Source organism: Loxodonta africana, chromosome 10, assembly GCF_030014295.1.
Source record: "Loxodonta africana isolate mLoxAfr1 chromosome 10, mLoxAfr1.hap2, whole genome shotgun sequence".
In the NCBI taxonomy this organism is placed as follows: domain Eukaryota; kingdom Metazoa; phylum Chordata; class Mammalia; order Proboscidea; family Elephantidae; genus Loxodonta; species Loxodonta africana.
The window spans coordinates 66,847,174-66,991,352 of NC_087351.1; the positions used below are offsets into that span (position 1 = coordinate 66,847,174).

General features: G+C 38.1%; 3 protein-coding genes across 8 annotated transcripts; 2 read left to right on the plus strand and 1 right to left on the minus strand.

Annotated features, from left to right (window-relative positions):
* Positions 1–16,344: 16,344 nt before the first annotated feature.
* Positions 16,345–85,031, minus strand: WDHD1 (WD repeat and HMG-box DNA binding protein 1). 6 transcript variants are annotated; one of them, XM_064292499.1, is made up of 27 exons: positions 84,900–85,031; positions 84,586–84,674; positions 80,480–80,551; positions 79,158–79,269; positions 74,890–75,041; positions 74,099–74,210; positions 73,119–73,169; positions 71,870–71,965; positions 68,984–69,076; positions 68,024–68,130; positions 67,654–67,795; positions 62,392–62,602; positions 59,857–60,044; positions 57,900–58,084; positions 55,767–56,008; positions 53,521–53,658; positions 51,187–51,343; positions 40,118–40,232; positions 39,005–39,136; positions 35,379–35,602; positions 35,141–35,277; positions 34,743–34,799; positions 32,575–32,618; positions 32,021–32,191; positions 31,279–31,409; positions 24,438–24,576; positions 16,345–18,162 (listed from the first exon to the last, which is right to left on the minus strand). In XM_064292499.1, exons 2-27 carry the CDS (start codon positions 84,660–84,662, stop codon positions 17,953–17,955), a joined length of 3,495 nt encoding a protein of 1,164 aa, XP_064148569.1. In that variant the 5' UTR covers positions 84,663–84,674; positions 84,900–85,031; the 3' UTR covers positions 16,345–17,952. The 6 variants fall into 6 exon arrangements, with proteins under 6 accessions (XP_064148569.1, XP_064148571.1, XP_064148574.1 ...); XM_064292501.1 differs by lacking the exons at positions 80,480–80,551; positions 84,586–84,674; positions 84,900–85,031 and adding exons at positions 78,067–78,187; positions 80,348–80,463; XM_064292504.1 differs by lacking the exons at positions 80,480–80,551; positions 84,586–84,674; positions 84,900–85,031 and adding exons at positions 78,067–78,244; positions 80,348–80,463.
* Positions 85,032–85,200: 169 nt separating this feature from the next.
* On the plus strand, positions 85,201–111,008 carry SOCS4 (suppressor of cytokine signaling 4). The gene is made up of 2 exons (XM_064292506.1): positions 85,201–85,365; positions 99,913–111,008. The coding sequence occupies exon 2, from the start codon at positions 100,005–100,007 to the stop codon at positions 101,328–101,330; it is 1,326 nt and encodes a 441-aa protein (XP_064148576.1). The 5' UTR covers positions 85,201–85,365; positions 99,913–100,004; the 3' UTR covers positions 101,331–111,008.
* Positions 111,009–112,126: 1,118 nt separating this feature from the next.
* MAPK1IP1L (mitogen-activated protein kinase 1 interacting protein 1 like) lies at positions 112,127–130,839 on the plus strand. Its single transcript, XM_010588648.3, has 4 exons — positions 112,127–112,272; positions 123,369–123,390; positions 124,140–124,838; positions 125,974–130,839. Exons 2-4 carry the CDS (start codon positions 123,373–123,375, stop codon positions 125,983–125,985), a joined length of 729 nt encoding a protein of 242 aa, XP_010586950.1. The 5' UTR covers positions 112,127–112,272; positions 123,369–123,372; the 3' UTR covers positions 125,986–130,839.
* The last annotated feature ends 13,340 nt before the right edge of the window (positions 130,840–144,179 follow it).

Consider the following 144,179-nt stretch of genomic DNA (forward strand, 5'->3'; position numbering starts at 1 on the left):
AGAAGAACAAATTTACTCCCACAGTTTTCTGACCCAAAGGAAAGGGGTTAGTCCCTCAGTTAATACTCGGCAAGCATTATTAATGATCAGTAGAAACCCAGGAAATAATCGGATTTTCCTGCCCAAGGGTCTACCCTGACATTTTCTCTTCCTTCCCACTGGGAGAAGACTGGTAAGTACCTTTAACACAAAATGACAGTCAAGTTATTGCCAAACCATTTAGCAAACAGTATATGAATTTTACATGTTTTAAGTGTAAATATTCTTCACTTGAAATTCCCTTTATTCTTCCAAGTCTGATTTTTTTTTTTTTTAAATCTAGGTTGTTTGAATCACTGCACAGGACATTTACTTTGATATCCATTAGATGGGCTCCAATGATAGATGAAGTGTATGTTTTAAATAAAATTAATTTCCAGTCAAAGCAAACAGAAAAGAAGTGTAGGACTTTTACTAACAGATTTCAAAATTAGGTTATCATCTAGCCCAATGTGTAGAGAACAGCCTAAAGAAATATGTACAACCGATAGGAAATGTTCTTTTTTAAATCTCCTGATGTAATCTCCAAGTTTGCCTTTGTCAGGAACTGCCAGTCGCCTCTCCAGCAGAGTCACAGACAGACACAGCAGCTCTCGGCGCCTTGGTGAGCTCAACGCCCCAGGCGAGCCTGCTCCTCTTGATCACTGAGCAAACCTCCAAGCTCTACCACACACCACGCAGATGGTTTCCAGAGAAGAGTAGGACATTTTATTTTTCTTTAGCCCTCAAATGCCTAAATATTATTCCAAGCAAAATTTTGTAATGGATCCCACATTTGGAATTTACTGGAAGCTATTTTTCAAAGTTGATAAAATATATAATGTCAGAAGGAGAAGAAAAACTACTAGGTTTTTCAGTGTTTTTAAAAAATATTTTATTTTGAAATAATTTCAGACTTAAAGACAATTTGCAAAAATAAGACAAAAAATGGGGGAGAAGACACAGCAGGGGAGAAACAGAGGAAAGCACATTTAAATGGGCCTCCATGTTCAGTTTTACCAAACTTCGTTACAGAAGAATCTTCCGTGCAACTCTTTTACATGCCATCAATGACATAATTCCTATTTTTTTCACCAGCCATTATAGATAAATAAAACACTACTCTGAAAACACTGAGATCTCTACTCAATGTCATTGTGAAAAGGGCCCAGATAAATGAGTCCTGGGATCAAAGGCAGATTAGTTGACTGACCAGTATCATCTTCTATGTATAGATTGTGCTCTTCGTAAAGGTACAGCAGTAATAAAAAGTGGTATTGTGTGCTCTGGAAAAAAAAATACAAAGAATTCCCATACCCTTCAACCAGATTCCTGAAATGTTAACATTTTATCGTGTTTGCTTCATTTTCTCTCTCACTTTTAAATCAATCAGTACTGTATATGAGTTCAAAATGTTTTCTTTACAACCAGTTCCTTTATGTGAACTGAGGTGCACTCTATGTTTCCTGTGATTTACAACTCAGCATATGCTTAAATATATAGAACCGTAGCTGTTGAGTCGATTCCAACTCAGAGCGACCCTACAGGACAGAGTAGAACTACCTTTTAGGATTTCCAAGGTTCTAATCTTTATGGAGGAAACCCTGGGGGTGTAGTGGTTAAGTGCTACAGCTGTTAACCAAAGGGTCGGCAGTTCGAATCCGCCAGGCGCTCCTTTCAAACTCTATGGGGCAGTTCTACTCTGTCCTGTAGGGTTGCTCTGAGTCGGAATCGACTCGACAGCACTAGGTTTGGTTTTTGGTTTGGAATCTTTATGGAAGGAGCCCTGGTGGCACAGTGCTTAAAGCACTTGGCTGCGAACCAAAAAGGTTGGCGGTTTGAACCCAGCAACCGCTTCACAAGAGAAAAGATGTAGCAGTCTGCTTCTGTAGAGATTTACAGCCTTGGAAACCCTATGGGGCAGTTCTATTCTGTCCTATAGGGTCTCTGAGTTGGAATCAACTCGATGGCAGTGAGTTTGGTTTTGCTTTGGGAATCTTTATGGAAGCAGACTGCCACATTTTTCTCCCACGGACTGCCTACTATATATACTTTTATAATTAATCAAAGTGATATGCGCATATGTTCAAAAACAATAAAATAGATGAGCTTATGATGTAAAGCCACAGTTCCACTCTTGGCTCTGTTCCTGAGGCAGTATCTTTTAACTAACTCTTTCACAGTGGCAACCTTCGTATCTCTAAATAATATGCTTCTACTGCTAACCAAAAAGTTGGCAATTCAAATCTACCAGCCGCTCCCTGAAAACCCTGTGGGGCAGTTCTACTCTGTCCTATTGGGTAGTGATGAGTCGGAATCCACTCAACGGCAACACATACTGCTTATTTCTTAGTGATCAACTTTGAACATTTAGTTAAAGATAAGAATTTAGCTCATTTTCCTCCCTCCCCCATAGTTACATCACCCAGCTCTTCCACTTGTCACCCCAGCATCTTCGATCAACATACTTAGGCCTCAACGTTTGTCCCAGGCACCACAGAAAGTGAATCTACCTTCCACTTTGTAAGCAGAGGACATTAGCACTCTAATTCCTCATCTTCGTCCCTTCTTCTAAAGGCTGTGCCTTTACTTTTACATTGTCAAGATTTCTCTTTCATTCTGTTCTATAACCACCATTCAAATGTCCATAATCTGCCTATGAGTTCATCTTACAAGATGGAAAACGAGAGGAATTTACATTTCCGTGGCTATTTGACCATGAGTCATGCAGAGCCAGCAGCATGGTGGCACTCCTTCCCCACACAGGGAGTCATCGAGGCAGAGCCCCCACAGTGCTGTATTCTTTACCTGGCTTCCTTCCCTACAGTGTTGTACTGAAAAATCATTTTCTTTGCTGGCCTCACCCCCAGCTTGGCCTTTGAATCCTGCTTTTGCTTGGAGGTTATATGTAAACCCCATTGCGCCTGTGTAGTATGATTAAGAATGTTGCTGACGTAACTTGTATGAACTCCCTACTTGTAAACCCCCTTAAAGGTAACTTACCTGCCTGCCCTTGGCAAGCAGTCTTGGCAGCAGCAGGTCCTACTGACTTCATTTCCTTGTACAACGAAATAAGGGCAGCTTTCCTGTTCTCCCACCTCAGTCTATTGTTTACTGGCCAATAAGAGTCATACTAAGAACCTGGGGTTTCCACCGGTAACATTGTGACCACGTGTCATTCTGTGGACAACACTCCCCATGTCGAAATGATTTTTCCTTTTATATCCACCAAATCCCTTAATCAAATGTTCATGTTGTCCCAACTCCTCCACTCTACGTGGTCCTCAGTGCCTTAGCACCCATGTTGCCTGTCTTCATCTTGTTCCCTCCTTGTCTGGCTTTGTGAGAATGCCAAAAAACAAAACCAAACCCATTGCCTTAGAGTCGATTCCAACTCATAGTGACCCTATAGGACAGAGTAGAACTATCCCATAGGGTTTCCAAGGAGCGGCTTGTGGATTTGAACTGCTGACCTTTTGGTTAGCAGCCAAGCTCTTAACAACTATGCTACCCGTAAGCCGGCACCCCTGAAATGTAAGAATGTGCTGCTTTGGTTCTCTCTAGAAAATTTGCTCAGTTTCTTTAGAGCAGAATTTTCCATATGAATTAGTTGCCAAGAATGAAACAAAATCAGTTTCTCATAAACTCTAGATTTTTCTTCTGAAGAAAGCATAAGATTGGATAACTATTCTGATTGTACTTCTTCCAAGACAAATTTGTTCGTTCTTTTGGCAGTCCATGATACATTCAATATTCTTTGCCAACACCATAATTGGAAGCGTCAATTCTTCTTTGGCCTTCCTTATTCACTGTTCAGCTTTCCCATGCATATGAGGCAATTGAAAACACCGTGCCTTAGGTCAGGCGCACCTTAGTCTTCAAGGTGACATCTTTGCTTTCTAACAATTCAAAAAGGTCTTTTGCAGCAGATTTACTCAATGCAATACGTCATCTGATGTCTCGACTTCTGCTTCCAAGGGTGTTGATTGTGGATCCAAGTAAAATGAAATCCTTGACAACTTCAATCTTTTTTTTATCATGATGTTGCCTATTGGTTCAGTTGCGAGGATTTCGGTTTTCTTTGTGTTGAGATGTAATTCATACTGAAGGCTGTGGTCTTTGATTTTCATCAGTAAGTGCTTCAAGTCCTCTTCACTTTCAGGAAGTAAGGTCATCTGCATAACGCATGCTGTTAAGAAGACTTCCTCCAATCCTGATGCCACATTCTACTTCCTGTAGTCCTTCTCAGATTATTTGTTCAGCATACAGATTTAATAAGTATGGTGAAAGCATACAGCCCTGACACATACCTTTCCTGACTTTAAAGCAGGCAATATCCCCTTGTTCTGTTCGAATGACTGCCTCTTGATCTATGTAAAGGTTCCTCATGAGCACAATTAAGTGTTCTGGAATTCCCATTCTTTGCAATGTTATCCGGAATTTGTTATGATCCACACAGTCAAATGACTTTGCATAGTCAATAAAACACAGGTAAACATCTTTCTGGTATTCTCTGCTTTCAGCCAGGATCCATCTGACATTAGCAATGATATCCCTCGTTCCATGCCCTCTTCTGAATCCGGCTTGAATTTCTGGCACTTTCCTGTGGATGTACTGCTGCAGCTGTTTTTGAATTATCTTTAGCAAAATTTTACTTGTATGTGATACTAATGATATTGTTCTGTAATTTCTGCTTTTGGTTCGATCACCTTTCTTGGGGATAGGCATAAATATGGATCTCTTCCAGTCAGTTGGCCACGTAGCTATCTTCCAAATTTCTTGGCAGAGATGCGTGAGTACTTCCAGCACTGCATCGGTTTGTTGAAACATCTCTTTTGGCATTCTGTCAATTCCTGCAGCCTTGCTTTTCGACAATGCCTTCAATGCAGCTTGGACCTCTTTCTTCGGTACCATTGGTTCCTGACCATATGCTACCTTCTGAAATGGTCGAACATCGACCAATTCTTTTTGGTATAGTGACTCTGTGTATTCCTTCCATCTTCTTTTGATGCTTCCTGCATCATTTACTATTTTCCTGGTAGCATCCTTCAATATTGCAACTGAAGGACTGAATTTTTTCTTCAGTTCTTTCAGCTTGAGAAATGCCAAGCGTGTTCTTCCCTTTTGATTTTCTATCTCCAGGTCTTTGCACATGTCTTTATAATAGTTTACTTTGTCTTCTAAAGCCACGCTTTGAAATCTTCTGTTCAGCTGTTTCACTTCATCATTTCTTCCATTTGCTTTCACTACTCTACATTGAAGAGCAAGTTTCAGAGTCTCTTCTGACATCCATTTTGGTCTTTTTTTTTTTTTTCCCTGTCTTTTTAATGACCTTTTGCTTTCTTCATGTATGAAGTCCTTGATGTCATTCCACAACTCATCCGATCTTCAGTCATTAGTGTTCAACATGTCAAATGTATTCCTGAGATGGTCTCTAAATTCAGGTGGGATACACTCAAGGTCATACTTTGGCTCTTGTGGACTTGTTATAATCTTCTTCAGCTTGAACTTGAACTTGCATATGAGCAATTGATGGTCTACTCCGCAGTCACCCCCTGGCCTTGTTCTCACTGATGATATTGAGCTTTTCCATCGTCTCTTTCCACAGATGTAGTCGATTTGATTCCTGTGTATCCACTGGTGAGGTCCACGTGTATAGTTCCCATTTACCTGCCCTGGAATACAGATTTCCAATTAATTTCCTTGTCTCCAGCCCACATCTCTCACCTGCTCTGTCTGAAGCCTCTCCAACGTTCCAGAGGGCAGACTGCGCCTGTCCTTGCTGAAGCCCTATCCTTATGTACTATCCCTTGCTCAATATGTGGTCCATGGATCAGACAAGGTACAGTGGCATCACCCGGGAGCTTGTTAAAAGTTCAGAATCTCAGGCCCTATCCCCGACCTATTAAATCATATTCTGCCTTTTAACAAGATCCCTGTGATCCATGTGCCCATTAATGTTTGAGAAGCACTGGTCTGATGCTTCATCAGACATCCTTTTTCTTGTCTTCCTATTTAATTCTCTCATTCATGGATGCCCCTTCCTGACACTCTTTTCACTTCATCATTGATTTTGTGTTTCTTTACTTTTCCACTTTTCATTTCTTTTTCGTTACTTAATGGGATCTCTAAAGAAGCAAAGGGACACACTGTGTGGTCAGTAGCTCAGCAAGTGATTCTCAGATTTTCAGAAAAAAAGGTCTAAAAACCTTAGAGTAATAGAAAATTTTGCCATGCCCTGCTTTTTGTTTCTTTTCTTGTTTGTGTTTTGCAGTTATCCTCTTAATAAGAGCACAGGTGGGAGAGGGGCTGACTGTTGTTTATGATCCTGATGGAGTAATTCCTCTTGGAAGAATCTCCTGATACCCTTTGGCACCTAAAAATTCCAGAGATGCCGCTGTGCATAGAACTAATTAATGGCCACCATTCTGCCAGAAACACCAGCATTAAAAAAAAGCAAATTGGGAATTACAATAAAAACAGAGAATGGAACAGCTCAGCCAAGACATGCAAAACCATGTTTCTTTATTTTTTCCATGTATTTTTATTTTTAGCATCACAACTGCTACAGTACATTTGTCCCAGCTAGTCATCCAAGTATTTGTGGGAATTAACTGCAATGTTATGAATGTTCAGATTGATGAACTAAAGCTGATGAGAAAACAAACTGGTTCTAATCTTTTCACCATTTGGGGGCTCTGAGTTTTATCTAGTTGAAAATAAATGTTTTCAATCAGAAATTGTACCATGTAGATTTTTTTTTTTTTTTTTTTTTTGCCAGAAACCAAATACCCAGCTAAAAGTAGACTAACCCAGTGCTCTCAAAATTGGCTGACACATTGGAGTCACCTGGGAAGCCTGGCTCCCACATGGTGAGATTTGATTTCAGTGATCTGGGGTGTGGCCTGGGCATTGAGAGTGATTTTCACTCTCTGTAGTCATTCTCAGCATGTTGTCAGTATCTCCACTCTGGTCCCAAGAGGGCTGCTGGAGCTCCAAGCATAAAGGTTCAAACACAGGAAGGAAAAGTAGGATCAAAACCATTTCTTTCTCTCACTTGCATTTCTTTGTCAGGAAAGAAAACTTTCCTGGTATCCCCCAGATTTCTCCTTATTTCGCTGGCTAGAACACGGGCATCCATAGACCAGTTGCTGGCAAAGAGGAATGGGATTCCCATAATTAGCTTACATCAATTATCTTGCTCTTACAAAACAAAACGAGTATTCCATTAAACTAAGTAAGAAGAGGAAAATGGTTGTTAGGTAGGCAACCAACAGTGTCTGTCTTCAATAATCTTGTTATCTAAAATAAATCAGCAAAAACTCATCATTAACCTGTGGTATACCATCAGGCTCTATTGAACCCAATTTTAGTTTATTTTCTTATGGAGTAGTTCCAACTATTTGTAAAAAGTGGTATTTCATGACTTTAATTCTTTCTTAGAGATCTTCCAAATAACAAAGAAAAAATTTACTTTTTTTCAAAAATAAAATACAACTCATTCCATATTGTGATTACCATATGGTTCCATTGATGCTTTTATAAATCTAAGATATATTATGAGATCTTAGTGATTTATTTTGCCTATTTCATATTTTGCTATTTCATCATTTAAGGAATTCTTTTAACATACTCAATTTTTCCCAGCCATGTTAAAAAAAGAAGACTAAAATTATAAGAAAATGGAAAAATGTTGGAATCACCTAAGATGATGATACAATGGTAAAAAAAAAAAAAAAAAATTATTTTAAATTTTCTTAATGCATTGCCCGAAGTATTGCATCATTTTTCAAGATATAAAAGATGACTGTAGAAACCATCTTTATAGTCTGTTTTAAGCTTTCATAGAAAAGATTGAGAATTAAGAATTTTTCATATTCTATCTACAGTGGCAAAGCAAGAGAAAAGAATTGACAGGAAAACATTTCAAAATTATTAGATGAATCAGAAGATGAGTGCAAAGAGACAGATAGCAGCACTCTAGACTTAGTGATGATGGTGGAATTGCTCTCTGAAGTGAAATCTCAGATCCTGAGTTTTCAGATGATGAATCCCTAAATAAATTTTCTCAAACTTAACAATCACTAAGTGAACCATGTATTTCTAAGGACAAAAAGGGGAAATGTGGTGTTCTCATCCAATTAGTCGTTCAACAGGAAGAACTTTATTACTCAATATGTTGTGACAACAACCTTGTTATTGTTCTTAGGTGCCATAGAGTCCGTTCCGACTCATAGGAACCCTATTACAACAGAACAAAATACTGCTGGTCCTGCCTCATCTACACAATCGTTGCTAAGCTTCAGCCCAGTGTTGCAGTCACTTTGTTAACCCATCTTGTTGAAGGTCTTCCTCTTTTTTGTTGACCCTCTACTTTACCAAGCATGATGTCCTTCTTCAGGGACAGTTCCCACCTGATAACATGTCTGAAGTACATGAGACAAGGTCTTGCCATCCTTGCTTCTAAGGGGCATTCTGGCTGTACTTCTTCCAAGACAGATTTGTTCATTCTTCTCGCAGTTCATGGTATGTTGAATATTCTTTGCCAACACCATAATTCAAATGTATCCATTCTTCTTTGGTCTTTCTAATTCACTGTCCAGCCTTCACATGCATATGAGGCGATTGAAAATACAATGGCTTGGGTGAGGTGCACTTTAGTCCTCAAAGTGACATCATTTCTTTTGAGCACTTTAAAGGTCATTTGCAGCAGATTTGCCCAATGCAATGCATCATCTGATTTCTTGACTGCTGCTTCCATGAGCTCTGATTGTGGGCTCAAGTAAAATGAAATCCTTGTCAATTTCAATATTTTCTCCACTTATCATGATGTTCCTTATTGGTCCAGTTGTAAGGATTTTGGTTTTCTTTACATTGAGGTGTAATCCATACTGAAGGCTGTAGTCTTTGATCTTCACCAGTAAGTGCTTCAAGTCCTCTTCACTTACAGCAAGCAAGGTTGCGTCATCTGCATATCGCAGGTTGCTAGTGAGTACTTCCTCCAATCCTGATACTGCATTCTTCTTCAGAGAGTCCGGCTTCTCAGATTATTTGCTCAGCATATAATAATGGTGGTAAGGATACAACCCTGACGCATACCTTTTTAAATTTTAAGCCACACAGTATCCCCTTGTTCTGATCTCTCTTGGTCTATGTACAGTCTCCTTATGAGCACAATTAAGTGTTGTGGAATTCCTGTTCTTCACAATGCTATCCATAATTTGTTATGATCCACATAGTCAAAAGCCTTGCATAGTCAATGAAACACAAGTAAACATCTTTCTGGTATTCTCTGCTTTCAGCCAGGATCCATTTGACATCAGCAATGATATCCCTCATTCCAAGCATGTCCTCTTCTGAATTCAGCTTGAATTTCTGGCAATTCCCTGTCAATGTATTGCTGCAGCAGTTACTGAATTATCTTCAGCAAATTTTTACTTTCATGTGATATTGATGATATTGTCCAATAATTTCCACATTCTGTTGGATCTCCTTTCTTTGGAATGGGCATGAATATGGATCTCTTCCAATCAGTTGGCCAGGTCGATGTCTTCCAAATTTCTTGACATAAACGAGTGAGCACTTCCAGCTTTTTGCTTCTGTTTGCTGAAACATCTCACCTGGTATTCTGTCAATTCCTAGAGCTTGTTTTTCACCAATGCCTTCATTGCAGCTTGGACTTCTTCGTTTAGTACCCTTGGTTCCTGATCATATGCTACCTTCTGAAATGATGAACCTCCACTAATTCTTTTTGGTACAGTGACTGTGTATTCCTTCCATCTTCCTTTGATGCTTCTTGTGTTATTCAATATTTTGCCAATACCAAAAAATCGGACCGAACCCACTGCTGTTGAGTCAATTTTGACTCATAGCGACCCTACAGGACAGAGTAGAACTACCCCATAGAGTTTCCAAGGAGTGCCTGGTGGATTTAAACTGCCGACTTTTTGGTTAGCAGCTGTAGCACTTAACCACTATGCCACCAGGGTTTCCTTTTGCCCATAGAATTCTTCAATATTGCAACTGGAGGCTTGGATTTTTTTCTTCAGCTCTTTCAGCTTGAGAAAGGCCAAAGGTGTTCTTCTCTTTCGATTTTATAACTCGAGGTCTTTGCATATTTCATTGTAATACTTTACTTTGTCGTCTCTAGCTGCCCTTTGAAATCTAAAGTCCAACTCTTCTTACTTCATTAGTTCTACTGTTTGTTTTAGTTACTCTACATTCAAGAGCAACTTTCAGTCTTTTCTGACATCTATTTTGGTCTTTTGTTTCTTGTCTTTTTAACGATCTTTTGCTGTCTTCATGTATGATGTCCTTGATGTCATTCCACAACTCATCTGGTCATTAGTGTTCAACATGTCAAATCTATTCTTGAGATGGTCTCTAAATTCAGGTGGAATATACTCAAGGTTGTACTTTGGCTCTCATGGACTTGATTTAATTTTCTTCAGCTTCAGCTTGAACTGGCATATGAGCAACTGATTGTCTATTCCACAGTTGGTCCCTGGCCTTATTCTGACTGATAATATTGAACTTCTCCATTGTGTTTTTCCACAGTTGTAGTCCATTTGATTCCTGTGTATTTCATCTGGTAAGGTCCACATGTATAGTCGCCGTTTATACTGTTGAAAAACGTATTCACAATGAATAGCTGTTGATGTTGCAAAATACTATCATTCCATCTCTGGTGTCATTTCTATCACCAAGGCCGTATTTTCCAACTACTGGTCCTTCTTTGTTTCCAACTTTCACATTCTAATAACTAGTAATTATCAATGCACTTTGATTGTACGTTTGATCAATTTCAGACTGCAGAAGTTGGTAAAAATCTTCAATTTCTTTATCTTTGGCATCAGTGGTTGGTGCATAAATTTGAGTAACAGTCGTATTAGTTTTCCTTGTAGGTGTATAAATATTATTCTATCACTGACAGTGTTATACTTCAGGATAGATCTTGAAATGTTCTTTTTGACAATGAATGTGATGCCATTCCTCTTCAATTTTTCATTAACAGCACAATAGACTGTATGACTGATTGAAAATGGTCAATACCAGTCCATTTTAGCTCACTAATGCCTAGAATATGGATCTTTATGAGTTCCATTTCATTTTTCACAACTTCCAATTTTCCTAGATTCAAACTCTGTACAGTCCATGTTCTGATTATTAATGGATGTTTGCTGCTGTTTCTTCTCATTTTGAGTCATGCCACATCAGCAAATGAAGGTACCAAAAGCTTGACTCCATCCACATCATTAAGGCTGACTCTGTATTGAGGAGGCAGCTCTTCCTTGGTCATATTTTGAGTCCCTTCCAACCTGAGGGGCTCATCTCCTGGCCCTATATAAGAGAATGTTCCACTGTTATCCATTAGATTTTCAGTGGCCAATTTTTTTTGGAAGTAGATCGCCAAGTCCTTCTTCCTAGTCTTAGTCTTGAAGCTTCACTGAAAGCTGTCCACCCTGAGTGACCCTGCTGGTATTTGAAATACTGGTGGCATAGCTTCCAGCATCACAGCAACATACAAGCCACCATAGTACACAAACTGACAGACTAGTAGTGGGAAAACAAACTGCTGTTGTTGTTGTTAGGCTAGGTATTGTCGAGTCAGTTCTGACTCATAATGACCCTATACACAACAGAACGAAACACTGCCTGGTCCCGTGCCATCCTCACACCTGTTGTTATGCTTGAGCCTATGGTTGCACCCACTGTGGCAATCCATCTTTTTGAGGTTCTTCCTCTTTTTCACTGGCCTTCTACTTTACCAATTATGATATTCTTCTCCAGGGACGTGTTCAAAGTACGTGAGATGAAGTCCCACCATCCCTGCTTCTAAGGAACATTCTGGCTGTACTTCTTCCAAGACAGATTTGTTCATTCTGGCAGTCCATGGTATATTCAATATTCTTCCCCAACACCATAATTCAAAGTTATCTAATCTTCTTCAGTCTTCCTTATTCATTGTCCAGCTGTTCACGTGCATACGAGGCGATCAAAAACACCATGGGTTGGGTCTGGCGTACCTTAGTCTTCAAAGTGACATCATTGCTTTTGAAGACTTTAAAGAGGTCTTTTGCAGCAGATTTGCCCAATGCAAATGCAGATTTTGCCACGCATCTGTCAGTTTGTAGTAGTGTGATGGCTTGCATGTTGCTGTGATGCTAGAAGCTATGCCATCGGTATTTCAAACATCAGCAGGGTTGCCCAAGGTGGACAAGTTTTGACTAAGCTTCCAGACTAAGGCAGGCTAGAAAGAAGGACCTGGCAGCCTATTTTTGAAAACAAAATTAGCCAGTGAAAACTTATGAATAGCAGAAGAACGCTGTCTGATATAGTGCCAGAAGATGAGCCCCTCGGGTTGAAAGGCGCTCAAAATACAACTGGGGAAAAGTTGTCTCCTCAAAGTAGAGCCAACTTTAACGACATGAATGGAGTCAAGCTTTCGGGACCTTCATTTGCAGTGGCATGGCTCAAAATGAGAGGAAATAGCTGCAAACATCCATTAATAATAGGCTCGTGGGACAACCACCTAGACCATTCTAATTTGCTAAAAGTATGTATGATTGTATTATTTCATTTTTTTTTTTAATGCTTGTGCACCAATATTTACTTGAAACAGGTTTGCTGTTTAACTTCTTATCAGATTTTCTAATGAAGTTTTTTTTTTTTTACTCTCTTTTTATTCTGCAAGTTATTCATAAAATAACTTCAAAATAGTGGTGACTATTTTCCCAGGTGTACTGACAAACATCATTCATATTACCCAGGTGTGGGCCCTGAATCCTGTATCAATGTCAACAAGAGATACACATATTGATTTTCCAGTCTAGATGGTGCATTGTGCAGGACTCTGAAGATACCAAAAACATAATGTCTGCTCTTGTAGAGCTTATAACCCTGTCAGAAATTCAGGAATATAAATTTTCTCCCATTAGCTACAGATGCCACTTTAGGGTTTTTCATTGCTAGCTGTATGAAATCCCAGGTATTCTTTCCCAACCCTCCTCCGATGTTAACACTTTATACGACTATAGCACAACGTCAAAACCAAGAAACTGACCACGATCTATAGAGCTTATTCAGATTTTACCAGTTATACATGCACTCACTTGTAGCCTTGCGTAACCACTACAGTCAAGATATACAACTGTACCATTACCACCAGACTCTCTCATGTCATTCCTAAATAGCTACACCCACACCCTCCCTCCATCTTTTACTTCTGGCAACCCCACATCTGTTCTCCATCTCTGTTATGTCACAAATGTTATATAAATGGAGTACTCCAGTGTGGATCCTTTTCAGATTGGCTTTTTTCACTGAGCATAATTTCCTTCAGATTCATTCAAGTTGTTGCAGGAATCAAGTTTCTTCCTTTTTACTACTGAGAAGTATATCACACTATGGATGTGCCACACTTTAACCATTCACTCACTGAAGGGCATCTGGGTAGTTTTGTAGTTGGGGCTATTACAAATAACGTTGCTGTGAACAGTTGTATAGCTGTTCCTGTCTGAAAATAAGTTTTTGTTTTTCTGGGATAAATGCTTAAGAGGACAATTGCTGGGTCATATGCTAAGTTCATTTTTAGTTCTGAAAGAAACTGCCAAACTATTTCCCAGGGTGTCTGCACCATTTTACATTCCCGCCAGGAATGTATGAGTAAAACAGTTTCTCTGCATCCTCACAAGCATTTGGTGTTATCACTGCTTTTCATTTTAGCTATTCTGATAGGTGTGTAGTGAAATCTCATTGTGGTTTCAATTTGCCTTTCTCTAATGATATTGAACATCATTTCATGTACTTATTTGCCATCTGCATATTCTCAATCTGTGCTTGTCTTTTGCCCATTTTCTAATTGGATTTTTTTTAAATGTTGTTTACATCTTTATATAGTCTAGATATGTCTGGTTACTATATTTAATCAGCTGCTATAGCATTTGAGGAGGAAAATGATGTCATGGAGGTCCTCTATCTCACTGAACCATTTTAATACTCCTCCCTCTTTAGAAGAACTATCTATATCAATTCCAATCCAGCTGTCTTTCAGGGCAAATTCCAACCCTGGGCAAAGTACTTTATTTAACATTGCTCTGCGCTAGTCTTCAAGAATTAGTGCCCACTCTTTGTGCTTCTTTCTCTAGGGTTTTTGTTCTGAGTCACAAAAGAGTCACAAAAGCAATTGCAATAATGTTGATGTGACAATTTTTCTGTTTTTATTGCTTTCCCAATTTCCCTAGATCAAGTTTTCTCTGTTCACATGATTTTTCCGCTTCCTCAACAACTTTAACTTCCCTGCTGTGGCTGCACACTCACCTCTACATAACCTTGCGGTTCAGTTCCTCAGATTAACCAATTCTGCTTCTGTGTCCAATTTCCAAATTTCTGGAATGGATACTGGGCCTGCCCAATATCAGGGTCGGTTGTGCATTTCCAATGCAGCTGTGGCCTAGAGTAGTGATGGCAGGTGATATGAGGGCTTCCTTCTGGGGATGGGGCCTGTGCAGGTTCTCTGAGAACAAGATCTCAGCCATCTATATTACAGGATCATAAGGAATGTGAAGTCAGAGAGGTTAAGTGGTAAGCCTATCAGGCTCTAAAGCTTGCCCTATATATAGTCACTATGCCAATCATCTCACCAACATGGCTCCAGCCCTCACAATCCTGAGTCTCCCTTAAAAAAAAAGACATACAAATTCCAACAGAGAAATATACAAAGAGAAAACAGAAGATAGAAATCTGTTTACAATGAACAGAATAACAGCAAATTCCTTTTTAAACAGATTTTGTAGAAGTTTAAATTTATGCTTCTATTATCCTCCTCATAAAAATACAGCAGTGTGCTATGAGTCCTTGGGTGACATGATCCAGTGACACAAAGTTACTTCCATAAAGTGTGAGGAAAAAACATTATGGCACAAACTCCTTTGAACAAGATACATACTTTAATACAAGAATATTTGTCCTTTCACCAGTATTAAATGGTTTTCTAATGTTAAACCAACTTTGCATTCTTAGGATTAAGCCAATTGGATGGCTAAACAGCACCTGTTTTAAACTTTGTTGGATTTGGCCTACTAAAATTTTGGTTAGGATTTTGCCAACTATGTTCATAAGTGGGATTGGTTTGTAGCTTTTCCTTTCTTTATTTAATCATGCTAAAATACTGAAAGCTTAAGTGTCATGCTGTCTGTTTCAAATAGTTTAGAAAAAAGTTTAAAAAGCAAATGTGGCAAAATGTCAGTATAAGTCAGTCTAGATGATAGGTATATGGGTGTTCACTGTACTATTTCAAAGTTTCTATAGGTTTAAAATTTTTCCAAATAAAACCTGAGGAAACATTATATACTTTTATAGTAACAGCTGAAACAAAAAGGGCCCACAAGACAACCAGTCACGTATTAAGATGTTTTGTACATGGATGGGTCTCATCCTTTTGCCCAGTGGGATCACCTGACATCTGTTCCATGTTAGTAACAGTGGCTCACTATCGGATGCACCACAGATAAGACAGGCTGTAGATTACCATGCTCCCCAGGGTTGCCAGGCATAACCCCAACCTTCACTCATCTGCTCTCTGGAATACTAACTAGATGAATCCCTTATGATGAGTGTAAAGCTGTAAAATAAGCTGCTCTTTGAGAAGCCATTGCTTTTGGACAATGAAATTAAGCATAAAGCAACTTTCAACAATATGCAATAAGTTTAACCAAAGCCAAAGCCCATTGCCATCGAGTCAATTCCGACTCATAGTGACCCTATAGGTCAGGGTAGACCTGCCCCATAGAGTTCCCAAAGAGCACCTGACAGACTTGAACTAGCTGACCTTTTGGTTAGCAGTCGTAGCACTTAACCACTACACTACCAGGGTTTCTACAATAAGTTTAGAATAGGCAATATTATTGATATCCTGACAGTGGTAAACATGTTAGTTTATTTCCACTTATACTTTTCCTATCATTAAGTCCCAATTCTCTGAAAAAGCATAAAAAAGGAGATTATATAGTAAGGGAATAAAGGTAATTCTTAGTTTCAAAGTTCTGATTTGTAAGTTAAACCAAGGCAGTACAAAAACCTTCCTTCAATCAAATAAAGTAGGTGGTTAAAAAAAGCTTTTTGCAAATCTTTGGCATTATCAGGTTCCTATGAATATGAAATATAACACTCAAGAATTGTAAGTATTATACACTATGTACTACAAATTGAAAAAATAAAAACAAAATACACGTATATGAGCATGCTTTCCAAAGTATAAACCTTTACTTCAGGATCCTGAAATCAAAATTAATTTATACCGTATTCAGAACCAAGCCCAAATGACAAAGCAAGATGAAACCGCCCGTAGCATAAAACAATAACAATAATAGCTAACACATATATAAAACGTTATTATGTGCCAGGTTCTTTTATCTCATTTAATTCTCATTAACGACCCTATGAAGTAAGTACTATTATTATGCCCATTTTATAGATGAGTGGATGAAGGCTGAAATTTGTTCAAACTCAATCAACTGGTAGGTAAATCAAACCAAACCAAACCCGTTGCCACTGAGTCGATTCTGACTCATAGCAACCCTATAGGACAGAGTAGAACCACCCCACAGAGTTTCCATGGAACAGTTGGTAGATTTGAACTGCCAACCTTTTAGTTAGCAGCTGAGGTCTTAAACCACTGCATCACCAGGGCTCCAACCGGTTAAGTAGTAGAGCTGATATACAAACCTGGAAAGTCTGGCTTTGGAATCTGTGCTCCTAAGCACTGTACTACAAGACCTCTCAGTATTAGTTACTAATTAAAATCTCAGAAATGTACTCCTTCCTACCCTTAATCATCTCAGGATGACTGTCCTTTGTCTTCTACACATCTAAATTTCCAACATATTTTGTTCTTTTCAGCCTATAAAATGTCCTCAATTTTAAGCCATCTGACTTAATTTTATTTTCTTCCTAGTACTTTGCCCTTAAAAGACTGCATTTTTATCAGTCTCTGCTTGGAATAATAACTGCAAACGTACGAAATAATTAATTAAACCTTGTTTGTTCAAAATTAAAAAAAGAGTTAAACACTTTCCTTAACTCTTTAACTATTCTCTTATCGAGTCTTCAAAGACGTGCTGAGACAAGGACTGCTGATGCTGATAACCAGAGAATCCTACCAGGAGCACATCATGCCCTGGGCTGCGATAACTGTCAAAGCGTATCGCCATTCCTTCTCTACTCTTCTGTGTGCGTACTGCAGAGCAGGATGAGGGCGGGGTTAGTGGGGAAAATTATGGCAGTAATTATAAAATTTACTTTCTAGAAACATGTCAGGTATGGAAATAACAATGTTAAGACCATAACAAGCCAAGTAGGTAAATGTTAAAGTTTTATTTTAAAAATCAGGCTATACAAACAGATAACTGGAAACCATATTTGATGCAATTTCCAAAACATACAAAAGAAAGAGTCTCACCTACAAAATTATCTACATGCTTAGGACCCATAATAGAAATATGGTCCGATGGGTTTAGTACAGACAGAGAACAGTCTATAGTAACACACTTAGGAAGAAGACTACTGGGGTACTTTCCAGTACCTAGAAGGTACTTCAATGCATAGAGGTTTTAAGACCTTGGTTTTGATGATTTGAAAGTTAAGAAACAAAATCAAAATCAAACTGGCTTCAATGGGGACATGCCAGTGACCTTCAGTCAGTGACCACAATCACAATGTTTCCAAATAGCCGCCCACTTAGGGACAGAGTAATCTGCAAAGGATAGATTTTACCCTGTCACCTACTCAAATATAATTACTACATTATCTTATAAAGACAATTATCTTTAAAGTCTCTTAAAATATATATAATGAGTTTCCTGGAAAAAAAAAAAAATTCAGATTCATCAAAGATGAGTAAAAAACCCCTTACTTTCCTAAGGTCACCTTTTTCCTTTATTCCTGCTTAAAAGCAAAAGCAGACAGCTTCTGATTTGTAGAAAGATCTAAAGGTTTTCGCTTTTTAGGCAAATTCTGATTCTCCTTGGCTTTTTCTTTCTGGCTTTCTGTTCTTTCTGTTTCATTATTTTCATCGACTGGGCGTTTTCGCTTTTTTGCTTCAGCTCCATCACTTGCAGCTCCTCCTTTGGCCTTGTCAGTCCACGCCTTTATGAAAATATTGGGCGTAAAAAGAGAGGATTTTTAGGCAATAACAGAAGTAGAAAGGAAATGATTTCTTATTCAGGTAAGGTTCCTGTATAAAAAGCAGCATAATTAGCGCTTGAATTGTTAAACTAATCATTAAAGGTCATCATTGTTAACAAGTCTTTTATTAATTGTAGAGCACTTTAAAAATTTTACATTCTATCTCTAAAATATTTCAATCTAAACTCTGCTTGTTTAGCCATATTAAGTACAAAATACCATAATTGCACTTTTTTTTTTTAATTGTGCTTTAAGTAAATGTTTACAGGTCAATTTCTCGAAATTCATACACATATTGTTATGTGACCCTAGTTGCAATCTCTATAGTGTAACAGTACACTCCCCCTTCCCGTCCTGCGTTTCCTATGTCCATTCAGCCAGTTTCTATCCCTTTCTGCCTTCTCATCCCACCTCCGGACAAGAGATGCCCACTTAGTCTCGTGTATCTACCTGAACTAAGAAGCACGCTCTGCACAAATATTATTTTATGTTTTATACTCCAGCCTAATCTTTGTCTGAAGAGTTGGCTTCAGGAATGGTTTTAGTTCTGGGCTGACAGAGAGTCCAGCAGCTATGTCTTCTGGGGTTCCTCTAGTCTCAGTCAGACCATTAAGTCTGGTCTTTTTACATGAATTTGAGTTCTGCACCAAACTTTTCTCCTGCTCGTCAAGGACCCTATGTTGTGTTCCCCGTCAGGGGGGTCATGGGGGTAGCCAGGCACCATCTAGTTCTTCTGGTCTCAGGCTGGTCTCCCCACCCTCATAACCATCAAAGAATGTCTTCTTCTGTGTTTAAACCTCTTCTTGAGTTCTTATAATAGTGGTCTCATACAATATTTGTCATTTTGTGACTAATTTCACTCAGCGTAATGCCTTCCAGATTCATCCATGTCATGTTTCGTGGATTCATCATTGTTCTCTATCGTTGTGTAGTATTCCCTTGTGTGAATATATCATAATTTGTTTATCCATTCATCCGCTGATGGGCACCTGGGTTGTTTTCATCTTTTTGCTGTTGTAAACAGTGCTTCAATGAACACGAGTGTGCATATATCTACTTGTGTGACCACTCTTATTTCTCTAGGATATGTTCCAAGGAGTGGGATTGCTAGATCGTATGGTAGTTCCATCTCTAGCTTTTTAAGGAAGCGCCAAATCGATTTCCAAAGTGGTTGTACTATTTTACATTCCCATTAGCAGTGTATAAGTGTTCCAATCTCTCCACAACCTGACATTTTTTATTTTGTGTTTTTTGGATTAATGCTAGCCTTGTTGGGGTGAGATGGTATCTCATTGTAGTTTTGATTTGCATTTCTCTAATGGCTAATGGGAAACCCTGGTGGCATAGTGGTTAAGTGTTACGGCTGCTAACCAAAAGGTTGGCAGTTTGACTACGCCAGGCGCTCCTTGGAAAGTCTATGGGGCAGTTCTACTCTGTCCTATAGGGTTGCTATGAGTCGGAATCGACTCAACGGCACTGGGTTTTTTGGTTTAATGGCTAATGATCATGAGCATTTCTTCATGTATCTGTTAGCTGCCTAAATGTCTTCTTTGGTGTCTACTCATATCTTTGCCCATTTTTTAAATGGGTTATTTATCTTTTTGTTGTTGAGGTCTTGCAGTATCATGTAGATTTTAGAGATTAGATCCTGATCAGATATGTCATAGCCAAAATATTTTTCCCAGCCTATAAGCTGTCTTTTTACCCTTTTGGTGAAGTCTTTTGATAAGCATTTAAGTGTTTGATTTTTAGGAGCTCCCAATTATCTAGTTTCTCTTCTAGTGTTTGTACATTGTTAGTAACATTTTGTATTCTGTTTATGCCATGTATTAGGGCTCCTAGTGTTGTCCCTACTTTTTCTTCCATGATCTTTATCATTTTAGATTTTATATTTAGGTCTTTGATTCATTTTCAGTTAGTTTTTGTACATGGTGTGAGGCATGGGTCTTGTTTCATTTTTTTGCAGATGGATATCCAGTTATGCCAGCACCATTTGTTAAAGAGACTGTCTTTCCCTCATTTAGTATTTGGGTCTTTGTCAAATATCAGTTGCTCATAGGTGGATGAATTTACATCTGGATTCTCAATTCTGTTCCATTGGTCTATGTATCTGTTGTTGTACCGGTACCAGGCTGTTTTGACTACCATGGCGGTATGACAGGTTCTAAAACCAGGTAGTAACTCGCACTTAGTTCTTCTTCAGGAATGCTTTACTTATCTGGGGCCTCTTCCCTTTCCAAATGAAGTTGGTGATTTGTTTCTCTATCTCATTAAAAAATGTCTTTGGTATTTGGATCAGGATTGCACTGAATCTGTAGATCGCTTTGGGTAGAACTGACATTTTCACAATGTTGAGTCTTCCTATGCAGGTATTTTTATTTTTTTTTAATGAAATTTTTAGTTTTGAGGTAATTGTAGGCTCACACGCAGTAGTAAGAAACAGTACAGAGACATTCCACATACACTTTAGCCAGTTTCCCCCAGCAGTAACAGCTTGTAAAATCACAGCACAGTATCACAACCAGGACAGTGATATCAGTGCAATCCATGGATCTTATTCAGAATTCCCCAATTTTATTTCTACTCATTTCTGTATGGGTGTATACTTAGCTGTATTGCAGGATTCTGTATTTACTATCACAGTCAAGATACAAAACAGTCCACCACCACAAAGATCCCTCATGTTGTTCTTTTATAACCACCCCTCACCCAAGCCCCAACCCCTGGCACCCACTAATCTATTCTCCATCCCTATCATTTTGGCATTTCAGGAATATTATATAAATGAATCATTCAGTACATATTCTTTTGGGATTGGCTTTTATTCACTCAGAAAAGCCAAACAAGGTCCATTAATTTCGTCTGCCCCTCAAACTTCCTTTAATTTATAATAGTTTCTCCTCCTACTTTATTTCCCTTGATATTTATTTGAAGAAAAGGAGTCCTTTGAGCTGTAAAATTCCCCACATTAACAGACTGAACAACAACAACAAAGTAAACCCTTTGCCGTCAAGTCAATTCTGACTCGTAGCGACCCTGTAGAACAGAGTAGAACTGCCCCATCGGATTTCCAAGGAGCAGCTGGTGGATTTGAACCTTCAACTTTTTGTCTACCAGCCAAACTCTTAACCACTGCACCACCAGGGCTCCCATTAACAGATTAGTTCTAAATAAATATTTAGGGTTTATCTGAAAACATCCGTTACAATTTTAGTATTCAAAAACACAATCACAACTTCTGCCTAGTGTTATGGACTGAATTATGTCCCCCCAAAATGTGCTGTAAATTTTAGCCTCTATGCCTGTGGTTATAATCCCATTTGGGAATGGGTTGTCTTTATTATGTGAATGAGGCAGGATTAGTTTAGAGTGTATCTTGAGTCAATCTCTTTTGAGATATTGTTGTTAGGTGTTCCAATCTTTTCAAACAGACAATCCCATTTTCTTTCTTCCTCATCCTTTTTATGATTTCATATAAATCAGTGGTTTTTAGCGCATAGTGTGAGGTGGCAGCGTGAATACTCTGAGTTTGAAAAAATCTCATGGCAATTCTCTCCTGCACCTATACACAAAAACCACTAGTTTACTAATCATGCAAAATGGAAAAGACAGAACAGGCACATTCACAAAGAATGAACCCAATTACATACAAATAATGTACATTAACAAAAGCAGTTAGAACATTTAAAGTAATGCTAATTGCCTGAGCGTTCTTTTTCTTTTTGTATAAAATGACTTGTACTCTCTTCTTTAAAAACACTATACAGTCCAAATATTTTATTGACTTAGTCATGGTAAGGAGCCTTGTTGGCGCAGTGGTTAAGCACTCAGCTGCTAACTGACAGGTCAGCAGTTCAAACCCCCGGGAGAAAGATGTGGCAGTCTGCTTGCGTAAAGATTACAGCCTTGGAAACCCTATAGGGCAGTTCTACTCTGTCTATAGGGTGCTATGAGTTGGAATAGACTCAACAGCTATCAGTAAGCAGTTATCACAAAGAAAAAGGAAATATTGATTGGAGTTTTATTAATAGTTACTTTCTAAGCCACATTTATATCAAAGCAGAGAGAGCCACTTTACATTTCTTATTCTTTTTTTTAGCTTTAAAGACTTGAATTAAAAAGATCTTTTCTCTGTTAAATATCCTTTTAATGGAGGAATAAAAGTAAAAAACTCATTTTGACTGCTAATATGGTAAGTTTTACCTACTTTGAATGCGTTTCCCAGAACCTTTGCGGCTAAACCATTTGGAGAACGAAATATGAAAAAACAAACCTATGTACAACAGAACAAAACATTGTCTGGTCCTGTGCCATCCTCAAAAGCTTTGCTATGCTTAAGCCCATTGTTGCAGCCAATGTGTCAATCCATCTCATTGTGGTCTCCCTCTCTTTCACTGACCCTCTAACTTTACCAAGCATGATGTCCTTCTCTAGGGACTGGTCCCTCCTGATAACATGTCCAAAGTTTGTGAGACAAAGTCTTGCCATCCTCGCTTTTCAGGAGCACTCTGGCTGTACTTCTTTCACTCTGGCTCCTTACTTGTTCATTCTTCTGGCAGTCCATGGGATATTCAATTTTCTTTGCCAACACCATAATTCTAAGGTATCCGCTCTTCTTCGGTCTTCCTTATTCACTGTCTGGCTTTTGTGTGCATATGAGGTGACTGAAAATACCACGGCTTGATTCAGGCACAGCTTATTCCTCTAAGTGACATCTTTGCCCAACGCAATGCATCATTTGATTTCTTGACTGCTGCTTCCATGGGTATTGATTGTGAATCCAAGTAAAATGAAGTCCTTGACAACTTCAATCTTTTCTCCATTTATCATGATGTTGCTTATTGGTCCAGTTGTTAGGATTCTGGTTTTCTTTATGTTGAGGTGTAATCCATACTGAAGGCTGTAGTCTTTGATCTTCATCAGTAGGTGTTTCAAGTCCTCTTTGCTTTCAGCAAGCAAGGTTGTGTCATCTGCATATTGCAAGTTGTTAATGACTCTTCCCTCCAATCCTGATAACACGTTTGTCTTCATATAGTCCAGCTTCTCAGATTATTTGCTCAGTAAAAGGATACAACCATGACATGCAGCTTTCCTGATTTTAAATCACACAGTATCCCCTTGTTTTGCTCTAACAACTGCCTCTTGGTCTGTGTCCAGGTTCCTCCTGAGATATAAAAGAGATTATACAAACAAGGGAGAGAGGCAGAGGTGGGGAAAGATTGATGCCAAGCCACATTAAGATTGCCCAGGAAAAGAAGCTCAGAAGAGATAAGGACCTACCACCAGAGCCAACAGAGAAAGCCTTCCCCTAGAGCTGGCACCCTGAATTCAGTCTTCTGGCCTCCTAAACTATGAGAAAATAATTTTCCATTTGTTAAAGCCACCCACTTGTGGTATTTCTGTTACAGCAGCACTAGATAACTAAGATACCTAGTTTCTTCCTCTTTTGAAGCAGTAAGGTCTTATTCATTCAGATACCATTTTATCTAATTCTTTAGTATTCTGATCCCTTTATACACACTTATGAAGAAAGAAAAACACAAAGTTGTAATGAAGTTCTAAATGGGGCCAGAGGTGGTTAGCCCAGTTTTTGCCTCCTCACCATGCAATAACTTTATTCATAAAACCCAGTTTATCAAAGCAAGTAGCTATGTCACTAGGTGTCCATGCAGTACACTGTCTTCCCTGGGGAAGGGAAACCTAAGGATTTAGGACAACACAGGTTCCTTCCCCTTACAATATAAGGCTTCGCGTAGCCTTCCTTAAATTCACATGAGGAGCAATAGGTATGTCATTGTTCTAATTTCCACGTGGAAGGCTGGAATAGAACACCTGCTTTTTTCCCAAAAGGAACATTCTCATTTAACATTCAATGTGTAAGTAGACAGCATTTAAAAATTTTTTGCTTGCAAGGACTGTGAAGTAGTAGTCTAAAAATGTAAATTAATTTCATTTACTTATTAATCCTATAAGCTTTTGACTTATAACTAATGCAGGTTTTGGGGGTATTCCCCTAATTTATAAGATACAGGGACTTACACAAACATAGACATTTTATAATTGCCAAAAAATTAACCATCCGCGTTAAATAATAATCACTACATATCTACACACTCAAAGCTGGCATTTCAATGATTTAATTTCCTCTCCACCAAGAGTTTACTGATGTATTCAATTTCCAATTAGAATTTTAAAAACCCGAGAATTCACTAAGATCTCAGCACAATTACCCTTACCTTCCTTTCTTCAGCAGACAATGCTCTAAATCGAAGCATTCCTTCTTTTATTATGTCTGCTTCATCTGAAAAGTCAGGATTGTCAGACAAAATATTACTTCTATTTTCTTCCAGCCACATCTGGAATCCAGTTTTTGGCCTAAAATAGTAATCATATGGGAAAAATTTATACTTAAGACGCTTACGATGTTTCAAGTTAGTAATTAACCATTAATCTTTGCATACCTATAGGAGACAAAATTACACTTGCTAATATTCACGTTACTTAAAATTGCCTGGAGACTGCAGGATCAATGGACTGAAAAATCCTTTGTAAGATAAATTCAAAAGGATTACCCATACAAGTATTTTCCAAGTGTAAGAACCACACTCTGTACTTTCAACTCTTCTGTGAATGTTGACAGGCCCGAAGTCTGCAAGGTCACTTGGTTGGCTCCTTCTCTGCCTCCCAAACCAGCTATATGAAACTTCACAGCTTCTTTTGAACCACTTCCCCATCACTCACCTCTCACAGATAACCTGAGAGCTGGGTTTTTCCCTGTATCATTATTATGTAAAGCATGGACATAGCACATTTGTAAATTTTGTTCAACTTCACTTCTGACACAGATTGTCTTTAAGTTGCAAGTGAAGTCCTTATGCAAATATTCAGCATTTACTGTGCACTTACCATCTGCCAGCCATTGCTCTAAACTCTCTATGTGCATCCTCATTTAATGGGCAACAACCCTACAAGGTAGGCACAATTAGTATCTCTATTCCACAGATGAGAAAGCCGAGGCTCAGAGAGATAACCTAACTTACTCAAGATCACACAGTCAGAGTCAGACCTGGGATTCAGCAGCCAGGCAGTTGATTCCAGAGTCCCCACAATTACCCCCCACTATACGGCCTCCATACGCTGTAGCTGAACTGATCCTTAACAGCCTACATCCACACAAAAAGTAAGTGGCATAAATGCCATGGGAAAATGTTTATGATAAAATTTTTAATGGAAACAAAAAAAACAGGGTATAAAATTATATCTTTAATATAAACCCCATTGAGTATGAAATCTTAAATTCATTGAAAAGGATTAGAAAGAAAATATTACTTCTGAGAATAACTAAGTGATATTTGTCTTTATAATTTTAAGTATTTTTCAAATATTCTACAATAAACTTTAATTTTTAGAAAAATCAGTTATTAACACATTGATTTTATGGCTATAGCACTTGTCCAATTTCTAAAAATACATAAATTTCAAGTAATTTCTTAATGTAACCTTACTTCTAGAAAAATAATAGAACAAAACAAATAAAAAGCAATGCTAAACAAAAGGTTCTTGAGTTTCCAGAAATTAATACACATTTTAATCAATCTTGGGGCAATGTCCCAAGTCTAGCTAACAGCATGCAATCCTCCTGAATGTCTCTAAATAGCTCCATTTTTAGGAAGAAAAAGAAAATCAGACATTTCTCTTCTGATTTAGCATATCAACATTTGTGTCAAAATTTTCAGTTAGAACACTTCGAAGGCTAGCATAACAGGGGCGGGGGTTTGGGGACCATGGTTTCAGGAGACATCTAGGTCAATTGGCATAATAAAATCTATTAAGGAAACATTCTGCCCTAGAGGCAGAAAGGGCCACATATACCAGAGGCTACATCAGCCTGAGACCAGAAGAACTAGATGGTGCCTGGCTATAACTGATGACTGCTGCCCTGACAGGGAACACAGCAGAGAACCCTTGAGCGGGTAGGAGGGCAGTGGATGCAGACCTCAAATTCTCGTAAAAAGACCAGACTTAATGGTCTGGCTGAGACTAGAAGGACCCCAGAGGTCATGGTCCCCAGACCTTCTGTTATTCCAAGACAGGAACCATTCCCAAAGCCAACTCTTCAGACAGGGATCAGACTGGACTATGGGATAGAAAATGATACTGGTGAGGAGCTTCTTGGATCAAGTAGACACCTGAGTCTATGTGGGGAGCTCCTGTCTGGGCGGAAGCAGAGAAGACAGAGGGGGTCAGAGGCTGGCCGAATGGACACAAAAATAGAGAGCGGAGAGAAGGAGTGTGCTGTCTCATTACAGGGAGCACAACTAGGAATACATAGCAAGGTGTATATAAATTTTTGTATGAGAGACTGACTTGATTTGTAAACGTTCACTTAAAGCACAGTAAAACTTAGAAAAAAAAATTTCAGTTAAGTAATGTAATTCCTTAACAAGATTTCAAAAACAAAGTTTCTGTATAGTCAATTCAGAGTATAAAAAGTTGAATTAATCAATCTTAAAATTTTCATTGCTTAGAATCTAAATATAATTCAGAACAAAATAGGAAAAATAAAAATCACAGCTATTCCCACAAATTAATCTGGTTAACATAAAGTTACTGGTAAAATAAGATACTATTCAATGCTAAAAATGAAATGGTGACTTTTCCAATTTAATGAATACATTTAAAATAAACATAGCAAAGATATGCATAAACACAAGCTTTCATATTGCTAGGGTTGTATCAATACAACATGAACGCAGAACGATCTGTCAGTATCTTTTGGAATTACAAGTGTACACTAACTTGAAACATACAGGAATCTATCTTGTAACTATTATTTACATATGTGAGAAATAATACTCATATAAAGTTATTCATTAAAGTACTGTTTGTACTAGCAAAAGATCAGCAACCATCTTTTACTCACTGTCATGGATTGAATTATGTCCCCCCAAAAATGTGTGTATCAATTGGGCTGGGCCATGATTCCTGGTATTGTGTGATTTTCCTGTATGTTGTAAATCCTGCCTCTATGATGTTAATGACGGAGGATGGGCGGCAGTTGTGCTAGTGAGGCAGGACTCAATCTACAAGATTGGATTGTGTCTTGAGGCAATCTCTTCAGATATAAAAGAGAGAAGCAAGCAGAGACGGGGGACCGCATACTACCAAGAAAGCAGTGCCGGGAGCACAGCATGTCTTTGAGGCCAGGGTCCCTACGCAAAGAAGATCCTAGTCCAGGGGAACATCGGTGAGAAGGTTGACAGAGAGAGAATGCCTTCCCCAGGAGCTGATGACCTAAATTTGGACTTTTAGCCCACTTTACCATAAGGAAACGCCGAGCGTGTTCTTCCCTTTTAGTCTTCCATCTCCAGCTCTTTGCACATGTCATTATAATACTCTACTTTGTCTTCTCAAAAAGCCCTTTGAAATCTTCTGTTCAGTTCTTTTACTTCATCAATTCTTCCTTTTGCTTTAGCTGCTCGATGTTTGTGAGCAAGTTTCAGACTCTGCCCTGACATCCATCTTGGTTTTCTCTTTCTTTCCTGTCTTTTCAATGACCTCTTGCTTTCTTCATGTATGATGTCCTTGATGTCATTCCACAACTCATCTGATCTACAGTCACTAGTGTTCAATGTGTCAAATCTATTCTTCAGATGGTCTCTAAATTCAGGTGGGATATACTCAAGGTCATATTTTGGCTCTCGTGGACTTGCTCTGATTTTCTTCAGTTTCAGCTTGAACTTGCATATGAGCAATTGATGGTCTGTTCCACAGTTGGCCCCTGGCCTTGTTCTGACTGATATTGAGCTTTTCCATTGTCTCTTTCCACAGATGTAGTCAATTTGATTTCTGTGTGTTCCATCTGGCAAGGTCTATGTGTATAGTCGCCGTTTATATCGGTGAAAGAAGGTGTTTGCAATGAAGAAGTCATTGGTCTTGCAAAATTCTATCATTCAATCTCCAGCATTGTTTCTATCACCAAGGCTGTATTTTCCAACTACTGATCCTTCTTCATTGCCAGCTTTCACGTTCCAGTTGCCAGTAATTATCAATGCATCTTGGTTGTATGTTCGACCAATTTCAGACTGCAGCAGCTGATAAAAATCTTCTATTTCTTCATCTTTGGCCTTAGTGGTTGGTGCATAAATTTGAATAACAGTCGTATTAACTGGTCTTCCTTGTAGGCATATGGATATTATCCTATCCCTGACAGTGTTGTACTTCAGGATACATCTTGAGAAGTGTTTTTGACGATGAATGCAGCACCATTCCTCTTCAAGATGTCATTCCCAGATAGTAGACTATATGATTGTCCGATTCAAAATGGCCAATACCAGACGATTTCCAATTTTCCTAGATTCATACTTCGTACATTCCAGGTTCCGATTATTAATGGCTGCTTGCAGCTGCTTCTTCTCATTTTGAGTCATGCCAAAAGGGAAGAACAAGCTCGGAGTTTCTCAAGCTGAAAGAACTGAAGAAAAAATTCAAGCCTCGAGTTGCAATAGTGAAGGATTCTATGGGGAAAATATTAAACGACCCAGGAAGCATCAAAAGAAGATGGAAGGAATACACAGTCATTATACCAAAAAGAATTAGTCGATGTTCAACCATTTCAAGAGGTGACATATGATCAGGAACCGATGGTACTGAAGGAAGAAGTCCAAGCTGCTCTGAAGGTATTGGTGAAAAATGAGGCTCCAGAAATTGATGGAATATCAATTGAGATATTTCAACAAACAAGATGCAGTGCTGGAGGTGCTCACTCGTCTATGCCAAGAAATATGGAAGACAGCTTCCTGGCCAACTGACTGAAGGGATCCATATTTATGCCTGTTCCCAAGAAAGGTGATCCAGCTGAATGTGGAAATTATAGAACAATATCATTAATATCACACGCAAGCAAAATGTTGAAGATCATTCAAAAACGGCTGCAGCAGTGTATCCACAGGGAACTGCCAGAAATTCAGGCTAGATTCAGAAGAGGATGTGGAACCAGGGATATCATTGCTGATGTCAGATGGATCCTGGCTGAAAGCAGAGAATACCAGAAGGATGTTTACCTGTGTTTTATGGACTATCCAAAGGCATTCAACTGTGTGGATCATAACAAATTATGGATAACACTGTGAAGAATGGGAATTCCACAACACTTAATTGTGCTCATGAGGAACCTTTACATAGATCAAGAGGCAGTTGTTCGGATAGAACAAGGGGATACTGAATGGTTTAAAGTCAGGAAAGGTATGCATCAGGGTTGTATTCTTTCACCATACCTATTCAGTTTGTATGCTGAGCAAACAATAGGAGAAGCTAGACTACATGAAGAAGAACAGGGCATCAGGACTGGAGGAAGACTCATTAACAACCTGCGTTATGCAGATGACACAACCTTGCTTGCTGAAAGTGAAGAGGGCTTGAAGCACTTACTAATGAAGATCAAAGATCACAGCCTTCAGTATGGCTTGCACCTCAACATAAAGAAAACAAAAATCCTCACAACTGAACCAATGAGCAACATCATCATAAATGGAGAAAAGATTGAAGTTGTCCAGGATTTCATTTTACTTGGATCCACAATCAACAGCCATGGAAGCAACAGTCAAGAAATCAAAAGACGCATTGCATTGGGTAAATGTGCTGCAAAGGACCTCTTTAAAGTGTTGAAGAGCAAAGATGTCACCTTGAAGACTAAGGTGCGCCTGACCCAAGCCATGGTATTTTCAATCGCATCATAGGCATGTGAAAGCTGGACAATCAGTAAGGAAGACCGAAGAAGAACTGACGCCTTTGAATTGTGGTGTTGGAGAAGAATATTGAATATACCATGGATTGCCAAAAGAATGAACAAATCTGTCTTGGAAGAAGTACAACCAGAATGCTCCTTAGAAACAAGGATGGCGAGACTGCGTCTTACATACTTTGGACATGTTCTCAGGAGGGATCAGTTCCTGGAGAAGGACATCATGCTCGGCAGAGTACAGCATCAGCAGAAAAGAGGAAGACCCTCAACGAGGTGGATTGACACAGTGGCTGCAACAATGAGCTCAAGCATAAGAATGATTGTGAGGATGGCTCAGGACCGGGCAGTGATTCGTTCTGTTGTGCATAGGGTCGCTATGAGTAGGAACCAACTCGATGGCACCTAACAACAACAACCATGAGGAAATAAATTTTTCTTTGTTAAAGCCATCCACCTGTGGTATTTCTGTTACAGCAGCACTAGATGACTAAGACAGCAACAGAGAAGTAAATAAAATATGGTATATCCATTCTATGCAATGTAAAAAGATTTAAAAAGTTCTGTATATAATATGAAATGATCTGCAAAAGCTATTATTAAGTGGGAAAAAAATGGCTATAGAACAATGTGTATAGTATGCTACCATTTCTGTAAAACTAAAAAAATAGACAAACAGGTATAATTGTTTATGTATGTACAGAATCATTCTGGAAGGATATATAAGAAACATTGTGGTGATTGTTTCTGGAAAGGAGAACTGGGTGAATAAGAAACAGTTTACTTTTCATCACATATCTTTTTGTATCTTTTGATTCACCCCCCCATGTAAATATGTATTTAAAGACAATAAATGAACGAAAAAAATTTGAAACTTAAAAAATTATAAAATGCAGTGTACCAATAAAATGTATATACAATTTTAATGTGTAAATTGTAAGTTTATGTATCTACCTGTTATTATACCCATTTTACAGATGAGCAAAAGGAGGCTGGACTTGTCCAAGGTCACCTAGCTGATAAGTAGTGGAGCTAGTATTCAAACCCGGGCAGTTAGGCTCTGGAATCTGTGCTTCTAACAACTGTGCTATAATGCCTCTTAATACAAGTTACTAATTAAAAAATCAGCAGTGTACTCCTTCCTACCCTTAATCATCTCGGGATAAGGACGAGCCTCCTCAATACCTAATTCTTAAAAGTTACAAGTGTTCTGAACATCTGCCACCAGTGCCAATGTGTTATTTATAATAACAGAGTTGCATAATTTTGTATTGCTGCTACTATATCCGTTTATCAGGACAGCGTATTAAGAATGCTACATTTCTATACTTACTGACCTCTGGTTCTCAGTGTTTTGAGGGGATAAAGCTGGGGTTTCAGATGATAAATTTTTAGGATTTTCTTCTTTGACTTCATCAGTCTTATCAGCTTGGGAAGTTCTTTTTTGGAAATAGGATGCTGCAGATGTCTGGAAAAACAAACATGAGTATTGCAGCAAGACCTAGATGATTTTATAAGTTACAAACGGGTTTGAAAAATGTGAAGAAACATTTAAATTATTTACAATTCTTATACTAACGTGTGAAGTCCTGAGGTTCTCAGTTAAAACAAACATGCACACACACACACAGAACCAAAGAGCTATACTTCAAATTTCATGTTTTCTAAATGAATAAAATTATATGAAACAGAAAAGATAAACAATAGATCTATTTTACTGATGACAAATCAGGGATGAAATACTTACTGAATACTTACTAAGGGAGGCAAAACCAGAATACCAAATAAGGTAAGATTAGAGTCAGTCATTATTAAACAAGAATATGCATCAGAACCATCTGGGAAGTTTTTTAAAAAAATAAGATAAATGCCTAAGCCCCTGCGGTCTGGGTATGTATGTTTTTAAAAAGTGACCAGATGATTCTGAAGCAAAGCCAGAACCGAGAACCACTGCCCTTCTACACATTCAACTATAAACAACTCACACCTCCTGTCCTATGCCTGAAACAGCCAACAAACTGAAATAAGATAAACAGGTCACATGTTGTTTACTGCAGATGTGAGTAGTTGAAAGAGTACCTGCTTAGACTTTGGCTTTGGAATTAGAGGCTTTATAACTGGAGACTTGTCATTACTTGCAGCGCGATTAAGTGCAGTGGATTTCTTCGGTAATTTATTCATATTATCTAAAATATTAGTTGAACGTCCTGTATTCACCGAAATGGCTGGCTCTTTGGAATTGGCTGATACCTAAAGAGCAAACTTGTCTTAGAATTTTATATTGAATGAGAAAAAAAAAAAAAAAACCAGGAGATACTTATGTTTCTTTAAAATTTTGAAGTTTGCATTACAGTCTTACCTTTGGAAAATACCACTACTATATTTGGTACAATCCAAATTAAGACCAATAGGCATATTCCCAAAATACCACGTCCCCAAGAAAAAACAGTATCATTCAAAACCATAGGCACTTAGAAGATAAGAAGAACATATAATTCTTAGCCCAAGTGTGAACTGGTGCTGCTTTCTCCTTTTTTCCACAATGATCTACTTTAGTTTTTAATGCCTCCACATCTGGGGAGGGTCATCTGGTCATTTGAAAATAACAGAAAATTGCACTGCAAAGAGTTTACCTTGAAGGGATTTGCTCGTCCTTGGTTGCTAGAGATAACTGCACCTTTCATAAGCAGAAAGAAACTCTTGCTTAATATTGATAAAAAATAGACGACCCTGACTTCTATAACAGTAGATAGAATGTTTTAATATACACTATATAAAAATAAATGTACTTCCCGCCTTTAAAACTATTAACAACTACAGATGACCTCCTTCCTACTTTCAAGACAAAATAACAGCTCTTAGATAGAACCCATCCCAATTTGCCACTATGAAACCTACAAACCCAGCATGTGTAGATCTATCCCTCCTGCTGTTACCATGGAAGAATGGCGCCATATTTTAGCAAAGCTTAATCCCTCTATTTGTACTCTGGTAACTACCTCCCCCTGCTTTCTCAAGAAACTTGAGCTATCAATGATTCCCCCTCCCATCTTTGACTTTTCCCTCTTGATTGGCCCCTCAAGTCTCTCCACTTAGCAACAAAAGACAAACCCTCTCCAACTTACACACTCTCCAGCTACCATTTTTCTCTCCCCTCCCCTATACAGTCAACTTCTGAAGAGCTATCTACATTGCTGTTCCCATTTCCTCACTGTCCATATGTTCCTCCATCCAATATAACATGGCTTCTAGCCCTACTACACTACAGAGCCGGCTCTTGATAGGACCCCCAATGACCTCTACGTGGACAAATCTGGCGGATACTTTCCAGTCATCATTGTATTTGACCTCTTGAAAGCATTCCATGTGGCTGACTGGTCCTTTTTCTTGATACTCTCTCCTCCCTTGACTTCTGAAATGCCATATTCTCCTGGCCCATCTCCTTCCTCTCTGGCCCTTGGTCTCCTTCTCCATGGAGGGTTTTCCTCTCCTTCTCTACCTGATGTTTAAATGTTAAGGCCTCCCCAGGCCTAAGCCCATTTTTCTTCTCGCTCTACATCCTCTGGCTATCCTCACTCACCCATGCCCAGTTTTAATTGCTATACTTAGGCCAATGATTTTCATTTTCTATCTTTAGCCCAGACTCCTTTTCTGAGTTCTTGATCCAAACATCCAACTACCCATGTGACATTCCACTTGATTAGTAATTTAACATCTTCCTACTAAAACCTACTTCTCCCAGTGTTTCCTGACTCAGTAAGTGGTACCAGTGTTCATTCACTCAATGACTCAAGCCAAAAACTGAGCCATTCTTCACACCTGAACACCCATACCCTCTACATTTTCCTCAGAAACACCTCTTCAATTCTTCCCATTCTTTGCACCCTCACCACTACCACTCTCGCCCAATTCACTATTTAATCTCACTTGGACTGCCTCAGCTGTCTTATTGTATCCGGTCCTCCTCAGCACAGCATGCTGTGCCACGTGCCTACTTAAAAACTACAACAGATTCTCAGAGAACTTACAATAGAGATCAAAATCCTTAATATGGCCTACTGGGATCTGCAAGATTTGGCTCCTGTCATCACTTCAAAAGCATCTAGCACCACTTTCCCTTTGCTTTCGATCCTCTCCATACATACTCTTTTATAGTCTTTACACATGCTGTTCCCTAAGCCCAAATGCTTTTCCCTTGTCCCTGCTCCCACCCACCTTTGCCTAGCTGACTCTTATCCTTCACGCCTTTGCTTTAAACACTTGTTTTTCTAACAGGTTTTCCTTGGGAGTCTCTACTCACCCCTGGTCACTGACCCGATTATAGACACGTTACATGCTCTGTATACTTTCTAAAAGTTAATTTTTATCAAAGTAATACACGGACATAGTTTAAAAAGGCAAATGGTACTATAAGATTTATGCAAAAAAAAAAACAACCCAGCAACCCATTGCTCTAACCTTCTCTATCCCCCAGCCCTATGCCCCAAAGGCAGCTACTTTCAACTCCTTTTAACTGTTTCTCCAGCATCCTGCATGTCTCCTTAGTGACCCTCAGGAATCTTATGTTCAATACTTGTCTTCCCTGCTGGGCTGAAACAGCATACGGCAGGCATGTCTGCTTGCCTTCCGGACCCTCATCTAGCCGAATGCTTGACACGCAAGAAGCACTTAATACATTTGTTAAATGACCAGTTTCACAAACATCTGATTAAAAAAAAAAAAGCACATTTGAGCAGATGTATCACTTTAAAGACTACGTGCAAAATTTTCTTGATATTACAAACTTACAATTATTTCTCACCTGACTTGATAGTTGACACATCAGAAGAATTTGCACTTTTGGAAAATGGGTTTTGTCCTACAGAGTAATTAAGATAAAACAGTACACTGTAAACAGGGAAGACAAAGTCATCTTCTCTATTCAACAGAGTGTAAAAGTGTTTCCAAAAATACAGGTATTTGATTTTCCTCAGCCAAGTAAAATGGGGAAAGCCACACCCATGGCATCTCTCATCATAAACCAAAAACCAAACCCAGTGCCGTCGACTCGATTTCAGCTCATAGTGACCCTACAGGACAGAGTAGAACTGCCCCGTAGGGTTTCCAAGGAGCGCCTGGCAGATTCGAACTGCTGACCCTTTGGTTAGCAGCCATAGCACTTAGTCACTACACCACCAGGGTTTCTCTCATCATAATCACCTTGAAAATGTATCTCACTATGCTTATGTATTTCTGGTTTTTCTTCTACTTCATCAGCTTCTCCGCTGTCCTCTGCTTCTTCTTCAACTTGATTTCTAAGCCTTGGTTGGCTCCACTCTGAAGGAGTATTATAGTAACTAAAAGACAATAGTATTACTCAATAAAGAGCTACACAAAGACCAATTTAATACTCAGGGTAGTAAAGGAAAACTCGAGAAACTGAATTTTTTTTTCTTACCCAGCATTCAGCTTTTTTCTGAAATCCTCTTCTTGCTCTTCCTCCTCTTCCTCCTGGGTCGCTGCCAATTCTGCTGCCTTCTCCATAGCTAGTTCACTAAGTCTTTGGGCCAATATTAACTTCCGAGAACGAGAAGCATATTTAATGGCTAAATTCACAGCATTCTGAGTCATCAGATCAGCAAGTTCTACACATCGAAATTCCCGCTCCAGTTTACAAGAAAGCTAATCAAAAAATAGAAAGAAAAAAAAAAAATCAAATCTTGTTAAGCAAAACTTTTGAAAATAAATGACTGGCACTACTGGTAAAACTGAGAAAGCTGTTTTCTAGATACTGTACATCACCGATTCTAAGATGCACATTTTTACATATTTTAACATCTCTGAAATTGGCCTGTATCTTACAATTGATGGCGGGCCAGCATTTAATTGGCAGCACTTTCTTCTGTCTCTGTGGCTCAAAAAAACCAGTTGAGTCAATTCTGATTCATGATGACCTCTTATGTGTCAGAGTGGAACTGTGCTCCATAGGGGTTATGATAGCTGATTTTTTGGAAGAAGATCACCAGGATTTTCTTCCAAGGCATCTCTGGGTAGACTCAAACTTCCAACCTTTTGATTAGCAGCTGAGCGAGTTAATTGCACCAACCAGGGACTCCAAAAGTGGCTTAGATTTAGTGAAATACGGCACATCATTTCAAGCAATTAACTGCAAGGAAAGCAAGACTTTCTTAAATTTAAAGATGGCTCTCTCAAATTTGTTTTCCAGCCCCCAGTTCCCTACCCCAAAAAGACACAGGGTAGGAAATTAAAAAAAAAAAAAGTTGTAAACAAATCAGTTATTATTTTCCCCAGAATTGGCAAGTACTACTGAGTGAATCTGGGTAGGGGTGACTTACAATATAAAACGAAGGGTAGGTATTCATTTAAGATCTCTTAGAAAACACTATTTTCCTTTTGATATGAATTTTGGCAACCCAATGAAGTACAAAGTGAGGAAAAGTGATACTTCAAAGGCTGTTAAGGGTGTCATAATTCATGGGATAGAAGGATTACCGTTAATAGGCATGACTGCTTTAGATAGTCACCTATATTTCCTCATTAAGTTTTCTAGTACCACTTGTCGATAAACAGTGCTTGTCAGTCAGGGTGGTACTGTGCACCACCGTGCATACAGAAATGCAAGGGTATTGTTCGGTTTTCACGTTGGTTAGGGTGAGTTATGGGAATGGTTCTTGCGTTAGCTAGGGTGAACTATGGGCATGGCTGTCATGTTGACTAGGGCAAACTATGGGCATGGTTCTTGCATTGGCTAGGGTGAACTACAGGCATGGTTCTTCCATTGGCTACGGTGAACTACAGGCATGGTTCTCACATTGGCTAGGGTGAACTATGGGCATGGTTGTCTCATTGGTTAGGGTGATCTCTGGGTATGATTTTTGCGTTGGCTAGGATGAACTACTGACATGGCTCTCGCGTTAGCTAGGGTGAACTACGGGCATGGTTCTTTCATTGGTTAGGGTGATCTCTGGGTATGGTTTTTGCGTTGGCTAGGGTGAACTACTGGCATGGCTCTCGTGTTGGCTAGGATGAACTATGGGCATGGTTCTCACATTGGCTAGGGTGAACTATAGGCATTTGCCTGGGACCAGGAACATTAAAGAACTGACCAACCCCCAAAGCTACTTTACCCAGCTAAGAAACACTGGTCCAAAGGAAAAGCTCCACCACTAAATAGTAAATAAATCAAACATGTTTCTTTACATGTGTTGCAAAAAATACAAAGCGTGCTAGTTTCTGGACCACAAACAATGCTTTATAAAAGAAACAAAAGTCACCCCACAACAAAGTAATTAAAATAGTTTAATATTAAATTCAAGGCAGTGTTGTATAAAGACAACAGTAGTGAACCACAACTTTTAGGGACTGGGGTTATAATTAGCTCTGTGGTCTTAAATATCATTTTCCCCTCCAAACCTTTTTTTCCCCAACTTTAAAAAGAAAAATCTGGACCATTCGCTCTTTAAAGAAATACTGAGCGTGTACCATGTATTAAAGGGTCCCTGAATAGGGGGAGAGCAAGTGGGAGTACGGAGTAAGATGTATGTAAACTTATATGTGACAGACTGATTGGATTTGTAAACGTTCACTTGAAGCTTAATGAAAGTTAAAAAAAAAAAAAAAAAAAAAAGGGTCCCTGCGGGGTACAAACAGTTAAGTTCTGGGCTACTAACTGAAAGGCTAGCAGTTCGAACCCACCCATAGATGCACTGGAAGAAAGGCCTGGTGGTCTGCTTCTGAAAGGTCACAACCATGAAAACCCAAAGGAGCACAGTTCTGCACTGACACACAAGGGGTCATCATGAGTCAGAATCAACTCAGTGGCAACTGGGCTATGTATTAAGGTCCCTAGGTGGTATAAACAGTTTACGCTCAACTACTTTCCTAAAGGTTGGCAGTTCTAACTCAACCAGTGGTACCATGTAAGAAAGGCCTGGCAATCTGTTTCCATTAAGATTATAGCCAGAAAACCCTATGGAACAGTTTTACTCTGTAACACATGGGGTTGCCATGAGTCAGAATCGGCTCAACAGCAATGGGTTTTGTTTTTTTTTCACTACGTAGCAGGAACTACGTCAATGCCTGGCATACAACAGTGAACAAGACATGCTCACTGCCCTCGAGGGGCTTGCAGTCTAATGCAAGATGAGCAGAGAAGAAATTATATTATACTCTTCTCCATAAACCAACCTGGAGTGAGGATACAAATATACGAACTTTAAGATACGCTGCTCCAAAGATAAATGTACCAAAATACATAAGGCACCAAACCTGGTCACTAGCTACAGACAAACTTTCAGTATACATAGCAGCCTAATTCACAAAGGCAGGCACAGCTAAAAATCCGATCAAAATTTTTAAGACTATCCAGCCTTGGAAATTTAAAAACAACTGGCACTCAAACTTTATTTGCCAAGTTTAATACCAGCAGGAGCTAGGGCAGCGATTCTCAAACTTTGTTGAGCATCAGAGTCACCTGAACGGCCTGTTAAGCTGGGTGTACCCTTAGAGTCTGCACTTCTAACCAGTTCCCAGGGGATGCTGATGCTGCTGGTGGGTAGGATAGGTGTGGGAGGCTGGAGGAAGGGCCTTACTTTTAAGAACCACTGTCTAGAGGACAATGGCTCTCCACTCGGGCAGCACATCTGAATCACCTGGGAAACTCAGCCACAACAACAAATGTCTGCTTCCTATGTCGGACCAGTTATATCACAGTTTCTTCCCAGGTTGAAATGTGCAGCCAGATTGAGAATCACTGACCTTAGGTATCACCTAGTAGTGGTCTTTAGGGTCCTAGGGAAACAAAAAAGGGAAGGAGCACCAGAAAATTTATGTCTGCCATATGATCCTAGAAACAACAAGCTCATGTTTTAAATATTGTAACTGCAATACCAATAGGAAACAGAAATTTTAAAGGTGGGGAAAAAAAAAAAACCTACCAGATATGACTTAAGAATTTTAGCCTGTGGAGCTTAGTGGTAATTTATAAACCATTAAGAAATTCAACCTACAGAAGAAAACGACTTATCATTAATTTTTTCAGTACAGTATACTGATTTTACTCACCGCAAGCATTTTCATTAAAAGTTCCTGTTGTTCTCTTATTGCTTGATTTTTAGTGCTCTCTTCATATTCGTAACCATTTTTAGCTAAATAATCAAGGTAGTTGTGAAATATAACGGAGCGCCAAAACTGTTCCTATAAAAGTGGAAAAAATTGTTTAGAGACAACTATTACCTTTTACCAGGCAAGTGTTAAATATATATCTTAACACATTCCAGTTTATTTTCTGAAATCCACCTGGTGGACGTGAACTGCCAACCTTTTGGTTAGCAGCCCAGCACTCAACCACTAAGCCTCGAGGATTTCCTCCTCTCCATAGCTTATTTTGCAGTTCAAATTCCAATGTGATGCTATGGCTTGATTTTATCTCCTTTTCTTGGAAAAACAAAAAGGACCTGCAGTATTTTAAACAGTTTCCTAGTATTTGAAGTAAGGCTCAGAGAACTCAGTAAAGTGTTTTTCTATTTTCTTTTTTTAGATTTACATTTTTTAACTTTTTTTTTATTATACTTTAGATAAGGTTTAGAGAACAAACTAGCTTCTCCTTAAACAATTAGTATACATATTGTTTTGTAACACTCTCCTTTCTCAACCTTGGGTTCCCTATTACCAGCTTTCCTGTCCCCCCCTGCCCTCCTGTCCTTGCCACTGGGCTGGTGTGCCCCTTCAGTCTCATTTTGTTTTATGGGCCTGTCTAATGTAAAGTGGTTTTTTAGAAGCTGAACTGGTTCTTATTTAGATCAACTAATTGCAAGATTTCAAACAACTTTTGGTGATGCGGGCTAGGACTAGGGTTAGGCAAGCAAGGTGCCTGGGGCACAGAAATTACAGAGGCATTCCCTCCCTCTGAGGCAGCTCCCTCCCTCTCAGGTGCTGCCTTGACCCTGACAGTGAAGGCTTCACCCCAGTGCAGCCCTAACAGACGTATTCCTTTACCTGAGCAACAAAGTCCCTAGAAGCAGCCACTGCAATAAGCAGTCCTCTTTCCTCCATGCTACCACTGCTTATTAATAAGCAGTGAACACTCAACACTGGCCATCACGGTAATTTTTAAACACTTGTGTCACAGGCAGTGTATTAACAAATTCAATGTGTCAAGGTAAGATGTCCACATACCTCCATTTGTCCTTTCTCTGTTGCAGTCTGACAGTAAGGAAGCTTAAAGGCTAATATGGCTACGGCAGGTCTTGGAAGCGTGGGAGGAAACCGAGAACCCTTACAAGGAATGCACCTGTCAGTGAAGAAAAAGTTCCATCATGAAAACTTTCTGTAATAAAAACTGCTAAAATTTTCCGAAAGTTAGTAACTTAGAATAATATTATTCCAATAACTGGCTAAATGATATGTAACAAATTTCTTTTTTAGGCCTGTTTAGGTATAAAAGCTATACCTTTTCCTGTCTAGAATTTAAAAAGTTCTTTCTCACATTGCTTTATTAAATAATAATCACTATCAGTGAAATCAGCTGTCTTCACATTTTCCTTCGCAAACTGCCCACTTTTAAAATTACAGACTTAGGCCATAAACACTTGTCATGGAATCATGTTATAAAAAAGATCACCCTAAGGTAAAATGCTGATGATGCACATCCACTTCCATCAGTTTGGGAACACTTGGTAATGCTGGTAGGAAATATCAAATAAGAGAAAAAGATGGTGAAATGTCTAATACAGGTTCAGTGTTTATTATAGGTGAGAGTGGAGTGGAAAACCAAGTATTATTAAAAAGGTTATAATCTATACCTGCTCTGGTAAATGAAAGGTTACTTTATGTGGTAATAGCTTTGTCTAAACATTTTCTAACTATGTAAGCCATTCAAAGATGCCCAACATGAAGGGTACTAATATGGTTTATTAATTAAAAAGCATTAGCTAATGAGCGAATGATTTATACACATACAACACTTTCAACTTAGGTATTCAAATTATTCATTGGAAAACCATGATTACACATGGGCAAATTTTCTAATTTTCATAAAGTCATTTTAAAGACAAAGCAGAATACCTTATTCAATGCTTACCAATAGCGATGCCTAGTACATCCTTTTAGTCAGGGCTTCAGTAAGTTATGACATTCCTGAAGGGGAAATGCTAAGCAGAAATTAGGCCCTTAAGTTTAAAGTTTTTTTTCATAAATATCTTCTAGCATTATCAAATGCCCACTACAGTAAACTATAAAATAAATACGTGGGAATATCCACGGATCTTTTTCAAACTACATAGGTCCCATCCCTAGTGAGGGCTGGATACATTTTTCCTTCTTTTGTGATTATACAATAAAAACACAAACATATGTTTTTAGAGTTCCAATCTTTTTGAACACACAATCTTATTTTCTTTCTTCCTCATCCTTTTTTATGATTTCATATAAATCAGTGGTTTTTACCACATAGTGTGAGGTGGCAACATGAATACTCTGAGTTTGAGAACTCTCATGGCAATTCTCTCCTGCACCTATATACAAAAACCACTAGTTTACTAATCATGCAAAATGGAAAAGACAGAACAGGCACATTCACAAAGAATGAACCCAATTACATACAAATAATGTACATTAACAAAAGCAGTTACAACATTTAGAGTAACGCTAACTGCCTGAGCGTTCTTTTTTTCTATAAAATGACTTGTAGTCTCTTCTTTCATACATGTTACAGCTCAAATACTCTATTGATTTAGTCGTAGTAAGGAGTCCTAGTGGTGCAGTGGTTAAACATTCGGCTGTTAACCAAAAGTATGGTGGCTTGAACCCGCCAGCCACTCTGCAGGAGAAAGATGTGGCAGGCAGTCTGCTTCGGTAAAGATTACAGCCTTGGAAACTCTATAGGGAAGTTCTACTCTGTCCTATAGGGTGCTATGAGTCAGAACAGACTCAACAGCAGTGGGTAAACAATTATCACAAAGAAAAAGGAAATATTGATTGAGGTTTTATTAACAGTTACTTCTAAGCCACATTTATGTCAAAGCAGAGAGCCACTTTACATTTCTTATTCTTTTCTTAGCTTTAAAGATTTGAACTAAAAAGATCTTCTTTCTGTTAAATATCCCTTTAATGAAGGAATAAAAGGAAAGACAAACCAAATCCTAATTTGGTGAGTTTTGCCTACTATGAATAGGTTTCCTGGAACCTTCATGGCTAAACCATTTGAAGGAGGATATGTGAAAAAATAAACCACACTTTACTAAGGACACAAAATTACCTCAATTTCTTCTCATACAAATGGCAGAATCTGTTCTCTTGTTACATTAAGAGTTGAAAAATACCAAACTGGAGAAAGTTGGGACCAATGTCCAGACTAACCTTCCCCCAGTTGCAAAGTTTTGCTTTCTCTTGTGCTTTGGACAGGACTCTCCTGCACTGGAAGGGACTTTGTTCGGACCTCCTATAAAGCCCTCACTCAGAGGCAGCACAGTCACTTTAGAAGCCTATATATTCCGGGCTCCATGCCTCATTTATCTGGGTGTGGTACAGTTCAAGTACTCAGTGCTATAATAAATGCCTGTTACATGAATACAACTACCAAAAAAGTCTAATTTTCAAACACACTGACTTACTCTTTAAAAAGAGTTTTTTAAAACTAAAGTGAAAAAGAAGGAAGGAGGGACAGCATTCAGGTCACTGCTGTTTGTAGAGAGTAACTTAGACCAGTTATGTATTAACCAGCAGTGATCATGAAAAGATCTTTAGAGGAAATGATGAAAGCAGTTGTTGCTAAACTGAAGTACATCACTAAGACAGCAGGAGTGAGCCATCTAGACATCAATGATTTTCATATTCGTAACTAAGGGTGGTATTTTGTACTGACTAATATGGAAACCCTGGTGGCAGAGTGGTTAAGTGGTTAAGCTGCTAACCAAAAGTTCTGCAGTTCAAGTTCACCAGGCGCTCCTTGGAAACTCTATGGGGCAGTTCTACTCTGTCCTATAGGGTCACTGTGAGTCAGAATTGACTCGACAGCAGTGGGTTTTTTGGTTTTAATATGGAATAAAAAAACTTTTAACAAAATGTACTCCTTTTCAAAGGACTCCTGACCAAAAAGAAAATATAAATACTGCTGAATCTGGATAAGAAAACGCATTTAAAATGAAGAGATTAAAGAAATCATTAACCATTAAATACAAAGCTAAGAGCCTTTAAGACAGCAGGAAAAATATTATTGCTGTTATTATTTATAGTTTTTATTAGTTAACATTGAGTCGATTCTGACTCATGGCAACTCCATATGTGCAAAGTAGAATTGCTCCATAGAGTTTTCAAGGCTGTGACCTTTCAGAAGCAGATTGCCAGGTCTGTCTTCCAAGGTGCCTCTGGGTGGTTTTGAATCGCCAACCTTTTGGCTAGTAGTTGAGCACTTAACCGTGTGCACCACTCAGAAACTCCTATTAACAACTATCATTCACTAAACACTAACTAAATGTTAGTTCCAAGTACACTCTATGTACTGTTCCAAGTACACTCTATGTACTAACATATTTCATCTTCACAATTTTGTGAGACAGGTACTAGTATCATCCCGGTTTTAGTGATGAGGAAACAGAGGCACAGAGAGTCTGAGTAGGATGGCCAGGGCTAGACAGTAGGCATTTCAACCAGAACACCACAGCAGACAGTGTGACTCCAGAGCTCAAGCTCTGGATCATTAGCCAACACTGCCTTTCCAGAAGAGCATAGTTCACTATCTTCACCACAAATACTAAGTGAGCAAACAGAAACATTCAATCTAAATAAACACAAGGATGAATTTCTTGATAGCAAGGATAGGTAAGTCTCATCAAACACAGCAGCAGACTACTAACGGTGTTTGTAGAATTTTCTTCTCCAGATCTTCATGTATGTGAAGGAAATTAATTATCTGTCAAAACAAAAAAACCAAACCCAGTGCCCTTGAGTTGATTCTGACTCATAGCGACCCTATGGGACAGAGTAGAACTGTGCCATAGAGTTTCCAAAGAGCGCCTGGTGGATTTGAACTGCCAACCCCTTGGTCAGCAGCCATAGCACTTAACCACTACGCCACCAGGGTTTCCTGATCATCTGTAGATGTGTCTATACATAAACAAAGCTGGTATGAAAAGCACAGTGAGTATACTGACAAGTATAGCTTCCAATCTTTGAAAATACTCTTTTTCAAGTTTATTCTTCCAGAATAAAACACCTGAAACCAAACCCATTGCTGCTGAGTTGATTCCAACTCATAGTGACGCTATAGGACAGAGTAGAACTGCCCCATAGAGTTTCCAAGGAGAGCCTGGTGGATTCGATCTGCTGACCTTTTGGTTAGCAGCCGTAGCACTTAACCACTACACCATTAGGGTTTTCTCTTCCAGAATAGTTAGGAAAATATGAAAAACATCCTGAAATCAATTTATTACAGCATATGCAAATAAATACATTTTTATGAACAGGTTTCTCAGCGTACCTTCTTGGTGTTTCAAAGTAGATACCTGGTTTTGAAACTATTTGTCTACTGTATAAGAGTCCCCTCAATAATTCAATTATTTTCCTGCAATAAGCTGGTCCTTGAGGGAGTTGTGCTTATTTTCAACCTACTTATCAACTCGACTCCCATTGTTCCGGTATTTCAATACAGGAAAAAAAAAAAAAGTTGCCACTAACTAACTAAGGTACTTTACCTTTTCAAACCTTGGTTTTCTCATATGTAAAAATTGAGCAGAAGAGCTGGGGTTGAAGGCAGGGATATGGACCAAAAACCAGTGGTTCCCATTCTTTGTGCATTTTTCCCCTGTGGGACTACTGAGCTATTGCAAAGGGTCTGTAAATTTACATAGGTACTATTATGGATTGAACTGTACCGCCCTCAAAATATGCTTTGGAATTCTAACCCCTATACCTGTGGATGTAATCCCATTTGGAAATGGGGTTTTATTTGTTATATTAATGTGTAGGTGTGTCTTAAACCTAATCATCTTTGAAATAAAAAGAACACCTTAAGCACAGAGACAAGCAAACACAAATGGGAGGAAAGATAGATGCCACATGGAGATCTCCAAGGAATCAAGAAACCCCAGGGCTAGAGAAGCTGATAGGATTTTCACCCAGAACAAAGAGAGAAAGAAGGCTTTCCCCTAGAGCTGTTGCCCTGAATTTGGACTTCTGACCTCCTAAATTGTGAAGAAATGAGGTGTTAAAGGCCAGCTGTGGTATTTGTTACAGCAGCACTAGCTAAGGCAGGCACTGTGAATTGTCCGTGGACTGAATTAAAAAACTGCTTCCACTTTAGGTACTAGAATTTTCACATGCATGTAGATAATATGATTTGTATATACGAATTTATGTTAAAATATAGTTCTTAGATCTATAGAACCGTTTAGTTATTATGAATATTCCCTATCAACTGATACTAAATATACAGCTACTATCATCTGAGGGTCACGAAATGTTTTATAAAGGCTCTTATACTTAAAAATGTCAGGAGCCACCGGCCTAAACAATTTCTAAAATCCTTCCAAGCCCAAAAGCTATAACTTAGAGTCCATTATTTCTTTATCTCACGTTGAATTTAATGGTTAAATGTTATCAGCTGCAATTATCATGACTTTTAATGAGAATTAAAATCCTTCACAGATCTTAACTGAAAAGCAGGTTAAGAAAACGAAGCCGGGTATATAAATTATCAGGGGTGCAAAAATTGAACTTGATAAAATACTTATAATACTAAATTAAATGCAAAAAGAAAATTATTCATTGTAAATTCACTGTAAATGAATAACTTCATATACCTCAAGATCACTAACAAAATGAATCATCTCGCTTGGATAAGCATTACATGGAATAGTAAAAATCCTTACAGGCTCAGAACTTAATCTCTTTTTGAAACAGAACATAAGCTCTTTAATTCGAATTACTAGTTTTGATTCCTGGAAATGGACATGTATGGAATTCCTGAGAACAACCTATACCCTGAGAACTGTTAAAAATAGTTAACTAACGATATACTCTCCCTGATAGACACTAAATACGTCAACGATGTAATACCTGGAGATTTTGAAGAAAAGACAAGACATACAGAAACTATAATCAGCAATTCCTCTATAGCTCTCTACTAAATTCTATTTTACATTCTACAAGCCTATGTCGTATTTTCTTCTCAAACATTCCATACTGCCAAACACAACTTTCAAAAATCCTTAACTTTGCTTCATAATCCGCTGACAAAACAGATGCCATTAGACAAGAATCCATTACAACTGATAAAATGTCTTATCTTCCTATTTTAGAAACATGGTCTAAAATCTATCATCTTTTTTTTTTTCTTTTGAGGATTTCATTCCTTTGTCTCCTCTTTTTTACATTGTCAATTTCAGCTTCCCTACTGAATTCATTGCCGACAGATTACGAAAATGCTCTAGAATCATCCAAGCTAAATAATCCCTTACTTAACTTCTCATCCTTCTCTAGATACCACCCTATGTCTCTGCTCCTCTTCCTAACCAAACTTCCTGAAGGGTTGTCTATATATTCTGGTAACTTCTTTACCTACCATGCTTTCAATCCACCCCAATCTGTAATTTGACATTTTATCATGCCACTAACACCACTTTTATAAGGGTCACCAATAATTTCTATGTAGCCAGATTCAGACGTCATCTTAAACTTGACTGCCAGCCTTATTCAATTCAGGTGACTGAGTTGCCTTTTTCATTTAAAAAAAAAAAAAAATTTAATTCAATTAGTTTTTGAACAAGTAATACATTCACATGCTCAAAAATTATAAAAAGGAACACAGAGAAAAGTCTCCTATTCCGTGAGTTTCTCTCTACCAGGCAACTATAGTTGTTAGTTTCCATTTTTACTCTTCCAGAAATCCTTTTGCATATATGTATAAATAAATACAATTATATATTCTTATTCCTTCTCCCCTTTTACACAAACAGTATTTTTTCACTTAACATATCTTATAGATCTTTCCACATCAATAGTGTTCTCACCCTTCTTGTAAAAAATGAGTTTTAGTAAGATATAATTCACATACCAGAGTTTACACAGAGTGTACCATTGCCATATGATACCACAGACTGTACAGTTCAGTGGCTTTTAGTATGCTCAGTTAGGTATCCACCACCACTATTTACTTCCAGAATATTTTCATCACTCCAAAAAGAAACCCTGAACCCATTAGCAGTCACTCCCTATTCCCCACTCTCCTTTCCAAGGCAACCACTAATCTGCTTTCTCTTTATGGATTGGCCTGTTCTCGACATTTCATACAAAAAAAATCATATAATATGGTCTTTTGTTTCTGATTCCTTCACTTTATAATATTTTCAAGACTCTTCCACATTATAGCATGTAGCAGTACTTCATTCCTTTTTATAGCTGAATAATACACCATAGGGTTATGGAATATTTAAAAAAACATTTTGTTTATCCATTCGTCAGTTAGTGGGCATTTGCATTGCTTTCATTTTTAGCTATTATGAATAACACTGCTATGGGCAGTCACGTACGAGTGATTATGTGGACGTGTGTTTTCAGTTCTCTTGGTTATATATCTAGGAGTGGAATTGCTGGGTTACATGGTGACTGCGTTTAACCTTTTGAGGAACTGCCAAACTGCTCTATTTTAAATCCCTACCAACAATGTACAAGGGTTCCAATTAATTCATCTCCTTGCCAACACTTGCTATTATCTCTTTTTATTATAGATTTACTAGTGGGTGTGAAGTGGTATCATATTATAATTTTGCTCTCCATTTCCCTGATGACTAGTGATGTTTTCATGAGCTTATTGGCCATTTGTAAACTTCTTTGGAGAAATATCTACTCAGATCATTCATTCGTTTTTAAATTGGGTTATTTGTCTTTTTATTGTTGAGTTATAAGAGTTCTTTATATATTGTTGATACACATTCCTTAGCAGATATATGATTTGCCTTTTTAAAAGCTACTGTAGCATATACATGTGCAGAAAGAGTGTATTTCTCTACTAATGGAAATTTAAGTTCCCAATCTTTTGCTAATATTAAGAATCCCACAGTTAACAACCTTTTGCCTGTATCACTTTCCACATATACTAGCAGTAGTACTTGCCAAACTTTAACCTGCACACCAATCACCTGCAGATCTTGTTAAACTACAGGTCTGATGTGAGGCCGAGATTCAGCATTTCTAACAAGCTCCTGATGACACTGATGGGGCTAGTCTGTGGATAACACTTTGAATAAATAGCCAGGGACTAGTGTATCTGTAAAGGAGTCCTGGTGGTGTAATAGTAAAGCACTCGGCTGCTAATCCAAAGGTCGAGGGGTTTGAACCCAGCAGCCATTCCACAGGAGAAAAGTCCAGGAGATCTGTTCTCAGAAAGATTACACCCTTGGAAATCCTATGGAGCAGTTCTACCCTGTCCTATAGGGTTGCTATGAGTTGGAATCAACTGGATGGCACACAACAACAGCTTATCTGTAGGGCAAATCCTAAAAGCAGAACTGTTGGATCAAAGTGCACATGCATTTCTTTTAATTTTGTTGTTCTTGATAAAATGCCCTCCACAGGGATTATACCAAGTTATATTCCCATCAGCAATGCATGAAAGTGATCACTTCTCCACAGCCTCACCAACCAAGGGTGTTATCAAACATGCAGATTTTCCCAATCGGAGAGGTAAAAATGAATTCCCTTTTTTAGTTTTAATTTGTACTTAGCGTATTTTGAATAACATCAATTATCTTTTTCATATATTTAAGAGCCATTTGTATTTCCCTTTCTGGCTGCCTTTTTCTTGAAATACTCTCTACTTAACAGTTTGATATGAGATTCTTCAGGTGATTCTTCTCTTACTTGCTTAGCTTATCCTTCCTTTTCTTATTCAAAAGCTTCTACTCCAGTATCTGACCTTGAAAAGTTAGAATTTTTTAGGGTTGGGTCCTGAGATCTTTTTTCTTCTCCCTTATTCTATTTCTTACTATGACTTTAAACACCGCCTATATTCTGGTGACTCCCAAATTTATATCTGCAGCCAAAATTTTTCTTTTGAACTCCAAACTTACACTCCCTAAACCAAAACCAAACCCACTGCCATCAGGTCGATTCCAATTCATAACGATCCTGTAGGACAGAGTATAACTGCCCCATAGGGCTCCCAGGGCTGTAATCTTTCAAAGCAGACTGCCACACCTTTCTCCCGTGGCCAGTGGGTTCAAACTGTCGACCTTTCGGTTAAGCAGCCAAGCGCTTTAATCACTGTGCCACCAAGGCTTTCTTACATTCCAGGATCTTAATACCTTCATTTGAATGTTTCATAGGCATTCCAAACTTAACACATCCAAAAGGGAATTTCTGTCTCCCTTTTAGTGGGGTTTTTATTTCTATAAATGGTACCGAGATCCACCCACTTGCTAAAATTAGAATCATGGTTGTCATTATTGATTCTTCTCTCTCACTCCCAACCCCCAATCTTCCTGCAAGCTCTGCGTCTATCTTGAATCTACTCGCTGCTGTCGAGTCAATACCAACTCATAGGAACCCTATAGGACGGACAGAACTGCCCCATAGGGTTTCCAATTTTCATGGAAGCCGACTGCCACATCTTTCCCCCTTAGAGTGGCTGGTGGGTTCAAACCACTGACCTTTTGATTAGGAGCTGAGCGCTTAACTACTACTTCTCTTCGTTTCCACTGCCCCCACACTAGTACAAACCATAGTCATATCTCAGTTAAATGACTGCAAAACTCTCCTTGGTGCTTTGCAATGGTGACACTGACGACAGGTGTGGAAGGACAATTCGTAGCTGAGCAGGACCACCCAGCACATTATAGGATATTTAGCAACCCTGGCCCCAGCTCTCTAAACGCAAGTGACCCTTAGCCACTGTGATAACTAAAAATAATACCCCACATTTCCAAACATTCCCAGTGGAAGGGATAAGTCCCCTGGCTGACAACTGGTCTCCCCACTTCTATTCTTACCCCTTCCAATCCATGTATCACACATATTTACTTCTTATATCATAAATCTGATTACATTTTTTTCCTTCAATAAAACCCTTGAATACACTGACAAAACCCTGATACACTTCAAATAGAATCCAAAATTCTCTACCTTGGCCTGTAATATAGCCTGTGTCCAACACTATGATATCATCTTGGATTTCTGCCACCATCATCCCTTGCTTCATGTACTCTAGCCATGTTTACATCCTTTTAATTCCTCAAACACACCAATTTCTTTCTAACCTCAGGGCCTTTGTATGTGCCTTCTTCTGTGCGTGGAATACTCTTCATTTCACTCTTCCATAACAGACTCCTTTGCCTCCAGGTCTCATTTTAAATGCTACCTCCTTTAAGAGTCCTCCATGATCTTCCCAACTAGAATATCTCTTCTGTTTTTCTCCATCATGGATCTGGTCAGATTAACTACTGGCATTTATCCAAAGCTATAATTAGTATTTTACTTGTTTATTATCTACCTACCCTATCAGTCTACAAGCTCCATGAAAGCAGAGGACTCTTTGTTTTCCAAGTACCTACACAATGTTGCAGACAATCTTTAGACCAAGAAGGTATCAGGTATAAAAAAAGAAGAAATTTTTAAGACAATGCTGAATGAGACTTCTACACTTGTAGTCAATTACAAAGGAGCCCTAGTGGTGCAGTGGTTAAGGGTTGGCAGTTCAAACCCACAGGAGAAAGATGTGGCAGTCTGTTTCCGTAAAGATTACAGCCTTGGAAACCCTATGGGGCAGTTCTACTCTGTCCTACAGGGCTGCTATGAATCGGAATTGACTCGATGGCAATGGGTAGTCAATTACATATTGCAATTTTTACCACCCCTCTCCCCTGTTACCATAATCAAGCTAAAAATCTGAAAAAGCAATTAAATTATATACATTCAATTCTAAGTCACAGTTTAAAATAAAAGGCTATAAAATAAAAGGTGCAATGCCACACTTAACCAGAAACACCCTCTCACCCCTACGTCTGCCTAAAGTGATGCTCAGGTCACACTGATAAACTTAACTTCTATTTTGTTCAACCAATTTCAAGTTAAGCAACTACTTAAAAACTTCAAAGTGAATGTAAACAAATTCCCAATTTGATGGATATGGAAAGCAACTAAATGGACCAAGGCGAAAGACGAATAAACAAATATACTTGAAGAGCACGATTCAGAGAATCTCAAAGTACTTTTTACAAAAAGTGAACTTTAGGCTTCATTTTCTAATAGCCCACCTCAGCTGCTGGGGGTTCTCATGGACACCAACCACCCAGTAGTGGTCAGACTTTCCCTTGCAGTGTTCTCTTGTGTCACACACAGGAGTCCATGTATTACCAAGTCCCCTGTTAAGCATTCGAACAATGCCCTCTGAATCCACATAACAGGGAGTACCTATATGCCAAGAGAAAAAGAAATCACTTGGAGACATAGCTGCAGAAATTCTATTCAAAAAATAGATACCAGTGAATCAACTTTCATTTCAAAAGCAAAAACAAACAAAACAAAAAGGCAAAATCCGAGATTATTTCCTACAAAATGTCATTAACTGAATAGAGTAAGACCTAACTGAAGACGAAATAAAATTGCATGTGGTATACCTAAAATTCACCCAAATAAAGAGAAAAAACTGGCAGTGTCAGGGAAAACTATGCCACCTGCTGGAATACACCAATAATACTTTTTAAGTCAGTTTCAGCAAAAAAAAAAAAAAAATTAAGCTTGAATCTGAAGGCTCCCTAATTAAGAGAGGCAGACAAATGACCAGAATCTACTGCAAATTTGTCTCTGGGACTCTTCTTCCTCCCTCTCTATCTTGGCCTAGACACTGTCCTGTCCCCAGCAATTCTCTCCTAGGAAAACAGGTAAGCTTCCTGTTTCCCATGTACTCTACCCCCACCTCAGAAAGCACACAGCAAATTACTTAATTACCCCTTCTTTTATCTGTGGCTTCACACCCTTGCCACTCTGCAAACAACAGTGTCCTCAGAGTCTGCATCTGATAAATGCTTGGGGTAAAGAAAAGCTGTAAGATAAAGCTATAAGAACAGTCAATTACTAAAGTGCAAATGACTAATAATATCCTAATGAAAAAAATGTCAAGAAATATTTGAACTTTTTTTAAAAGACGAATGAGTTTCCAGTAATGTAACTGAAGGGCACAAATCTCCAACAAGTGAAATATTTAAGCTCTTGAGACAGGGTTAACAGGACCGTAAGATAAGGTACTCTTCAGTGTCCCGCAAATCATCTGTCATAAACCAAAAAACCAAACCCGCTGCTATAGCGTCAATTCCGATTCATAGAGACCCCACAGGACAGAGTAGAACTGCCCCATAGGGTTTCCAAGGCTGTCATCTTTACGGAAGCAGACTGCCACATCTTTCTCCCACAGAGCAATTGGTGGGTTCGAACTGTTTACCTTTAGGTTTGTACTCAAGCACTTTAACCACTGTGCCACCATGGCTCCTCTCACGTGTCATAAAAAAAAAAAAAGTGTCATAAGCCACTATTAAATGATTTTACAACAGCACTATTCAACAGAAGTATCATGTGAGCCACAAAAACCATTTTTCATTTTCTAGAGCCACAATGGAGCCCTGGTGGTATGACAGTTAAGGGCTCGGCTGCTAACCAAAAGGTCAGCAGTTCGAATCTACCAGCTCCTCCCTGGAAACCCTATGATGGAGCAGTTCTGCTCTGTCCTATAGGGTCAGTATGAGTTAGAATCAACTCGACAGCAGTGAGTTTGGTTTTGATGAGAGACCCACGATAGGAGTCCCTAGGTGATGCAGATGGTTTAAGTGCTGGACTACTAACCAAAAGCTAAGGGCTCAAACCCACCTACAGGCACCTCAGAAGTAAGGCCTGATGATCTGCTCCTGAAAGGTCACAGCCTTGAACACCCTACGGAGGGCAGTACTATTCTACATACTTGGGTTTCCCATGAGTCGGAATTGACTCGACAGCAACCAACAACGAGGGTGACATTAAAAAAGTAACCAAAAAAAAGTGAAACTAATTTTAATAATATATTTAACCCAATATATCAAATTATTATCATTTTAACATGCAATCAACATAAAAGAAATACTAATGAGATATTTTACGTGCTTTTTTCATACTAAGTCTTCGAAATCCTGCGTGTATTTTACACTCACAGCACATCTCAACTCAGATTAGCCAGATTTCAAGGGCGCCCGAGCCACATGTGGCCAGTGGCTACGCTAGTGGATTGCGCAGCTCTAGAAAGTTCCGGACTTCTCTGTAGAATCTGCTGGAAAAGCCACACTTCACCATTGATTTGTACTTCCTCCTTGGTATCTAATAAACACTTCGTTTACTTCCATCTTTGTAGTTTTCTAATCAGAATTCTCATGAACAGCTCTCATACATAAAACAATGGCTACCTTGCCTAACAATACCAGTTTCCAGTTTTTCTAACATATTAAAATAAAGAATTTAAATATAAAATACAATTTATCTTTAAAGAAACTAATTAGGAATAAAACAATGAAACATTTTTCTTCTTGAAAAAAAGTCTTTAGTATGAAGAAATAAATTTATCTTGCCTTCAGCTGAAAATCCAACCCATGTAAGGTAGGATTTCCTTGTAAGAGGAAGAGGGTCACCACGCAGAATTTGTTTTTTCTTTCTCCCCAGCTCTAGCAGTTGAACTCCAAGGCACTGATCCCCATCAAATCCTGTGCCTGATGAAAAAATGTAGACACAAATTAGACATCGAAGATTATTCAGCTATAATGCAGTCTAAGTTATTTTCTGTGAATTGAATTCATTTTGTGATAAATTCTAGATTAGGTAGCACTATTTTTTATGGATAACCTACGTAAAATGAGGCACCATTCAAATATTAGAAACACAATAATATGTTACATGGACACATAAAGTGGTTATTTATTCACTCATGTTTACAGAGAGCTTACTATGTGCCAGGCACTGTCTTAGATCACTGTTCTCATGCAATTTATATTCAGATGAAAGAATAGAGACAAACACACACACATATACACACACAAACAAAAATAACAAGTGCTAAGTGTTAAAATGGAGCCCTGGTGGCTCAGTGGTTAAGAGCTTGGCTGCTAACCAAAAGGATGGCAGTTTAAATCCACCAGCCACTCCTTGGAATCCCTATGGGGCAGTTATACACTGTACTGTAGGGTCACTATGAGTAGGAAATGGCTTGATGGCATCAGGTATGTGTTAAGGCATCAGGTAAGTGTTTTAGAGTGCCAGACTGAGTGGCTACTTTAGGTTGGATAGTCTGGGCGGCCTCTTTGAGAGAGTGAAATTTAAACTGAGATATGAGTTGTAAACTGGAGCCAGCCACAAACACTGGGGGAAGAGTACTGCAGTAGACAGAGGGAACAGCTGATGAAAAGGTCCTAAGGCAGCAACAAGCTTGGAGGAACAGAAGAGCAGAAAGAAGCCAGTCTGGCCAGAACATGGTAACAAGGAGAAGGTGGTAAGAATGAGGTTGAAGAGGCAGGCAAAGGTCAGATCATGTAGGACCATGCTAGCCATAATAAGAACCTTTATTTTTATTATAAGTGTAATGAGAAGTCATCAGAATGCTATGAAGAGAAATGTGATCTGACTTATGTTTTTAAAAGATCACCGAGGCTGTGTGGAGAATGGATTGTGGAAGGCAGGAACTGAAGCTGAAAGACTAGTTAAGAAGCTATTACAAATGTCTAACAGATTATAACAGAGTTGGATTACGGTGTTAGTAGAGGAGATACAGTTGGACTGATAGTATGCTATTTACCGAGATGGGACGAGTAATAAGAAGCAAGTTTGGAAGAAAAAAAAATCAAAATTTTTGTTGTGACCAAGTGGGCAGTTGGATGTCCAAGACTAAAGATAGACGGAGAGGTCAGGGCTGGTGATACCGATTTAGAAGTGACAGACACAGGGATGTATTTAAAGCCATGGGCCTTGATGAGATTCCCAGGGTAGTCTTTCTAACTTTCTTGACCTATGAGTCATAAAATCAATTTAGAGTTGCAACTAGCATTTTAAGAAAAATCAAATCAAAGAGTAAATATCATCCATGAGACATTTATTTCAGTTACATTTGCAGGTGTGCACTGAATAGCAATGTAAAATGTATTTCTTGCTGTGGCTAGCCGCCAGAAAGACTGAAAATCCATGACCTAGAGAGAATAATAAAGAAGAGGGGGCCCTCCAAGTAAGAGGTAGGCAAAAGAGGAGGGGCCAGCAAAAGGGCTGAAGAAGGGGTACCAGTGAGGAAAAAAATCAGGAGAGTCATGTTACACAAGCCAAGAGATTAAAGTATTTCCAAAGGAATTACTAACAAAGATAAGCATAAAGAGATCACTGACAACCTTGATAAGACCAGTCTTAGCATAATGGTGGGGAATGAAGGCAGCATGTGAGGTGAGGAAATGAGGCAGCAACTTTTCAAAAGTCACAAAGTAGTTTTGGTTCTTCACACTAGGAGTTAGGTTTATTTTTGAGGTATCTCAACACTGAAAGTTCTTTAGTGTGGTCACCAAAAGGTAAGATATAGACATGCAAGTAATTAACCAAACTTGACCTTGGAATTCTCTAATACAATTCTACAAAGAAAATATTCTCATTGCTGTTAGCGAACACAACACCAAAAACTGTACATCAAAGATTACACTGATGCACATGCTGAAGTAAATGCGAAAGGAGGTATATAAGCCAAAACAAAAAGGAAGTATGCATATTTTTTTAAAAGCTCAAATAATTTCCATTTTGTTTCAGATAATGGTAGAATCACAAAGATAAAAGACTGAGAATAATCTACCTCTGTGGTAAACAATGAAAAGCTGTTCTCCATGTCCTGCCATCGACACCACGGGCCCAGGAAGGCTGAAGACCTCTTTCTGAACACCTCCAATAGTAAACAGTCGGAGGAGCAAGGCCCCAGTGGCAGCAGCAGCCCAGCCCTGACCAAGACATATGGCTTCGATATCCTCGTTTTGAGGCATATCTACTATCCACTCTTTGCTTGAATCCCAAGAACTAAAATGCAGGCAGTGAAGCTTGCTAAAAATTAAGACAAGACAGAAACAATAAAATTTCCATATTTTATATTTATATACATACATATATAACTAATCGTGATAGTCAGTAACAAAACCAAATCATTTCTTTTTCTGTTAGAAACTAATTGTACGAGAAATGGCTTTAAGAATTATGAATTATCCTTAAAATGAACTATACTAAAAGCATTAGCAGCCATGTTTTTCAAGAATATTTAATGACACAGGAAAAGGCTCACAACATAATATTAAATGAAATAAGGAAGGCTAAAAAACTATATGCAGAGTGTGATCCTATCCTACAAAATCACAACCAAATTTTAAAAAAGGAAGAAAGCATCAAAATGTTAAGTTCTCACTGCAAAAAAATGTTAACATAGAAGAACAAAAACGGGGAAAATTACACATAGTTCTACTACTGAGATTACCAACAATGTTAACATTTTGATATGTTTCTAGTCTTTGCATGTTTATCCATACATATAAGTTATTATTTAACACAAAAGCAGCTATCATAAGCATTTGGAATCAAGACGACTAACTCTTTAAAATGAAAAGGAAACATTATATACAGCTGTGAAATAATATATCTAAGGAAAACAAAGAACACCTAAAATCAAAATTGTACATGAAAATAAATGTTATAATTGTGTAAGATATTCTAAGCTAGAGATACCGAGTCAATAGTGATTTATTTTAATAAACTGACTTACTAATGAAGTATTGGGTTGATTTTATAATTTGTAAACAAGAATACCAATTAAAATGTTAAAATGACCTAATAAAGTATTTCTCAGACTTTAATGTGCACTCAGTCACCTGGAAATCCTGTCAAGATGCAGACTCTAATTCAGTAGGGCTGACTCGATGGGGTTGGGGAAGTGGGGTGACGATTCTGTGTTTCCAAGAACCGCCCAGGTGACCCATGCTCCTAGTTTGTGGACCACACTTAAAAGCAGCAAAGAGCTAATATATCCAATCAGAAAGATTTTAACTTCAAATCACCTGGGAGTTATTAAAATCCATGATCACTTGCATCAGTACTATGATCAGATAGATCAAGAGAGAATAACCTGGCTGGAATAACAAAATGCTGACTAAAATATTTTCTTTAAAAAAAAAAAAAAAATTCATTCTGCATCCATTGCTTTCCATCATAACTTTGTCTCTATCTACCTACGTATCAATAAAAACAAGTAAAGAAGGCCAAAATACATTAAGTAAAAAAAGCAAATGGATATACAGTAAAGACTGTTAATGAAAAAGATTGATAACATTTTTGGGTGTGTTTTTCCTTTTTCCTAGAGAGGTTTCAAATCTAACCTATACTGACAGAAAACAGGTCAGTAGTTGCCCAGAACTGGGGGCAGATTAATTACAAAGGGATATTTTTTATTTACAATGAGCATGTGTTACTGGTGTAATAGTAGTAAAAAACAAAACAATGTAAAAAATAATTCAATCTCTTGCATTACAAATCATATCATTTTGATATGCAGTTAGAGAATGGAACAATGGGACAATTGGGGCAGAAAAACAAACATTTGCATTCTGAGGTGTTATGGGTGTGCTAATATTTGTGCCACACTCTTTCTTTCTGAAGAAACCCTGGTGGCACAGTGGTTAAGAGCTACTGCTGCTAAACAAAAGGTCAGCAATTTGAATCCACCAGGTGCTCCTTGGGGCTGTTCTCCTCTATAGGGTCACTATGAGTCAGAACTGACTTGACGGAAATGGGTTTGGTTTGGTGGTGTTGTTTTTTTTGCTTTTCTTCTTTCTGAAATTTCATTCTACAAAAGATATCATTTTGTTTTGTTAACTTTTTGTCTTCAACTTCAATAACTGTATCTAACAGCTCAACAGTGCCAGATTCTTCCCAATAATATTGAATTTACCTTGTTAGTTCATCAGTGCTTTCACATGCCAACAAAATAGCTTCATGGGAAAGATCTGCTACTGTATAATTCAAAGTGTTTGATAAGTGTGTTGCATGGTGTATGGAAGTATCGTGGAACTCCACATCTATGGCATTGTCTTGCTCATCATTATAGCAGCGAATGATTCCAATAGAGTTCCATACCTACAAACATGTAAGATTAAACACAAATCAGAGAAAATTTGAAGCTGCTAGAATCAGTAGGCTAAATTAGCACAAATTAACAAATATTATAATTCAATATCTAAGTTATGAACCAGAGTTCATCTAACTCTAAATAGTTTTCGCTAACAGCTATAACATTAAAAAAAAAAAAATTCTTCAAATGAAACATTTCAAAAATGTAGTTTAATTGAAAATATGGATGCAAAAGACAGCAGATTTTTCTGTTCCAATTAACTGGTTTATATTATAGAAATAAAAATATACATTTTAGGACAACATAAATTGACAGCATCTAGAAAACTTACCTTCCACTAATGTCCATTATAGGCTCACATTAGGCCCTAGTGTTATCTTTCCTTTACAACAAATACAATTATAAATAAAACAGTTGACACTAATCAAAAATTTAAGATCTATTACTTGATGATAATAATGACTGACAGCAATAAAAAATTTTATTAAAATATCATCCTTAATATTTAGGTACAAATCCATGCCACTTCTACACCTTTCAAAAAGGAGAACAAAGCCTTCATCAAGGAAAACCTCAAATAACTAGCAAACAGAAATAGTAAACTTTTTAATGTTCTTGAACTTAAGGCAAAAGAGTGGCATGTGGGGAAAAGGTAGTTTTTTTTTTTTTTTTTTAACAACGCTTATCTTCTAGCATCGTATACTAGGATCTGCCTTCTAAAAAACTTCTAACTAGTGTTTAAGAATTAGCATAATCTATATCTAGACTAGTATAATAATATAAGAAATAAGGTTCAGAAGTATAGCCAAAAGGTAGTTCAAGATACAGCCATATTTACATAACACAGCTTATAAAAAAAATGTTCTACATTCTACTCTGTTGAGTGGCGTCTGGGTCTTTAAAGTGTATGAGCAGCCATCTAGGATACTCCACTGGTCTAACCCCTTTGGGGGCAAGGAAGAATGAAGAAAACTAAAGATATAAGGGAAAGACTACAAAGGACTAATGGGCCACAACTACCATGGCCACCACCAGACTGAGTCCAGTACAGCTAGATGGTGCCCAGCTACCACCACTGACTGCTCTGACGGGGATCACAGTAGAGGGTCCTGGACAGAGCTGGAGAAAAATGTAGAACAAAAGTCTAACTCAAAAAGAAAGACCAGACTTGCTGGCCTGACAGAGACTGGAGAAACCCTGAGATCATGGCCCCCGAACACCCTTTCAGCTAAGTAACAAAGTAACTCCTGGGGTTCACCCTTCAGCCAAGGATTGGATAGGCCCATAAAACAAAATAAGACTAAATGGGCACACCAGCCCTGGGGCAGGGACTGGAAGGTGGGGGGCGGTGGGGGACAACAGGGGAGCTGGCAATGGGGAACCCAGTGCTGAGAGGGAAGACTGTTGACTTGTCGTGGGGTTGTTAACCCATGTCATAGAACAACAGATGTACTAACTGTTTCATGAGAAACTAGTTTGTTCTGAAGACCTTCATCTAAAGTAGGGAAAAAAAATTTTTTTTAAAAAAAGATGCAGCCATATTTAATTATATTCACTATATGTCATTTTGCAAAGCAAACTTTTATTTAACGCTATTTTCAATAATAAAGTTGAAATAAGATTGAAAACTTTGAATTGACCATAAAGTAATCCAAAGACAAAATTGTAATTGGCCAAAATGCTCCAGGGCAATTAATACAGACTTTTAAAAATATTTTCTATCAAGCAAAAATATAGTGAAAATCTATTTAAAAGTAAACATGGATCCAAGCCTTACCATGAACCTGTGAGTGAGATGCAAGGGTGTAGAGCCTGACTGGAATGGTTTTTGTCGGGGAGTTGGCATAGGCCCATCATAAAATGGCCTTTGGGATGATACAAGTGGTAGACTGTGAATGTTGTCTGCCTGATCATCATCTTCCTCTTCTTTGAGAAGACTAGAACCACTTTTTAGCAGTGTAATATCTAAAATACCAAGGGTTATAATTAGAGAATCATAAGTACCAGTGGCCTGAAAAAAGAAAAGCATTATGGAATCTAATACCCTTTTCCATTCATGGTTAACACTACTAACATGTTATTCGCCTCTTTCACTCTGTTGACATTGACACTGATGGCTGGTAAAACTGTCGGCATCTTAGCATGAATCGATGCAGTGACACCAAACTATATTTGTCGGCACTTCATTACAACCACTCAGCACTCACGTAGAGTGAAAAATATTAATTTTATTAAATCTTGATCCTTGCATACATTTTAAAAATATTCTGTGTACTAAAATGGAAAATGTACAAAAAGCTCTTCCGATCACACTGAAGTATGATGGTGGTCTCAGGAAAAAGCACTTATACAATTAGTTGAGATACAGGCTGAACTAGCAGCTTTCGCCAAATGGAATACCATTTGGCAAACATTTTCTTGAAAATGAATGAAGTGAGCCTGTCACTTAAGAAAAATAACTGACAGTACTTGTTGCCAATGGTAAAATCCAAGCTTTGAAGCAAATATTTGAACACCGGAAACTTGTATCTGCCATTGCAGGCTTGACAGCGTCTCAATACTTAAACACTTCCGATGCAATCAGTGATGATACTAATAATTTTTTTTATATTGGATAATGAAATATGTCAATATTCAGAAGGTCTGCAAACTGCAGGGGACCAATCTTTTCCAGATTACCAGTGAATACATAACAAAATTACACATGGGCAAAAGATCCAAAGTACAAGACAGCCAACAGATTTTAATGTAACAGGGCTGAAAAACTTCACTGCAAAGGTTTCAGACTCTACATTAAAAGTAATCTTTAAGAAATTATCATTTTTGTCAAGTTTTGGTACTATAGCAAAGAAGACTATCCATATTTATTTGAACAGGCTATTAAGATACTTCTTCCTTTTCAAGATACATATCTGTTTGAGGCCAAATTTTCTTCATATACTTCAAGCAAAAATAATATATGGCAACAGACTGAATCCAGCAGCAGACTAGAGAATCTGGTTGTCTTCTGTTAAACCAGACATTAAAGAGCTATGCAAAAAGGTAAAACAATGCCACTCTTCTTACTGTATTTTTTTTTGTTTTGGTAAATATAGCTATTTTTCATAAAAAAATATTTCTTATGAAAAAGAATTAATGTTATTTTAAGTGAATAAATAAATATTTTGAAAATCTTTTTCAGTTTTAATTCCTAATGTACTGAACAACAATAGATATAATTCCATTAAAAAACTCTCTTTAGAGTATTCAATAATTTTTAAGAGTATAACAGGGTCCTGAGACCAAAATGTTTGAAAACTGCTGTTCTATAAACCCTGCATGATTTAAATGCAGCACGATTTACCCCGTTACACTGGCATTTCACCTGGTATGTTCAAATGTGTTAGTTTAAGATGTAAATTGTTACAACAGCACTTTCTTAGTAGGCTTTTAACTATAAATTCAATTTCTTTAAAACATACAGTACTGTTCAGGTTATCTATTTCTTCTTGAGTTAAGTTTGGCAGTTTGTGTCTTTCAAGGAATTTATCCACTTCATCTAAGTTGTTAAATTTATGGGCACAAAGTTGTTCATAATATCCTCTTATTAATTTTTTAGTATCAACAGTAGTGATGTCTTACAAAAATATACCCCAAACCCAAAACTCACTGCCACTGAGTCGATTCCGACTCATAACAACCCTACAGGACAGAGTAGAACTGCTTCATAGAGTTTCCAAGGAGCACCTGGTAGATTCGAACTGCAGACTTCTTGGTTAGCAGCCATAGCGTTTAACCACTATGCCACGAGGTAATTTTTAATTTTCTAGTAGCCATACTAAAAAAAGGAAAAAGAAATAGGTGAAATTTTAATAATTTTCTGCATTTAATCTATTTCCTAACGCATACACTATTTTCGTGAATTAGCACTAAATGTGCACTTAAGAATTTAACTTCACTACTATCGACGGCACTGGGTTCTGGGTTACTATGTCCACGAGTGCTGATGGCACAGTGCTTAAGAGCTCAGGCTGCCAACCAAAAGGTCAACAGTTCAAATCCATCAGCCGCTCCTTGGAAAATCTACAGGGCAGTTCTACTCTGTCCTATAGGGTCACTATGAGTTGAAATTGACTCAATGGCAACAGGTTTTTTTTTTTTTTTATATAGATCATTTACTTGACACCTTCTTTTTTAATATAAGGATTTAATGCTATAAATTTCCCTTCAAGCACTGCTTTAGCTGCAGTCCACAAATTCAATAACTTTAATAAAAAATTAAAAATATTAAACAACAGAGTAGATGAGCATATGCATAAAGTCATATTCATACCAACTGAGTTTTCATCATCTTCTAGGATGTGACTTCTCTGTCTAGGACGACTTGAAGCCGGCATGAGGTCATCGTCATCCTCACCATCATTTATAATTCCTTTTGAAAAAGAGGGGGTCTTGGCTGCATTATCATTTAGGATATCATCAGCATTGCTTGCATCATCTCCATCAAAAAGGTCATTGTAATCCTTTTCTACTCTGCTAGATACCTTGAAAAAATTAATAAAAATTAGAAAGATTAGACAATTATTTGGATAAATTCAATTACTCAAAAGGCAATCCTTTAACATGTACCAGTAAACTCTACCAAGCGAGAAAATGCCTTGATATGTAAGAATTAGTAATTGTATTTATTTGAATTGTATTTATATTCATATAAGACTCAGACCTTACTTTAAATGGCTTATAGTCTGAGGATGGGGCAGGAGTGCAGAGAAAGACATGTAAACAAATACTGTATATGCCCAAACATAAGGCAAGGTTTTATTCCTCAAAAATTATTCCCCACCATGGTCTCAGGGAATAGCTAGCTCAATTGGCATAACATAGTTTATAAAGAAAATGTCCTACATTCTACTTAGGTAAATGGCATCTGGGGTCTTAAAAGCCTGTAAGTGGCCATCCACTGTTCTCACCCCTTCGGGAGCAAGTGAGAATGAAGAAAACTGAAAACACAAGGCAAAGATTAGCCCAAAGAACTAATGGACCACAATGACCACGGCCTCCACCAGACTGAGTCCAGCACAACTAGATGGTGCCCGGCTACCACCACTGACTGTTCTGACAGGGATCACAATAGAGGGTCCCAGACAGAGCTAGAGAAAAATGTAGAACAAAATTCTAACCCACAGAAAAAAAAAAAGACCAGACTACTTGTCTGACAAAGACTGGAAAAACCCTGAGAGAGGTTCACCCTTCAGCCAAGGATTAGACAGGCCCATAAAACAAAACAAGACTAAGGGGCACACCAGCCCAGGGGCAAGGACTAGAAGGTAGGAGGGAACAGGAAAGCTGGTAATAGGGAATCCAAGGTGGAGAAGGGAGAGTGTTGACAAGTTGTGGGGTTGTTAACCAATGTCATAAAACAATGTGTACTAACTGTTTAATAAGAGGCTAGTTTATTCTAAAAACTTTCATCTAAAGTACAATAAAAAAAATTTTTTTAATTTATTCCCCAGATTCTCAACAACAAAATTAATTTATTTAAAAAAAAAAATTATTTCCCAGAAAGGAAGTTACCTTATATTAATATGATCAAGTCCCTACAAAGTCTCTCATACTGTAAAACATTCTCTCATTTACCTTTACTTTGAACAAGATATTGCTTAGGTAGGATACATTTGCTTTCAATGACCTCAGTTAAAGCTAGTTTTTTGAATGCTTATACAGGTCAACTGACAGAAACAACAGAAAAAAAAAGGAGGCAAAAACTGTTTAACGAAGATTTGATCATTAATTCCTGGGAACAGGAGCATAGCATTGCAAGTGCTGGACGTTACTATAGACAAACTTCTGAGATCACTCTAAAAAGTGACATACTAAGGAGATGCATTATAGGGATCACAAGCCCGAGCCTATTGCTGTTGAGTCAATGCCAACTCACAGCATAACTGCCCACAGAGTTTCCAAGGTGGATTCGAACTGCTAATTTTTTTTTTTTTATAATTTTTATTGTGCTTTAAGTGAAAGTTTACAAATCAAGTCAGTCTCTCACACAAAAACCCATATACACCTTGCTATACACTCCCAATTACTCTCCCTCTAATGAGACAGCCTACTCTCTCTCTCTACTCTCTCTTTTCGTGTCCATTTCGCCAGCTTCTAGCCCCCTTCACCCTCTCATCTCCCCTCCAGGCAGGAGATGCCAACGTAGCCTCAAGCGTCTACCCGATCCAAGAAGCTCACTCCTCACCAGCATCCCTGTCCAACCCTTTGTCCAGTCCAATCCATGTCTAAGAATTGGCTTCGGGAATGGTTCCTGTCCTGGGTCAACAGAAGGTCTGGGGGCCATGACCACTGGGGTCCTTCTAGTCTCAGTTAGACCATTAAGTCTGGTCTTATGTGAATTTGGGGTCTGCATCCCACTGCTCTCCTGCTCCCTCAGGGGTTCTCTGTTGTGTTCCCTGTCACGGCAGTCATCGGTTGTAGCCAGGCACCATCTAGTTCTTCTGGTCTTAGTATGATGTAGTCTCTGGTTCATGTGGCCCTTTCTGTCTCTTGGGCTCGTAATCGCCTTGTGTCCTTGGTGTTCTTCATTCTCCTTTGATCCAGGTGGGTTGAGATGCATCTTAGATGGCTGCTTGTTGGCATTTAAGACCCCAGATGCCACTCTTCAAAGTGGGATGCAGAATGTTTTCTTAATAGATTTTATTATGCCAATTGACTTAGATGTCCCCTGAAACCATGGTCCCCAGGCCCCTGCCCCTACTACGCTGGCCTTCGAAGCATTCAGTTTATTTAGGAAACTTCTTTGCTTTCGGTTTCGTCCAATTGTGCTGACCTCCCCTGTACTGTGTGCTGTCTTTCCCTTCATCTAAAGTCGAACTGCTAATTTTTTAACCACTGTGCCACCAGGGCACAAGTTACTCCCATAGGATGAATGAAAACTACAATTGTTAAGCCAACAGAAACATAGTTTTATATAAAATTCTAGTGATGGTAGCATTCAAAGATTCCAAAAGGATTATATCTCAAACCTTTTAAGTGGAAGTAAATATGATTGTGCTCTATAAAACTGATGTTTAATAAAAAGAGAAAACAGATAGAGTATTTCTGGATTCACAGATTTAAACATGCTTGATGTATGAACAATTAACTTAATAATGGTGTAAGGAGATATCTGACAGTTTCATCTATAGCCCAGAAGTCTATATAATCAAGCTGGGGCCAAAAACTGGTTCTGGATTTTCTTACTAGAAAGCGGGGGTGTGCCTTATGAAAGCGGGGGTGTGCCTTATATTTATGGTGAGGACCATAAAGTGTTACAGGTGTTATGACAGAAATATATTTTGTGAAGAATAAAAGCAAAAAGGATACAGTGGCAAATTCTAGATACCAAAACCAAAAACTAAACCTGTTGCCATCGAGTCAATTCCAAATCAGTGACCCTATAGGACAGAGTACAACTGCCCCATACGGTTTCCAAGGAGCAGCTGGTGGATTTGAACTGCCAACCTTTAGTTTGAAAGTGAGCTCTTAACCACTGTACCACCAGGGCTCCAATTCTGGATAGAAGGGTTAAGAACATTTCCTAAGAAGTGACCTTTGAACTAAAATTTTTTTTAATTTACTTTTTGTTTTTGTCAATGTTACACATGCATATAAATTAGTCAAACAGTTTGACAAGGCTTATTATGAAAATTAAAAGTCCTCTGCAGAGCCCCCAACTTACTTCCCAGCAGAGGAAATCCTTTCAGCTCTTTTGATACTTTCCTCAATTTTTGTAAGGGATATTCTACTGCTTTTTTGACTTTTCAGTTTGAAGCATTAGCTATTCAACAGATTCTATTAACTTCCCTCTATGGAAGATGAGGATTTGGCACCTTTTACAATCACCCCTGCTCCATGTATGCATGCTATTCTCTCCCACTCCCCGCAACATAGATGTATTCTCATTTTGGCTGGGCCACTATTCAGCGTTTAGATTATTATCAGGTAAATGCTACTCACACTTGAATAAGAACACTACTAGCTAACACTTATAAAGAGCTTACTATGTCCTAGGCACTGTTCTAACTCTTCATACGTGCTAATTCATTAAATCTTCACGATAACTCTAAGCGGTAAGTACTATTACTATTTTCACTTTACAATGTAGTATATTATGATCACTTTTCCTTTCTTTTACAACTTTTTATTTTTTCCGAAGTTAAGAATTTTCTCTCTTTAGGTCTTTTCTCTTGAGCAGATTCCCCAAAGATGATTCTTCCAATGTGCTACCTGAAAAGCCTAAGATTGGCTGACAGTGTTCCAGGAGCCAAGTAGGAGTAAAAAAAAAAAAAGCCTGGGAATATTAAACCGTATATACTTTCATTTAATCCTCTGTTTCCAGGACAGTATTCCCCTTTTACCTAATGCCACTTAACTGTATCCAGTGAACCTAAGACCAAAAACCTTCTCAGTTTTACCTTTTCCATTAGAATAAATCTCCACAGTTCTACCAGGATATTTATGGAGGTATACACACTGTTTTTGGAATTGAAGAGATCTACTTGCTTATTAAATCAATCCTCCTGTTTTCGGCCTCACTTTTAGAGGTACCTGGTGCTACCAAGGAAACCCTGGTGGCATAGTGGTAAAGAGTTTGTCTTCTAACCAAAAGTTTGGCAGTTCAAATCCACCAGGTGCTCCTTGGAAACTCTATGGGGCAGTTCTTCTCTGTCCTATAGGGTTGCTATGAGTAGTTACTGACTCGAAGGCAGTGGGTTTGGTTTTGGTGCTACCAAATTCTGAACCTTTGGGGATTCAGCCAGGCCAACTGAGGCATACGTCAGCTTTCCCCACCATGGTCTTGGGATTCAACTTTTCTAAGATGCTAAAGTTAGCTTTCAATCATCTTTCTGCTTTCCAGCCTCCAAAGTTGTGTCACTATCATCAATCCAACTTGTCTTCTTTATCCTTATGGGATTATGCGTATTAAAAGTTCCTCTAATGTAGTTTTAGTGAAGGCTGCAGGAGGATCAGAGGTAGATGCATATATTAAATCTACTATCTTTAACTGGAAGTCTAAATTAAGATATGAAATATGAATAGGTATACTTGCTAGGAAGAGGGAATAATTAACGAAAGCAAGTAAGTATAAAATAACCTGGCCTGTGTTACGTAATTTCGTAAAGCTAGATAACTAAGCATAGAAGGCATACAGGTAGCCTTAAGATTTAAGGCTAATCCAGAGCAGAAAAAGTTTACAGGCCAAACTAAGGCCTATTATAGTTATTAACTCCAGTATTTAGCTATAAAGCATTTACCTAACAAACCCTCAGAGTAACAGGATCTAAAATAATATATCACAAAGTATATTTCCTGGAAATCCAAGAAATATTAATAGGTAGTATATGGAAGGGGAAAAGTCCCTTAGTCAAATACAGTTGGAAAACATTAAGTTTAAACAGTTTTCTTTACTATAGATCATTTCTGAGCATCTAATATAATGACATGAATTGCAATTTTCCAAGAAAGGAACATAGTTTGTGGTGTTTTCCAAATCCACTGACCACAGAAACACTTTTAAGAAACTCTGCTCTATCCTATTACTTTTTACCTTACTGCTTGACTTCTTTCCACTGGGGTCACAAACATTCTCCAGGAGTCCTAGGTTTCCTTCCGCATCAGTATAAGCTATTTGGCCACAAGTAGGATGCCAGGCCAGGCCACAAATTGCATAACCTTTCTCGTGTTTCACCCTAAAAATTACAAAGTGGATTCTTAAAACACTGTCAAGAAAAATATAGACTATACATTTCTTTAGGTAAATTTTAACTAGAAAAGGTTAAAAGGCTTTTGACAATTAATAGCTGTATATATACATTTTGACAATCTAACAATTGTAAATTTGAAACACTTCATAATAATACAAACAAAAAACTAATAGAAATAAGCAGTAAAGAGACAAAAGATATGCTGAATCATACCTTTCCAGGCAATCTTTGGTTTCCACATTCCAAACTATAATCAAGCCATTAATACTCCCTGCAGCTAAATACTGCCCACAAGGAGACCACGTTACTATATTGAGGGTCTATCAAAAAAAAAAAAAAAAAAAGGTAATAATAACTGTGCATAACTGGAAACTAAACACTCATTTTATTTCCAAATTCAAAGTTTTATATAACTTATTCTATATAACTTCTAATTAGATCTGATACATACACGGCAGGACAAAGTTTGCTTGTTTTTTAACTCTCTTTTTCAATAATAGTCTATCATTACTAGTAGCTATTATTCTGTTTACCATGAAAAAATTATACTGGCACAATTTTAAAAAGAGAATGGAAAAAACTTCATTATCCTGAAAAAGGAATTGAAAAGAGACAATACAAAGTATTCTCTTAGCAATTACCATCAAGATGAAGAGAACTAGTAGGTGAAGACAACCTTGGTAACCCACTGCTGAACTATGCGCCTAAGTTTCCTTATGTGCAAAATGTGTGTGTGTGTGTGAGTGTGAGTGTGTGTGTGTGTGTGAGAGAGGGAGAGAAAGAATGATAATAGATCAACAACCTTTTCTGCTCCTCTAAAATTCCAGAGTTTATGATCACAAGTCTCAGTGAAATTCATTTAACAATAAAGGCTAATTACTGACCATGTGACAATAACTTGTTCTAATACTAAGCTAGGGTTCAATTTGATCTTGTATAAATTAAAAAGCGATTTTCTTATCAAAGCTCGCAAAGGAGAGAGGTCAGGTAGAACCTACGTACTGTCCAGGTATTGGCCAACAAGGAAAGGCTGAGGGGGTGGGAGATGGACACATGCCCAGCAGTCTGGAATTGTTGTCCAATTTCAATGATATTTAACTGAAACTGTATGTAGGCAAAGTATGTATTAAAAATTTCCTTTAGCCTGCTGAAAGTGTCACTTACAAAACTTACCTGAGAGATGAAATTATCTGAAAGGTCAAACTGATTACTCCAAGTTTCTCTTCTATACAGCTTAACAGATTTTTCCACAGGAACTGCCAGTAACTATTAAGAAAGATAAATAATTTAAACAAAAATGTTCATTAAATTCAATCTAAAAAGGGGGAAAAAAAACAGAATATTAACCCAGATAACCTTAAAGACATAAAAACAAATCTGTCGTTTAATTGGCAAGTAACAACTAACAAAAATAATAATAATAATAATCACTTGAAATTCTGGTAAGCAAAGAATGAGTGATTAAGACTGCTCACATCAAAAAAAAAAAAAAAGGCACATTTGTCATTACTAGTATTCTATAAAGGAGCCCCGGTAGCGCAGGAGTTAAATGCTTGGCTGCTAACTGAAAGGTCATCAGTTTGAAGCAACCAGCTGCTCCATGGGAGAGAGATGTGGTAGTCTGCTTCTGTAAAGATTTATAGCCTTGGAAATCCTATGGGGCAGTTCTACTCTGTTCTATAGAGTCACTATGAGTCAGAATTGACTCAATGGCAATAGGTTTGCTTTGCTTTCTTTTTAGTATTCTCTAATATTACTTCTTAAAGAATCTAGGTCCTTTGGCTCTAAAACAATTCATCTCATTTGCTAGGACACAGATCCAGAATTCTTTGAATAGGTTGGAAAAAAAAAGGAAATTTATCTTCTTACACTTTTCCAAAGAAACAGATTAGCAGAAAAAATAAAAACTGTATTCTTTCCACATTTGTCCAAAAAAAAAAAAAAAAAAACCAAAAGAAACAAAATGCATTATTAGTGAAAACAATGTTAATTTTATTAACTTTTAAATTTATTAAAGAAAACTTATATAAGCAAAAAAAAAAAATACTGGATTTCCTTGAGCTCAATTACCACTTTAATGCAGAATGTACATTCTTGAAAGTTCACATGACATGAAAAGGTATATTTTGAAAGGAAAACCTTGATTCATCCCTAAATCCTATTTCTACTCCCCAAAGGCAAATACAAGCATTGAATATACAGATATGCATACATACACATGTAAGTACATACACACACTCCAACTTTTTTTTTTAACACAAACAGCAGCATTCTATCTATACCCACTGTTTTACACCTTGATGTTCACTTAACAATTTATCGTGAACATTATTCCACATGAGGACATATAGATTATATCTCACTCTTTCTAACAGTTGCACAGTATTCCACTTAACCAGTTTCCTATTAACATTTAGGACGGTTTTAATCTCTTGCTACTACAAACAATGGTGCAGCATTTTCATTATACATCCTCTCTACTGCATGTGTGTGAGTATGCTGATGGATAAATGCCTAGTAGTATTACTGGTGGTCACTGATTCTAGTAAAAACTGCCACCCTTTCTTCCACATGGTCCGTAATCAAACTTTTTATTTTTGCCCATCTGGTAAGTAAAAAATAGGACACTGCTATAGTTTCAATTTGTATTTTTTTTAGTATGAAAAGTTGAATATATTTTCATACTTTTAAAAGCCATCTTTTTCTGTACACTATCTGCTCTTTTGCCCATCTTTCTACTGAGTTCTTTTCAATTTATAAGATTTGTTGATCTCACAGTGAATGGATTATTTTCTTTGTATATTAAGGAAATTTACCCTTTTCTCATATTGTTTCAAACTTTCCCCCCAGTTTGTTCTTTGACTCTGTAGTACTTTTTATCATGCAAAAATGTTTACTTTTTATATTGTCAAATTTATTAATGTTCTGTTCTGAAAAATTCCATACCTACAGAAAAGTTGAAAGAATATAGTGAATATATAGTAAATACCTATATACCTTTTACCTAGATTCACCATGTGATAAGAAGCCTTCGAGATGGTCCTCAATGCTTCTTATCTCCTTGTCCCAATGTATTCTACATATCTTTTCTCCACCTCTACCATATATTGAAATTTCCATATATATTTGGGTCTATTTCTTTAATACATATATATGTCTATTCATGAGTCAGCAGCAAACTTTTAATTCTGAAAACTTCATAATGTTTTAACAACTGGTTATATTAAACTCCCATCATCACTTTTGTTGTTAAAGGCTTTAGTTGTCCACACAGACTTTGGAATCAGCTTTATTTGGTCTCCCCAAACATCCTATTGCTATATTTGAATGTTGTTAAAACTATAGATTAATTTAGGAAGAGCTGATACCTTTATTATATCAAAAATTCTTTCCTAAAAACAAGATCTGTTTTTCTATTCATCCAAGTCTTTTAAGTCCCTTGGCAGCATGGTAAAACTTTTCTTTACACAGATGTTTCACATTTCTTAATAAGTCTATCTCCAGCTATTTTATATTTTTTTATCTCACAGTAAACGGATTATTACCTTCCATTGTATTTTCTAAATGGCTATTGTTTGTATATAGGATTGCTATTGGTTTTGTATATTAATTTTGCTTCTAGTCATCTTACTGAATTTTCTCCTTATTGGTAATAGCCTTTCTTTCCCAGTTCGTTTTCTTGGGGTGTCCACGTATATAAGCATTTTCCTTCCTCCTTTCAAACCTCTTATTTCTTTCTGTTGTCTAACTGTATCAGCTAATATCTCCAAAATGTTAAACTGCAGTCATGAGAGTGACATGAGACTGTTTTCACAGTTGTTCTGTTAAGTATGAACTTAAAAAAATATATAAAAATTAATTCAATCATATAAAATATATACTTTGAAAAAATCTTTTAAGAAGTTGAAATGTTTCTTAAAGTATTTCAATATAAATTAGCTGGCTTGGGGCTCTAAAATTTATAATCCAAATGAAATAGTTATAATTTAGAAAACTATTCTTATATTCAAAACTTACAGGACTGGAACAAAGACAAAGGTTGAAAAACAAGTCACTTACCTTACCACTTTTTGGCTGCCAAGCAAGTCTGCAGATTGATTTTGCATTTATCACATCATTGCATTTTTGTAGCAGTGGCCAACTAATAGCACATGTCTGATTTAAAAAAAAAATTTTTTTTTTTTAAATTTTCCCTTAAGAAAACTCCCCCCAAAAGACATGCAAAACTGAGTACATTTAATAGGTGGTTTTCTCAGAAAAAAAAGCAACTTAATTCACTTTAATCTAATTATGGTAATACATCAACTTGACAGCAAAGGGTTTGGATTGTTTTTTTTATTTAGATTACTTTAAGTCCTTCAGAAGTATGAAGGGACAAGTCTAAATAAATAAATATAACAATATTTCCTGTGTAAAATAAGCACATAATACACTTATTGAATCAACTTAAAAAAGGAAAAAAAACCAATATATGTTAAGATCATAAAATATCTACAAAAATAAATAAAACTTGAAAGCTCAACCATAAAATGTTAAGGCATCAAAATGAATCCTTTCGAACAGTTCAAAAATGAGAAGGGACTGTGGATACTGAGGTGTATGTGTGGAGGATGTCTTTTCATAGTCACGCTGCCTCTAGGAACGCCAAACTCTTTCTGATTATCTCAGGAAGAATTAACTGTACCCTCTGCCATTCCAGAGAGCACTTTCTTCATGTCTTTTAAAACCTTTATCAGGCTGAGTTAGAATAAATGGTATGCATTCGTCTCAAAATTAAGTGTGGCCAACATCTTATTTTATTTGTGTACCTCCAACATATAACACATGGCCTAACATATGGTAGATGTTTTGTAAACATATGATTGAATTTTCCCCAATAATTTTTAAACTCTAAAAAATTAAATATAAACCTATCACTTCCTATGTGATTGAGAACAAAAGCAATTAGTCTTTAACACATTTACTTTTTTATTAGGCTACTGTTGAATTTGATCACAAAAACAATATTTAATACCACTCAACGGGACAAACCATAAAGAAAAACAATTGTTAATTTGACTCAATAATACAACATGTAACACATAATAGGAGCCCTGGTGGAACAGTGGCTAAGAACCTGGGTGATCACCAAAAAGGTTGGTAGTTTGAATTCACCAGCCACTCCTCGGAAACCCTATGGGTCAGTTCCACCCAGTCCTATGGGATCATTATGAGTCGGAATCGGCTCAATTGCAACGGGTTTGGTTTTTGAATGCCAATATATGCAGGAAACAGGCAAAAAGTTCTAAATTCAAATTGATGTGTTTACCTGGTCTGAAATTTGCCACACTCTGACAGATCCATCACAACTAGCTGATGCCTGCAGGAATAAACAACGGATTTCTCTACGGTTAGAGCCATACTTTTTTTTTCTTATATTATTTCTTTTTTTTCTTAATTGTGCTTTAAGTGGAAATTTATAATTCACCTCAGTTTCTCATACAAAAACTTATACACACATTGTTATGTGACCCTAGTTGCTCCCCCTATAATGTGACAGCACACTCCTTCTCTCCACTCTGTATTTCCCATGACCATTCAACCAGCTCCTGTCCCACTCTGCCTTCTCATCTTGCCTCCAGACAGAAGCTGCCCACATAGTCTCACGTGTCTACTCGAGCTAAGCAGCACACTCCTCACCAGTATCATTTTATGTCTTATAGTCCAGTCTGATCTTTGTCTGAAGAGTTGGCTTTGATTATGGTTTTAGTTTTGGGCTAACAGAGAGCCCAGAGGCCATGATCTCTGGGGTCCCTTCAGTCTCGGTCAGACTATTACATCTGGTCTTTTTACTAGAATTTCAGGTCTGCATCCCACTTTTCTCCTATCGTGTTCCCTGTCAGGGCAGTCACTGGTGCTAGCCAGGCACCATCTGTTCTTCTGATCTCAGGCTGAATCTCTGGTTTATGTGGCCCTTCCTTTCTCCTGGACTCATATTTTCCTTGTGTCTTTGGTGTACTTCATTCTCCTTTGCTCCAGGTGGTTGGAGGCCAACTGATGCATCTTAGATGGCTGCTTGCAAGCGTTTAAGACTCCAGACACCATTCACCAGAGTGGGATGCAGAATGTTTTCTTAAACATTTTGTTATACCAATTGACCTAGATGTTCCCTGACAGCCATACTTCTATATGGGAGACTGGTTCAATTAAAAAATCAAATAGCCTTTTATCGACTCAATAAAATTTTCTAATTCTCTTACAATTTTAAATATTCAGGAAGGAAGCAGAAAGAGAGGGAAAAATGATTACCAGAAAGACGTCCTTAGGATCAAAGGAAAGACTTAAAACAGGGGCATCATGTCCTCGAAATGTTTTCTGTTGGCTGCTATCCATCACCTCTACAACTTTGACTATGAAATCACTATGAACAGTAAGAATAATGCACATGAATAAATGCCAATACAAAAGCCTCTCCTAAAAGCTATGACCCAAATATTTCAAAATCACAGAAGTAAATGCTGCCATTTCTTTATAGCAATTTGTGAAATTTGGCATCTGAATTTAATGATTTAGCTTTTAGTTTTACTGCATAAACGTGCTGAAAACACAAGTCATGATTTCCCCTTATGCTAAAATACAGTCACTTCCTCTGTAGCTTCCTTAGTTACATCTTAATCTTCTATTACTTGTTAATCTAATTACGCCCACACCATTCTTAAATGTATACTATACCTTTCACTATACCTGGGCAACTCAACCGATTACATTCATTTCTTATGAAAAATAAGCATCAAGGGCAACAGCAACAATCCTGATTATATAGTCTAGGTTCTACCTAAAATAATTTTTCAAATTTTTTTTATCAATCATCTTGCCCCAAATTTTTTTTATCAATCACCTTTCCCCAAATCTTTGTCAAAATTTACATAGTAGGCTGTTTGCAAAGCAACATATCTTAATTTGTAGAGAAGCAAAGTTTGTTCTTTAGGATCTTTACTAGATAAAAGACTTAGAGAGTCCCGAAAATTTTAGCCTGAAACCAATGAATGAGGTCACTCTGTTCCAACATTATTTCCTTTTCTGTTGTCCATGAGTCTCACCTGGATCCAGCAGCAATTTTAGTACCATTCCCATTAAAGACCACATGGTTTGCATTTGTGGTAAAGCGAGTCAATATACCATCTGGAACTCCTTCAGGAAACGTGTGGACTTGAATAGTATTGTTAGATACAGCAGTGACCAATTTTCCATTCTAAAAGAAAAATGAAGGTAAGAAACATTGGCAAAACAAATCCAAGACAATTAGAAGTCTTTCTGTAGTTAAAAATCTTATAAAAGCTATAAATGTAGGTCATGTCAAGAGAAAATATCACCCATTATACAATTTCCTGAAATGTACATTAGCAAGAAAAATTTGCTTCCTTTAGAAAACTCAATTACCTCTTCACCGGCCAATCTTTTAGTCTCTGAATTTTCCTTTACTTCCAGTGAGAAAAATATTTAAATAGTATTATTATGGCTCCCTAAGTGTCATAAAAATGAAGGAGACTAGAGAGTTTTCCTAGTCCCACTGAGGAAAAAGCTCATCAGAAAACACAGACGCAGTGACTTCACTCTAGTGTTACCCTGTGTTTCCACAATAAAACCATTATATGCCTTTATGCCATTTAGGTTGGTGAAAGAAGGTATTTGCAATGAGGAAGTTGTTGGTCTTGCAAAATTCTATCATTCAATCTCCAGCATTGCTTCTATCACCAAGGCCATATTTTCCAACTACCAATCCTTCTTCGTTTCCAACTTTCACATTCCAATCACCAGTAATTACCAACACACCCTGATTGCATGCTCAATCAATCAATTAATTAATTAATTGTGCTCATGAGGAACCTTTACATAGATCAAGCGGCAGTTGTTCAGATAGAACAAGGGGATACTGATCCTTTCACCATACCTATTCAATCTGTATGCTGAACAAATAATCAAAGAAGCTGGACTATACGAAGAAGAACAGGGCATCAGGATTAAAGGGAGACTCATTAGTAACCTGCATTATGCAGATGATACAACCTTGCTTGCTGAAAGTGAAAAGGACTTGAAGCACTTACTAATGAAGATCAAAGACCACAGCCTTCAGTATGGATTGCACCTCAACATAAAGAAAACAAAAATCTTCACAACTGGATCAATGAGCAACATCATGATAAATGGAGAAAAGATTGAAGTTGTCAAGGATTTCATTTTACTTGGATCCACAATCAACAGCCACAGAAGCAGCAGTCAAGAAATCAAACGACGCATTGCATTGGGTAAATCTGCTGCAAAGGACCTCTTTAAAATGTTGAAAAGCAAAGGATGTCACCTTAAAGCCTAAGATGCGCCTAACCCAAGCCATGGTATTTTCAATCGCATCATACGCATGTGAAAGGTGGACAATGAATAAGGAAGGCCGAAGAAGAACTGATCGATGCTTTTGAATTGTGGTGTTGGTGAAGAATATTGAATATCCCATGGGCTGCCAAAAGAATGAACAAATCTGTCTTGGAAGAAGTACAACTAGAATGCTCCTTAGAAGCAAGAATGGTGAGATTGTGTCTTACATACTTTGGACATGTCGTCAGGCGGCATCAGTCCCTGGAGAAGGACATCATGCTCGGCAAAGTACAGGTTCAGTGGAAAAGAGGAAGACCCTCAACGAGGTGGATTGACACAGTGGCTGCAACAATGAGCTCAAGCATAACAGCGATTGTAAGGATGGCACGGGACCAGGCAGTGTTTCATTTTGTTGGGCGTAGGGTCGCTATGAGTTGGAACCAACTTGACAGCACATACCTAACAACAACAACATGTCTTTTTGCAGTAGGGCAAAGTCTAAATGCAAAATTAATGGCTCTTTTTAAAAACATTACATAAAGTTTAAGGATCTGAAAATAATCAGCAGACACTATTGCTTTTGTAGAGCTTTTATCTAAAAATGATAAAAGGGCAAGAATTTGCTCCTACACCTTAGTTTTATTACTTCTTTAGAGGGAATTAAGTCCTGAGGGACCAAATCATACTCTACCAAGCTCATTCAAACCACCCCCACCCCAAAGAATCCATTGCAGTTGAGCTGATTCTGACTCATGACAACCCCACGTGCTTCCGAGAAGAACTAAGCTCCACCCACAGGGTTTTCCAATGGCTGGGATCTATGGAAGTAGATCACCAGGGCTTCCTTCTGCAGCAATGTTAGATTTGAACTGCCAACCTTTTGGTCAGGCACCTAAGTTCATATAAACCAAAATCAAACCCAGTGCCGTCAAGTCGATTCCAACTCATAGCCACCCTATAGGACAGGATAGAACTGCCCCATAGTTTCCAAGGAGCGCCTGGCGGATTCGAACTGCCGACCCTTTGGTTAGCAGCCATAGGACTAACCACTACGCCACCAGGGTTTCCAAGTTCATATAAGCTTTGCTAAATCATATGGTTACTTTATTAATTTAGATTAATAGATAACTGCCAAGGAAACAAACTACTTATGTCTAGTAATAAATATACCCTTTATCCTATAGCAATAGATCATAAACACATTTGCAAACTCAGGATGCTCAGGCTATCTATAGCACCTGTTCCTACTCCAGTGTAAAAACAACTTGATGATGACAATGTCACCACATAGCAAAATTTGGGAGGATGTATACATCTGCTCAGGTAACAGTATGTTGTTGTTATTGTTAGGTGCCGTCGAGTCGGTTCCGACTCATAGCGACCCTATGCACTTCTTGACCCTGGGTTCTCTATTACCAGTTTTCCTGTCCACTCCTTTCTTCTGGTTCTTGCCCCTGGGCTACTGTGCCCATTTAGTCTCATTTTTTTTTATAGGCCTGTCTAATCTTTGGCTGAAGTGTGAACCTCAGACGTGACTTCATTACTAAGCTAAAACGGTATCCGGGGACCATACTCTTGGAGTTTCTCTACTCTCTGTCAGGCCAGTAAGTCTGGTCTTTTTTTTTTTGAGTTAGAATTTTGTTCTACATTTTTCTCCAATGCTGTCTGGGACCCTCTATTGTGATCCCTGTCAGAACAGACGGTAAAGGTAGCTAGCTGGACACCAACTAGTTGTGCTGGACTCAGTCTGATGGAGGCTGTGGTAGTTGTGATCTATTAGTCCTTTGGACTAATCTTTCCCTTGTGTCTTTGGTTTTCTTCATTCTTCCTTGCTCCAGACGAGGTGAGACCTGTGGATTATCTTAGACGGCCACTCACAAGCTTTTAAGACCCCAGACACTACTCACCAAAGTAGAATGTAGAAAATTCTCTTTATAAACTATGTTACGCCAAGTAAGCTAGATGTTCCCTGAGACGATGGCCCCCACAGCCCTCAGCCCAGTAATTCGGTCTCTGAGCTTTGGTTTTCTGAAGTATAAAATGGAGATAATGCCACATAACTCTCCAAATCTTTCCAAAAAGGCCCTGTCAATATAGAATACCACAAAAGTGTTAACTATTACTCACCCAAGCCCTCACTATTACTGGGATTAGCAATATTTTTCTTCCTTGCCAATCTTAAATAGAAAAAAAATTATCCAATTGTTTAATTTTCACTTCTTTCCTTATTAGAGAGATTTCACTTATATTTAATGTATGTTGGTCATTTATATTTTCTTCTGGGAATGTATTTCCCATTGTATATGGCCATTTAAAAAAAGAACATCTAAAGTATCTAGAAACCATCTCATCTTATCTTAATGAGCCTAAGGTTGAGAAAAAATATAAATTTTGTGGGAAGATCTTTTTTCCTATGCAAATACAATACACTCAAGTTAAAATCCATCACAAATAAAATGGTAGGTGGTATTTTTACAAACCCAGTTTGCAAAGTTTTTGTGAAAAGATATCTTCATTCTCCAAGTAATCTACATTTCCTTCTTATACCTACTTTACACAAAATATTAGAAACCAGTGAAATAGGCAGATGCCTTGGAAAGTTAATGAAAGATTCCTTTTTTCCAGAAAGATTTCATAAGTTATCTGAATTATTAGTGAGTTAAAAACCGGAAAATGTCAGCGTTTCCCTTAAAGGAAAAAAATGAGGGCATTTACACCTCTTTTTAAAAAAGAAAAAGTATATTTTCTTACATATATTTTAATTGTTTACCATTAATACTCACTAGTCATCATTAATAAACCATTCAGACTTTACCTTTAAAATTTTGGGGCAAGTTATTGGCAGTATTGTACATCTTTACATATTATCATTTCATAAGAGAAACAAGTAAAAAGGTACATCTATATTCAAAATGTCTATAAAAATATTTTTCACCCATGCATAAAAATTACATGCCAGTATCACATTTTCCACCATCTGCTGTAATTTTTTTACTACCTTCAAAGCACAGGAATATGCCTTTTCCCCAACATTAATGGACTTGGGATCGTCATCATCCAAGTCTTCCCAAATCCTCACATCACCGTCACTTCCACAGGTCACAATACAACTGTAAAGGAAACACACACGTTAAAAAGTCAGTTTCAGGTTTATTAATTTTTTTTGGACTGATACCTTTATATATTAATCACTTTCCTAATGAGATCAAGATATTAGCCAATGTTTTTTCTCATTTTACACACTTAAACCTCAATAACAAAAACTGCTAACTTCCTATTCTGTAAAATGAAAGATGAGTTGAATGCTCTTTTCAGCTCCTCCTTGGCTTAACATTCTATTTATTCATAATGAGTGTGTAAGCTCTGTAACAGTAAGATCGTGTCTGTCTTATTCACCATTGTACTGCTATCACCAAGCAAACTTCCTGACACATAAACCAAAAAAACCTAACCCATCGCCAATGAATAAATTCTGACTCATAGTGACCCTATAGGACAGAGTAGAACTGCCCCACAGAGTTTCCAAGGAGCGCCTGGCGGATTTGAACTGCCGACCCTTTGGTTAGCAGCTGTAGCACTTAACCACTACGCCACCAGGGTTTCCGAAATGACCACAGTTCTCACTTTAACATGTAGTTAAGCCTGAAAGATAATCCATCTCCATTTTTCCAACCCTTTCTTGATGCAACCTAATTAACACCTCCTTTTCCAAGTACAACACGTAAGGCATTCAATGATAAAACCAGGTGAATTCAGACATGAGGCCCTAGGGACAGCTGTTCTTTCAGTCTCCAGTGGTGATGGGTATTGTACGCCCTACCAACTATTTGGTATATCAGCCAGATGCAACAAGGGAGATGCCAGTCAAAATGGAATATAGTGGAATTAATGAGAAATATGTGCAGGAAATAGAGTTAAGCCATTCTGAAAAGTGCTTTTAGAGTAGTCTGAACATTCTTGTTTCAGTGGTTTTGTCATTAACCATATATATATAACTACATATTAATTTTACTAGAAATTAATTTTGGCTATGCTTTTGAAATTTTGCAAAAATTAAAAAAAAAAAAAAAAAAGCTTTCAGTAGCGCTAACCTAAAAAAAAAATACTTTTAGTTCGTACATGTTTATAAAAAATTAAGTACTTTCTGTTTCCCGATGAAAATGTAACTTGAACAAAATGTTAGCTGACATTTGCCAGGAAGGCTACCGCGTTATCAGAAGACACAAAACTCCCAAAGAAGCATCAGCATCTACTTCAAAGGTCAATGGTTATCTTGAGAAGGCTGCTTCTGCAGCTACAGAAGGTGAGTTTCCGCATCACCTCGTCAAGCACTTTTCATTAGAATTCAGGCAGTCCAGCAGAACTTTCTGTGAAGGTGGAGATGGTCTGTATCTGACGATTGAGCAATTGAAATCTGGTTAGTGCAACTGAGGAACTGAATTTTTAATTTAGTTAATTAATTTAAATCTAGATAGCCACATGTGGCTATGGCTGCTGTATCAGACAGCACTGCATTAAAACAAATGTCAGTTGTTCTAAAATGATTTTGCTTATTTTTCATTTCAAGTTTTCTAGTGCAAATATGAAAAGTGAAGTGATGGCTGTTAATGTGTTGTCTCCATCAGCAAAAAAGAACTTCTCAAACAGCTAAATGATACCAGCTTTATACCAATGCCATCAGAGGTTTTAAACAGAAAATCTGTCAGATTAATACCAATAATGGTTTACTTTTCCATTCAACTCACAGAAATAAATTAAACCATTCTATTGAAAGAAAAATAGCTAATATTAATAGGAATTCTAACTAAATTCAGTTGAAAAGTTCAACACCAAAAAGAAATTATTTTTGCAGCAATAATGCAAATATACAAATTCTGGCAGAGCACAGCACTGTGTTAAAAACAATGTTCTTACTAAATTAAGAAATCTATGAAACACAAATGTACTTGGGAATGGGTTGTGGAACACATGTAATTCCAAATGGTGTCCAAATGAGCTGTGATAATACACCAGTCAAAAAAGAAACCACAACTGTCAAATTTTCATATAATTTTATTTATATCCAGAGTAGCTGAACCACAAAATTTCTGAAACAAATTGATGTTAAATACAAAATAATACTTCAGCATTGCAGTACACACATTTTCTCTCTCAGTTGACCATCATCATTTAGATCTTTTCTAAATGAGTCTTTGAAGAATGACTCTGTAACACAACTCTAGTGTCCTATAATGGTAGTATTATTATTATTGCGATTATTATTATTAGAAACAAGTCCTCTAAATCTTGACTACATTTTGTTCAAAATCTTTAATCAAGGCATTCAACTTAAGCCTTTGAAGCTTCTGGTGAAATCCAATTACGGTAATGAAAACAAAGCTCATGAACAGGTAGACACTGAAATTTATCCCTACAAAAGCAAATGACAATTGAATATTAAAAGCTGAAATAGTGAATGACTTAATTTTGAAATTCTGTAATTGCACTTTGGAAGATCTTGACTTGTGGGAAGAATCTTTTGATGGAACACCTATTTTTAATTGTATAAATTTATGTTCTATGCCAGAATGAAATGAAATTGAAAAGGCTTAACAGTCAAAAGAAAATCATAGAGAAAACTTATTTGATTGAGACTCTTCCATTAAGTAGAACTTGCTCTGAGCTAACCAAGTACCTTAGAACCTGAAGAGAGTATTTTCTCATAGAAAAAGGTTATAACCTACAACTGAAGGTCTCAGCCTCATCCTTATAAACCATAAAATGCACCTCTACAGACGACTGAAGCCAATTTTATGAGAAAAAAAATAAGACTACTGGAGAAAAAATACATTTTTCAGAAAAATATCAGTACCACCATAAAATTGACTGCAGCACAGGAACGTATACGAAGAATATTATTGTTTATGTTAATGTTTAGACTACATGTTTAATGTTCAAATAATCAATGTAAAGAAAATTTTTGTTGTTTTAATGTCACAAACATATTTCAGGGAAAAACTTTGAAAATAGTTTTTGAACAGAACTAACTGATAGATCTACCAAAACAAAACAATTTGCCAGTTAATAAATGTTTCAAGAAATTATATAATTTTAATTATTTTTAAGGTACCTTCCCCATTATCAAAGGTGTTCTGGTTTAGATGACAAATTTAGAAAGCCACTGAACATTTCTGAGCATGAGGACTAATTCTATCATGCTTTTATCCCTCTTTATGACATAATCAAAAGAAGCCAATGATTACCAAAGGCATTTCCCACCACATGGCCTCTCCACCTCACAAAGCCATCAATGTTCCTTCCCTAATCTAACCAGTCCTCCCAAACTTTTTCACTGGGCCTCTGGGAATCCTTCTCAGGCCTCAGCTAAATCCTTAGCTTTTTTCTGGACATTCCCCTGAGGACACTGCTTCCCCTTCAACCCTCTTCAGTGGTGGCTGTTTTCTTTCCCACAGCCCTCTGGGCCTGGAGTTGAGTCTCCCTTCCACTTCATTACCACCTTCACTCCATTTCCCAGCCTACTTACTGTTTTTAAAAAAGCTAAAACCCTGCCATCAGACCATACACAGATTCCTGAAGAGAAATGTCCCTTATTCTGTAAGGATTTTAGCACTTGGCTCATTGTTATTCTCTCCAACAACACTATTCCTATCATAATTCTTGGTATTTTCAATATCCAAGCAGGCGAACCTTCTGATGCTTTGTTCTTTCAGTTCTTTGAATTTTTCTCCTCCTATAATAATCTTCCAGCCCATCTCAGCCACTCACTTCCATGGTCATAACCTAGACTTTGTCTTTACCAATATTGCAGCTGCTTCATAGTCTCAACTTTAATAATCATAATTATTTCTCTTTTCATTTTATATCCTCTAGTGTCTTTTTAGTGTCCTAACTTCAGGTTTAGTCCTTAAACCTCTTATCTACATTCACTCTATCAGCGATTTCATCCAGGTTCATAGTATTAAGCACCATCTACATTCTGACAAATCCCACCTGTAGATTCCCAGCCAGGACCTCAACCCTGAATTCCAGGAGGCATTAAGTCTGATCTATAGATACAGATTTCTCTCTCTAGTTCATATTTCTCCTCTGAGTTTTAGACACATTTAACCAACTGTCTACATCTCCACTCTGGTATCGCCAAGAAATCTCATACTCACCATGACCACTGCAAACTCATAATCTCCACCCTTTGACCCACCTCTGAAACATGCTCCCATTCTAGTTTGTACTACCCATGAATGGTACCACTATTCCCTCAACTGTACCATCCAGAAATACAGACACCTGTTATTCCTGTCACCTCCCTCTTCATCACCCTTAATATCTGACCCATCCTGTCAATCTTTTAAATTGTTTCTGAATGTATCTTTTTTTTTCCATACCCATGTTTACCTTAGTCCAAGCTTCCATCACTTTCTATCCTAGCCTCACCCTAGTCCAAACTTCCATCATGTTCAACCAGACTAACACAGGTACCTCCTAACAGTCCCTCTGCTTCTTCTAAAATTTATTTCCCACAAATCACTTCAAAAACAAGTATCTGATCACATCTCCTCTCTACTTCAAACGTTTAGTAAGCTTCCTACTACTTTTAGGATAAAAACAAGAGTCCTTGGTAAAGCCCAGAACTCCTTATATAAGCCACCCATTGCCTACCTTCACAGATGCATCTCATCAATCTCTTTATATTTCAGTTCTCTGAGCATACAATGGTCCCTTTGCACATACTGTTCCTACTGCCTGGAATGACAACCTCCCCCACCCACTGCCACCACCACCCATTTCTGTTTCCTAATATCTCATCTCAAGAAACACTTCCTCAGAGAAGCCTTCCTTGCCTCCTACACTAGATCAGTTGCCCCTCATATATACTTACTATTGAGCATATGACTTTCTAAGTGTATTGCCAAGTGTATATTTATTTCATGACTAATTTATGCTCAATGTCTGTGGATCCAAAAAAAGACCTTAAGCTCAATGAAGGAAAAGATTGTGCCTTGTTTGCACTATTGTATCTCCAGGCCCCAGCAGGGAAGACACTCAAACACTTTTTCAATAAATGAATCTGTACGGGGTAAGAGGGTAAGGTACACGATCTGACGCACTGAATTGTAACAGAACTTAGGAAGGTAAAAGGCCCCAGGACAACCCTGAGAAAATATTGCTTAAGAATGGAGTAGAGAAAAATAAGTTAGGAAAGCTCTCATTTCCTCCAGAAAGTAAGATTTTACCCTCGTTTTTTTATCTAAAACTATGACGTTCCAAATCAAACAATAAATCAATCTAAAGAAAATATATCTGCCATTTTAGATTTCAACGTCATTTCTATCTGCACGAGTTATTTTAATCTGACTGCATATATGACAAATAAGAATACATGTTCTAATATTTACACCTGAAATGTTTTGTTTCTTAAAGTACCTTACCTCCCAGAATCATCGAAACAGACATCGGTGTGTCCCTCTGTATGTCCGTATCTCATCGGCTTCTGTGTGGCAGGCATCTTTTCCTTTATCTGAAAATGTTTTATAAAAGCTAGTCTTAATATTTTAAGAGAGAAGAAAGCCGCTGGCTGAAGGGAAAGAAAAGAGATTAATCTCCCGGGCACGCTCTCCGTAGCTCTGTTTCTCGCTCCCGAGTGGCAAAAGCAGGACTGCAGCGGAGGATGTCAGACAATAAACAAGGAGGACGACACGCTTCTCCTTCTTGGGCGGTACGGGCAGCGGGAGTGAACACTCACCGAGGAGATCGACCCTCCAAGGAGCTCAGAAAAAGCAAGGTGCAAGCTCCCGCATAGCGCCGTTTCCCGCGCTGGGGCGAGCTCGCTACACTGCGCCTGCGCAGGCCCGCCTACGACCTGCGCTGACAAGGACGAAGGTCGCTGGGTGATGGCGTCAGCTGCCCGAAGCTGCGAGGTAAAAAGCCGAGAGTCGGTAGGGGTAAGAGAGGAAGGGAAGGAACCGGGTACGGAAGTGGTGGCAGCGCCTGGGGAAGCAGGCGGAGCCGGTGACAGCGACGTCTGAGACAGAACCGAGCGCCGGCGGGGCGGGGGGGGGGGGAGTGTAGAAAAGCACTCCCTTGTTGGACCTACACGAGGTGCAGGAGTGGCCGAGCCTCTCTTTTTAACCTCGGCGAACACTCAGAGCGACGGCGATGGTGATGGCGGCGGTTACTTGGACGGCTATAGTTGAGCTGCGCTCCGGGAGGTGAGTGGGGGAAGGGTGGCCTCTCTGTGGTCTTACAGACCCGGCTCTTGCGTCCGCATGTGAGGCTCTGCTCACGTGCAACTATATCCAGATCCCTGAACGGATCCAGCCCCTCCTGAGACTGAGATCTCTGGGTTTTACCCCTAGAGAACAAGGTGAATCTCTTCTCGAGCCTTTAATCTTGGCATCCTTTGCGCCCTTACCTTGTCATCTCGGTAGAGATAAAGGAGGGAAGACTTAACCTCAGTACCAGTTGGTTATTCTCGGTTCCTGGAGATACGGCTCGTACATTAATGAGTATTCTTTTCAATACCATCCAGATTTCCTTTAAGAGGAAAGTAATTTGGGTTTCGCCTCTTCAGACCCCACTGAAAATTCACCGAAGATTGTATGTAGATCTAAAACTAGAGCTAAAACGAAAGTATATTATTAAATTTGGTCCTTGCAATTGTGCTAACGTCTTGGCCATTACACTTGAGCTTTTTCTCATCTCTTAATGTTCTCCATATTGGAAGACTGATCTCTGATGAAATCTTCACAAGAATATTCTTGCATTGGTATTTGTCTTTGAGGATTTTTCTCCGGTTTTGTGGTACCCAGCTTCCAGTCGCAATAAGACTTAGTTTATGACATAAGTGAGTTTTTCCGTTGTAGAAATTTCCCCATGGTTTTTCAATTCCATTGTGAAAAGTTGCAAACACACAGACAAACTGTGGTGTCCTTATCGGGGTGACGTTGTGTGGGGACTGTTATCAGTCTAGGGGTTCAAAAATGCTTGCTAAACACTGAAGTGTGGTATATGAATTAAGAGAAAGGATAATTGGCTCAAAAAAAAAAAAAAGGAATTTCTGGGAAAATAATCTGTTGTTGAATTCACCAAGAGCAAAAGGTATCTGAGATGATTCTCTCTGACTGACTTAATTTTATTTGGAGAGCATTTTGATTTTTGGATAGACTGATTTATATGTATTTTTTAATCCAAGCAACTAAATATCATTGGGTGGAGTATGGGGTTCAAGATGAACTCTGATAACACTCATCTCTATAGGGTCGCTATGAGTCGGAATTGACTCAACGGCAGTGGATTTGGCTTTTTTATACAGAATAAGTCATGATGAGATTCCAGTATACCACTATTCAGAGCTCAATATAAGAAGAAACTGCAAATTGGAACAAGAGTTATAGCTATAAAATGCCCTAAATATAATGCCACGTGGCTTTAAATCTATGAATGGTGTCCACACATTTGTCCTTTCTATCTTAGTAATTGAGCTGTTTAATTTCTAAATTAAAGAAAAATGTCTCTTTAGAAATTTCACACGCATGGAAAGAGCTCGAACCTTAGAGCCGAACATTTCTAGATTAATTTTTATTCTGCCAGTTACTCGTTGTGTGCCCTGAATATGCTACTTTATTTTTTAAATGTCTGATTCTTTATCTCTAAAATGGAGGTGACACCTACCTTCACCGAATTGTTACAGTGCATAGGAGATACTCATGGATGTATAAAACTAATTCTTATTACTGCATGATGTTATTTAACAGGGTACTTTGGGTGGGCATTTAGTGATTTCATTTAAAGTGGAGTTTATTTAAATCATTACCCAGTAAAATTTTTCAAATATTAAAACAAGTCTTCTTGCTTTTGCTAGTATGTTTTCTCTAGCATCATTTAGGTCAAATGTCTACAAATTTTTGTAAAGAAAGGTTCATGCCTTTAGTGAGCTCCTGGTCTTGCTGAGTAAAACACGTACACAAATATGTACAAGGTGGTAGTGCAATAATGGTATGTGTGCAGTTTAAATATTAGCAAAATCAATTGATTATTTAAGATAGTATGGCTTTAAAAAAAAAAAAATGTAGCTGTCACTGATGTGACTCAAAATTTTCCGAATGGATTTATTCATCATTAACAGTGCATACTCATCGGAAGTGGGTGGCTGAATGAACTCACTGAAAATGATGCCAAAGTCGCAGGTTCAATTTCAGTGAAGGTTAGCTTTGCTCAGTTGTGGTCACTCATAGCTCACAAATACTATTGGTCTCTAGGGCAATAGGGTGAGAAACATTGATTCATTACCATTCTACTGATAATGGTGAGTATTATCTATATAAATAATAATATTATGTAATCTTATAAAGTCACTTTATCCAAGAGGTATATCAGTAATGCTTTATGGAAGGAGTTAAAAAGTGCCTCTTCAATAAAATGTGTTTTTTTTTTATATCATAAGAATTAGCCCTGTGAAAGAAAAGGCAAGAACAGAGTGCTAAGGAGAACCAAGTATTGAAAAAATAATATAGAAGGCAGTTTAGAAATCCGAATACTTTTATATCTCTGAAAGTGTCTTGAAACTTACCAACTTATTTAATTTATTCTTTGGGTAAATAATACATGTGCGTGTTTAAACTTTCTCAGGTCTAAAAAGGAATACAGTAAAAAAAAAGTCTCCCTTTTTTTTTTTTTTCTCTACCCCTGCCCCCAGCCACACAGCTCTTCAGGCTAAAGACAGCCAGTATTTGATTCTTGTGTTACATTGGCACTGAATCCTTAACCACAGCAAGCGTTAAAACACTGTTTTGTAGATAAAAAAAAAAAAACTGTGGCTCAGAAAGATTGTGATTTATCCAAGGTCACACAGCTACTAAATGTCAGAGCTAGAAATAGAACCCAGATCTTTCACCTTCTATTCCAAGGTAGTCTACCACACTGCCTCTCCAAATCATAGCTGTTGCCATAAAACTTAGAATTTTATAAAACATATCAGGACTTAAAAGCAATTTTATACTAGTTTGTAGGTGAAATTTGTTACCCAGGCTTAAATGTAAGCATATGTAATTATTATAAAGCAGTGAAAAGAATAATTCATAATCAGTTAAAAATAAAGATCTACACCTAGCAAAGTTATGTTATCTGTATTTTTAAAACAGTAATTTAAAAAAAAAATCTATGCCTACAATTTCAAAGTCTATTTACTAAGCTTACAAGAACCTACAACTTTTTTGTTACTAAAAGTTTGATTATTTACACCCATAATACTTTTAAAGAATTTGAAACTTTTTAAAAAGAAAGTAATGTACTCATATCAGGAGTAATATAAAGTGCTTTATGATATTTTAGAAATTCTGGCACCTACTAAGTTAGATTTTTGAGGTATGTTTTTGTACAGATTTTCTATCCTTATACTTTCTAAGAGCTTTCTAGCTAAGCAATAATGCAGCCTTTGTTTCCTCTCTTTCCTTTTTCTTAATTTTTCACTTTCCCACCTCTCATTTTTAGAAATGAGTCTCTACATGAACAGTTCTGAGTAATACTAAGAGGAAAAGCTGCTAATACTTATGTTCATTAAGTTTAATGTATGTCACTTTCATACATTTTAATTCCAACAGTAAAAGCATGAGGTAGCTGGCATTATCCAGAGTTTACAGTGGGAAAACTAAGGCTGAATAAGGTTAAAAGGTCAGATAAATTGCTAGTAAGTGGTAAAACCTGAATTTTAGCCCACGTTTGAAGACTTAACTCATGCTGTTTCACCTGCATTGTGCTTTATTTTTAAATATGGCTTAGTGCAAAACAGTGTAGATTGTTAATTCTTTATGGATCTTTAACACTTTAAAATCTTCTCTTTAGAATTAGTTTCTGTCATAGGAAAAAGACTGCAAGGAAATATGCCAAAATGTCAAAAATTGGTTGCCTTGAGGTGTTGGAATTACAGTTTTTTCCTCTTTTTTAAATGTTTCTGAGCTTAGATATTGAATATTAAACATACTGTTTTTATATTTAAAAATTAACAAACTGGAAAAAATATACCTATCGAATCCAATTTACTCTCTAAAAGAGTTGTAATAGTATATCTTAAGTATTCTGGTTCCTAGGATGCTGTTAATCTTCCTTCCACTTTTAGAAGTTCATGTACTGCCAGCTCTTGGTTTTCTCTCTTCACTCTAGATTAGCTTTCTTCAGCGACAGCTTCCTAGACATTTCTTCTTGTCTTTAGCTAACAAGCTCAGGGAATGCACACTCATTTTAATATTAGCCCAATTAATGTTTCTCCAAAATTTATTTCACAAAAAGGATTCGTGGTAAATTAAATATAGGAAACTGTGGCTTAAGCAGGTTTCTTTACGATGTACCTCCCAGAACTTTTTGCCAAATATCCATTGTGATCTTTCAGAGAGGAAGTATTTCCCAAACTTGCTTGGCAAGGGAACTCCTTTTTCTCCAGGATGTGTATTAACATCTTTCCGAGCTAGTGTCCACAAGAGTATAGATTGGGGGAGACTGGCATAAGCAAGCTGTAATTAGGAAAGTAAGTAGGAAGAAAGGAAGGAAGATGTAACGGTACTAAGTCCCACGAGCCCTAGCTCAGTTAACAAGAAAAAAGGAGATACCTTAAAATATTTATTAGAAGATAAACCTGTATTGCTTTCGTAATGAGAATTTTTTTTTTTTTTTTTAGTTAAGAGGTTTTTCTCATAGAAACAACCCAATTTTTCGTATTTTTTTTAACATTCTGAAGACTGCATCTATTGTCTCCTGCCCAGCAAGTCCCATTTGTGTAGCCTAAACGTTTCCGCAGAATCCAACTCAGATATCACAGACTGTGATCAGAATGCTTTCCAGGGGGTTTTGGTACATGATGCCAGGTAAAATTTGGAATCATGGACCTGGTAGGGAAATTCCTAGGGCTGAATTACTATCAGAAAATAATTTATTTTGAATTCTTTATAACCCAGTGCCGTCGAGTCTCATAGCGACCGTATAGGACAGAGTAGAACTGCCCCATAGAGTTTCCAAGGAGCGCCTGGTGGATTTGAACTGGTGACCCTTTGATTAGCAGCCATAGCACTTAACCACTACGCCACCAGGGTTTCCGAATTATTCTTATAGAAGTCAAATTTACTTTAGTATTTATGTGAATTCTGGTCCTAGATGTACTTCCGTATTTTAGACATAGGTGTTCAATAAATAATTAATGTACAATAATGCTATTAATATTGCCTAACATAAACAAAAAAAAAAACCAAACCCATTGCCATCAAATCAATGCCGACTCATAGTGACCCTGAAGGACAGAGTAGAACTGCCCCGTAGGGTTTCCAAGGCTGTAAATCTTTACGGAAGCAGACTACCACATTTTTCTCCTGCAGAGCAGCTGGTAAGTTTGAACTGCTGACCTTTCAGTTAGCAGCTAAGTGCTTTAACCACTGCACCATCAAGGCTCCTATAACCTAATATACCACTGCTGCCCACTGCTGTCGAGTCATTAATCTAACATAGGAAACACAAATGACTTTTCCAAGTAAATAAAATTAAACCCTTGAATTATTGGGTTTTGACAGTTTTCTATGAAAATCTTGAATTAAAATCACCTTCCTTGTCTTACTTAATAGAAGTAAATAAATATTATTTTAATCTTTTGTTGGTGCAGAATCGCCACAATGGGCATTTATTCTGTTACCACTATCATTGGAATTGGTGGTAGAACCTGGGACTAAGTGACTGCTGAGTCTGGGAATTTCCTTTCTTGAAAAAGGCTTTTTAGGCATTTGCTTCTTACTCATTAAGAAAAAAAAAAAAAGTTTTTTTAATGCCACTGTGTAATCCCCAGGGCAATGTAGCATAGCTGCCTTCATAAAAAATGAATTATTGAATCAAGAGTCAAAGCAGCATTCTCCCAAGTGTTTCTTTTATCCTCTTAAAAAGGCTTCTTTACAGCTACCATCAAAGAACTTCGATTTGTCAGCACCTTTCAAAGTATCATCTTTGACTTCTGTACCACATAAAAACGATGGTAAAAGCACTTTGACGTTTTGTATCTCTTCTACCTCATTTACACACAGTTTGTATAAGATCACAAGAATTGATGCTGGATTATTTGGGAGACTTGTTCAGATTCAGAACCGTATACTTTTTTTACATTCAGATTTTACATGTACAGGCAAGACATAAACCACTTTTTTTTTTTTTCCAACTCATCTTTAGCCTTTATGAAGCCCTGGTGGCGCAGTGGTTAAGAGCTAGGACTGCTAACCAAAAGGTCGGCAGTTCGAATCCACCAGCTGCTTCTTAGAAACCCTGTGGGGTAGTTGCATTCTTCCCTACAGGGTCACTGTGAGCCGGCATCAACTCATATGACGGCAATAGGTTTAGTTTTGGTTTTAGTCTTTGTTAACTAAAATTCCAGTCAAGTACAACACTAAACCTTTGGGATGAAAATTAAAATATACATGTAATATTATACTAATATGTATATTAAAAGCAAAAAATAGGAAAAATGATAAAAATGTTGAATTAAAATCGCCTTGTTTTTTATTCAGTGGAATGAATAATTATTTTATTTCAATAAATTTTTTTAAAAAAGTAACAAAGTAGGTTTGTTCTCACTAAAAAATAATAAAATAATTTTTTTATTGAGAGAATGTGATTGAATTTTTTTTTTAAAGAATTTTGGTTTTATAAAGGTCTGGTTCTGAGTTCATTTTATTTGCTTCATAGTATTAATGACTGTTATAGCTGGAAAACATTTTATGCTAAATCATGGCACAAATTTTTCACTCCTATTACACAAAAATTTTCTTGAAATTTGGTAAATTTCTGTTCTTTTTGCATATTAATCAGCTATTCTTACAAAGTAATCTGAAAGTATTGGGGTTTTTTTGTATTTTTAATAAATGATTTCAAAGCCCACTGAAACAGGATCTTCTGAAAGAGGTTAGAAAATTATGTTTCCATGTGTTTAAGTGTAAAGATGTGAGAGTTTATATCGGTGATGCGTTTTTATCATTTTTTGTAATACAATTATAATAGTGGGAAAAAATACGAAAATCTTTTTTTTCTTAAGCAGTTGCTTTCTCAGTAATTAAGATGTTAACCTATACCTTAAACAGACCAGTTAAAAGTGGATGGGTGGTTAATATATCTGCGAAAGTAGCTTCTGAGAGCCACATTTTTACCAAGTAAAGGTCATTAAATTTAGAACTAACTCTTGTCATTTTGTAAAGGAAAAATGCATTATTTCTCTTAAGTATTTTGCCCTGAGATAACTATCAAACTGTGTGCTATAAAATTTCCATGGTCATGTTTCATTGCAAAATATCATAAAGATTCTCTTATTTAAGATAATATAATCCAGAAATATATTCCAGGAACACACAAACAACAGTGTATTACAGTATACTGAAAGTGTACAAAGAAATGGAGAAGATTGCCATCACCTTCTCAGCTTTTTAGAACTGTCACTTGTCCCTCAGGAATAGCACACCCTCAGACATGTGACCATCTGACAATGAGTGATAGGAGTGTTGTCAACCATATGCTCAGTATGAATTTTAAATTCTCTAGCGTTTAAACAAATATAAACAATTTTCTTCCTACTTTGAAGACTGACATTCTCGCCCATAACAGTATACAAAAATGGGATTATTCTCGAGCATAAACTTGCAGTTTTCCAGCAAAAGAATAGCTATGTGAAATTTATATAAGGCTATAATTCTGATACAGATATAAAAAGATAGCCATCAGGAGTTTTTTTCTACCCGTTAAAGTCTTTAAATGTAGGTACATGTTTTGAAAACTGAAAACTCACCTAAGGCAATGACATTTTTTACTTTATTTTATGGACACTTGCAGCCTTAGCACACGTAAGAACAGTTAGCCTAAAATCTAGTGACTCCTGATTGTTGGTAAGCTTTGCCAAAGTTGTCCTGTTTTTTGTTGGTATGTCAACTTATGTAGAGGAAGGCTGGGAACTACTCCTCGGGGGAAATGTCAGATCGTTCTGTAGTTTTACAGTCTGTTGAGTTTCAGCCCTGTCTGATATATTGATCCTTTTTCACTTTGAAACAGTAGTCCTTCTCCTGAAAATTATTTGCTCATAAAAATCTCTTTCCTTTGTAGTTAGCATTGGGTTAGAGACAGAGGTATTCTCTGATTTGTTCATTATAAATTATTTCTATAAGACTGCTTAGGTTCTTTAACAGAACATGTCTAAAACCTGCTTTTTTAAAAAAAGAAAAATTTATGAGGGCACATGTTAACTTTTATTGGGTGCTGAGTACTTCACATGCATTATTTCATTTAATCTCCAAAAGCCCAACGAAATAGATAGCATTAATACCTCCATTTTACAGATGAAGAAACTTGAGATTTTAAGGTCATATGGCTAGTACAGAACAGAAACTGGACTCAAACCATGTTTCTTTGGACTCACTACTGCACTGTAGAACTGCATCCTTACCACATACATGTATAAAGATGTTGAAAATGTTAAAATGGTTATTGCTGGTGGTAGGGTTATGGATAGTTCTTATTTTTTCTTCTCAACTTTATGCCTAGTTTGAGGTTTTTCATGGTGAGTATGAATTACTTTTAGTTATATTTATCAAAATGATATATTCATGTACGTTAAAAATCTAATTGAATTAAAAACCTAAGAAAAGCTACAATTCTCTCCTACCCTATCCCAATGGCATCTTCTTCCGAATCTCTTAAGTTTTTTCTGTTATTTTCCTTCATATTTCTAAATAAATGATAATACTTCTATTTCTTGATTTACTATTTTTAGACATTATCTGTTGACTTTCTTTTAGGATGAATGACGATTTACTTCTATTACATCCTCCTCCCTCTGGATCCTCTTAGGACAATTATATCACAGTTTTGACAAATACGTAAATATCATTCACTGCTGAGCCAGGTAGTTTTAGAATTCTATTTCCTGTCTTGTATAATTTTGAATTTTTTATGGTGAGCAATTACTAACTTTTTTCCATTTGTTTAGCTTCCCATCCTCCCAAGTGAATTTTCCAAAAGTCAGTTCTATTTTTTTTTTCCTCAAGATCTGCCTTAGAGCTTTATCCTAACCCTTGTATAGTTGTATGGACTAGTTGCTCTTTGTCAGCCTCCATTGTCTAGAGACTTCCGTGCATCATCGTTTTGGGAATTTACATTTTCTCTCCCATTAGTGCACTATAATCTCGTGTCCTCTGTCTTCCTTTGTTTCAGATTTAGAGCCTCAATTTAGAAAAGCACATCATCCATTATGAGGTAAAATTGTTCATATTTTACATATCTGGAAAGTTGTCTATTTTATCCTCATATTTGATTGATAGTTTGGCTGGTTATATCTTCTTCTAGATTGAAAATGTCTAGCTTCCAAATGCTGGTTTATTTACAGTCCTTCGTAGGTGATTTTTTCCTCTTTTTTAATTTATTGTAGTTGTTAAGAATATACACAGCCAACCATATACCAATTCCACCATCTCTACATGTACAGTTCAGTGACATTGATTACATTCTTCGAGTTGTGCAACTATTCTCATCCTCCTTTTCTGAGTTGTTTCTCCCTCATTAACACAAACTCACTGCCCTGTAAGGTTCCTGTCTAATCTTTCAAGTTACTGTTGTCACTTAGATCTCGTTTTTTACTAGTTAAGCTAAACTGTTGTTTTGTTTTAAGAAGACTTCAGGTGATATTTTTGGTTTGAGGTTTAAAGATTATCTCGGGGCTGTAGTTTCAGGAGTTCATCCAAATCCTGTGGCTCCAGAAAGTCTGGAGTCTGTGAGAATTTGAAATTCTGTTCTGCATTTTCCCCCTTTGGATCAGGATTCTTCCATAGAATCTTTGATCAAAATGTTCAGTAATGGTAGCCGAGCACCATCAAGTTCTTCCAGTCTCATGTCAGTGGAGGCAGTTGTTCATGGAGACCATTAGCCACACATTCCATATCCTCCTCCTCTTCCTGACTCTCCTTCCTCTGTTGCTCCAGGTGAATAGAGACCAATTGTCATGCCTTGAATGGCCACTTGCAAGCTTTTAAGACCCCAGGTACCACGCAACAAACTAGGAGGTAGAACAGAAGCACTAAACACGTTATTAGGCCAACTAACTGGAATGTCCAATGAAACCATGACCCTAAACCTCCAAACCAAGGAACCAAACCCCGTGAGGTTTTTGGTTGTACATAAGCAGCCTCAGCAGCTACTCTGTTGTTGTTGTTATTGTAAATATATCTATCACCCAACTTTTTCCAGTTCAACTTTTTACAGACATACAACTAATTGACAGCAATTACAATAACCATCGGTGCAGCCCTACCCTTAATTAATGTGATTTTTCCATCACTGTTAACCCTTCCCCCTTTTCCTCTCCCTCCTGCCCCTGGTAACCACTAATAAACTTTAGTGTCTATACATTTGCCTTTTCTTGCCTAAGAGAGCTCGTACAATATTTGTCCTTTTGTGATTAGCTCATTTCACTCAGGATAATGCCTTCAAGCTCCATTCCTATTGTAGTATGTATCAATACTTCATTTCTCCTACTGGCTGAGTAGTATTCCATTGTACGTATGTACCACATTTTGTTTATCCATTCACCTGTTGATGTCCATTTAGGTCATTTTACACCTTTTGGCTATTGCGAATACTGCTTCAATGAACATTTGTGTACAAGTCTCTGAGCCTCTGCTTTCAAGGTTTTTTGGGTATATACCAAGGAGTGGAATTGTTGGGTCATGTGGTAGTTCTAATTTTATTTTTTTGAGGAACCGCCACAGTTTACCACAATGGCTGTATCATTTTTCATTCCCACTAGCAATGGATAAGGGTTCTAGTTTCCCACATCCTTACCTATATATATATATTTTTTTAATCTTAGCCATCCTAAACTCGTTGTTGTCAAGTTCGGACTCATAGTGACCCTATATGACAGAGTAGGACTGCCCCATAGGGTTTCCAAGGCTGTAATCTTTAAGGAAGCAGACTGTCCCATCCTTCTCCAGTGAAGTGGCTGGTGAGTTCAAACCTCTGACCTTTCGGTTAGCAGCCAGATGCGTAACCACAGCACCACCAGGGCCCATCCTAGTGAAAGTGAAATGGTATCTCATTGTGGTTTTGATTTGCATTTCTATAATGGCTAATGCTATTGACCATCTTTTCATGTGTTTGGTGGCCATTTAAATGTCCTCTTTAGTGAAATGTCTATTCAAGTCCTTTGCCCATTTTATGATTGGGTTATTTGTCTTTTTGTTGTTAAGTTGTTGAAGCTATATTTATATATATATAGGCTATTAGATTCTTATCAAGTATATGGTTTCCGAAGATCTTCTCCCAGTCAGTACCTTCTTATCTTTTCACTGTTTTGGTAGTCTTTTGATGAACAAAAGTTTTTAATTTTTACGAGGTGCCATTTATTGATTTTTTTCTTTCACTGTTGGTGCTTTTGTTATAATATTAGGTAATCCATTGTTAAAAGCTAGGCCCTACAACATTGCCCCTGCGTTTTCTTCTAAGAATTTTATGGTTATAGTTATATTTTTTTTTCCTCTTAGGAAGACTTTAGAATTTCCTCTTTATCTCTAAGATTCTAAGATTTTACAATAATGTTTTTCTCTCCCTTTCACTCTCTCTTTCATTGTGCTGGTCACAGGTAGGCTCTTTCAATAGGGAGGCTCACATCCTTCAGTTCTGGGAAATTTTCTAATATAGCTTCTTTGATAATTTCCCCCTTTTTTTGTTGTTGTTTTCCATGAAATGCCTGATTAGCCTTCTGATTTTTTCTGTGTGGTTAACCATCTTTTTCCTCTTTCCTCAACTTATCCTCCAACCTTCCTAATCAATATGGTATTTCAGTAACTGTATTTTTAATTTCCAAGTACTTTTCTTATTTTCTGATTGTCCCCACCTCCTTTTTATAGCATCTTACACATTCATAGATGGAGTGTCTTCTCTTAACTTTGGAAGAAATCTATTTTTACCTTTTGCACCTTTCAGGGTTCCAGTTTTCTCCAGGTTCTGTATGTTTTGGTCTCTGTCATGTTGGAGGCTTCCCTCAAAAATCTGATAGCCTGTGAGTATTTCATATTCTAGAGTAAAGCACAACAGTGCTGCCTGGAAGCTGTGTGTGAGTAGGCAGAGCTTGTCCACTAGTGGACCTCACTATATGCGTGGGTTGCCTTCCAGATTTTTATTAGGGGATTCCTAGGTATCAGCATCTATAGGTCTTTTCTCTCTGGCTGGCCATTCCATTTCCCCGGCAAAGTGTCTTCCAGTCTTCTACTAGGGGGATATAAAGTCTGGCTGCTGGAGTTCTGAGAGCTGGATGGAAGACGGGTGCAGGGAACTTTCATTTAATCATTATGTTTTTTGTCGCAACTCTCCTCTTCTACCCCCTGCCTTAATGGGAATCCAACATCCTGAGCCTCTCCTGTTAAGTTTCTCCAAAAAATAAACATCCCAGCTCCTCTAAGTGCAGGAATAAGAGCCAGAGAAACCTAACTGCTCTTATACAAACTGTCATCCAGCCCCCCCATTTTTCAGCCCTGTTCCTCACCCACACTTTCTGCAGCACTTGGTGCCTGTGAGTCCTGAACTTTACCTGCTCTGTTGACTTTTGTCTCATCCATGTCACCTCTGAGCCCGGTGTCACCAGCCTCTCTGCTGCTGAGTCAGTTTTTGCTCCTCAATTCATTTGCTACCCTCATATTCTGTGGCTCAGGTTACAGATACCTACTGGTTTCATTGAAGACGAAGTCTGTGTTTCCATCTTTCATTTTTCCTTGTTTTGGGCCTACTTTTGAGAGGAGGATGGAGCAGAAACATTTCCTACTCAGCCGTTTTCAAACTGGATAACTTTCTTTTATAATCAGAAAATAACAAAATGCTATTTTCATTAAGAAAATTAGTAATGAGAAGAAACAGTTATGACTAAAGGAAGCCTTAGAGTCATTGAAAGATTTTATAGACTTGATTATTTTTGAAGATAGAAAAAAAGTTGAGAGGGAGATACTAAAGCAGGACTCTGGTAAAGGTTAGAATGTCATGAAGAACAAATGTAGAGAGCTTAGCTCTGATATAGAAACGAAGGAAGGAACACCACAGTTTAGAGGTAGCAATGAGGCAAGGTAAGGGAGCTCACACCCAGTGGAGTAAAGTTTGTACTTTTTTGGTAAATAAAAGCACTAGTCATTTGTACCTGGATGATACATTTTTCACATCATGCTGAATAAAAAATGTTGAAATTAATGTAGTGTTAACAAATAATATCTGCTTGTGGCTCCTTTATTATTTTATCTTGAAAAATATATTATAATGTAAGCTCTTGGGTAATTAGTTACAAGCAAGTGTCTCCCTTAATCAATGACTCTTCGTATTCTTCAGCCTGCTTTGCTACTTCTGCTTGTTTATTTTTGCTCGGTGGAATTTAGTCAATGAACAGCCAAAGCATACTGTTGAATATAATTTTGGCTGAACTAAGAGATGATGTTTCTCTCAAAATTGGGTAAGAAATATTTTTCCCTAAGAATTTTAAATGTACTAAATATACTAGTGAGCTCGCTAACTCGAAATAATCACCATATGCTTTTCAGTGTTTAGAAATGGAACACTTTATTATATGCCAAGTCCATATCATTAGTCCATACTTTTAAACATAGGGCGATCATATTTGCCAATGTAGATGTCGTTTTAGATCCTACTACTTTGAAATGGATTCAAGCTTCTCCAGACATTCACTTGACTATTGGGATTGTTAGTGTTCTTCTGATATAATCAGAAACTTTTAATCAGAGTGCTGAGTAAGATTGATTTTCTCAGTCACAAAATTCAAGTTTCATTTGCAAAATATTGTAGGTTATAGAAACCCACCCCTACCCTCCCAACTCTGGGGTGAAATTTTATTCCACCTACGAATACTTAGGTAAATTCCATCTACTACCAGTTATTACTGCCAGTCTTCATGAAGCTCAGTATTTTATATTGTGAATTCTACTGTCTAGCCAGTTTTGTGGGAACGGCAATACCCTATCAGAAATTTATCTGCTTGTTTTTCAAATTATCTTAGATAATAAGAAAGTGTCAATGTGTATGGGTGTAAAATCCCAAATTGTTATCCCATCCTGTTTTCTGAAAACTGCCTGAACTGTCAGTAAGTTATATGTTGGCCAATTATTGAAATGAATTGGCAAGACTTCATTGGCAATGGGAATTACCTACTGTTTCGTGATGATTGTTTATTTAATAAATTTTTACAGCTTTTATAACTTAAAATTGTTCATATTTTCAATCAATAGGAAAGAAAACAAGGAGAGGGGAAAATGAAGGAACTGTAGAGGGTAGCAGTTCTTAAATACCAGCTTGTAGATTTGTGACTGTCCCTTAAAAAGAATTCACTGGTCTGCTGTGAGTTAACAAAAATAAAGGGAGGAAAGATAAACAAAAGATGTATTTCAAGATTAGAAATGGTGCACATTTTTGAGTGTATATTGTAGCTGAGAGTGGAGGACTGGCTTTTTCTGATTCACATGAAAATTAGCTCTGGGAAAGGAACTCAAATTACTGATTCCATGGCACTTTGAAATTATTAGTATATGGTAAAGCACTTGAAGTGAACAAAATATTTTGTTCACTTCCGCCATACCAAATACTCTATCTTATTCGTGTACTAGTAAGTTTTTTCATCTTGAATCAAAATAGGACTTAATATATGAACTGTACAATGTGGATGACAAATGGTTAATGGCATTTAATTTTTTTTTTTTTTTCCTTAGATACATGCAGAAAGTGCCCAGAAGAAACTTCCTGCCAGAAAAACTGAAAAAGCAGTATTTATAACACTGGAATTTGTGGATAATATGTTAAAATGGCAGAAAGTATTGAAAATAATAGTAAAAATGTAGATGTAAGGCCCAAAACTAGTCGAAGTAGAAGTGCTGACAGAAAGGATGGTTATGTATGGAGTGGAAAGAAGTTATCTTGGTTAAAAAAAAGTGAGAGTTGTTCAGATGCTGAAACAGTAGATACTGTAGAAAAAACAGAAGTTCCTTTAAGGAGCCAAGAAAGGAAGCACAGCTGTTCATCCATCGAGTTGGACTTAGATCATTCGTGTGGGCATAGATTTTTAGGCCGATCTCTGAAACAGAAACTGCAAGATGCCGTGGGGCAGTGTTTTCCAATAAAGAATTGTAGTAGTCGGCACTCTTCAGGCCTTCCATCTAAAAGAAAAATTCACATCAGTGAACTTATGTTAGATAAGTGTCCTTTCCCACCTCGATCAGATTTAGCTTTTAGATGGCATTTTATTAAACGACACACTGTTCCTATAAATCCCAAATCAGAAGAATGGGTAAGCACAGACTTGTCTCAGAGTGAATTGAGGGATGGTCAGCTAAAACAAAGAAGAAACATGGAAGAAGATGTAAACTGTTTCTCACATACCAATGTTCAGCCCTGTGTCATAACTACCAACAGCGCTTCGTGTAAAGGTGATCCTATGACTGGCTCTGTGATAAACCTGGTTTCCAATAACAGTATAGAAGATAGTGATATGGATTCAGATGATGAAATTATAACACTTTGCACAAGTTCCAGAAAAAGAAACAAACCCAAATGGGAATTAGATGATGAAATCCTGCAGTTGGAAACACCTCCTAAGTACCACACCCAGATTGATTACGTCCACTGTCTTGTACCAGACCTTCTACAAATCAATAACAATCCGTGTTACTGGGGAGTTATGGATAAATATGCAGCCGAAGCGCTACTAGAAGGAAAACCAGAGGGAACCTTTTTACTTCGAGACTCAGCACAGGAAGACTACTTATTCTCTGTTAGTTTTAGACGCTATAGTCGTTCTCTTCATGCTAGAATTGAACAGTGGAACCACAACTTTAGCTTTGATGCACATGATCCTTGTGTCTTCCATTCTCCTGACATTACTGGGCTCCTAGAACATTATAAGGACCCGAGTGCCTGTATGTTCTTCGAACCACTTTTATCCACACCTTTAATTCGGACTTTCCCCTTTTCCTTGCAGCATATATGCAGAACAGTTATTTGTAACTGTACAACTTATGATGGCATTGATGCCCTTCCAATTCCTTCTTCTATGAAATTATATCTGAAGGAATATCACTATAAATCAAAAGTTAGAGTACTCAGGATCGATGCACCAGAACAACAATGCTAGGAAAAGGGTAGGAAAATCTGAATGATTATATATACATGTTTTCATTTAATAGCTTATGGTTCTTGTTCAGCCACTCTGAATTTTTCTTCAAGGGCAGTTGGAGTCCAAAATAAACTCTGCCCAAAATCTTACTTCCGTATTATTTTATGTTTCTTGCAATGCACTGTTGAAGGTTATACACTAGGGTTAATGATGTTTGGTTTTTGTTTTTTCCGTAGATTGTATACTTAATTTTGTTTTCCTTAATTCTAATTGTTGTATGATACAGGCATATTTGAAATTTGGTAGGCACTGCAGAGTTGAATATTTTGTTTTTCATGCTTTCCTTTAAAAAAAAATGCTGTGTCCTTCCTACATGTAAAATGTTTTGTTAATCTATACTATCAGTATTCCTGTACATAAAATAGTTTCCCCATCCCATATTCAATGAATTGTTTTAAAATTCGTCAGTAAAGTTGAGTGTGTTGTAATTCACAATTCATACTAAACATAATTGACTTTTATAATTTTCTAGTAGGGTTGTTAGACATAGCAAGATGGTTTAAAATCAAAGTTAATGGTGTATTTTCATCTTAAATATTTACTCAAAAACAGTATTACTAAATTTCGTTGATGTGGTCAGTGAAAATCAAATGAGAACATGACGTTTTGGAGACGCATTTTTTCTTCTGCAATGTGGCAGGGCTGTTATTTTTGAATAGGCCTTTCTCTCAACCTGGAAGAGTGAAGCTACCTTCATAACATAAATATTGTTCCTTTCTCACTGGAAGCTTTAAAAATAGTAAGTAATAACACTATTAGTAACTAGTAGTTACTAAAGTACTAAAGGAACTATGGGAGTTTTCTGTATTATGAACTATTGCATCTACTTAGCCCTTTTATGGAAATTCTGAACCTGTTACTTTGAGATTCCACAGTTTATAAACAGCCATGAATTTCCACTGGTAACCAAAGAATACCTAAATAATTTTTCACTATTTTAAATTGGACCTGAATAAAGATTCAAGAATTAAACATGAGCTCAGTATTCAGGAAGCTTAAAATTGTTTTTATCTTAAAAGTTCAAATAAAGATTCCTGTCTTCAGAATTATGTGTTTTAATATGGCCTCAAAAAAAAGGAAAACCTTTTTGACAGGTACGTGGTTTATACAATACAAACAGTACTGGGTAACAAGGGCAATATTTTTAATTTACTATCCCAAGAATGGAAACCCTGATGGCATAGTGGTGAAGTGCTACGTTTGCTAACCAAAAGGTCGGCAGTTTGAATCCACCAGGTGCTCCTTGGAAATTCTATGGGGCAGTTCTACTCTGTCTTATGGGGTCGCTATGAGTTGGAATCAACAGCAATGGGTTTGGGTTTTATCCCAAGAACAGAAAGCATTTTTAGAAACATGCCCAATATAACTAATAAAGATAAATGGAGTGATAGCCTATCTCTTTTTATAGTTTATTTTATTTTATTGTTGTTGAGACTATACACAGCAGAACATAGACCAGCAAATTCTACATGTACAATTCAGTGACATTGATTACATTCTTTGAATTGTGCAACCATTCCCACCCTCCTTTTCTGAGTTCCTCCCCCATTAATAAACTCACCGCCCCTTAAATTTCCTATCTAGTTTTTCATGACCTAGTTTTTAAAGAATCGATGAGTAATAAATTTCTTTTCTTATTCATATTCCTAGACAGTTACCCAACTTTTGTTCTGGTGATCTATCTACCGCTTAGTACAAATTGGCACTTTTAATATAGTAATTGATTTCTTGATTGTTGGTTTAGCTGTATTAGGACGCTGCTTCTACCTGGATTGAAAGGAATTTGATTTAGAAATTTCCAAGTTAGAATGATGTTTCTTCATTATCATTGTTTTATGTTGAAGTAGCATTTCCTTATTTTGTACTTCTGCTGTTAACATAAAGATTGCATTTTTTCAGAAAGAGCTTTAAAATAAAATGTTAACAATTATTACAAAATTAAACCAGGAAAATCTGTTCCCATATCTTCTAGCATTTTTTCTCAGTGATCTCCAGATTGTCTTGATCTCAGTGAGAGGTAGCTATTAAAATGGCATCTCTTAGCAGAGATAAGGCCCAGAATATAACACCAATGTCAAGTTAAATAACATCTCTTCTAAAAATGGTATTTATCTTTTACAAAGGTAGAAAAGTCTTATACTACCTCATCTTTATTGTGGCACTTCGTAGATCACTGAGAAGCTTGTCTTCTTAACCAATGTAACACTTCCTAAATATCCACCTTTGGTGACAGAAAAGTAAAATTAGTAGTATGGTAAGACTATCTGTGATTAGAGTTTTTTATCAGAATTTGATAATAAGACTTTCTGTTTCTGTGAAACAATTATTATTTTAGATACTTTTCTTTTAAAAATAACTTTTTATTAGTACAGAAAAACCTAAGGGAAGACTAGCTAATGAATATTCTGTTAAAAGGTAGTTTTATAAAGAAAAAATAAATATAATTATGTTGTCTTTTATAATGGTAAAAATTAGTGTTTATATGAAAGTCAAGATCTAAGTGGGTTTTCATATAATTCAAACTGGTTGCTGTGATATATTTTCTCTGGTTTTCTTATTTTTTTTCAACTTTAAGATATTAACAGCTGTTAACATACTGCCATATATGTAGCTTTGAAGTAGATCTAATAAATGAGCAGGAAAGAGACTCATTTATTCTGAAATGGTTTGTATTTTTCCTTTGTTAGCAATGAAAAGAAATGTGGAAAGTAGAAATATATACAAAGACTTGAGAAGGGAGTCATTTACTATGAAGGGAAAAGAAGTAATAATAAGTTAATTTTTAAAAACATCTACAGGATTGGAATTTAGAAGGGCTAACCCCTTTCTCTGTGACTAAGTTGGACATTGTGAATATTTGAAAAGTGTGAATTCCAGCGTCGAGAGAGCCTTCAGCATGGTGGAAATGTGTAGCACTTATTGGCAAGAGAGGATGAAGCTAAAAGAAACAAGATGAAATATTAAAATTAAGAATTAAGGCATTACCTCTGGGAAAAGCCTTGACAGTGAAAGGGAACTACTTCATCGCTAATAGCTAGTCTGGACCAGACACTTAACTGTGCTTTGGGAATAATCGTGCACTAATCAGGAAATAAACTTGACTTTTCTATTTCTCTCTGAAGCTTTTTAGGACATATCCCTTTCCCTCCTCTCACCCCCGTTTTTTAAGCTATAACATCTTGATTCATACTATAATTTCTTAAATATGCTGAATAAATTTTTTTAGGTTTGTTGAACATTTTTGTATGAAGAGTTACATGCGATCTTTCTATATAACCTGCCATTCATTTAAATAATTCATAGAGGGAATGCTTTAATTTAAAGCAAGACCTAATAGGAAGAAGATTAAAGGAAGCTTTTAGTCAGCCTGTGGCTAAATTTATTGATTTGGTGATCAAACCTGTGTTCTTTCCTGAATTTCAGCTAATGGGTAACTGTGGTCAAAGAGTGGCTTTCAGTTACAGTTTTGACTTATTATAAATAATATAAAGGATGTCTTAGTAATGAGAAATCCTTTAAAAAGCAGAACAAATGTGGCAAATAGGACTCATCATTATACAAATTCATTTCTTTTTATAGGAAAAACACATAAACCATTATCATTTATTCATGAGCCAAAGCCATTAAGAAGACAAACCAAGTTATCAGCTTCCTGTCTCTCTTCGGTTCATTTTATAGATCCACACAATAGAGAACTTCCTTCCTATGAAAAACCTTGAGATCTAACTCCCTTAAACACCTACTTTTCATTAAAAATATATTTTTGTCACTTTAGCTATAATCAGTGTCCAATAAACAGCTTATATATTGCTTTTGGTAGAACAAGTTTCACAGGAAAGTGGACTTTTAATTATAAGATTTATTTCTGGAGACAATGCAAGGAAAACAAAATATTAAAGGTAAATTAGACAGTGTAATGTTAGGTAATTTAATGCCAAAATGAATTAAAGGTTTTTAAGTCAAACTTCCTACTTTGGTGAAACAATCTTTACAATTATTGTTTTAACAGTTTTACACTCATTTCTATTTCTAAAGAAAACAAAGCACAAAAGTTTGTTTTTTTAATGGCCAAGAAATATTGATCAATGCTACAAGAGTCTGCCTATACTATTCTAATAAGATACTGGTCACAAAATTGAGGTAACTTAAGCAGAAATGTAGACTAATGGATATAACCCAATGGAAAGGGATTTAGAAGAACGTGAATCCTATTCCAAGTAAAGCCAAAGTCTGTCTTTGATTACTTTCTAATTTTGAATAGATTACTGACTCCTAGATCTTTCTTTGCCTTCATTTTCTAACAGTATAGGTTATAATACTTGTTACTTGGCTTCGTGAAGGTTAATTCTTTAAAAGAAGTGACCCTTGGAGCATACTTGAAAATAATTGTTGTACAGCTGTTAAGTGCTAATGTGATGATACGTTTTCAGGGTAAAACCTTAGTGGATCCTGCAGAATCACACTGACTTCTTTTAGTCTGTAATAGTCTTTCGTGGCTTGGTTTGACAATAGAGATAACAGTACAAATTCGAATTTATGGTTTAGACTCTGCAATTTGATGAAAAATTGCAATTTCCTCTTACCCTTCGTAAGGCCTATGTAAAATAGACATTTGCCTAACTTATTTTAAAAGTTGATTACATTTGTGGGAAATACAGATAATCACTTTTGTCATGGGTATAACCAAATCTTTCAGAGTTGAAAGCCACGGTGTAAAACTCAAGGCAGTTTTTCAAATTATGCTGACTTTGCTAGAACTGGATAAACTGTAAGCAAAGTATGTATGAACTTGATATATACTTCAATGTACAGAATTTAAGTAGCAACTTTGCAAAGCTGTTAGTACTCTTGTCAGGCTTGTATGACTTTTTCTCCACTTCTTACCCTAAAAAAGTAGACTATTTCCATTTTTATCTCTAATCCTGAAGTTGAACATTTCTTTGGATATGAGTTCAAATAAAATGATTTGAATACATTTTCTTCTTAATTAAAACTTCATATATAAAATCCAAAGGCTTTGTATTTTGATTTTAAAACATTGTGTATTCTTACCTTATGTACCCAACTTAGAGTCTGAAAAAAGACTTTGAAAAACCTGGGTTTTTTTTAGTATGTTAGTTTGGGTCTTCCTGAGAAGCAGATGCCAAGATGTGACTAGTTGTGCAGACATTTATGGGAGGAAACACCTCTAAGGATAAAGGGGGAAGAAGCAGGAGAAGGTGGGGAAGTCTTCAGACCACATTGCAGGTCTGACATGTGTGAAAAAAGGAATGAGTGGGGTGGGCTTCAGACGGCAGGCAGTGCAGTTCTGAAAACATCAGCCAGGCAGGGAGTTAGTTCCCAAACAAAGGTTGTCAGTGGGACAGGAATGGCCTGGCTTTAGAACCCTCCCCCGTGCTCAGTTACTGGCTGGGAGCAGGCAGAGAATAGGCAGTCGCTCATACCCAGGGCCAGGTGAGTGACTGAAGCACTTGAATTGGGTACTTTTTTTTTTTTTTTACAAACTCAGCAATGAAGAGAAATAGTATTTTGAAAAGAATCAATGCAAAAAAAAAAAAAAATCCATATGAACAAAATATCAAAAAGTTAAAGACCAAACCATTTGTCCTCAAGTCAATTCTGCCTTGTGGCAACCCCAGATGTTTCAGAGTAGAACTGCATTCCTTAGAGTTTTCAATGGTTGTGATCTTTCAGAAGTGGACCTAGCCAGGCCTTTCTCCAGACACCTCTGGGTGGATTCAGGCAACCTTTCAATTAGCAGCTGGATACTTAACCCTTCGCACCAGCCAGGGACTTAACATAAAGACTTGCCCATTGCTGTAGAGTGGATTCCGACTCATAGTAACCCTATAAGACAGTAGAACTGCCCCATAGGGTTTCCGAGGAGTGCCTGGTGGATTTGAACAGCTGGCCTTTTAGTTAGCAGCCGAACTCAACTACTCCACTACCAGGGTTTCCGTACATAAAGACAGGACCTGATAATTCCTGCTGCCTCAGGGTTCAATGTGGCTCTGCAAGGCACTGCTCATTCACTACTTCCTATGAGGGCAAGGTAGGTTGTCCACGTTTGTGGTATAACTTGCATTAGTGATATAACTTTTAATAGACCATAGAGCCCTGTGCTCTATCTTAAATTATGCCTTCTCCAGGTTTAGGTGTCTGAAGTTCCTCTATTGTTCGTTTTTCAGTACAAGAAGTATGTGTTCTGTGGAGCACACTTAGAGATAAGTTTTGAGAAGTTTATGGTAAATAGCCAGCCACTGACCCACTACTGGCTTACACAAAACAACGAAGGGATGGAATATACTGAATACTTTTAATATATTTAACAAGAGACTTACTGACTGCAGGTATACTCAGAGATATTACTGGTTCAGTTCCAGACCATCACAATAAAGCAAATATTGCAATAAAACAAGCCACAAATTTTCTGGTTCCCTGGTGCATGTAGGAGTTATGTTTAAACCATACTGTAGTCTATTAGGAGCTCTGGTGGTGCAGTGGTTAAGAGATACGGAGAGCTACAGCTGCTAACCAAAACGTTAGCAGTTCGAATCCACCAATCACCCCTTGGAAACGATGGGGGCAGTTCTACTCTGTCCTATAGGGTCGCTATGAATTGGAATTGACTCAACAGCAACGGGTTTGTTTTTTGGTAGTCTGTTTAGTGTGCAATAGCATTATATCTTTAAAAAAGTACATACCTTTAAAAAATGCTTTATTGCTAAAAAGAAAAATGCTAACCATCATCTGAGCCTTCACTGAGTCGTAATAGTCTATTTTGCTGGTGGATGGTCTTACTTCAATATTGATGGCTGCTGACTGATCAGGGTGGTGGTTGTTGAAGGTTGGGGTGGCTGTGGCAAATTCTCAGAATAAGACAACAATGAAGTTTGCCCCATCAATTAACTCTTCCTTTCATGAAAGAGTTCTCTGTAGCATGTGATGCTGTTTGATGGCATTTTACCTATAGTAGAACTTTTTTCAAAATTGGAGTCAATCCTCTCAAACCCTGCTGCTGCTTTATCAAACAAGTTTAGGTAATATTCTAAACCCTTTGTTGTCATTTCAACAATGGTCACAGCATCTTCACCAGGAGTAGATTCCATCTCAAGAAACCACTTTCTTTGCTCATCCGTAAGAGGCAACTCCTCATCAGTTAAAGTTTTATCATGGGATTACAGCAATTCAGTCACACCTCCAGGCTCCACTTCTAATTGTAGCTCTCTTGTTATTTCCACTACATTTACTGTTGCTTCCTCCACTAAGTCTTGAACTCCTCAAAGTCATGCATGAGGGTTGGTATCAACTTCTTCCAAACTTCTGTTAATGTCGATATTTTCACCTCCTCCCATGAATCATGAATGCTCTTAATAGCATTTAGAATGGTGAATCCTTTCTAGGAGGTTTTCAATTGACTTTGCCCAGATCCATCAGAGGAATCACTATCTATGGCAGCTATAGCCTTCAAACTGTATTTCTTAAATAATAAAACTTGAAAGTCAAAATTACTCCTTGATCTACGGGCTGCAGAATGGATGTTGTGTTAGCAAGCGTGAAAACAACATCAATCTCCTTGTACATCTCCATCAGAGCTCTTGGGCAATGAGGTGCATTGTCAATGAGCAGTAATATTTTGAAACAAATCTTTTTTTCTGAGCAGTAGCTTGCTACAGTGGACTTAAGATATTCAGTAAACCATGTTGTAAACAGATGTGCTGTCATCCAGGCTTTGTTGTTCCATTTATAGAGCACAGGCAGAGTTGATTTAGCATAATTCTTAAGGGCCCTAGGGTTTTCATAATGGTAAATGAGCATTGGCTTCAACTTAAAGTCACCAGCCGCATTAGCCCCTAACAAGAGAGTCAGCCTGTCCTTTGAAGCTTTGAACCCAGGCATTGACTTCTCTTCAGCTGTGAAGGTCATAGATGGCGTCTTCTTCCCGTATAAGGCTGTTTCATCTACACTGAAAATCTGTTGTTTAGTGTAGCCACCTTCACCAATTAGCTTGATCTTCTGGATAACTTGCTGCAGCCTCTACATCAGCACGTACTGCTTCACCTTGCACTTTTATGTTATGGAGATGGCTTCTTTCTTTAAACCTCATGAACCAACCTGAGCTAGCTTCAAACATTTCTTCTGCAGCTTCCTCACCTCCCTCAGCCTCCATAGAATTGAAGAGAGTTAGGGCCTTGCTCTTCATTAGGCTTTGGCTTAAAGGAATGTCTTGGTTTTCTAGTGCTGCTATAACAGAAATATCACAAGTAGATGGCTTTAACAAAGAAAAATGCATTCTCTCACAGTCTATAAGGCTAGAAGTCTGAATTCAGGGTGCTAGCTCTAGGGGTAGGCTTTTTGTCTCTGTAGGCTCTGGGGGAAGGTCCTTGTCATCAATCTCGCCCTGGTTGAGGAGCTTCTCACCACAGGGACCCCAGGTCCAAAGGATGCACTGTTCTCCTGGCTCTTGCTTCTCGGTGGTATGAGGTCCCCCTGTCTCTCTGCTCTTTTATATCTCAGACTAGATTGGCTTAAACTGTAGATTAATCTTGTAGAGTCAGTCTACATAACTACCGCTAATCCCATCTCATTAACATCATAGAGACAGGATTTACAACACATAGGAAAATCACATCAGATTACAAAATTGTGGTCAATCAACACAATACTGGGAATCATGATCTAGCTAAGTTGACATATTTTTGGGAGACACAATTCAATCTGTGACAGGGAACGTTGTCATTGGCTTGATCTTCTATCTAGACCACTAAAACTTTCTCTGTGTCAGCAGTAAAGCTATTTCCCTTTGGAAACCCTGGTGGCAGAGTAGTTAAGTGCTATGGCTGCTAACCAACGGGCCAGCAGTTCAAATCCTCCAGGTGCTCCTTGAAAATTCTATGGGGCAGTTCTACTTTGTCCTATGGGGTCGCTATGAGTTGGAATCAACTCGATGGCAGTTGATTTTAGTTTTTGGTATCATTCCTGTGTTCACTGGAGTAGCACTTTCGATTTCCTTTAAGAACTTTTCCTTCACATTCACAACCTGGCTAACTGGTGCAAAAGGCCTACCTTTAGGCCTGTCTTGGCTTTCGTCATGCCTTCCTCACTAAGCCTAATCATTTCTGGCTTTTTATTTAAAGTGAGAAATGTGTAACTCTTCTTTTCACTTGAACACTTAAAGGCCATTGTAGCGTTATTAATTGACCTAATTTCAATATTGTCATGTCTCAGGGAATAGGTAGGTCCTAGGAGAGGGAGAGAGATGGGGGAACGGCCAGTCGGTGGAGCAGTCAGAACACACACAACATTTATCGATTAAGTTCAAAGTATTATATGGGCGTGGTTTGCTGTGCCCCAAAACAATTACAGTAGTAACATCAAAGATCACTGATTACAGATTAGCATAACAGATACAGTAAAAATAAAAGTTTGAAATATTGCGAGCATCACCAAAATGTGACACACAGACAGGAGGTCATCACATACTGTTGGAAAAATGGCTCCAATAGACTTGCTCCATGCAGGGTTGCCACAAACCTTAAATTTGTAAAAAAAAAAACGCAGTATCTGTGCAGTGCAATAAAGCAAAGCACAATAAAAGTAGGCATGCCTGTATTCGTTTTTTTTATTTTTTAAAAATAGACTATTGAAGTATAATATAATTTACATACAGTAAAAATGTATTCACTTTATGTGTAGCATTCAATGAGTTTGGTTTTTTTGTTTGTTTGTTTTTTGGTTGTTTGCTTTTTGGTATATTAGGTGAAAGCCTACAGAGCAAATTACATTCCCATTTCATAGTTTGCACCATAAATCGCTTCATGGTCTTGGTTTCATTCCCCAGCATATGTCATGCACTCTCCCCATTTCTGCTCTGGGTTTTCTGTTTCCTTTTGTCCTAATTTTCTACCCCTTCCTGCCTTCTCATCCTTGCCTTTGGGCAAATGTTGCCCTTTTGATCACCTATAATTGATTATTGTTTTTGTAAGTAACACGTTCCTCTCTGGTGTTATTGTTTATTTTATGGGCTTTTCTCTAGTTTGGCCTGAAAGTGGCCTCCGGAAATAGTTCCAGGTTAGAAGGGTATTTCAGGGCCATAGTCTCTCGGCTAAATATCTAGCTCTTGCTATTTTTTGCACACCATATACTTATGACATCTTCATTACTAGCTTGCAGGCTCCTGATGACTAGGGCCATGTCCTAATCACTCTTTGGGTCTGATAGAGTAGATGTTTAATAAATGTTTATTCAATAAAGAAGGTGTGGGGAAAAACATGGATCAGGAAAAATCTGAAAAGATGACTGTTCCTTTAGTTAATATCAATTATCAATCCGTTTCCAAACGTCTTCCCTTTTCTGCATTGTTCCTTTAGCTCTTCTCAATTTTGACTGAGGGTATCTGCGTCTCCCAGAATCGGGCCGCTAATTGGCTGCATACACACCTAGCCAGCTTCGAGGCCTGGCTGTAAAAACCGCTGAGTGCAGGGAATCCAGAATCTGCCCTCAAGCCACTCAACGCAACAAATCAGGAATTTCCGCCTGGCTTTTGCCCTGAACTTCACCAGTCACAAGCGTTTCCTCCGAGTCCTCAGAGCTCCGGAAAACCGAGGAAGTTTCCACTGCATCAAGAGAACAGCCGCTCCACTGCGGCCGCTAGGGGGAGCCGCAGTGCCGCCGGGGGCCTGCGGGGGCGCGCGCGGCCCAGCCCGACGGGAGGAGGAGCGCGGGCGGGGACAGCGCGCGAGGCGTGAGGCGCTTCCTGTTCCGGCGCCAGGAGGAGCCGCGCGCCGCTAGTGCTGTAGCTGCTGCTGTCGTCAGTCAGGCTGCGTTCGGTTCTTCAGCGCCCAGTTCTCTGGGACCCATCGTCGCCTCTAGACTTTGTTTCGGGGTCGGATCTTGCCGGGTGAGGCTGCTTCGGCGCTAGTGATGGTGGTAGAGGGTGGCGGGGGAGCTCAGGTTGAGGGGCTGGCGGGCGCGCCCAAGCGGGAGGCGGGCGCGGCAACCGAGGTGCCTTGAGTCATCTCCAGTGCTTGGGCTGTGGTTCCTCACGTAAGATTCTCTCGGCCACCCCGCTGCGGGTTCGCCTCCCGGATCACCCCCAAGGAGAAGGCGTCGGAGGCCGGTGACGTCACGCCCGGCGGGTTTGTCCGCCCTCGATGTCAGGCCTGGCTCGGGGGACGGGGGAGGAGGCGGGTAGCTGGCCTGCCCCTCCCCCACCCCGACTCGGCGAGCGCGACCCGCTCCGTGGCCGGTTCGCTCTCGTCAATCCCGCATTCTCTTTGTTCATTTGGTCCCAAAGGGCTGCCAGCCTCGTGCCCCTTGGCCCTGACCCTCTGAATTCATTAATTTCTAACAAAAAGGGAGCGAAATACTCGCATCGAGCCTTAGAGGAATCTCTGGCGCTTATTTAAGATTTCGCAGTTGTGACAACGTTGTGCTTATTTCTGACTAGAAGAGTTGCTAACAGATACATCAGATGAATCGCCATGACAGAAACTACCAGAGGTGCTGAGTTCTGTAAGACTCTTTCGGGCTGAGGAGCCCATATTGTGCATTGTAGTTTATATAATTAGCCTAGCCTTTTACCTCGGAAACCAAGAATAGACAATAGGTGCTAATGCAGCAGCAAACTAACTTCACTTGACTGAAAATTTTTTTACACACTTGTACACTTGATGGTTATAAAGCCCTGTTTTGAAAACCTCAGTACAGGTAGCCTTCAGAAGGAATTTGTTCAGTAGTGTTCTTTGGGCAAGAAGAATAGGTATTTTTCTTGCTTCCTAGTCAAAACTAGTCTGCCTCACAGACTTAGTTGTTCTTTTCCTCTCTCCAGGCAGAATGGTAATATCTGCCCCCAGTCCCTTAACCCAAACCCTTGGGGTCACTATGTTTGGAATTCAGAAATTTTTAGATTTTAGAAAGATAATATGGTGCCTAGGTGTGTAATAAAACTCCCGGCAGGGCTAAGGGACAACAACCTGATAAAACCCACTGGCGTCGAGTCGATTCCGACTCATAGCAACCCTATAGGACAGAGTAGAACTGCCCCATAGAGTTCCCAGGGAGCATCTGGCAGAGTCGAACTGCCAGCCTTTTGGCTAGCAGCCGTAGCACTTAACCACTACGCCACCAGGGTTTCCACAACCTGATAATCCAGCATTAATATTTGTGTGGCGATAGGTTTGACTCTTCACTTTAAGTGGGGATCAGTTAATAAAAAGGTTATTAAAAAGATAGGAAAGTAAGAAAAGACCAAAATGGATGTCAGTAGAGACTCTGAAATTTGTTCTTGAATGTAGAGTAGCTAAAGCGAATGGAAGAAATGATGAAGTAGAAAAGCTCGACTGAAGATTTCAGAGGGCGGCTCAAGGAGATAAAGTATTATAATGAAAGGTTCAAACACCTAGAGTTAGAACAGCAAAAGGAAAGAACATATTCTACATTTCTCAAGCTGAAAGAACTAAAGGAAAAGCCTCGAGTTGCACTATTGAAGGATCCTATGGGTAATATACTGAACAATGCAGGAAGTATCAAAAGATGATGAAAGGAGTACACAAAGTTGCTGTACCAAAAAGAATTGATCTGGGTTCATCCATTACAGAAAGTAGCATATCATCAACAACTGATGGTATTGAAGGAAGAAGTCTAAGGTGTACTGAAGGCATTGGCGGAAAAACAAGGCTTCAGGAATTGACAGAATACCAGTTGAGGTGTTTGAACAAATGGATGCAGCACTGGAGTTGCTCACTCCTCTATGTCAAGAAATTTGGAGGACGGCTACCTGGCCAACTGACTGGAAAACCAGATCCATTCCAAAGAAAAGTGATCCAACAGGATATGGAAATTATCAAACTATCATAAATATCACACACAAGTAAAATTTCGCTGAAGATAACTAAAAAAATGGTTGCAGCAGTACATCGACGGTGGACTGCCAGAAATTCAAGCCAGATTCAGAAGAGGACGTGGAATGAGAAATATTGCTCATATCAGATGGATCATGGCTGAAAGCAGAGAATACTGTAAAGATGTTTATATGTGTTTTATTGACCATCAGAGACATTCAACTCTGTGGATCATAATAAATTATGGATAGCGTTATGAAGAGTAGGAATTCTAGAACACTTAATTATGTTCGTGAAGAACCTGTACATAGACCAAGAGGCACTCATTCAAACAGGACAAGGCGATACTACGTGGTTTAAAATCAGGAAAGGTGTTCATCAGAGTTGTATACTTTCACCATAGTTAGTCAATCTGTATGTTGAGCAAATAATCTGAGAAGCTGGACTATATGAAGAAGAGGGCATCAGGATTGTAGGAAGACTCCTTAACAACCTGCAATATGCAGATGACACAGCCTTGCTTTCTGAAAGTGAATAGGACTCGAAGCATTTACTGATGAATATCAAAGACTACAGCCTTCAGTATGGAACCCTGGTGGCACTTGGCTGCTAACCGAAAGGTCTGCAGATCGAATCTACCAGCCACTACTTGGAACACCTATGGGCAGTTCTACTCTGTCTTATAGGGTCACTGCGAGTAGGAATCAACTTGACAGCAACAGGTTTGGGGGTTTTCTTTTTCCATATGGATTACACTTCAACATAAAGAAATCATTTCTCACAACTGGACCAACTGAAGTTGTCAAGGATTTCATTTTACTTGGATTGATGCCCGTGGAAGCAGCACTCAAATAAAACAATAGTACATTGGGCAGATCTACTGCAGTAGACGTCTTTCAAGTGTTAAAAAAGCAAAGATGTCACTTGGAGGACTAAGGTGAGCCTACCCCAACTCATGGTATTTTCAGTCACCTTATATGCATGTGAAAGCTTGACAGTGAATAAGGAAGACCAAAGAAAAATTGATGCCTTTGAATTACGGTGCTGGGCCAAGAATATTGACTATAGCATGGACTGCCAGAATAACGAACACGTCTGACTTGGAAGAAGTACAGCCAGAATGCTTCTTAGAAGCGAGGATGGTGAGACTTTGTCTCAGGTTACTTTGGACATGTTATCAGGAGGGACCAGTCCCTGGAGAAGGACATCATGCTTGGTAAAGTAGAGAAAAAAAAAAAAATTTTTTTTTTTTTTTTCAGTAGAGGGTCAGTGAAAAAGACGAAGACCTTCAGTGAGATAGATTGACTCAGTGGCTGCATCATTGGGCTCAAACCTAGCAACAGTTGTGAGAGTGGTGCAGGACCGGGCCCTGTTGCGTTATGTTAGACATAGGATTGCTGTGAGTCTGAACCAACTGAGTGGCACCTAACAATAACATAAATAGCTTCAGGTCAGATTTTGACATTGAAAAAGTTTTATGCCAAATTTGGGGAAGTTTCTTTAGTTTTCACAGGTTTTTAAGTTGAGAACTGAGATGAGGGTTTGTGGACCTGTAATAGTGACCTTTGTTGAGTTTCTGCTATGTGTCAGGCTATGACTAACAGATTTGTGTGTTTACCTAATATATAAGTCTCACCGTAGAATCTGGGAGGTGGATGCTATTCATATCTTCTTTTTACTTCTGGTTTGTAAGGAAAGAGCTGCAGATTTATCTAGGAAGTCAGACTTTCAGCCTTCACTCTTAACCATATGCCCATATACAAAGAAAGAGGAGAATTTAGTATTTGTGCCCACCAGCATTTCCCAGGCACTGTTATAGGTACTTGATTTACAAAATCCCATTTAATCCCTCAAAACATTACTGGTCTGTTGTTGATAGTGACTGTAGAGGATTCAAACCCTGGTCTAACATTTCTCTGCTGGGACGTTCGTATCTCTTCCCTCTCACTATATTCCAGCCAGTCTGAACTGCTTGTACTTTACAGGTTCTCTCTTGCCTCCCTTGGAGCTTTTGCACAAACTCTCCTCCTTTCGAGAAACCCTGGTGGCATAGTAATTAAGTGCTACGGCTGCTAACCAAAGGGTCGGCAGTTCAAATCTGCTAGGTGCTCCTTGGAAACTCTATGGGGCAGTTCTGCTCTGTCCTATAGGGTCGCTATGAGTCAGAATCGACTCAACGGCACTGGGTTTGGTTTTTTGTTTTCTTCTCCTTTCCCTAGGTCCCATCCCATCACCTACCCCAGCTCATCTAGACTGTAGAGGTACCACTTCTCAGGAATGCTCCCCTGGTAACCTTTCCTTAACTCCTTTAGGGGCCTCTTTTTTCTTTTTGAGGTACTCCCAGTAGCCCTGGTAGCACAGTGGTTAGGAGCTTGGCTTCCAACTAAAAAGATTGGCTATTTGAATCCATCAGCTGCTCCTTGGAAACCATAGGCAGTTCTACTATGTCCTATAGGGTCGCTGTGAATCGGAATTAACTAGTCTCCAGCAGGTTTGTTTGTTTGTTTGAAGTACTCCCATAACACCCTGTGCTTACCCCAGGTAATATAGTTGCTGTTTAGTGGTAGTTTTCCACTAGACTGAATTCTTCAAGGATTTGCTCCCTGAAATACTATTATTACTCTTCTCCAGAGCCCAACACAGTGCCTGGCGCATGTAATTTCAATAGTATTCTGTAATCTAAATTGTGGCGTCGAGTCAGATTCCTACTCACTGTTACCCTGTAAAACAGACTAGGGTTACCAAGGCTGTTATCTTGATGGAAGCAGATTACCACATCTTTTCTCCTGCAGAGTGGCTGGTGAGTTCAAGCTGCCAGTCTTTTGGTTAGTAGCCAAGTCCTTAACCTCTGCGCCACCAGGGTTCCTTAGCATCTAAATACCCAAAACAAAACCTGTCTCATGGAGTCGATTCAGACTCATAGCAACCCTTAGGACAGAGGAGAACTGCCTCATAGGGTTTCCAAGGAGTGGCTGGTGGATTCGAACTGCTGACCTTTTGGTTAGCAGCCAAGCTCTTAACCAGTGCACCACCAGGGCTGCAGCATCTAAATGACTGTATAAAATAGGGTTGTCATAAGATTACCGAAAAACTGAATTTTTGAAATTAAACATTTTAAAGAGAATTAAAATGTTTAAAAACATTAAAATCCCAATTTCTTTAGTTGTCCAAATGTTAAAAAAAAAAAAAGCCTGATAAATGAGCTAGTGTTGGAAATATATATATACATATATATATGTATATATATACACTGTAATTCAAAATCTGGAAACCCTGGTGGCGTGGTGGTTAAGAGTTCAGCTGCTAACCAAAAGGTCAGCAGTTCGAATCCACCAGGCGCTCCTTGGAAACCATATGGGGCAGTTCTCCTGTGTCCTATAGGGTCACTATGAGTAGGAATTGACTCGCTAGCAATGAGTAATTCAAAATTTATATGTATAGTATGATATGTTACCGCCACCCTCCCCCAGTACTGAACAAATCAACACAAAAATCCTATTTGACTTCCCTTAGTTTCTCTTAGTTATCTTAACGTGCTTATAGCACTTTAGAGCTTATAAAATATTTTACTTTTAAGTAGTCGGGTTATTACAACTGTTTTAAAGATGAAAAATGATCTCTGGTTAAGTGGCTTGCCTTTGTCAAAAGACAAAAGGATTGTTGTCCAGGTTTCACAGTCGTGTAGTCCCATATTCTCACCACTCCATCACAGTTTAGTGGCCCTCTAAAGTATTTCTTGGCAGTAGTCACTAGTAAGTTGTGGAGTTAAACCACATGGTGATTGAATTAGTATTTTTACTTTGAAAGCCATAGGAATTTACAGAAATGTTATGTTTTGCTTTTCTAGTATATGTCAAAATTTTGTGCTCTTATTAGTAACCTTGTTGCTCAGAAAGCACGATCATTATTTTCTAAACGATGCATAAATCTTGTCATAAAGTAGTAATGGAAAGTTTTGGAAATAATATCTTTAGTTTCTTATAGAAGAAAAAAATGAAAACCTTTATTATAAGGTTTTGTGAGTTCAAGGTTATGTTGTCCTTATAATTAGCATAATTCAGATATTTTTGGAAAATATTTTTACATTCTGAAACTCTTTTCATTGAAACATTGATACCCTACTATTTTTTACCTTTTTAGAATGCATGTATCCTCCAAAGAGCAAATTGGCATGGTTCTACTTAAACACTATTTATTCTAGGCATTGAGAGCAGGTCACTTTGCAGCAATGCCATAGAACAGGATGTCACGATTTCTAATCCCTTTGGTCAGGCCTTCAGTGTTGTAATTATAAGGTTCTAGCACCTAGCACCTCGTCTATCTTCCAGGATTTGATTTTGAGCTTAAAAATTTTAAAGCCAGAATTGTGAATCGGTTTAGTTTGTATTAATAGTTTATATTTTTATGTAACTGTATGACTAGTAAACTGTATAGTGTGTGTTTTCCAAAAACGAAGAGAGAGAAAAGAGTAATTATAAAAACCTGAGTTGAAACTGAATGGATTGCTTTGGTAGATTTTGTGCTTCAGGATTAAAGTGAACTTTGATACAGAACCAGTTTCTCTCTCAGAAGGGCTCATTTTGTTTGAAAAGCATGTTAGTCCTGTGTATACTTTAAACTTGTCACACACTGATAATAACATTAAAAACAGTTCCAGTGTGTATAATGGTATGTCTTGTTACAGTAAGGATTTTTTGTTTGTTTAAATGTTAGTCCTAAGAGTTCTCTGTTGTGTGATGTGATGTTTTAGTGTAAATAAACCTTGACATTTGAATGAGTGAGTAATTGTATTTGCTATACATACAGATGGTTTTTTAGTATTCTCAGTAGAAAGCAGGGAAATTAAGCCAACTCAGTAGACTTCATGTTCTTTATCATTCTTTGTAATAATCAAATTATACTTAAAAATAAAATTCTAGGGATGCCAGATGGCTTGATATTAAGCAATCTTTTCATATAATTAACCATTAATAGGTCAAAGGAGAAAAACTGAGATCAATTCATGAGGTTTTGAAAAGTCTTCTGAAGAAATTCAGTGCTTTTTATTTTTATTTTTTTTTAATTAGCAAAATAGGAATAACTACCACTGTGTCACCAGGGCTTGTAAATATAGTAATGTAGGCATAAATAGGAATTTTCTTAATGTGATTTTTTTTTTTATATACAAACTAAAAATACATACTTAAACATTAGACACATTCCTAGGAGAGCTGAACTGTTCACAATAGCAAAAAGTTGGAAGCAATCATGGTGCCCATCAATGGATGAATGGGTAAATAAATTATGGTATATTCACACAGTGGAATACTACGCAATGATTAAGAACAACGACGAATCTGTGAAACATTTCATAACATGGAGGAACCTGGAAGGCATTATGCTGAGTGAAATTAGTCAATTGCAAAAGGACAGATATGGTATGAGATCATTATTATAAGAATTCCAGATAACGTTTAAACATGGAAGAAAATATTCTTTGATGGTTACGAGGGTGGGGAGGGAGGGAGAGGGCACTAACTAGATTAAAAAAAAAAAACTAGATAGTAAACAAAAATTTTTTTAGGTGAAGGAAAGGGCAACACATACCACAGGAATAGTCAGTACAACTGGACTAAACCGAAAGCAAAGAAATTTGCTCAATAAAACCAAAAGCTTCAAAGGCCAGAGTAGCAGGGATGGGAGTCTGGGGACCATGGTTTCAGGGGACATCTAGGTCAATTGGCATAACAAAATGTATTAAGAAAACCGTCTGCATTCCACTTTGGTGAGAGGCTTCTGGGTTTTTAAATGCTAGCAAGTGGCAGTCTAAAATGCATCAGGTGGTCTCAACCCACCTGGAGCAAAGGAGAATGAAGAACACCAATGTCACAAGGTAAATATGAGCCCAAGAGACAGAAAGGACCACATAAACCAGAGACTCCATCAGCCTGAGACCCGAAGAACTAGATGGTGCCAGGCTACCACTGATCACTGCCCTGACAGGGAACACAACAGAGAGTCCCTGATGGAGCAGGAGAATAGTGGGATGCACATCTTAAATTCTCATAAAAAAGACCAGTCTTAATGGTCTGACTAAGACTAGAAGGACCCTGACGGTCATGGTCCCTGGACCCTTTGATAGCCCAAGATTGGAACCATTCCGGAAACCAACTCTACAGACAGGGATTGGCCTGGACTATACGATAGACAGTGATGCTGGTGAGGAGTGAACTTCGTGCCTTAAGTAGACACATGAGACTATGTCGGTGACTGCTGTCTGGAGGGGAGATGAGAAGGAAGAGGGGGACAGGAGCTGGTTGAATGGACACAGGGAATACAGGGTGGAGAGGAGTGTGCTGTCTCATTGAGGGGAGAACAGCTGGGAGTGCACGGCGGGATGGGTATGGCTTTTTGTATGAGGGACTGACTTGATTTGTAAACCTTCACCTACAGTACAATAAGTAAATTAAAAAAAAAAAGTTCTAGCTGAGCCAAAAGAGAAAAGTGGCATAAATATTAGAAAAAGAAGATAAAATTATTTTTTACAAATGTCATAATTATTTATCTGGAAAACCCAGAGAATTAACTGGAAAACTTTGAGTAACATAATTCAGTAATGTGGCTGCTTACAAAAGTAATATATTAAAATTTTTAAAAACTTTCCTTTATATGAACAACCAATTAGAAAATATAATGGAAGAAAAGAGCTTGTTTACAACCACAAGAAAAAGTAAGTTCAAAATCCGTCTCACAAAAAATGTGTAGGACCCGATCAAAAAAACAAACTGCTGAGTGATATAAATGGCAGTTTTAGGAACTAGAAAGACATACCTGTTCTTGAATGAGAAGAGTTGATAATTTAAATATATATCAAATATCTTCTAAATTAGTGTGTAAATTTGATGCAATTCCAATCAGAATACATTTTATTTTAGTTTTTTATAAAATGATCTGGAAAAAATAAATGGGAGACTCTTCAGGAAAATCTGAGAAAACAATAATTACAGGGGGATTAACATTACAATCTGTGAAAATATAAAGCTACTGTAATTAAAATAGAATGGTAACGTGCAGATCAGTAGAAAAGACTAAAGTCCACCATACCTGTAGGAACTGATTGAGGCTGTGTAGTCTGGTTTTTAAGAGCCCAGTCTCTGGAGTCAGCTTGTGCCTTCTCTGCCTGTCACTAGCTCTGTGACCTTAATTTGGTAAGCTGCTTTTTCTCCAGCCGTAAAGTGAGAATGATAATAAAATTTGGACCTTAGGAGTTTGAGGAGTGTTAAATGATGCATCTAAGGTACTTAACATGGGGCCTGTTCTGTGATAAATGTTCGATAAACAGTAGTTGTCAATATCTACTGTAGAATGTGTAAAAAGTGGCTTGTCAAATCCATTGAGAAAAGAGAGTATTCAGTAATTATTGTTTAGGGGAAGAATTAAAAGATTTTAAACAAAAAAGTTAACCATAAAAACACTATTTTTTTTTTTTTAAATCTTTGGGAAAACCAAAAACCAAACCAGTCAACTCAGTGGTAGGACAGTGTAGAACTGACTGCCCCTTAGGGTTTCGAAGGCTATAATCTCTGCAGAAGCAGAGTGCCACATTTTTCTCCTGAGGAGTGGCTGACATGTTCAAACCACCAACCTTTGAGTTAGCAGCTGCCATTGTGCCACCAGGGTTCCTTTTGAGTGGGAAGAACTTTGTAAATATATCACAAAATCCAGAAGCCACATGTAGGGAAAGATTGATAAATTTGACTACTTGATACTAAGTATTGGTAGTACCCCAAAATACCACTTAAAAGATCAATACATAATAGGAACTCAGCAGAAAAATATTTGTTTCATAAGACACAAAAACCCTTTGCCATCAAGTTGATTCCAACTCATAGCGAGCCTAGGACAGAGTAGAACTGCCCCATAGGGTTTCCAAGGAGCAGCAGGTGGATTTGAACTGCCAACCTTTTGGTTAGCAGCCGAGCTCATAACCACTTCGCCACCAGAGCTTCAAGCCTCATATGAAACAGACAGGCTTAATTTCCTTATTATCTTAATGAAGCGGTGCGAAAAAAAGATGTACTCCTAAATAGTAAAATTATCAAAAGCAAAGTACATACTGTCTTACTCCACTTAACATGAAGTCAAGGAATGAGCAAAACTCAAAGTGATTATTTTGAGGCGTGTGTGAGGAGTTGATTGGAAGGGAGCACAAGTAAACTTTTTAGAAGGATGGAAATGTTCTGTACCTGGTTTGGAGGGGCATATACAATTGTCAAAGATTGTTAACCCGAAGACTTAACATTCATGCATTTCATTGAGTGTTAGTTAAGTCTCAGTAATCAAAGGACATGAGCAAATTCACAGAAAAAGTATCAGTGGGATATTAAATATAAAAAGATGCTCTACCTTCCCCATAATTAATGAAATGCAGGTTAAAATAACAAGTTTTTACTAGTAGCTGCCAAGTCAGTTCCCTCTCATGGTAATCCCTGTGTATCAGAGTAGAACTGTGCTTTATAGGGTTTTCAGTGGCTCATTTTTCAAAAGTACATTGCCGGGCCTTTTGTCCATGGCACTTATGGGTAGACTTGGACCCCCAACCTTGTGGTTAGCAATGGAACATGTTAACCGTTTGTACCACCTGGGGACTACAAAATAAGATGGCAGTAATCTACCATATTAGAAGAGATTTATAAATTTAATAAGATCTGGCAGTGAAAGAGAAGCTGAAGAAAAAAGCGTATACTTTTTGGAGGACAATCTATTTTTATTAGATGGATTTAAATAACCTTAGCAGTTGAATCTGTAAATTGTATTTCTAATGCTTTTTCCTGGTAATAGGGTCTCACAACTAAGCAAAGGTAAGTGTTCAAAGATATTCACTGTGTCATTTTTTAAAACAAGCCAAAATACCCACAACCTAAACTGCCACCAAAATGAGGTTGTAACTTAAATTATCAATCATTTCTTTATAGTGTACAGTTACGAAGTTGATAGGGCTATTATGGAACTATTTCGGAAATTTTTCTTATGTAAAGAAAACGATATTACGTAAATGATTTAAGATTTCGTTTAAGTAAAAATAATGTATGCATAGAAAGTTCCTTAAAGAATATATAAGAAATGTTAAAACACTGGTTTTGAAATATTCTTTTTTTTTTTTTCATTTTTTTAGGAAAATGTCTGATGAATTTTCGGTAAGTTGATGCATTCATCCTTGATAAGTTTTATGGCTCTTAAGAAAAATGACATAGTCTGAAACGTGGGCTATATAAGCCTTATAATTTACAAGAGGTGGTTTTTTGTGGTTCTTGGGTTTTTTCAGCATGTGATTTTGATAGGTGATTTGACTTAGTTTATTTAGATATAATGTGTTTCAAAATGCATCCTGTGGTATTTGTTTCTTTAGAAAATCTTAAAAATTATAAAGGTGATTACTGTATTTCTATGCAAACAATGTGCACCTTCTCCGTTTGTTTGCCAGCCACACCTTCCCCCCACCCGAGGTATTTTTGTAAGTGTGCTATGCTAATTTTTTTTTCTGCAGCAACATGTAAAAAATTGGCGTAGTGACACTTAATACCTCACTGAAGGAAGATGCAGGAAACCCTGGTGGTGTAGTGGTTAAATGCTGTGGCTGCAAACCAGAAGGTTAGCAGTTGGAGTCCACCAGGTGCTCCTTGGAAATTCTATGGGGCAGTTCTACTCTGTCCTGTAGGTTTACTGGGAGTTGGAAATTAACTCTGACGGCTATGGGTTTTAATGGGGGGAGGATGCAGCTGGCAAACAAACGTAAAAGGCAAGTGTTATTTGTGTAAAAATACAGTACTTCTGTTCATTAAACTGAACAGTTTAGCTTTTAAAGATGCTATATAGGTTTATAATCCTGTTTGGCATGACTTGTTCCTGGATAAGATAGATGAGATATATCTATTTTGTATTCCAGTTGGCAGATGCACTACCTGAACACTCTCCTGCCAAAACTTCTGCCGTTAGCAATACAAAACCTGGTCAGCCTCCTCAAGGCTGGCCAGGCTCCAACCCTTGGAATAACCCAAGTGCTCCACCTTCTGTGCCATCTGGACTCCCACCAAGTGCAACACCTTCCACTGTGCCTTTTGGACCTGCGCCAACAGGGATGTATCCCTCTGTGCCTCCCACTGCACCACCTCCAGGACCCTTTCCTCCTTCTGGACCATCATGCCCCCCACCTGGTGGTCCTTATCCAGCCCCAACTGTGCCAGGCCCTGGCCCCACAGGGCCATATCCTACACCAAACATGCCCTTTCCCGAGCTTCCTAGACCATATGGTGCACCCACAGATCCAGCTGCAGCTGGTCCTTTAGGTCCATGGGGATCCATGTCTTCTGGACCATGGGCACCAGGAATGGGAGGGCAGTATCCTACCCCCAGTATGCCATATCCGTCTCCAGGGCCATATTCTGCTCCTCCTCCTCCCCAAGCTCCAGGGGCTGCACCACCAGTTCCATGGGGCACTGTTCCACCAGGCGCCTGGGGACCACCAGCACCATATCCTGCCCCTGCAGGATCATATCCCACACCAGGACTCTACCCCACTCCCAATAATCCTTTTCAAGTGCCTTCAGGACCTTCTGGTGCTCCGCCAATGCCTGGTGGCCCCCATGTGAGTGCTTAATTTGCTTTTAATATGCATTAATTGTCACATGAGCACAACTGAAAGATACTTCACGATTTTGGATGGGCAATTAGAAAGCTTTTTAACTCTATAAAGGGGGTGTGGTATATGAATAAATTTCAGAAATTCGGGAAGAGCATTTAAAAGGATGAAAGTACAAGTATTCCTGGTACTAGAAATAGATGATTTTCTCAAAGATCCCCAAAGACTGTAGTAAGCCATGTCCTCAACAGCGTTATTGAGGTAAACCCCGAGAGGCATTTTATTGGACTGTGTCTGTTTGGTTTTTTTTTTAAAACATTTCTCAATATTGCTTTATAGCATCATATCAAAGCACAATTCAATAAAAGCAGTCTCTGCCTCTCTAGCTTGATATGGAGGTATACTTTGAGAGAATCCAGGGTAACGAAACTATAATACAGCCCATCTTTCAGGCAACTATCCATAGTGTTTCTCAGCCAAGGTTTTGTTAGATTTTTAGCAGCGTTGATCTCAAGATTATACCACTATTCAGTCAGTTAAATGTAATGTTGTGTGCTTTACTGTCAGCGAAGCTGGAGTAGGGTTGACATGTTAGTTGAGGAGCCTGTCTATGGCATATGAGCGAATAGAAAGGCATCCCATCTCCCCAGTGAAGTAAGCCAAGTAAGTATCCAAAAGCAGAGTCAAGGTTCTGGTTAGGCAAAATAAATTTGTTCACACAAAATAACGAATCAGATTCCCAACTAGATTAATCGAACATCCACCTCAACTGTAAAGGAAAAATCTCAGTATTAGTGCCCCCAAACTTGTCCCCCTTTGATAATTGCAACTTCTTACTATTAAACAAACCAAACCCATTGCCATCCAGTAGAACCACTCCGTAGGGTGATGAGCAGCTGATGGATTTGATCTGCCAGCCTTTTGATTAGCAGCTGAGCTCATAACTGCTGTGCCACCAGGGCTCCTTTTGCTATTAGATCTTTAAAAAAAAAAAAAAAATTTTTAATGCAGTGTGTGCCAAGGTAATTAGATGACTTCTTGTTTGCATTTATTAAGCAATTTATTTTACACCAGAGAAAGGAGAGTTAATAAACTCTATTTACAAAATGTAGATGTTGACTTTTTCTTTTTTCTATTGCAGTCTTACCATTAAGTTAACAATGGACGAAGAGATGACGCTTTGCTTTTTGAAGTACATATATATATGCACGTGAATGCATATATAAAAATTGCTGGTTTCACTATTCATAAGAGGGCATTCATGAAAGAACAACTCTTGCAACTCTCAGAGAAGATATCTGCCTCTTGTACTTGGATGTACAGTTGGAACAATCAGATAAAAACAAAAATCGTTCAAATGTGATTTGTATTTGGTTTTCATGGGAAGTTAAAGTGATTAAGTATGTTAGATAGCTCTTTGATAGAATTTGTTTAAAACATGAAACCACACACTTAAAAATCTAAGATGATATGGATTGTTAGAATCTGCAACTTTATTGGCACATTATTTCGAGTGTTTTTTATAATCACTTTTTCTTTAAATAAACACTTTGAAAAACAATCACATTGCCATAATGTAGACAAATGATGCCTCTAAACATTTTGAGCTGCTCTTTCTATAGGATGAATACCCCTGGTTTTCTCGAGGTTACATTTTGGATGTACATTTAAAACTGTCAGTAATTATTGCCAGATGTTGAGTTCATTAGCTAGCCAGTGTTCATTTTTATCCTTGAGCTTTTAGTAAAAAAAAATTTTGAGTTCCACCTAATTTGGTTTATTTTTTTTTTAGCCAAATGGGCCATACAGCTCTTAAACCTACTATTTAGACAATTTTTTTTTTTTTTTTTTAATTTGGGCCAACAGGTATGTAAATTATGGTCTTAGAGAATTGACCTCTTTTTTTTTTATTGCTTTAGAATGGATTATGAGATGTCCATATTGTTTTGAGATGAGTTCAAGGAAGGAAATAATTCTCACCTTTGTTTTGAACCTCAAACTAGAGGAACCCTGGGGAATTGCTTCAGAGTAACAAGTAATTTGCATTCCCACAAAACCTGAGGCAGGTCTTCTGCCCAGACCATTCCCTGTAGTCCCCCTTTCCCTCAGTTCTTTAAGGAATACATCCTTTATTCTTCCCTGATGTGGAAAACTGGCACACTCTAGTGGACTATCATAAACATATATAGCAGTTATGTTTGGAGAACCTTAAGTCACACAGATGTGTCTGTTCTCTTTGTACAAGTGAGACTCAATATATATTTGTCTTTCCGAGTCTGATTATGATATGTTATTGTCTCCTGAATAGTTTTCTGGATCTCTTTGTAAAGTGCTTATGGCTAACAATTCAGTCCTGTATTTGTTGATAAGTAAATAAGTAGAATTGAGTGCCACCCTGGAAAGAATTATCCTCTCTTAACGCATGAAAATAATAATAAATGGTAGATTTCTGCAACTGAGTTTAAAGCAGTATGACTGTTGCTTAAAATATTAAATACTGTTTATAACCACCAAAACAACTCTAGTAGCTTTTTGGCACCTTACCTTTAAATGAGATTGTTAGATTTGGAATAAATGAGTTTGACAGTAGAACTGACCTTGTTATTTGTTAAATAACATTTGAAAACTTTGAACGTATCCATTGGGTTTCAAAAGTGTATTGTGGATTTATTGGACCAGTATTGGAGAGATTTATGATGGAGCACCATTTTGTTTAAGAATAAAATATTTAATAGTTGTTTTTCCCACTATTAAAATGTCAGAATGCCAAATGCTGCCAGTTTAATGGTTTGATAGCTACCTCGTTTTAAGAAAGCAAGATGGTCACCTTTGAGGAACATTTGGTGTTTAAGCCTCCCTTCTTTCAAGCTTTCAGAATTGATAATGGTGGAAACTAATTTGTTCAGATATGGCTAAGCTGGGGAATGTTGTTAGGCAGCTCTTACATAGCGACACACCTGGTTTTCTTTTTCTTGCAAGGGTAGGTGGCAGCATCTACAACACTCTTGAAATCTGTTGTCAAAGTAGCCTCAAGTTTACAAGGTAGGTAGCCTTAGGAGATGTCATAAATTATCAGTCAGTATCATAATGTCAAGGAGCCCTGGTGGTCCAGTGGTTAAGCACTCGGCTGCGGACCAAAAGGTCAGTGGTTCGATGTGGCCGTCTATTCTGTAAAGATTACAGCCTTGGAAACCCTAGGCAGTTCTAGTCTGACCTATAGGGTCACTATGAATTGGAATGGACTCGATGATAATTGGTATCATAATGCCAGGTAGCTGCAGGGATAAGATGATAGGGAAAGTGAGATGGCAGCAAAGATCTCTCTCCTTATAGTTATTTTGGTTGCCCTAAATTGGGATAAGTTGCCATCTCCAGCTTTAGATGGAGTATTTAATGCTATGTTGTTAGGTGTAATCAAGTCAGTTCCGACTCATAGCGACCCTGTGTACAACAGAGAGGGTATAGTGTGACTAAAAGAAGAGGTAGCAAGTTCGGGAATCTGTAATTAAGTCCTTTGTCTTGGTTATGAGAGAAAATGTTTTGCTAAAGAATTTACAGGGCCATGAACAGGAGATGAGAGATTACTCCTCCCCACGAGTGTAACTTTGTTAATGACTCATACTGCCTAGTGTGCCCTAGATGATACTGCCATTTTAACCCTTAGTTTGCCAAGACTTTCCAACTGGAAAGTTGGGGGGGAAGGAGGACTGGGGAGCTCATTGTTTTTGTTTTTTTTTTTTTTAATGTAAGAATGGAAATCAAAGGGCTCATAGAATTTGCTTTTATATAGTTTATTTCTGTACAGCACCATTTCTCCAGTTGGAGGGAATCTTAATTTTTGTGGATACTCTGGGCCAAAAAATACTTTTGGGTTTAGGGTGGAGTTAAGAAAAGCAAAAGAGGTTTCAGTGGAGGAAGGGGGAAAAGCATCTAGGAAGGTTTTTTTTTTTTTTCTTTACAAAAGAACAATGTGGCTTTCAAAACAAGTCATGGTAGGCTGAGATGGTTTTATGGCAGAGACTGCTTGTTAGTATGTTTAATCTTAAGGGAATACTTGTTGGCGTTTGGGCTTTAGAGCAAGGGTTTTAAAATAAATTTGGTGGCGATAATTGAGATGTGTTGAGGGATAATGTTTCTAGAGTTCAAGTCTTTGATTTGGAATAAAAATATATAAGCAGTGCTGAGGTTGAACCTAAAAGTCACAGTGAAAAATAAAAACTATTTTAAATAGAAATATTGCAAGTACAGTATACCAAAACCAAACCAACCAAACCCAGTGCCGTCGAGTCGACTCTGACGCAGTAACCCTGGTGGCGTCGTGGTTAAGTGCTAAGGCTGCTAACCAAAGGGTCAGCAGTTCGAATCCACCAGGCGCTCCTTGGAAACTCTATGGGGCAGTTCTACTCTGTCCTATAGGGTCGCTCTGAGTATGAAGTACGGTATATAGACCTTAAATCTTCTTCCAGACACAATTTGCAAGCATCAAATTCTCCTTAAAGGAGTGTTTAAAATACCTTGGCTGTTCTGTACAGGATGCAGCCTGACATCTTTTCATGCTTTTGAAGAGCCTATTTATCGCTTTGACTTCACAGCACTGTTTTGTTTAAAGTATTGATTATTTGGGAATAACCGAAATTTTTTTTTTAGCACAAGGGCCTCCTCCTCTGTCCATTTTACTGTTCATTCCCTTCAGTAAAGGAAAATAGGGCAGAGTAGAAAAGGGGTGAATTTTTGGCCTTGGTGAGTCACACCACTTCAGTAGGATATTGGAATATTTTCTAGGGAAAAAAGTCAATTGGGTCCATGATGCTTTACCTCACAAATGATTAGTGCCACCTATAGTACTCAAGTGTACAATTTTTGAAGCTATATAGATGAACATTGCTCTCCTCAAAATACTGTGCCTAATTTACGTATCAGTTGCCTACATTTCTAAATGTGTTAGTGCCAATGTCTTCCTTTCTCACCCTGAATAATCTAGAGCTGGCTTTATAAAATGCCAGTTTTAAACCCTGGAAAATGCAACGTAAGGACAGACCTTCAAGTGTTAAAGTATTTGAAAGCATATATCTAAATTCAGCTGACTCACATAATACTGCCCTATGCATAGAAAGTGGTGGGTGGTTTTCAGGGAAGACTAATCTTAACAGAGCAATATTTAGTATTGAAGACAGACACTGTTCTCTTTGCAGAATTCTGCCAAGTAAAAAATTGCCAGTAATCAGTGTTAAATGCCATGCAACTTCTGGCTTTAGAAAATGTGAGGACTGCGTTCATTCAGCAGACATTTAAGTGTCCATGGTCCAGGTGCTTTGCCAGATGCCAGAGATAGAGCAATGAAAGATCAATCCCTGTCCTTGAGAGGCTCATGGTCTGGGGTGGCTTTACCAAATTAGTAGTTTTATATAGATGAACATATTTTAATATTGCTGGGGGAAGTTATAGATCAGCTTTTGGGCATTTTAAAGGGCAAAGTCCAGTATACCTTTTTTTTTTTTTTCTTCTAAAATTTCAATGCTTATCAGTGTAACTATTCAAGTGTGCAGTCATGGGATGTTTTTCCTCTCACTTTCTCCCTAACTGAACGCACTCTCACTGCCTGTCACTGACTAGCAGATACTGATTTGTTGCCATTAAGTAAACTTGACTTACGTGTGCTCTGTAAAGATTTCTTTGTATTTTTTCTTGAAATTGTGATTTTTCATTGACTTTTTAATGACAAATTTAATGTATGTAATTGTCTATGCATTTTAAGTTAAACTGCCTAAAATGTGATTTGAGACATATACATTTGTATTATGAACTGTAAGCAATTTGTTTGAGATGTTAGATTTTATCACCTGCTGCTGTATTTGTAAACAAAGACAAATGTTGCTTTAAGAAGTAATTATAATTAGGAATAGTCTATGGATGTGATACTTGATATTTTTTAAGATAAACTTGTTTGCTTTTGTGTATTATATCTGAACACCTTTTAAAAAATGTATTTTCATGGCTTTGCATTTTTTCCGTGGATTTTATTCTTTAGGTCTAATTCTGGGCTCCCCTGAGCAAGTTAGAGCGAATTTGTTGTTTTTAAAACAGAAAAGAAACAAAAAGCCGTAGACAGCTGTCTGCAAGTGACTGAGGCATTTTAAATAGACAGCCTAGAAACAGCCCTTCTTCCACAAATCCGCTTTCAGCAGCATGTCCATAGTGACATTTTTCTCTCCTCCCTTCAAGGCTAGGCTAGTCTTTGTGACCTGATTATCCGCACATAATACATTAGGGAGACTTCCATATCCACCCTTGCCACTGCCACCACTGACTTCTTTTATGAACAAGAGTTCTACTTTAGGCAGACTTGCTGGGCATACAGCATTATTAAACTAGGAAGTTTCCCATTTCCTCTCTACAGATGGTTTGCTAACCTTTCTCAGAACCCCAGTTGGGAATGGGGCTATGAAAGAGGGAATAGTTTGTAGTACATTCTACTTGAGAGATTTCTGCTTTTTGCCTCATAATTGAGCAAAATGCAACTGTCAAATTTTTAATTTTTGATATTCCGAAGTCCCTAAAAGTTGTTGTCGTTAGGTGCCGTCGAGTCGGTTCTGACTCAGGGACCCTATGCACAACAGAACGAAACGCCTGGTCCTGCGCCATCCTTAAAGTCGTCGTTACGCTTGAGCTCATTGTTGCAGCCACTGTGTCAATCCACCTCGTTAAGGGTCTTCCTCTCTTCCGTTGACCCTGTACACTGCTAAGCATGATGTCCTTCTCCAGGAACTGATCCCTCCTGACAACACATCCAAAGTATGTAAGACGCAGTTTTGCCATCCTTGTCTGTAAGGAGCATTCTGGCTGCACTTCTTCCAAGACAGATTTGTTTGTTCTTTTGCCAGCCTGTGGTATATTCAGTTTTCTTCACCAACACCACAATTCAAAGGCGTCAACACTTCTTCAGTCTTCCTTATTCATTGTCCAGCTTTCACATGCATATGATGTGATTGAAAATACCATGGCTTGGGTCAGGCGCACCTTAGTCTTCAGGGTGACATCTTTGCTCTTCAACACTTTGAAGAAGTCCTTTGCAGCAGATTTGCCCAAAGCAATGCGTCTTTTGGTTTCCTGACTGCTGCTTCCGTGGCTGTTGATTGTGGATCCAAGTAAAATGAAACCCTTGACAACGTCAGTCTTTTCTCCATTTATCATGATGTTGCTCATTGGTCTAGTTGTGAAGATTTTTGTTTTCTTTATGTTGAGGTGTAATCCATACTGAAGGCTGTGGTCTTTGATCTTCATTAGCAAGTGCTTCAAGTTCTCTTTCAGCAAGCAAGGTTGTGTCATCTGCATAATGCAGGTTGTTAATGAGTCTTTCTCCAATCCTGATGCCCCGTTCTTCTTCATATAGTCCAGCTTCTCGTATTATTTGTTCAGCATACAGATTAAATAGGTATGGTGAAAGAATACAACCCTGACGCACACCTTTCCTGACTTTAAACCAATCAGTATCCCCTTGTTCTGTCCGAACGACTGCTTCTTAGTCTATGTAAAGGTTCCTCAGGGGCACGATTAAGTGTTCGGGAATTCCCGTTCTTCGCAGTATTATCCATAGTTTATGATCCACAGTCGAATGCCTTTGCATAGTCAATAAAACACAAGTAAACATCCTTCTGGTAGTCTCTGCTTTCAGCCAGGATCCATCTGACGTCAGCAATGATATCCGTGGTCCCACGTCCTCTTCTGAAACTGGCCTGAATTTCTGGCAGGCCCCTGTCGATACACAGCTGCAACCGTTTTTGAATGATCTTCAGCAAAATTTTGCTTGCGTGTGATATTAGTGATATTCTATAATTTCCACATTCGGTTGGATTACCATTCTTGGGAATAGGCATAAATATAGATCTCTTCCAGTCTGTTGGCCAGGAAGCTGTCTTCCATATTTCCTGGCATAGACGAGTGAGCACCTCCAGCACTGCATCTGTTTGTTGAAACATCTCAATTGATATTCCATCAATTCCCGGAGCCTTGTTTTTCGCCAATGCCTTCAGAGCAGCTTAGACTTCCTTCAGTACCATTGGTCCCTGATCATATGCCACCTCTTGAAATGGTTGAACATCGACTAATTCTTTTTGGTATAATGACTGTGTATTCCTTCCATCTTCTAAAAAGATGTACCTAAAAGTACCCACCTAAAATGAACCTATGAGGTAGTCGAATATGACTTCTGCAGCAGGGCCAGTTTTTCTGTCATGAAATGACATTGCTTTGACAAACACCTGCTTCCCTGGGCTACCTGACACAGGCAGAATCTATTTAGCACTATGTTAATGCTTTTAGCACCAGTCTTTATAACAGCTCTCTAAAGCAAATTAGAACCCTAACTAGTAGCTCACTTATTTCAAGAAAGACAATGCAATCGAATTCTAATACCAGAAGAGAATTTGGACCGGCCCATAGACTGTTCTCTAGCATTTAGAATGTTTTTTTCTTTTTTTCCTCACTTGGGCAAGTTTTTATGTGGATGCATGAAACTATTTTCATACTATGCTTTGCAGAGCTTGGGTTCCAGGGACTGGGGAGAGACCAAGCCAGTAGAGCTCAGTCCCTCTCTTCCCCCTGCTTTCACCAGAGCAATTTCACTATCCCGCTTTATGTATTTTACTTACTAATACATTGTTATGGTAAAAAAAAGGGTTTGCAGCTTTTAAAATTTAAAAACTACTAATGCAGAAGGCTGTACGGCCTAGCTAAGCTTTGCTAAGGTCATACTCAGGTTCACAAGTAGAGTAGAATCTCAGGCCATCTAGGACTCTGAGTCATACTTAAAAGTGTTAGCATCACAGAAACCAAACCAAACCCACTGCCGTCGAGTCGATTCTGACTCATAGTGACCTTATAGGACAGAGTAGAACTGCCCCATAGAGTTTCCAAGGAGTGCCTGGTGGATTCGAACTGCCAACCTCTTGGTTAGCAGCCGTAGCACTTAACCACCACGACACCAGGGCTTCCAAGGTGGGTAAAGCATACATAATTAAAAACAAAAAAACAAAACCCAGTGCCGTTGAGTCGACTCCGACTCAAAGCATGCATAACAGCTCTCAGTATTAGTTTCCAGGGAATGAAATTGGCTAAGAAGCAGGGCAGTACATGAAGCTCAGCTTAACTCCAACATTTAATTAGTTGAGTGTTATGCTGTGAAACCTACTCAGCGGTGTCATAAGAGCAAGTCTTGTGGAACTTGTGGATGTTTTGTGGAAGAGAAAAGGCTAGGGTCTAGACTGGTAACCAAGAAGACTCATCTAAACAGTGATGGATGCCTGAGCAAAAAACTCAGTGGGCAAACCCTGAGTCTTGATGACAAGGAGTTGACTCCACTCTAGTGGTATAACCTTGGAAATTAATTTCTTTTAAACTCAGTTTCCTTACCAGTAAGAGCCTTTTTATCTAACTATCTTTAAGGAATGTTGGAGTTAAGGTCATTAAGTAAGATGAGGCCTAGCATAAAACATGGGCATAGCAAAATATTAACAAAATATTTTGTTAATATTGGAAACTCTATCGGGCAGTTCTACTCTGTCCTATAGGGTCGCTCTAAGTCGGAATCAACTTGACGGCAGTGGGTTTTGGTTTTACCCACCTTAGCTCATTCAATTCTTAGAATACCCCTTCCTTTGAGACAGTTTAGGAAACAGAAGTAAGTCTAGATAGCACTGAACAGTTTGCATGCAGCATCTCATTTAAGCCTCACAACAAACCGCACGAAAGTACTGTTCCCATTTTATAGATGATGAAATTAAGATTGTAACAGTCACAGCTCATGTATGTGGAATGAGGATTGAATCCTGGGTGTGATTGATACCAAAGCTTTTTGCTCTAAACCACTGCACTATGGAGTGCTGTATTCCAAAGAACCGATTCTCCATATTACCTATGCCTGTCGTGGTTGTCTTAGTGCTGTTGTTCTGCTTCCCAAATTGTGTACCTGAAAAGTCAGATTTCACCAGAAATTTACTGGATGTTGTCTTAGTTACTTAGTGCTCCCATAACAAATACCACAAGTTGTTGTCAGGTGCCATTGAGTCAGTTCCGACTCATAGCAATTGTATGTACAACAGAACGAAACACTGCCTGGTCCTGTGCCATCCTCACAGTCGTTATGCTTGAGCCCGTTGTTATAGCCACTGTGTCAGTCCATCTCAATGACAGCCTTCCTCTTTTTTGCTGACCCTCTACTATAGCAAGCAAGATGTCCTTCTCCAGGGACTGGTGCCTCCTGATAACATGATTATGTGAGACGAAGTCTTGCCATCCTCACTTGAGCATTCTGGCTGTACTTCTTCCAAGACAGACTTGTTCTTTTGGCAGTTCATGCTATATTCAATATATTCGTCACCAACACTGTAATTCAAAGGCTTCAATTCTTCTCAGCCTTCCTTATTCACTGTCCAGCTCTGACATGCATATGAAGTGATTGAAAACACCATGGCTTGAGTCAGGCACATCTTAGCCCTTAAAGGGACATCTGTGTTAACACTTAAAAGAGACCTTTTGCAGCAGATTTGCTCAGTGAAAGGCGTCCTTTGATTTCTTGACTGCCACTTCCATGGGCTTTGATTGTGGATCCAAGTAAAATGAAATCCTTTACAACTTCAATATTTTCTCCATTTATCCTGATGTTGCTTATTGGTTCAGTTGTGAGAGTACCACAAGTGGGTGGCTTTAAAGAACATAAATTAATTTTCTCACAGTTGTGGAGGCCATAAATCCAAATCAGGATCTGGTTGTGTTGTTTCCTTCCTTGTTGGTAGCCCTGGGTATCTATCCACTGAGTCCTTGGCAATCCTCTCATGGCATCTGTCTTCCTGTGTGTGTGTGTGTGTGTGTGTGTGTGCGCGCGCACGCGCGCACTTCAGTGTGTCTAATCTGCTGGGGTTTTTTTTTTTTTTCATATTCAGAAACATTTTTTTTATTGTGCTTTAAGCTTACAAATCAAGTCAGTCTCTCATACAAAAGTTTATATATACGTTGCTATATATTCCTAGTTGCTCTCCCCCTAATGAGACAGCACACTCTTCTCCACCCTGTATTCCCGTGTCCATTCAGCCAGCTTCTGTCCCCCTCTGCCTTCTTATCTCCCCTCCACACAGGAGCTGCCCACGTAGTCTCATGTGTCTACTTGAGCCAAGAAGCTCACTCCTCACCAGTATCATTTTCTATCTTATAGTCCAGTCCAACCCCTGTCTGAAGAGTTGGTTTTGGGAATGGTTCCATGCTTGGGCTAACAGAAGGCCTGGGGACCATAACCTCCAGGATCCTTCTAGTTTCAGACCATTAAGTCTGGTCTTTTTATGAGAATTTGACGTCTGCATCTCGCTGCTCTCCTGCTCCATCAGGTATTCTCTGCTGTGTTGCCTGTCAGGGCAGTCATCGGCTGTAGCCGGGCACCATCTAGTTCTTCTGGTCTCAGGCTGATGTAGCCTCTGATTTATGTGGCCCTTTCTGTCTCTTGGGCTCCTAATTACCTTGTGTCTTTGCTGTTCTTCATTCTCCTTTGCTCCAGGTGGATTGAGATTAATTGATGCACCTTAGATGGCTTCTTGCTAGCATTTAAGACCCCAGACACCATGCACCAAAGTGGGATGCAGAATGTTTTCTTAGTAGATGTTGTTATGCCAATTGACCTAGAGGTCCCTTGAAACCATGGTCCCCAAAGTCCTGCCCCTGGTATGCTGGACTTCGAAGCATTTGTTCAGTTTATTCAGCATAATCTACTGTTTTTATAATTTGAGTATGATTAGATTAGACACACCCTACCTTGGTATGTCTTCATTAACATAATAAAACCCCATTTCCAAATGGAATTATATCCACAGGTATAGGGGTTAGGATTCCAACACACTGGGTTGACACAATTCGGTCCTTAACGTGTTATGTAGCAGATCTTTCATACATTTTATCTCATTTAATGAGTTTCACTGGATATTCACAAAAAGCTAGTGTTTATGTTTGAATAGCATATCCTACTTTGGTGAATAATCGTAGTTCTTAAACTGCTGATTTAGAACCTACAGTTACATTTTCATAAACAAAGGCAAATATCGTTCAAAGGTACAGCAGTTTAAGAGTAGGTTTAGGATCTAATGTGAGGATTGTTATGATAGGTATCAGATGATGAAGCCACTAGTTCCAGTCCTTTGCACAGTTAGCAGTTACTGAAGGCACTGTGGGTATCCAGCTGCCCCGCAGTGGTAAGAGGCTAGGACAAGGCTGTCAGCCTGGCTGAGACAGAAGAGGTCCCTGTTAGCAGTGGATGAGCAGCCAAGATGTACAGGAATTGTACAGAGGGTGGGAGGGTTGGAGGGAGGTTCTGCCAAGTATGGCTTGACAGTTCTTTTTTTAAACTTGCCAATGCAGGACATGCTAAGTTAAAACATCTTAACTGTTGCTTAGTTACTGCAACACACAAAAATCCCAAGTACTAAATTTAATGAATACCTGGGTCCCAGCTTGAATGCCTAAAGAGATCTTTGCAAAAAAGACCAAACTACACGACTAATGATCTGGACTCTTACTTGGACTTTTTACAGAAGTGAGTGGAATAGAAAGGATTAATGTGAACTCGGAAAAGCCTCTTTTACAAACTTGAGAAGATTTCTTGTCTGAAAGGTGGTAATAAGTCTTCACCTCTGGTGGATGCTTAATAGAAACCTGATCATATTCTAGAGAGTAGCCCTTCATGGTTCAATGAGCAATGCAATTGCCAGCGATTTAGGGAGCAGAGATTTTATTTTTAGCTTGGAGTTCACGTCTGGAGTGTGATTTAGAGCAATTGACTAGCTTCCTACTCTCATCTACCTTGTCTGTAAAAGAGATAATGTTCAAAGTGCCCTGAGGGGAAAAAATGGAATATTCTTCCTTCCCTTTAGCTAAACATGGAATACTCTTCCCTTTGGTGTATTAGGGAGCCCTGGTGGTGCAGTGGTTAAAGCATTCAACTGCTAACCGAAAGGCCAGCTGTTCAAAACCACCAGCGGCTGAAAGATGTGGGAGTCTGCTTCTGTAAAATTTACAGCCTCAGAAAACCCTATGGGGTTGCTATGAGTCGGAATTGACTTGACGGCAATGGGTTTGGTGTATTAGCATTACCAGAAAATATACAGCTAATATATTGTGTCTATACTAACATTCCTTTTTTTTGTATCAGACTGTCAAAACTGAGGGGTAAAATTTATAAAATGTGATAATTTACTGATATTTATTGAGCACCAGGATTGCACATACATACCAGTTCGCTCAGACAATTCTCGTTTATGTTGCCCTGGCATAGTTATTGATAGCCCCCACCTTGAGTTCTCAAGTGTCCTAGTTTTAAGCATAAATTATACTATGGTTATCCTAACTAAGAAACAAAAAATGCAAGTGAAGATTTTTTAGGTTTATTTTCTGAGAAAAACATCATCCTAAAAAACATGTTTTAGCACAGAAGTTAACCTTCAATTCACAGATTATTTAGGATGCTACTTACACTGCATCTTATAAAGGTGAAGAAGAACATCCAAGACTCTTAAGAATTGTCTTCAGTGAATCTTAAAGGCAAGAGGAGAGAGCATGCTCCAATCCTAGGACAGGAAGCCACGCCTTTTTCGGATAGACGCTGGACAGAAAAGTGAGAACAGAAATGAGTTTTCCTATTTTTCTGGGCGTCACTCCAAAAGTTTCTGCCTTGTGGCTTCAGTTGTTCGCCTACCCCCCACCCCAACTCTGAGCTCAGGCCTTTTCCTAAAAGGCCCAAGTTTTTTTTCCAACTTAACCCCCTCATTAACCAGAAGCACCAAAAATTATGTCCAATTTTGGGGGTCTTATTGGTTGCTGCATACAAACATCACCAAGTCTGGTATGATTGCATTTCATTTCTTCTTACCCTGAGCTGACATGGGTGTTTCTAATTCACAATAACTGGGGGAGGAGGGGCAGTGAAAGAATATATTTCATAGGGTACTTAATGGCAGGGAATAAGTGATGAAAACTTGTTAAACGACTTCAGAGATATTTGTTGGCTGCAGTAATAATTTTCAGCTTTTTGGTGTTTGAGATATATTTTTGAGTGCTAGAACTTGTGGCTGTCCTAGAAAGATTAAATTCTTCAGGGGTTATCACACTGGTATTTATCAGTTTGTTTGGGTAGAGTGTCTACCGCCATGACCAAGTTCTATCAAATGATTACAAGGCAAAATTCTTGCTCATTCCAGGAAACAATTTTTCTTTGGTGCTGACTTAATTTTATACATGTCTCTTCACCCTGCAGTGCGAATCCTGCTCTTCACCATTTGCAGCACCTGCTCAGCTTAATGTTCTTTTGTAGAGGTGTTGCAGTAAAAGTACATGTCCTCAATCTTGGGAAAAATTAATTTTGCACATTGACCACAGTTTAGTGCAGCACAGTGGTTGTGAAGTTAGAATCAGAAGCAGTTCACTGAAAACATCTGTTTGAGATAGAAAGCGAAACCTCAAAATATTACAAGTTTGAATATCCGTTTGCTTCCAGTGACTTTCATAACAAAGTACTTGAGAATCGCATCTGACTTATTCACCAGAAAAATTATTGCTCTCCAACAACTCACACTCATTGCATAATGAAAAGCATATTAGCATTGCAAGGGGTAGGGGGTGTGTTGGGAGAGGGATGCAGTTGGGGGGTGTGGATGGAGGACTTCAAAGCTTCTGGTAATATTCCATTGAACAAGGTGGTGGCTGTGCATGAGTACCCATCCTATTTATTTAATTCCAAAGATATGCAATACTCTTGCATGTATAATTTACAATATTTTAAAAAAGCGTATGGACCTGAACACCTACTAAAAGGAAATCCCAGTTTCTGTCAGACTCTTTGAGAAAGGTAGACAAGCATAACCTCAGTGGTGACTGATACCTAAAGGATGTAACAGTAGTGTGATGCTGTAGTTGGAGTTGGTATTTTTCCTTTATGCTGAAAATCTCAATTGCCTTAGGAAACAGTTGTCATTCAGAACACAAGAACTGCCACAGAGGGTCTGCCCACCGGCACTCAATACAGTGTCCAGTCTGACAGTGGGGCCAAGAGATGTTGTGTAGAAGAGCATGATTGGGACATGACCCCAGTATATCAAATCCAGCACAAATGGAGAAGCCCTAATAGAGCATTTGATCATATAAGGCATTGTGTTGGGCCTGAACAAAGAGAATTACAGGATAAATATAACCCCATGTATGAAACAGGAGACAATAGGGATGACATGTTCCATTGTGATATTAGGGTAAGTGGAGAAAAATGAGAAAAGCATAATTAGAGTGAGGATTGAAGTGGTGTAGTACAGTGATAAAACGCATCTCCGTCCAGTGTGATGTTACTGACAAAGGAGACACGGATTACTCTGAGGACATCCAAGGAGCACCTAATAAACAGCTACCATTTATTGAAAACTAACAATACACCATACAGTCTTTTATGGATTGAATTGTGTCCCCCCGAAAATGTGTGTTGAAATCCTAACCCCTATACCCGTGGATGTAATCCCGTTTGAAATAGGGTTTCCTTTGTTATGTTCATGAGGCCATATCAGTGTAGGGTGTGACAAACCTAATCACTTTTGAGATATTAAAAGAGCAGATTAGACACAGAGAAAACCCTTTGTGAATTCTGACTCATAGTGGCCCTATAGGACAGAATAGAACTACCCCATACAGTTTCCAAGGAGTGGCTGGTGGATTTGAGCTGCTGCCTTTTTTGTTAGCAGCTCTTAACCACTGTGCCACCAGGGCTGAGAAGTAAGCACAAATAGGGAAAAAGATAAATGCCGCATGGAAATCACCAAGGAAACAAGTGAAGCTGAAAGAGTCAAAGATAGTCTTCCAGAGCCAGCAGAGAGAGAGAGACTCCCCTAGGGCTGATGCCCTGAATTCGAAGTTCTGTGAGAAAATAAATTTCTGTACACTAAAGCCACCCACTTATGGTATTTCTGTTACAGCAGAACTAAGAAACGAAGACAAGTCTGCTAAGGGCTTTAGTCACATTAGCTTGAGTCCTCACAATAACAAGTTCAGGTACCCACGCAAGGGGTGAAATTTAGGTCTGTTGAGCACAGAGCTGTGTCCTTTCCCCTTGATGATGCAGTGCTCTATTAGGGCTTCAAAAGGTGACTTGCCAACCAAATCCAACCCCACTGACATCAAGTCAATTCCAACTCACAGTGACATATAGGAGAGTCAAACTGCCCCATAGGGTTTCTAAGGCTGTAAATCTTTACAGAAGCAGACTGTCACATTTTTCTCTCACAGAGTAGCTAGTGGGTTCAAACCACCGACCTTTTGGTTAGCAGCCAAGTGCTTAACCACTGTGCCACCAGGGCTTCTTGAGGTATCTTGCACTTCAGAAAACATCCTGGCTCAGAGAGAGAGAACAGGTGGAAGACTATCCTCACCCCAAGTTACTCTGTCCCTAGCCGTATTTTCCAAACCAAATTCATACCATTTGAAAGCAGTGAACTTAGGAGATGGGCTGGGGAAATCGCAACTCCTAGGCCTGGGGATACGATTGTGTAAGTGAGAGACATGAGGGGCAGGCAGGTACTCTGTTAGGGAGGAAGTGATTGAAGCAAGTCCAGGGCAGCTATCTACCTCCGAGTAGATGTGTTCCCAACATCGTAGAGAACAGCCCCATCCTGGGACAATATTTCATGTGTTATCCCTGACCCACGAACACAACTTGCTTCTGGACTGTCCACAGCAGCATGTTTCCTCCTTCTCTTGCTGGGTTTTGAAAGCACACATGAGATATTTATTACAGAGCTTCAGGCCCCCTAGGGATTCTAGACACCTTATATTTAAAAGGAGAGCCCTGCTCTTTCCTAGGCTTCTTTGCACCAGACAGCATGACAGACTTTAGCCTGTGTGTGGTGCTGTCAATACTCTGATCAGGGGGTAGATAAGGTTAGATATGATTGTTATTTTATAGCTGAGGCTCTTCTTGGAATGCCTGTGGGAGGACCTGAAGCCAGGACAAAGGGAGTTGAGAAGACTTTGACCTAGGACAAAAGAAGGTAAAATAAACCAAAACAAAACCCAGTGCCATTGAGTTGATTCCAGCTCATAGTGACCCTATATGACAGAGTAGAACTGCCCCAGAGAGTTTCTAAGGAGCGCCTGGTGGATTTGAACTGCCGATCTTTTGGTTAGCAGCTGTAGCACTTAACCACTATGCCACCAGGGTTTCCAGAAGGCAGAATATCCCTAAGTTAAATGGACAGAAATATTTCAGCATCTAGATTTTTCAATTATTTCAACTGGAATTTATTGAGCACTTACTCTGTGCCAGACACTGGGACTTTAATAGTAAACTAGTTAAACAGTCTCTGCCCCCATGCAGCTCACAAGCTAATGGAAGAGACGATCATTACCCGCCTCCGCCCCAAAAAAAACAACCAAACCTGTTGCCATTGAGTTGATTCCGACTCGTGGTAAGCCCATGAGTTATGGAGGAGAATTGAATTGATTTCTGTAGGGTTTTCTTGGCTGTAATCTTTACAGAAACAGATCGCCAGACCTTTCTTTTGCAGAGGTGCTGGATGAGTTTGAACTGCTAAGCTTTCAATTAGTACAGGCAGTCCCTGACATACTTCATATTGGCGTTATAACGAACAGCCCTTTAATTTTTTTTTTGTACTTCTTATCTCTAGTAATTTGTACTATATATGTACTACGTGCAGCACCTAAAAGGACCATACAGACACCTCTCATTAATTTTCTGATAGAAATGCCAACCCCATTCCTGGGGATAATCCAGATGATCCAGAACCTTCCACAAGTAAAGCTGTTACTGCAACCAACAAAATTCCAATTTCGTCCATGTTTTCATGGACATGTGCATTTTTTTTTACGTGTGAATGTATTAAAATTTATCTGTAAGTTTATACGTAATTTTTCTAACCCCCAAAGGCAAAGATAGAATTTATAAAGATACTGATAATAAAAGGCAATAATAATTAAAACTAAAAAAAAAAATGAGGCATTTGACTTATATCAGAACCAACTTAAGAAGTCACTGGAGCTGAACCCTGTCCTAAGTCGGGGACTACCTGTGTTGTTGTTGTTGATAGGTGTCCTCAAGTCAGTTCCGACTCAGAGTGACCCTATGTACAACAGAACGAAACACTGCCTGGTCCTGTGCCATCTGCACGATTGTTGTTATGCTTGAGCCCATTGTTGCCACCACTGTGTCAATCCATCTCATTAAGGGTCTTTTCTTTTTCGCTGACCCTCTACTTTACCAAGTATGATGTCCTTCTCCAGGGACTGGTCCCTCCTGATAACATGTCCAAAGTATGTGAGACGAAGTATTGCCATCCTTGCTTCTAAGGAGCATTCTGGCTGTACTTCTTCCAAGACGGATTTGTTTGCTCTCCATGTTATATTCAACATTCTTCGCCAATACCATAATTCAAAGACATCGATTCCTCTTCAGTCTTCTTTATTCATTGTCCAGCATTCACAGGCATATAAGGTGATTGAAAACACCATGTCTTGGGTCAGGCACACCTTAGTCCTCAAAGTGACATCTTCCCTTTTTAATACTTGAAAGAGGTCTTTTGTAGCAGATTTGCACAATGCAATGCATCATTTGATTTCTTGACTGGTGCTTCCATGGGTGTTGATTATGGATCCAAGTAAAATGAAATCCTTGGCAACTTCAATCTTTTCTCTGCTTATCATCATGCTGTTTATTGGTCCAGTTGTGAGGATTTTTATTTTATGGAGGTGTAATCCATACTGAAGACTGTAGTCTTTGATCTTCATCAGTAAGTGCTTCAAGTCTTCTTTGTTTCAGTAAGCAAGGTGGTATCATCTGCATATTGCAGATTGTTAATGAGCCTTCCTCCAATCCTGATGCCACAGTGTTCTTCATATAGTCCAGCTTCTCAGTTTATTTGCTGAGCATATAGATAGAATAACTATGGTGAAAGGATACAACCCTGACACACAGCTTTCCTGATTTTAAACCATGCAATATTCCCTTGTTCTGCTTGAACAACTGCCTCCTGGTCTATGTACAGGTTCCTCAAGAGCACAATTAAATGTTCTGGATTTCTCATTCTTCATAATGTTATCCATAATCTGTTATGATCCACATAGTCGAACGCCTTTGCATAAAACACAGGTAAACATCTTTCTGGTATTCTGTGCCAGGATCCATCTGACATCAGCAATGATAACCCTGGTTTCATGTCCTCTTCTGAATCCGACTTGAATTTCTGGCAGTTCCCTGTCAATGTATTGCTGCAACCACTTTTGAATGATCTTCGGCAAAATTTTACTTGTGTGTGATATTAAATA

What these genes read in the sequence shown, in the direction of transcription:
- WDHD1 (XM_064292499.1), bottom strand. Translation starts at nt 84,662, where the DNA reads ATGCCTGCCACACAGAAGCCGATGAGATACGGACATACAGAGGGACAC. An exon ending in ATCCTAAGGACGTCTTTCTG is followed by an intron (nt 73,170 to 74,098) that starts GTAATCATTTTT and finishes TTATTCCTGCAG; the next exon opens with GCATCAGCTAGTTGTGATGG. An exon ending in TTTTAATGAAAATGCTTGCG is followed by an intron (nt 35,603 to 39,004) that starts GTGAGTAAAATC and finishes TTTTTTGATTAG; the next exon opens with CTTTCTTGTAAACTGGAGCG.
- SOCS4 (XM_064292506.1), top strand. Translation starts at nt 100,005, where the DNA reads ATGGCAGAAAGTATTGAAAATAATAGTAAAAATGTAGATGTAAGGCCC.